We start from the raw sequence: 138,634 nt of genomic DNA on the forward strand, positions 1-138,634 counted from the left end.
CGCGTGGAGTCTGGAAAGGCCCCTGTCGGAGAAGCCGGGAGTGCAGGGAGAGGAGGGAGCGCTGAGCCGGGCGGCACTGCTGAGGTCGGCTGGAGGACGTCCCCACCCACACCGTGGGGACACAGCGAGCGGCAATGTGCTGCGGATCCCGGAGCACGAGAGGATCCGAGTGCTGGCCGCGCAGGTGACGGGCGTGACCCAGTTCCCACGGCGTCAGTGTGCACCGAGGTCCCCCGCACAGCGCCCCGGCCGCCGGCCACGTTCACGCTTCTCTGTATCCACTAAGAGCAAAGCGTGGACTTCGTTCCTTGTTTCCCGAGCTGGTGATTCCACACGAAGTGGGAGGGCAGGTAGCGACAGCCGCGGGGCCTGCCTGACGCGGGCTCTGGAGCCTCCCAGGGTCCTCGGGGTCCTTCCAGCGAGGCTCCTGGGACTTGTGGCTGAGCGCCTCCCTCCGCGCAGCCCCACTGGGCGCTTGCCAAATCTGCGGTAAAATAAGACCAAAACAGTCAAGCACCTGTTGGGCTTCCTGGACCGACGCCCGGGCACCCCGAAGCCACTCTGAGCAGCGTGCGGCTCACAGCCACCGTGCGGCGGTGACGGCAGAGGTTGCTGGACGCCGCCTGCAGCCAGCGCCTTCCCTGGGGTGTTCCTAAGGAAGAAGCAGGATCACCAATACCCGTATACCGAGATTTTATCATGGTCTTAGAATTTTGAAACCTGGAGTTTGTGGCATCGTGGAGGGTCTATGTGACGATGGTCACACCGTCACTGAGAGGGTGGAAAGTGCCTAGGACACTTTACTCAGTAGAGGGTGGCATCCCTCCCCAGGGCCCAGGAGAGCGAGGGGCTGAGCCGCTGGAGGCTGCACCTCAGGAAGTCACCGGGCAGGGAGAAGCCACCTGAGAGGCAGAGCCCAGGGGCAGGTGGACAGCAAGGAGCCAGAGCGCAGGACACCGTGGAGCCAAGGGGGCCGGCTGCCGGCAGGCTCCCCTGTGTACACATTCTGTGCAGAAAGCAGACCTGCGGCCTGCATGCTGGGGTCACCCCAGGGCCACCCCGGGCTGAGCGAATGGAAGCTGGGGTGGCTCAGAACCCCTGTGGAGGTCCTGTCCCCCTCTCCAGGACCGGGTGGCTCCTCCAGGGGCGAGCTCCTCTAGAATTCACGCCATCCAACGGCACCTGGTTTTGAAGAACTTCCCAGTTACCTGCATCCCCAGGGTTGGGCTCACCTGGGTCCCAGTTCCTGGGCCGCTCACCTGAACTCAGCCTCTGGTCCTGTCCCTGAGCCTTCCGTGGCTTCCATGGCCACGCTCCTGGATGGACAGCTCCCAGGACCGCAGCCCGGTGCGCCCCCTCCCTCAGTTGGCAAAGCTTCTGGACCTCAAACCTGCTCACGCCAGCCTTCGGCCTCGAATGCCAGGTGTAGGTGGCCAAGCCCAAGCTCCCTGCCCGCGGGCCCCGCGAGCTGGCTCTGGGTGTGGCGTTTAAGGGCTGCCTCTGTACCTGGTCACGGCGGAGCGGCACGGAGCAGTGGCCCAGGCACACGTCTGAGTCACCAGGACGTTCCAGGCCCCGCGAGTCTGCAGATCCCCTACAGACGCGAGCAGTAGGCTTCAGAGTGCACCTGAGGCCCCTGGCTGTGGGCTCTGGGAACACGGCACAGAGCGGGACACACCCTGGCAACGTGAATGACGGTGCTTCTGAAGACGAGGGACGAGGCTGGTTGGCGGCGCCTGTCCTGGGACCATCCCAGTGCTGGCCGTGTCTGTCCCTCTGGGGACCTCCTCTGATCTCCCCAGAAGCACACACGTCAGAGTTGGCGGGTGGCCGTGGAGCCCCAAAGCCCATGAGAGCTGAATCCAGAGCAAGGTGCAGTAAGCCCCGGAGCCTGTGTCTCCAGACCCCTTTCCCCGAGCCCCTCAGGCCCCTGCAGAGCCAGCGTCCCCACGTGGTCCCCAGTGAGCTCTCACTGCGATCTCTGTCCCGCTGACGGCTGTGGCCTGCAGTCTCTCCCCGGGGACCCACGGCCCTTCACCAAGGACCAGCCTGCTCCTCCCCTGAGCCACCTGCTCCCTTTCCTGGCTCAGGCACCCCTCAGGATGATAAGCAGTCACCCCTCCACACAGACCCGTGACGGTGGCTCTGGCCTCCTCTGGTCCTGCTGGTTGAGCCACGCTGTCTGGACCGAAATCTCTCTGCTACCCCCCAGCACAGGAGCTTCCTGGGCAGACACAGAATCCCGACCTGGAGCATATTCGGTGGCCTGTCCAGGCCCTTTGACGCCCAGCGCGTGGTGCCAGGTTCCGGGATCACCTGGATGCCCTGCGATGAGCCGCGAGGTGCCTCCCTGCCCCGCTGAACGCCCCGCCCCAGAGCAGCGGGAAGCTGCAAAGGAAGGGTCCTCCGCCTCTCGACCTGGGATGGCTTCTCCCGGGGCGAGGCTCGGAGGCACGCCGAGCACCGCCTGCCTGGGGTCCCTCCCCACGCCAGCACCCGCCCACTGTACGCGCTTCACAAACAGAGGAATGAAGGCGATGGAGAGGGAGGGAGGCGGGAAGCCACCCCGGGGCAGCAGCCCATGGGTGGAGGGCGGTGACAAACGCCATCTTCAAAGTGCGAACTCGTCGCTGGACACTGAGCGCTTCACCTTCTGTGCACCTCGGACGGCAAGGAAGAAACGCGGCGGGAAGGTAGCGGCCACGTGGGAACGGATGGGCGACTGACAGCGACCACGTGGAGGGCTTCTAAGCAGAACCTCAGGATGGGAAGGAGCCCGCCCGGGGGAGGGATGCCGTGGCGTGTCAGAGGTGACAGAAGACCAGGTGCGCCCGGCGGGTGCATCCTGAGAGTCTAGCCAGGGAGAAGGTGCGGCGGACCCTCGGGAGACCACCAAACCAAACGACGGGTGACGCTTGATGGGGGTGTGACAACCAAACTGTCCCAGAGCGCCAGCAGCCTCCTCCCTCACGTGTGGCTCCTGGGGCCAGGATTGGGGACAGGAAGCCGGGGCCAGGGCGCCAACCCCGCGGGAGGGGGCAGCACTGCCTGGTCCCGCACACCAGCTGACCTGCGGAAGGACGGGAAGGCCCAGGGCCGCAGGGCAGGAGTCTCGGGGATCTCAGAGCCAGCCCCAGACCCCCTGGAGAGAGCGTCCCAAAGTCAGTGCTCAGCAGAGCCACGGCTGAGCACCGAGGGTGGCAGGCCTGGGTGCGTCCTGCTGCTGGGGCCTCTCCTCATCCGCCAGGTGGGGCCCCGGAGCTCTGCCGTGCCAGACCTCCGTGCCCAGCCTTCAGTACCCAGCACAGTGCCCAACACCTGCTCAATGCCATCGACTCCCCAGGAACAAGGAGGCCAAACGCCTGCCTGTGACCGTTTAGAAATGGAGAATCGCGGCTGGGCGTCCACATGGCCATCGTTCCCCCCCCCCCCCCCCCGTGCCTCCCTGCTGGGCAGGCACTTCCTGCCTTGGTTCCAGGGGCCACGGGATGTCACCACCGCCTCGGTGAGAGACTGCCGTGCGTGGCTGGAGCCTGTGCGTGCTCCCCTCCTGCCCGGGTGGGGTGTGGTTCTGAGCCCTGTGTTCCACCTCCAGGCCAGAGAGCCAGGGCATCCGTGGGCAGCTGGGCTGGGGACCCAGGAGCAGAGCTGTGCCCTCCCGAGGCCACCTCTTCTGACAGGGCCCTCAGGAGGGCCCAGGCAGGGGCGAGCCAGGGAAGGGGGATGGGCTATCATGTAGACACCCAGGCCCTGGAGGGAGCCCAGGCCAAACCCGCTCTCCCCTCACCTGCAGCGCTGTGGAAGACTGGACGCCCGGCTCGGGGGCCTGGAGCAGGAGGAAGGAGGCGAGAGCAGCCAGCGCCCCAGCAGCGGGACCAGGCCTGCGCCCGTCATGACTCACCAACCCACAAGCCGGCCAGTGTCACCCTAACAGCCAGAGTCACCGTGCTGCTGCGGTGCAGGGCTGGTGCACGTCCTCTACTCAGAACTAACCACCTGCACTCAGGCTTCAGGCCGTGCTGTGTTAGGACCACCACGGTCATAGCACGAGGCCTGGCACCTCGTGCCACCACCTTCTGTTTTATGAATAAGAAGGATTTATTACTCGGGCCACAGAAGCAGGCAGAGCAAGCGGGCACCTGAAGGGCGAAGGAGAGAAGAGCTGGGTTCCAGGCCTGCTGCTGGTTGGCCAGGAGCACTTCTCCTGCCCCCAGGGCACGATGGGAAGTCACAGCAAGGGCGGAGCGGGTAGGGCACCTGCCAGGCAGCTGGGTCTGAGGCCTTTGCCTGTGACCCTCCTGGGGGCAGGCTGTGCTGCCTGGGGTGCCCTACTACCCACTGGCTTTGGACAGTGCCAAGGACCCATGAGAATCCCCACAATCCTGGGACTTAAGGCATCTATAGCCCCCAGGTTTTGACCCCAAATGCAGGTCACTAAGGGATTTGGGGGCACTGTGGTTGACTAGGTGGAATCTGAAATAGGGCAAGTTTGCAATTTGAAATTCAGGCCCCATTCCTTGGCCTTTGCAGTAGCTGCGGCAGCACGGGCTCCATGCCCTGTGCCATAGAGGACTCTGTGCGACCCCACCAGGCAGACTCTGAATGCCCCAGGCATCCACTGGAGCCACTTCTGGGTGGGACCCCCGGGGAGAGCGACTGAGGGCAGAGCCCAGGACCTTGGATAAGTATGCTGGGCAGGGGACAGGCCAACAGCTGCCCGCCTGCCTCCGGCCTGTGGCTTCTTAAAAAAAGCTGCAGTGCAGGACAGGGTGGCCCCACCTCCACCGCACCCCCTGCCATCCACCAGCAGGGTGCTCCTGGTTGGGGGTGAGGACAGGACGGTTAGTGGCAGCAACATGGCTGGGCCTGTTTGGTGGACACTGACCAAGCCCTTTCTGTAAAGTTAAAGGGTCCAGCTGTAACAGTTAAGGGACAGCAACAAAGAGGCAGGCACACAGCATGGCGTGCAGCAGGAGGCGGCCCGTGGGAGAGCCGGTCCAGTCTGTCCTCGACTGCAGGTCGCATCAGGTCACACTGGGTTCCACGGTGCAGCGAGCTTGCGCGTGTGCAGATCACACAACCCTGTGTGACTCAGAGTCCACGGGACCAGATGTTTTTATAATACGGGAACGTCTCCAGGCCTGGAGGACAGAGTTGCTGCCGAGCCTTTCTAAGCCACTCCGAGGCCGCGTGTCCTGAGGAGGGTCACTCAGGCACTTAGGCTGCTCTGTGCTTCGACAGGGCCTGGAGCTCTTTTCTGAGCAGTGTATCCTTTCTGGATCTCTCCTTTCATCTGGGGAAGGATCTGAGCAGGCTCTGGTGAGTGCAGGCCCATGGTCCCTTCTCTCAGGGACACTGTGCAGGAGGATCTGGCCCAGGTACAGTTCCCCATCTCCAGGGAAGGAACGGACCCCAGTGAGCCAAGGCTGCCCTGGCTCAGTGGCGTGTTAGGAGCCCTGAGGCCTCTGGGTTGCAGACAAGGCTGTGCCCTCGCTCGGCTCCGTGTGATCTGCAGGAACACCCTGCTTGCTGTGGCACCTGTGGGTGCTGACCGTCCAGATCCCTGACTTTGGTACCCATGGGGGACGGGGACACTGATGAAAAGCAGAGACTTCAAGAGATGGTGGTTCCTGCCTCTCATGCTATGGGGGGCGGTGTTTGGTGACGGGGCCCTTCCCACCCACAGCTTTGAGAATCATCCAGCCTGTGCCTGGCAGGCCTGTGTGGGGGCAGAAGGGGCGTGTGGAGGGGCTGGTGGCCTAGGTGTGGGGTTCTCCCCATCCTGACCCTGCCAGGCTGCAGTCTGCCTTTCAGGCCTCTGCCTCCAGTCAGCCCCATCCTCGTCCCCCTGGGTGCCGGAGCCAGGGCTGAGGGTGTCCCCGGGGCTGCCTGTGGGTCCCCCAAATGAGCAAGAGTGTCAGCCCTACAGTGTAGTGGCGAGATGAAGGGGACCTGTTGTCCCAGAGCCAATCAGGCAGCTGTGAAGTCCACCTGGCCCTGGCCAGGTCAAAGGAAGGGGCTTCCCCAGAACCGGGACTGGGGCACACAGATAAAATACACATCTTCCCCTCCTCGCCATACCCACTCAGCTCCAAAGCCGAGTCCCAAACGGGAGAGGGCCAGGGTACTTGGTGTGGCTGCAGGGCACCTGAGCACAGGTGTGTGTGATGGGCTGGAACACCCAGCCCAGGGCTCCAGAAGGCCCTTCCCAGATCAGCCTTCTCATGTGATTCTTGGGAAACTGAGTTTGGACACTCTGAGACCAGAACCCAGGCATCCTGCCTCCAAGGCCAGGGCCCACCCGAGCGTGCGGTGATTCTGACCTCCCAGCATGGAGCCCACACTCCCCAGCGACCCCTGGGCTCCCTCCCGGGCCAAGGCACCTCACCCGGTTTCGGATGTTGTTCTCTGCGGGGAGTAAGGGGAAGAACGGGTAGCTGATCATGGCCGCCCGCGCTATGGGGCTGCTGGGGCAGTCTGCTGGGGCTGGGAGCCCCTCTGCAGCCACCTTGGGTGTGGAGGTCCGAAGGCAGACCAGAAATGCCAGAGTGTGGTGGGCATCCACCTGACACCAGGGTCTGGGGCCTCCTGCAGGGCCTGGCACGGCTGCGGTGCTTGCTGGGCTGTGGGGCTGGCAGGAGGAGGGGTCTCTGCAGGGTACCGGGGCCTGGGAAACCAGGAGGCTCCCGGGTAGCAAGACTTAACAAGTGTAAGAGCGTCTCAACTTCAACGCAGTACAAGCCAAACAGACAGTTCCATGCAAGCCTTCACCTGTTGCGCCCTGTCCTCCTGTCCCAGCTGAGTCCTGGTAGAGGAGATACTGGGACAACAGCCACCACTGTCCCACCCAGAGGCCTGTGCTTCATCTGCGCATGCAGGCATTCAGCAAGCACTTAGCAGGGTGTGGGGAGCTGCACAGGTGGGTGACCCTGCCCGCCTCCTGTCCTGCCGAGGCCCCCGCCTGTGGGAGGGATGAGGCCACACGAGGCTCAGCGGCAGAGACCCTGACACGCCTCCTCCCCCAGGGCCTTGAGCAGCCTGGTCACCAACCTCCTGAGCCTCCTGGCTGTCACTTGGCTGGGATGCTCCCTGTAGCCAGGCCGTGTGAGCTGCCCAGAGTGATGCCCTCAGCCAGCCACCACTAAGGGACGAGATCAGCAATGGCTTCGTGACCCACTCTAGAGTGTCTTAGAATGTTCCAGACGGTGATGTCCTTGAGGGACTCAGCTTCGTCTGCTGCTTCTTCTGGTGTGGACCGCTAGCCCAGAGCAGGGAGGAAGAGCAGGCATTCAGTGGGTCAGTGTCAAAAGTGCTGCTTCCAGAACAGTCAGTGGGACGTGGCTGCAGCTGAACAGAAATAATCCCCCTCAGAAGCTGGGTTTGAGTTCCAGATGGATTCAGGGCTGGGTTTCTCCAAACGAGACCCCAGCATCGGAGCAACCAATTGCTCAAGAAAGGCCAGAGCCCAGGGGGACATGAGGAGCCTGGGGAGGTGGCCAGGCGGCACCTCCAGGTCTGGCTGGGCTCCCCTGCCCTGGGTCTTCTCAGGCCCCTTCCCTTGCGATCTCGTGTTCATTTCCTGTGTCTTCAGTAACAAGGGACCAAAAACTGGGTGGCATAAGACAACAGAAATGGATTCTTCATGGTTCTGGAGGCTGGAAGTCCCAAGGTCCAAGTGTCACCAGGGTGTGCTCTGCTGCGGCAAGGGAGGCTCCGCCCTGCTCTCCCAGCTCCTGGGGACGCAGCGCTCCAGCCTGTCTCCACGTCCTGCCACTGCCCCCTGGGCGCCTGTGTCCTCTTCTCTTCTAAGGATTCGAGCTTTTGCGTTTACGGCTCTCCTTAAATCCACGATGAACTCACCCTGAGATCCTGGGTTAATGGCATCTGCAAAGACCCTGTTTCCAGATACAGTCACCTTCTGAGGCGTGACTTGCAGGGTGGAGGGGAAGCTGTTCAACACACTGTCACGGTCAGCTTGGACACCGTTCTCACGCCTGCGGCCTCCTGCTCCACCTGGAGGACACCGATCCAAGGAAGGTGACCCAGGGCAGTGGAACTGTTCAGTTCACCTCAGGAGATGGAGATGCCACCTGTTTAGCCACCTGGCCACGGTCTGGGTGGTGGGTTAGGGACACAGCCCTGGGGTCAGCAGGGGCGTTAGCATCTCACTTCGATTGGTCACCGTGTCCCTTGCTGCCTTCTACAAAGCCAGGCAGGCCCCCAGGGGTGAGCAAGGTGGGTTCCAGGGCTGGCGCCCAGAGGGCAAGGGTGCTGCCCTCACACAACACCACCAGGTGAGTGTCAGTGTGCGTGTTCTGGAGAGGAGACTGCGGCCTAGACAGCAGAGAGACCCTGGGAGGCGTGTGTGGGAGGCTACCCCCAGAGCGGCCCAGCGCGCCCGACTGGATAAGGAGCAGGTGGGGCAGGTACGCGAGGGGCGGGGAGGCGGCACCTGGCTGCGGTCCACCCCAGCCAAGAGCGAGCCACTACCTTGGGCCTGCAGCCCTCTGGCCGTTCCAGGTAGATGGGGCTGGCGTGTCCAGCAGGGACCACGAGCGTCCTGCGTTTCGGGGACCCTGACGCCGTGCTGCTCCTCACGGTGCTGGAGCTGGGTGTCTGGCGCTGTTTCTTCTGTGCTGCCAGCTGGAAACAGGCCGCTGGACGTCCCAGGGTGAGTCTGTGGCTGCCCAGGCCTGGGCCCTGTGGCTCTGAGACAGGACTTGCGGGGTGGAAGGGGTGCTGTTTAGCCACCTGGCCACGGTCTGGGTGGTGGGTTAGGCCCCTGCACACGGCACTGAGACCCACAGGCCAGCAGGGCCACACAGGTGCGAGAGACGGCCAGGCCCTGGGGTGGGAGCCTCACAGTGGGACAGACGGACCTGGAGAGCAGCAGCTGCGGCCCGGAGGTCCTGGGCAGGCCCACACGTGCCCAGGCCGGCTCTGCCCCCCGCCCATCTCCACGGACAAAGCGGGGTGGCCGCCTTCTGGGCTCCTGCTCCCATGCGCTCTGAAACCTTGAATCACTGTGTCTCCCTCGCAGATTACAGTGAGATCTGCTCGAGCCGGATTCTACGTCTCAGAAACACGTCAGATGGGCTGGTTGGCGTCTTATGAGCCTCAAGACGAGCCGTCACCTGGGCCCGCCGGGGCTTGGTGACCAGGCAGTGACGGTCGGCCGGCTGAGGGTTCTGCGTGTCACAGAAGGAGGGACCAGTGTGGAGAAAGAGAAGTGGAGGACTGAGCTCAGTGTCCATTGTCCTCCCCAGGGTGTGCGCTTCCTGACTCAGGAACACAGTCTTCCTCGGCCTGTCCCCAGCAGCATCACTGGGCAGGACCCTGGATGTGCTTCCCTGGGGAACTCCCAGGGGAAGGGGAGGAGGGAGGAAGAGGAGCCAGGGGTCACGGTGGTCAGTTAGGCCCACTGAAGACTTTCCCTGGAGGTGATCTGAGGACATGGAAGCACTTTCTCCTTCCTCAAAGGAACCTGTGGGTTCAGCATGGCCTCCTGGTGTGACTCACTGGCCCTCAGCAAGCAGATGTGACCCACCTCTCAGGCCTCCTGGTGTGACTCACTGGCCCTCAGCAAGCAGATGTGACCCACCTCTCAGGCCTCCTGGTGTGACTCACTGGCCCTCAGCAAGCAGATGTGACCGACCTCTCAGGCCTCCGCTTGGGCCACAGATGGTTCCGGCAGATCCCAGAGAGCCAAGCTGGGCAGTTGCCCTGATGACCATGAACTTGTCCCTGGTCCCCTCCTTCATGGTCAGGGGGTCTGCAGGGCTCGGCAGGATGACCATGCAGACCCCGGCTGTGGGGTCTCCTGTCTCAGCACCGTGACCCCAGCCAGGGCCTCGGCAGAGGGTCTCAGCAGACTTCAGGAACTTTAAGAAAAACTTTCTTCAAAATCAAAACCTCTCTGACCACACCTCTGCCTTCAATCTCATTTGCCATTTTCCTCTAAGAGAAGTTAGAACATTTCAAAAGGAAAAACCCCAAACTGAATAGGGTCACGGCAGAAAGCCGGGCAGAGTCGGCCACACACGGAGAGGCAGGAGAGCTGCCGAGTGATCTGCCCGGGTCGCTGAGCGCTGACCAGTCGCCCGCTCCCATTGCTCCTTTGCAGGCCACTGCCATATCCCCCTAGGCAGGAACTCAGGACTCCCAGTTGGGCGACGTGACCATACAGCCTCCCCCCTGCCAACCACACGCAGCGACCATGGGCCTTTGCCAGGAGCCACAGGGCAGGCCTGCCCAGGTGTCCACAGCTGAGGCTGCTCCGGTGCCCCTGGTGGGACTGGTAGTCCTCCAGTCCCTGCGCTGTCCCCACTAGGGCTGTGACCCCACTGGGTCCTAAAGTCAGTGCCCCATCAAGAGCTGCACTGAGGACAAGGGAGCAATCAGAGGCTGTCATGCCCCTCCCGGCCTGACTCCCGGCCCGACCCCGCCCCTCCCGGTCCGCCCCCGCCCCTCCCAGGCCCGCCCCCGCCCCTCCCGGTCCGCCCCCGACCCTCCCAGGTCCGCCCCTGCCCTTCCCAGGCCCGACCCCGCCCCTCCCGGTATGCCCTCCCTCCCCCTCTCCAGTCTCCATCACACTCTGGAACTGCAAGGGAGGGAAGAGCTGGAGCAGGATCTGGTACAGAGCCCCTCGCCCCTGCCCCCAGCGAGGCTGCGCTCTGAGGACACCTCCCAGGTGGGGGCCGACCTGGAGGGAGGACGCGCAGAAGGCTGGAGGAAGCCACAGCTGAAAGCCAGGCGTGTGCTGGGGTGGGCAGAGAAGTCTGGGGTTGAGACCCAGGTCAAAGAGCAGCCGCCGTCCACCCTGGCAGGTCTCCAGTGCCAAAACTGTGCCCTGGTTGGGACAGGAGACCCAGCGTGGAGGAGTTGATGTACCCTAAAATTCCAATTCTCAGCTCCCCCTCTACCCCCAGCATGCAGAGGAAGAGACGGGGTCCCAGTGTCCCCTTCAGGGCACCCCCCACCTACAGACCTCCCACTGGGCCCCACCAACTAAAGCCTCCACCTCCCAATAGGGCCCGGGGCTGGAGCCAGCCGTGGACACACGGATCTGGGGACACTCATCGGTCACAGCACCAGCCACCTGGGTCCCAGGGGCCTGGGAGATGGTGCCAACAGGCTCCTGGAAGGGTGAGGAAGTGAGGCTCACCAGGAAGGACGGTGGAGGGACGAGGAGGCTGGGGACCACCTACGGGAGTGGGGACACCTGGGAAGCCAGGCCTGGTCCCAGCACAACAGCGCTCAGAGCTGGGCCTGGGGAAGCCCATGGGTTCAGTGTTGATGCTAACGGGGGTGGGGTGAAACTGGAGGAAGGGGGTCCTCGCGAAGGCCCTGGGGGCAGCCTTCGGGACTGCGTCCCCACCCCTTCTTCCCTCTCCCCTTAGCTCCACTCTCAGCTCAAGGCAGCCACGAGGGCTCCCCTCCATGTGACCCCTGGCTCCTCAGGGGACGCCTGCAGCTGAGCTAGATCTACTGACCCACCGCCTTCCACAACTCCTCTCGCCCTCGCCAGCGCGCGTCCCCAGTGCTGGAAGACCCGGTACCCATGCCTTCAGCGCACCTGGCCGGGTGTCCCACCATGCAGCTGGAGAGCCTGCTCTGACGCAGGACCAGGCCCTGCTGGGACCTCCTGACCTGCTGGTGTCAGCTCACACTGCCTCCAGCCAGAGGGGACGAGACCAAGAGGGCCTCACCTGGGGGCCACCTGGGCCTGCAGGCCACCTCCAGGTGTGGGTGGAGGCCGGTGCAGCCCTTCCTGGTTTAGAGGAAGGCAGGGCGAGTCACCCCCAAGGACAGAGCAAAAAAAGCCACCAGGTGGAAAACCATGGGGATCATCGAGCAGGGAGCAGGCTCCAGGGCCCTGCCCAGGGCCTCCGCCATTCGCTTCCTGGTCAGCTCTCTGGCTCTGGCCCTGGCTCCAGCAAGGGCGCTGAGTGAGGCCCGGGCCACGGGGCTGGCTGGGCTGGGTGGACAGCGCAGACCCCAAACCAACTCCAGCCTCGTCTGTGGACCCGTCCCAGCTGCACCTTGCCCGGCTGGGAGGCCAGGCGCCCAGAGGCTCAGCCCTGGACAGGGTTCCAGAACTACAGGGGCTGCGGAGAGGCGGGGAGAGGCTGCTCCCAGTCCCACTCCACACATGGACTCAGGCAGCCGAGAGGGAGGGCAGCCCACAGGACGGGGGCCAGGCCTGTGGACCAGGCAGCTGCCGCTCGGCTAGGGGTCAGCAATGGTCAGGAGCAGGGTGGAGGTGGCAGCTGGGAGGCTCCTGCCCACAGAGATAGGGTGTGACAGGCCTCGGCCCTGGTCCTGCAGGACAGGGGTAAGGAGGGTTGGCTCCCAGACGCCCAGCAAGGAGGAAGCTCTGCAGGGAGCTTCCAGAACCTTCTGGAACCCAGGCCAGGAGGGCAGGTCTTCTACTTTCTGCTCAGGACACCCCACTCTGCACTGCCCTTATGCCAGCTGCAGGGAAGCAGTAGGACCACTGAGGTCCCTCCTAACAGCCAGGCGTCCAACCTCAGGCCAAAGCACGCTCACTTTATTTGCTTTATTTCAGCTTCTTTTAAAGGAATCAGATTGAAAAGTTCCTTCTGCTTTGAAAACAAGAACAAAACTGATAAGCTGAATGGCTCCAGGCAGGGGGTGGCGTGTCCCTGTCCTTGGCCACAGTGACGGCAAGGCCATCGGTCAGTGGCGGGGAGGGAGCCTCCAGGCGGTGCTGGCCATCAGTCCAGGCTGTCAAGATCCCGCTGCGCTTTCTTCTCCAGCTGCTGCACCTGCAGAGGACCCGTCAATAGTCTCGGGTGGATCTCAGCAGCCCAGCGGCCAACACACCGACCCGCACTGAGGCGGCACCGAGAGCGCAGGTCGCTGAGGAACCCGCGGGATCCCGCCACCGGGAGCGCAGGTGTCGGGCAGGCGGCTGGATCCCAGGCTGTGTTCCTTCACCGCCGTGGCCCTGCACTGCCACGTGTGCCACTCCCGGCCCTGGGCGGCCCAACGATGGGCCTACCACCCGGGGCTGCGTTGTCCTGTGACCCAGTGACCCTGGGAGGCGGGGTGGTCGAGCAGGCGGGCATCGGCTCTGGCTGCGCCCAGTGACAGCACCCAGGTACGGGCAGCAGCAGCCTGGCCCGAGCCCCTGCTCTGCAGCCCGCCCCCTGTGTCTCCCGCTGACTTCCACTGGACCCTCTGGGCCACGCTGCCAGGAAGCTGGTGTCCACTGCATCAGCTGGACATGGCACCTCCACCTGGCAGCTCGTCCAGCCCCAGCGTCGGGGCCGCTCAACCTCGGCACCACGGATGCCAGGGACCAGCCCGTTCTCGCTGGGCGGGGAGGCGTCCCCGCACCGTAGGCCGTCAGCAGGGTTCCTGCAGGACACCCGCCAGATGCCAAGGAGGGCCCCACCTGAGTGCTGACCACCTCCCGACATGGGGGGCAAAGCCCCTGGCGGGCAGTGGTCCCCAGGTCCCTGCCGTCCGCACGCCGGCTGCGCAGACGTTGGCACTGCTGCCAGGCTCGGCAGGAAGGCTCTCGGGCCTGTCGGTCTCCAGCTCGGCAGAGCACTGGACCTGACCGTTGGTAGAGTGTCCCTGAGTGGACTAACCGGCTGTCTCCCTCCTCTGGTCAGAGGGGACACGGCTCACTGCTCTCTGTGGGGGCTCCCGCCTGGGCCCGGGATACGGGAGGAGAACCCCCGCTTGCTGTGAGTGACCTCCTCCGTCCTCCCTCTGTCCTGCTACCAACTGGAAAAAGGCAGGGAGGACAGGGTGGATTCGGAAGGGGAGCCAGCGGGATGTCCAGTGGCGGAAGCCACACGGCTGGTGGTCCACGTGGCAGTCCAGCAGCACAGGCCACGCTGACGGGCTCTGACGTCTATGTGCCCCAGCACGGCCGGCATGCAAAGCGTGCCAGCCTCCAGAGCCGCAAGCTTCCACGTGACCCACCGTCCACGGGTACATGGCCAGAGGAACAAAGGCAGGACATCCGCACCCGTATCCACTGTAGTTGTCCACTACACATGCTGTGGCCCAGCTAAGTGTCCGCCCATGGGTGGGTGGGCAAGGCAGTGTGCACTTGGGCCCAGCAGAACAGTACCTAGGCTCAAGGAGGACGTCCTGGTCTGTGGGACGTGGGCGAGCCTGCAGGACGTCATGTCCAGTGAAAAGCAGCCAGCCCAGCCACGCAGGGACCACAGGATGTCCCTCACGAATGGAGTTGGGAAAGTCGACCTCAGTAAAGGGGAGTCGAGCGGGCGCCTGGATGGGGGCAGGAGGAGCCGGGAGGCCCTGGATGTGGTGCTGGAGGAGGGACGGCAGAGACCTGACACGTCACCCCGCAGTGCTGGACAGCAGGTGTGAAACGTGCTCACGGCCACAGATGGGCGGCACGCGCGGCGGCCACACCAAGCAGCCTGCTCTGGCCGTTCTGCAGCCAGAGGTGTTTGGACCTCGCGTTGCACTCGCCAAAGAAGCGTGGTTGTGCCAAAAAAATCACAATCCTGGCTCCCCCGTGCCACCCCGCTCTCTGCAGACGCAGGACAATGACCCCGCTCTACCCACCTGGTCCTCTATGCACCGGAACTGCCAGGGCCAGCGCGTGTTGTACAGGAAGGGCCGCAGGTCGAACCTGTTGTCGTCGGGGCTGTAGTTCTCCGCGTGGTAAGCGGGCGTGAGCGTGGTCATCTTGTGCCTGTTCGTGGAGTACCTCGAGAAAAACCGCTTCACCTTGTCGGCCACCTGTGGGCATACAATAGGTGGGCATCGGGTCAGCGAGGGCGAGAAGCACCGGGTCGCAGTGCTACGCGGGCGCAGCAGCACACGTGGCTGGGGGGTCACAGCCCCACACGGGGCCTTCCCCGAGGGCAGCAATGGACATCAGGCAGGGCTGGCGCTGACTGAGTTGAAGATGGCAAAACAGCCACGCTCTTCCCCAGGGGGCCTGGGTGCCCACAGACACAGCCCACCGGGTCCCTGGCAGGCCCGTGGGACCAGCACGTCCCTGGGCTTTGGCCCCAACTGCCCAAACCGACCTGGGAGCCCTGGTGCTGCGCCCCCAGGAGGCTGGGCCTGCCTCCCGCTGGTCACTGGGGGGCCGAGCTGTAGAAGTGTTATTCGGGGTCACGGGGCGCTGGCCTGCCCAGCTAGTCAGAGGTGCCTCCGTGCAGCGGCTCCCTGGCTGGCTTCACGGTGATGCTGCAGTGGCCTTACCTGCCGGGGGGTGCAGGTGTCTCGCCACATGGTGAGCAGCTTGCAGAACATGCTGTAGGGGCCCGTCTTGGCGACCTTCCTGAGCCGCCCGTAGACCGAGAGCTCTGCGTACGTCATCCCCATGTCCTCCTGCGGAGAAAAAAGGTCACTCAGGGTGACAGCCAGAGGAGGCTGAGAGGGGGCCCGAGGTTGAGGGCAGAGGCCCAGGGAGGTGAGGCTGCCCCAAGAGCCAGAGTTGGATGCTGGCTTCGTTTCCAGCTGCCACTGGCCAACCTGGAGGTGCGATTCGGCTTTGAGGACCACGGGGTGGTCCTGGGGCCACCAAAGGATGTGCTTCTGTCCCGAGCACTGGTTCCCGTGAAGAAGACCTTATTTGGGAAAAAGGTCTTTGCAGGTGTAATTAAGTCAAGGACCTGAGATGTGATGACCCTGGGTGTCTGATGGTCTTCAATCCAAGGGCAGCGTCCTTATAAAGGATCAGAGGAAACACATGGCCACAAGCCAAGGCCCCCGCCCCACCGAAGCACCAGAGGCTGAGGGCCTCCCTAGGGCCTTCGGGGTCTCAGCCCCGCCCACACCTTGATGTCGGATGTGGCCTCCAGAGAGGATCCGCTCCTTGGTCTGAGCTGCCAGTCTGTGGTCACTGGCTATGGACCACTCAGAGGCTAAGCCGAGTTTGGCACACCCAGCAGTGGATCCTGTCTCTCACCCTGCTGGGTCTGCTGCCCTTGGGCTTAGTGGGCTCAGAGCAAAGGGAGCAGCTCATGGAAGTCTGGGCACGTTAGAGGCCACGGGATGCCGCTGGCCTCAGAGCCAGAACAGGAAAGTCTCAAGCCAGGCCCAACAGAGCCAAGTCCACCCCAACGTTACTAAAAGCCAGAGGCTTCCTGAGTGTGTCGGTGTCAATGTCTGCTCCAGCCCCTCAATGACACCCTGCTCCAGAGCCACCACCAGACACACGGTGACGCTGGCACTCTGACACAGCAGTGGGGCCCTCACCTCTGACCGGGCCTTCGGAGCCCTCTGTGATGTAGCCATGGTCCCTTGCTCCCCGGGGTCCATTCAGGTTTAGCTATCCTGGCCTTCCATCGGGCCCCAGGCCCAGTGTCCCCTCATGTCTCCTCCTGGGGCCCTGTCCTGACCCCCGCCTGCGGATACCACCCCCACCACCCCCAGCTCTCTTCAGCACGCCTCCCTGGTTGGCTGGCTGCAGCGTCACAACCCCTGGGGCTGTCTTGGCCTTGCCTTCAGGGCACTCAGCGTTGAAGAGCAGTGGCCACATCTGCCGTTTTCCTGGTTCTCCACCTTGCAGCTGTCCTGTCAGGAGGCTTCCCGGGCTCCCAGATCACGTGGGCCAAATCCCATACATCCCCCTCGTCTATCTATCTCCACGTGTTCTGTTGGTTCTGCCTCCCTGGAGAACCTGACTAACATGGATACAAAGTGGCTCAGGAGGAAATGCGAGAGAAAACTCTCTTCTAACAAGAGATTTTTACCATCAATGAAGATACTTCTCACAAAGAAAGGCCCAGTCGGATGGCTTCCCGGAAACTCCACCAAAATTTGATATGAGAATTACTCACACAGTTCTCACACACTCTTCCAAAGGACAGAAGCGGGTGGAATACCTCCTGACTCTTTCTAGGAGGCCAACATTTCCTGATAACAAACTAGGCAAAGATATCACATGAAAAGAAACAACAGACACAAAACTCCTCAACACTATACAGACCCAATTCAGCAGCATAGAAAAAGGGTTATCAGCAAGAGGGACTTGGTCCCGGAATGCAAGGCTGGTTTAACATCCAAAATTGTAGAAAGAGTACTTGGTAAGATCCAACACTCTCTTAAGATTTAAAAAAAGAGAAGAAATAAGAAAACAAGTAGAAATAGAAGGGAACTTCCTCGATACATAAAGGGCACATGTCAAAAAGCCACAGCCAACATCCTCCTCTCTGGGGAAAGACTGAAAGCCTTCCCCAGGATCAGGACCAGGAAAAGGATGTCCACTCCCACCACACTAGACATTCTAGCCAGGGGTACTGGGCAAGAACATGACAAAAGGCAACAGGTTGGGAAGGAAGAAGACAACTGCTGTTTGCAGATGGTGTGATCGTATAAGTGGAGACCCAAGGAACATACCAGTGAGTGAGTCCAACAAGGTGCGGGAGACAACCTCAACACAAGAGTCACAGGTCTCTCTACAACAGCAACCAACAATCCAAAACAATTCCGCTTATAATAGTAACAAAGAGAATAAAATACTCTGAAATAAATTTAACAAAAGATGTGTAAACTTGTACTGTGAGAACCAGAAAACAGTTAAGTGAAAATGAAGACATCCCATGTTCATGTATCAGAAAACTTAAAACTAAGGTTGTGGCATCACCCAAACTGATCTACAGGTTCTACACAACCCCTGTCAAAATCCAAGCTGTTGTTTTTGGTTTGTTTGCAGTAATTGTCAAACCTATCTCAAAATTCATATGAAAATTTCGAGAACCTAGAATAGCCAAAATTATCTTGAAAAAGAACAAAGTTGGAGGACTCACACTTCCTTATTTCAAAACTTACCACAAAGCTACAGTAACCAAGATGGCGAGGAACTGGCACAGGACAGATGAAGAGACTGACGAGAACTAAGAGTCCAGAAACAAACGCACACACTCACGCTCATTCAATTTCAACCAGGACGCCAAGACAATTCCGAGGGGCCGGTCTAATCAACAAAGAGTGCTGGGACGCTGGGTAGCCACAGGCGCGAGGTGAAGGCAGACCTCCCCTTACTCCACACACAGAAGCCAGCTCAACAGGATCACAGCCCGCACTAGGGGCCTAATGTCCCAGACGAAGATACAGGGCAAGTGTCTGTGACCAAGGGGCTGCTGAGTCCAGTGACGTCCTCCAGCATCCACAGATGCTGCAAGCCCTGCGAGGGCCCAGTGGCCACAGGCCGGAGAGGTTTCTCTAAACCAGAGGCCCCACCTGCTGCGAGGGACCTGCTTTCCCCCTGCCATGGTAGCCTCTGTCCATACGCACCTTCCCACCCGTCTCCCAGGCCCACGCACAGTGGGAAAGCTATCAGAGTGTCAAAGGCCAGTGAGGCACCTGACACTGCGTCCCTGTGCTCAGGCAGGAAACTTGGCAAGGGTGCACGGTTCCTCATGGCAGAGAGAGGCTATGAAGGAGTCCAGCCCTGCCACACAGGGAGCAGGGGAGTGGAGAAGCCCCGGCCATGACAGTCACCGCCATTACCTCGTCCGTCTGCGACACCTGACCGTTGGCCAAGGGCTCCAGCTCTGCAGTGGCCGGTGCAGACAGGATGCTGTGGACAAGAACACAGGTCAGTCACCACAGCTGCTGACGTGCTCCTGGGCCTTGGGAGGAAGCCCCCACACTCCTGATTTGGCAGGTGGCCAGCAGGCAGAGCCAGGCAGGGTTCCCTGGGCAGAGGTGAGCTGACGTCACCAGGACTTTGTGACCTGAAGGGTGACAGGCTGATGGTAGGAGTGCACATGTGCCTCCTCCGCAGTCTGTCCCTGGGGCCAGAGGGCTCCAAGGGGGTCCTGATGCCCCTGGGGGACAAGACTGCCCCATGAGGACAGGCAGGCAGAAGGCAGCCCCGAGCTGGGGAGGAGGTAGTGAGCCGACAGCTGGGTGTCAGTCAGCTGGGCAGACACCCTCGGGGCAGGCGCCTGCCAGGTGCCCGCCGTCTCTCCTGCCTTGAGAGCGTGGGAGCAGAGGGGAGAGGGCAGGAGGCAGGGCCCAGGCCGTGGGGGCAGCAGTGCCGGTCCTGGGATCCTGAGTGCCCGGCTGAAGGGCAGGGCTCTTTGTACCAGTGACGGGGAGCTGCGGAGGTGTCTGGGCGGGCGTGAGGGCGGCCTGGGCTGGCCTGGGAAGGCAGGTGGCTCAGGAGCCGCAGCTGTGGCACGCGGGCGCACGCTCACCCCTGCAGGGCGGGAAGCTGGAAGTGCTCCAAGCAGAACTGGACGAAGGCTCTCAGGTCTGCCTTGCTGACCCCGCCTATGGGGTTGATGTCCGCGCTGGAGCAGTCGTACTTGGTGAGGTAGCCGACGAGGCTTCATAGGAGAGGGAGAGAGAGGGAGGGAGGCTGGTTGAGAGAGCTGCAGGGCTCCCGAGGGCACGAGCAGAGGCTGCAGGTTCTACCACCTCCGAACACCAGAGGACCTGCTCCTTCTAGGAGCCCAGATTCGGGAGTCTGGCAGATTCCAGGCTCCTGGAGAAGGCTGGCATGGCTGGACAGACTGCCAGGAGCCCGGGAGAGGAACTGGGCATGCAGGAAGTCCTCGGGGCTGGGAAGCAGATGCAGGAGTCGCTGCACCCGCCTTGGGCAGGCTGAGGCCTGTGGGGCCCTGGCCCTGGATTCCTTGGCCTTCCCTGCCAGCGTGGGCCCCTCTCGCAGCTTCCGACATGCCACTCGCCAGGACCTGGAGCCTGCAGGCACCTGCCCACCATGCCTGTGCCGCCCCGTCCCCCCTCTCCTCTCTGCCACCCCTCTTAGCAGAGCCACCACCCAGCCTGGAGCCCACCCTGCCTGCTGGGCCCCTGGCCCCCGTCTGCCATCACCTGTCTGCAGACAGCCTCTTGTCCCCTCCCCACAACATCGCCCCTTGCTCTGCCCACCCTCATTGGTGCCTCTTCTTCCTCCTTCACAGAGAAAAAGTCTTTCAGGGTGGAACAGCCACGCCCCTCGGTGGCCCCCCTGTGGCTGGACGCTGGTGGCTCCCAGCAGAGCCTGGCTCGCCTGGCCCCTGCTGTCCGGCACCGCGGCCCTGCTCCTCTCCACTGGCCTTTCACATTGGTCTCGCCTGGCCCAATTCACGTTGGTATTGGAAAGCAAGGAGACCCTCTTCTGTGCCCGAGCTGCCCAGCTCCCTCCTGGCCCTGCCCCTCCTTCAGGTGTGACCTCTGCAGAGCCTGTCTCAGCGCTGGTGCACCCGCCACCTCCCGGTCCCCTGAAGGTCTTCCAGTCCCCCACACTGAGATACCGGCCTCCAGTCTGCCAGGGTCCCACCCGGGGCTCTGCACGGGCCCTCCCCAGCTGCGCGTCCGCCCCACGCCCTCCCACTGGCCCTGCGGACTCTGCACACACAGCACGTGCTGTTCTCTGTTCGCGTCGACCAGGGTTAAACGGGAGCTGCTTTTGTGTTTTGCTCACAGCACCAATAAGAGCTGACGCCCGGCAGGCGTTCACCAGCGCTGTGTGAGTGAACAGGGCTGCTGGGAACGAGGACCAGAACGGAGCAAGGAGAACGTCGGGTCAGAACACTGAGCCACCGCTCAGAAGCCACGCGTGCAGAGACCGCCTGGAGGGTGAAGGAGGGAAGGACGGCGCAGGAGTGAGAAGGGAGCAGGGGAGCAGAGCCAGTGGAGACAGCCGGCAGACCGGCCGCAGGGCAGAGGCGCACAAGAAAGCACGGCAGGAGGAGCCTCCTCAGCTGGGGCGCCTGCGCCTGGGAGGACGGCGCAGCGATGGAGCAGACGGCAGCAGCAAGCCACCCGAGGCAGCCACCTGTCCTCCAGGTGTCCACCCAGAACGTGCCCCACCCCGGGAGAAGGCTCAGTTTTTGGTAAAATGTTAAGTGACAAAAGAAAAAATGGGGGTAACAGTGTGAGGGAAAATGTTCCAGGAACATGCTTTATAAAAGGTCGGTTTTTGTTTGTTGTGAAGCACAATCGTGTTCTCGATCATGCTGGAGCTCAGAGCCCAGCATCCAGCCCCCTCCAGAAACAGGGCCCTGAACACAGCACGGGAGACAGCAGAGCAACGGAAACGGGCAGAACAGGCACACGGGGCAGTTTTCACCAGGTGTAGGGTGCTCACTCCAAACTGACTGGGGAGATAGAACAGGATTCAAAAGCTTCCCAAGTGAGATTTAAAAGAAAAGACATTTGTGGATGTGCAAGAGTATGGAAAGATTTGACAGAATAGAGGTGGATGACAGGTGAATGGAAGGGTGGGTGGTGGAAGGACGTGTGGAGTGTGGCGTGGGTAGGGAGCTGAGCGGATGGATGGGAGGATGACGAGTGAGTGGGTAGGTGCCCGGATGGATGGAATGGTGCTTGAATGGACGGATGGATGGACGGGTGGTCAGAAGAGAGAATGGAACAAGAGGTGGGTCCACTGGTGGGTGGATAGATTGATAAACGACAAGGTTTTTGAAAGTCCTCAGCTAATAAAGAGCAACCAGGAGCAGCAGGAGAACAGTGAGCGGCAGAGGTTCACCAAGGGAAGCAGAGACCACCTCGGGGAGAAGAGCCTCAGCGGCCCTCGCTAAGCCCGGTGTCAGCCGACTTTATCTGGACTTTCTTAAACAAGAGGACAACGTGGGAAAGGGAGCAGTTTTTAGTCCGCATAAAAAAAATGAGCTACCGGCCGCGCAGTGCCATCAGCCACGTGGAACACGGAGGGGCAGCAGGCGGGAGTCGGGCGGGGGCCCAGCCCAGGGGAAAGCGACCTTTATCCAATCTGCACCGCCAGGGCCTGAGGTTCTGGGACATCACGCTGCCTCCAGTGGCAATCACCCTTGGAGATTGGGGTGCCCAGGAGCCCACTGCTGCGTGCCCACCGCGCGGCAGTACCTCTCGTCCACGTTGGCAGATCCCAGCACTAGAAGCCCCCCGCGGGCGCCCCGGGACCAGAGGCTCAGCTGAGCAAACAGGTAGGCGAGGACCATCCTGATGCGGGCCTGGACAACGGGAGGGAAGGAAGAAGGGCTCGCACAAGGGCACGGGTGGCAGCGCCCCGTCAGGAGCGTCCCACGCGCCCAGGGAACGTCCACTGGGCAGCGTCCCCCTCAGGAGGCGCCCGCTCTCCCTCAGGCCAGCCCAGCAGGACCCGCCCAGCACAGGGGCCTGGGCCACCGCCCGTCCTCGCCACTGGAATTTCTGGAGGGGACCGGCCACCCACACACAGGAGAGGGGACAGGGACATGACAGCCTGGAACAGTGGCACCTGGGGGCTTTATTCTCCCTCCACTGACAAGTGGCACCCAGTTCAACTGCAGGAGGAGCCGGGGGGTCGCCGCTCACACTTGAGCACGCTCCGCGCCGCCCGAGGGCCCACACGCTCCGCGCCGCCCTGACACGCTCCTAGGCACCTGAGCACTCTCACGCTCCTGCACACGTGCCCATGCTGACACACTCCTGCACAGACTTTTGGCTCCTGTACACAATCATGCAATGCTGGCTTACACACTCACATACACGCCCTGCTCACTCCCCTCCACTGTGGGTCTCTTGTGCTTACACACTCCTGCACACTCAGAGTCGCGGCACACTCTCAATCACACACGTGCTCCCTTGCACACACGCTCGTGCACACATTTCTGCACGTGGGCACACTCACAAATGCCAGCACGCCCCTGCAGATTCACAGGTTCTTCTGTGTGCTCACACCCACCACACTCTTGTCCCTGCTCACACATGCACTGCACTTACATGCACATGCAGGCTCGTGCACACTAGCATGCTCACACTCCTTCCTGCACACACAGCCCATACACACATCCATGTGCTCACATATGCAGGCACACGGGTCCGACTCAGGCACACTACACTAACACACAGGCACACACTTCCAGTGCTTGTGCACGGACACTCCACACACACACTACAAAGACACACGTGTGCACACTCACGCACCCACGCACACGCAACCTGTCCAGGCCTGTTCGCGTGCCTGTGCCCTCAACACTTGCACCCCCAGCGGCAGCCTGGCCACGAGTCTGTGTGGCCCGTGTCTCCCGGGAGGCACAGGCTGCCGCCCCACGCACCAGTGGTCCCCAGGGTTCCCGTGCCCCTCACCCCTCTGGGGACCATGGCCAGGTGTGGTGTCACCTGCACGTTCTGCAGCGCCAGGTTTTCCCTGCTGCTTCCTCCACGAGCGGCAAACAGAGGGCTTTTCCCCATCACCAGGCTGAAGATGCCGACGACGGCCTTCACGGCTGGGTCGATGTTGAGGCCAATGTGGTGGCTGGAAGGGGAGAGGGCGAGCGTGGAGGGGCAGCGTGCACATGTGCACAAGTGTGAAGCACACGCACAACACAGCACTCGCCTCCATGCGTGGTTCAGGGGCATCTGGTGCACCCGCGACCTCGTACGACCTTAGTGCCAAGCAGTGCCAGAGCTGCGGCACCCGGAAGCCCACCCCTCAGCCTCACGCCCCTCCCTTTTGAGTCTGTGGATTTGCCTGATCTGGACGTTCCACACAAGTGGAGCCACCCTGGGTGTGGACTTTTGCCTCTTTTGCATCTGGTTTACTTACTCAGCACCGTGACTTCAAAGATGAACCACATTGTGGCATAAGTCAACAGTTGGTTACTTTTTATGGCTGAGTAGTATTCCCTTCACTGCAGGGACCATTCCTGTCTATTCATTTGTCCACAGCTGGGTACTGGGCTGTTTCTGCCTCTCAGCTACCACGAGTGGTGCTGCTGTGGATGCTCCTGTTCAAGCAGCTGTTCAGGTCCCTATTTCCAGTTCCTTTAGGTACACACCTAGGGGCAGGACTGCTGGTGGGGGCAGCTTTTAGCTGAGCTCAGCACATGGGATGAGGGCCCTCCTTTTTCCCTGAGTCAGAATAAATGGACCATTCTGAATGGCCCAAGCCTGGCCTCTCTGAGAAGAAGTCCCTTCTCCCCCTTCCTCAAATGCAGACCTGCCCATGCGGAGGCAGCAGAGCCGCGTGGGAGCAGGTGACAGGAGGAAGGGCAAGAGTCAGGGTGCAAGTCCACTCCTGTGTTCTGCCACTCCCAGGACAGTAAGCAGGCTGTGCCTGGGGCGTGGAGGAGGGCAATTGCTGAGGACACAGGGAGCAGAGGACTGGCACCTGGTTTGTCTAAAATCTGACTCAAACCAAGGGCAGGCTGGGGAGATAGCTCAGTCAGTAGAGTGCTTGCCTTGCAAGCATGAGGCTCTGGGTTCGATCCCCAGCACCACCAAAAAAAAAAAGAAAAAAAAAAAATAGAAAACCAAGGGCAGCAAGATCCGTCAGCTCGAGGAGGCACCTTTGAATACCAATGAGCCACAGGGCATCCACAGCTGCTCGCTCTTGGTCACTGTGACCTGCCTGGCTCAGCATCCAGACTGAGTCTACCTTCCGATCTGCTGGGCCAACTCTCTGGCCCTGCTGCAGGTCTCCTGGGAGGAGTTCTCACTGGCCATGTAGCAGGTGGTCAGCACGCGTCCACAGAGCTCCCGCGGGTCCTGGGGGGTGTAGCTGCTCTGGTCCAGGATGGCCCGGACATCAGCCAGCACTTCCTGATCTAAAACCCGCCAGGAGAGAAGGCGTAGAAGTCACTGTGTATGCCCAGCAAACCCTGGGTGTCCCTGGCACCTGTCGGCCAGTCCAGGCTGTCCTCCTGGGGACGCCAATGGGTACGGGAGGAGGGAACCAGGCTGGTTTGTCCCTAAGCGTGCTCTTTCCACTGGGCTTCACGGTGAACGGGTGGCAGCAGGCTTAGTGAAGGTTGGACTCTGTCGTCAGAGCCACATCAGGCCGAGCCCCAGGAAGGGACTTTAGAGGCCCTGCCCTGGCTCTGGAATGTGGACCTATCCTGACTTCCGCACATGCCACAGGCCTCCTCGCCCACCATGCCCACGACTGGGCCTTCCTCTGCCCCATCCCCAGCTCCACCGCCCCTGAGCTGCCATGGGGCCATGGACATCACCTACTTCCTCTCCTCACCGCCTCGCAGACCTGGCAGCACATGGAGTAGACGAGGCAGGCAGTGGCCGCACTGTCCACGCCACCGCTCAGGGGCAGGAAGAACCCCGCCTGAAATGGGTCAATCGAGCGCGGCGTAAGCAGAGGTTCAGAGAAGCCGTGTGCCCAAGAGCAGCCTGCTCCACCCAGCAGCTGTGCCAGGCCCGCGGAAAGGACTGCAGCAAAGCCCCACCCCGACAGTGCAAAGGGCCCGCACGTGCGGAAGGGCCTCCTGGAGAGGGAAGTCCTTCCCCGGCCCAAGGCGGACTCTCCACCCCGACTACGGACGAGCATGACCGTGAACTAACGCCACCGTGAGCCCCGGAGCTCTGAGCGCTCTGGACAGTTCTGCCAGGCTCCCATGGCGAAGCCAACGCCATCTGCACCCGTTTGGCGTCTGGCCGGTGCAGAGGCTCCCCAGGCAGCAGAATGCAGAGTTCTAGCTGCCAGCACCGAGAGGACTCAGTCCCAGATGGAGACGCAGGCCAGCCAGCAGAACACGCCAGGGGAGCGTGGAAGCTGGCGCCTACCTGGCGGCTTCGCCTCAAGAAATCCCAGAGCCAGCAGGCAGGTCCGAGGCTGCAGAGCAATCAGAACACAGAGTCTGGGCAGCTGTGCAGCCCACCTGCACGGGTCCCCAGGAGGGATGCTGCCCCGCAGCGCTGGCTCACGCCACGCCCTGGTCTCTGCTGCAAACGCTTGACATGAATTAGGGCTTTTTCGTTCCGACACAAGCCTGGGAGGAGCGTATTGCCCGTCCCCTTTTGAAATGGGAACACTGAGACCCAGGACAGCACCATTGTGCCCAAAGACGCAGTGCCAGGAGACCGCGGGCCAGGTGAGCCAGGCAGCCTGGGTGCAGCATCCCGGCCCTCAGCCCCAGGGAGGCACAGGCTCCTTAAGCCCAGCATCCACCTCAGGCTCTGAAAGGCCGCCGTGCACCCCCTGCCACCCCACCCCAGCGCACACGGCGGCAGCTGCTGGGCTAAGCCGCCACAGAAGGGAGGGGAGGCCTGCGGGGTGGCCCACCTTATCTCCTCCTCGGGCCTGTGGTACTCCCACGCCACGGGCTCAGAGACGGGCTGCAGCAGGTCCTCGTGGCACGAGAGGGCAAAGTCCACCTTCACTCTAGGGAAAGGGCTCACCCTGCTGGCCTGGTGAAGGACAAGCGGGACAAAGTGATGCCCCATCCCGGAAGACGGGGACAAAACCAGACCTCAGGGAGACGGGGAGGGCTGGAATCAGAGCAGGCGGTGGCCAGTGCCGGCCAGGGCCAGCGGCAAACGCAGGGTCTGCGTCCTGGGCACCAGGACTGGTGGGGGACGGGGCCCTGTTTAGGCTCAGAGTCTCAGACGCGCTGGTTCACGACCCTGGCCTCACCTGACCTCAGCGTGGCTGCACGTCACCTGCCTGTCCCACCTGCCCTCGCTGCTGCCCCAGTGAGGGGCCACTGGCCTCCCAGGCTGATCCATGTCCCTGTCCCCAAGTTGCAGCCCCGCCTCCTGCTGCTGCCCCCACCTCACTCCGTGCTGCCGGCACCCTGGGGCTCAGGCCAGCTCAAGTGGGTAGCGGGGACGGGGCTCCTCCTGCTCACGCCCTCACAGCCCCGAGCGCCCCCTGCATTTCCCCGGCCGGCAGCTGGCTCACCACGCCCGCAGCGAGCCCGGCCACCTCCCAGGGCCGCCTCCCGAGCTGGGCGAGACCCGCCTGGGGTGCTGAGGTGCTCACCGCCAGGCTTCGAGAGCAGATCTCCGCCCGGTAGCTCCTGACGTCCTCCAGGTCCAGGGTGGCGGTCAGGACCTCCTGGAGAGGGGATGTGGGAGATAAACCACGTTTCCTTCCTTTTCTTTCCCCCACACTCGGCCTCGGTCACTGGGGCTGTGTGTGCACGAGTCACATCCAGCGCGGCTGCGGCCTCCCGGGGCCCAGGACAGGGGGAAGAGCATTGTTGCCACCAGAGCCTCCGCTGCTTTCAGAGGCGGCTGGAATCCATCACTCACAGCACGAGACGCAACTGTCGTAAGTGTGCTGCTGGCCCCTCGCTCCCTCCGCCTGAAACACGGCGAGGCAAGCTGGAGGCGCCCACCCAGACGAGGAGAGCGAGGTCTCCCTCAGGCCCGAGGCTCTCCTGCTACCCCACAAATGGACGGGCAGGGCAGGGGCACACGGAGAAGACTCCCAAAGCCCAGGGAAGCACAGAGCCCGAAGAACCCAAGACGAGATGGTGCATCGTTCCCGAAGGCGGACCCGTCCCACTCGTCCCCAAGCCTGGCTGGCCCCAATGCAAAGCCTGGGAGCATCTGAGGAGCTGGAAACCAGAGACCAGAACCGAGAGGCGAGGGCCCCGGGAAGGACGAGCCGGCTTGCTGCTCAGAGCGGAGGGCAGCAGGCAGCACTCCCAGGTTCAGCTGCGGGGCTGGGGGCGGATCACAGGGTCTGGAGGAGGGGCTTCTGCGCTCAGTCTGAGGACAGCTGCCACCTCCCCATGCAGCAGGCTGGTCACTCCTACCTGCCCCTAAAGATGTGGACAAGGTCAGCCTGAGGGAGGTCAGAGGCGGGAACGCAGCAGCCTTGGAATTCAGTGCACTGGGGACCACGGGGCGCGTGCTCAGCGCAGATCCAGGGATTCCGACTGGCAAATGGCGGGCCGGGAACTGCAGGGCCTCCCAACACACCAGCCAGCGGGTGGACGCAAAGCCTGCGGCTCGGACGTGAGGACAAGGGTCTGGCCAGGCTACCCGACCGGCAGGCAAGGCTCAGCCTTCTGGAACAGGAGGGCTGCTTGGTCATGCCTGAACTCCATCTTTCACTACGCGAGGTCCAAGCCAACTGGGGAGCCTCTGGGGATGCCGTCGCTTGGAAAGCAGATCCAAGGAGGTGACCAGAGACACAGGGCAGAGGAAGGTCCCGGGCCCAGAGCCAGACTGCCAGAGCTGGACACCCCCAAAGCACTGTAGGTTTTCCCAAGTGATTTCACAGCCCCTGGGAGACGCATCCCTGCCAGGAGCCTGAAGATGCTATGGAGAGCGCGGAGCCGGCTCACCACCAGGAGCGCAGGGAAGCGCAGCAGCCGAGGCGCCCAGCCCACGCCGCCTGCCCAGCCCAGCATCGCTGGAGACTCAGGCTTCCTGACCTGCCTCTGCGCACCAGCCTCTGTGCCACTCCCCACAGCACAGGGGCCGAAGGCAGGACACACCAGGACCCTCCACTGCACCAGGACCTGACCAGGAGTAGGGTGCCCCTCAGCCCTCGCCAGGGACGAGAGGCCCTGAGCCCTCACAGGGGAAGGGAGGCCCTGAGCCCTCAAAGGAGACGGGAGGCCCTCAGCCATTGCCAGGGGCCGGAGGCCCTCAGCCCTGGCTGGGGACGGGAAGCCCTTAGCCCTGGCAGGGGACGGGGAGGCCCTCAGTCCACTGGGCAGAACTGAAAGTGACTTTTTGTCATTTTTGCACAATTGGGGTTCACAGCTCTCAGAGCATTCCTGGCCCCAAGTTCTAAGATCCAAAATGCCAAACTTTGAGTGTCAAGTGTGCAAGTGTCCTAAGCAGGAAATTCCACACTGTGGACACTTGATTCCCCACTAAATTGTTCAAGCCATCACACAGACCCCCTCGGGCTACGTGTGTAAGTTGTGCAGAAACATGAAGGAATTTTGGCTCAGACTCAGGTCCTGCCCCGAAATGCCTTATTAGGTGGGAGCAAATATTCCAAAATCCAAAAAGTCTGAGATCAAAAGCACTCTTGTCTGAGCACTGGATGTGGCCCTTCAGCTGGTCTCCACGTTAACGGCAGCAGCACTTTTAGATGTTTTTCTCCTTCAAGAAAAACAAAGGGAGCCGGGCTCAGTGGTCACACCTGTAATCCCAGCGGCTCGGGAGGCTGAGTCAGGAGGATCGTGAGTGCAAAGCCAGCCTTGGCAACGTAGCCAGGCCCTAAGCAGCTCAGGGAGACCCTGTCTCTAAATAAAATATAAAAAGGGCCGGGGATGTGGCTCAATGGTCGAGTGCCCTGAGTTCAATCCCCAGTGCCCCACGTAAAAAAAACAAAGGCAAGAACAAATCTCCCAAGACGTCTCCACCTGTCCTTTCTTCTCCGGGAAAGGAGTGACATCCAACGTGACAAAACAAATCACAGGAGAAGCTGTGCCTGTGGTCGTGCGCCTCCTGGGGCAGCGGGGACACAGCTCCACGGCTCCTCGAAGGGACTGTGGCCCTGCGAGGCCATGGACCCGCTCTGGGGGGTGACCGGCTGCAGCGAAGACCCTGCGTGAAGCTCCAGCCGCTGTCTCCACTGTCTTGTCCTCTGACCTTTCACCCCCATGCCCTCTGGATGGTAAGGGCGCGCGTGAGCACCCTGGGCACGCAGGCTCCGGCCCTCACTGCTGCCATCTGCCTGTTCAGAGAGCCCTTCCCCACCAGAGGCACAGGGCTCCGCTGTGCTTCCCGGAGTGCAGGGCACTGTGGGTAAGGCCTTGCCTTAGCACGCGCTGCCTTGTGAAACCAAGGACCTCGGAGGGCCCACTCTGCTCCAGGGGACAACGTCCCAGCCAGACACAGGAGCCCCTAGTCCCTGCCGTGGCACTGGGTTCGACACCTGCTCGTCCCCGAGAAGAACTTCCATCCCGCCAGCTGAGTCCCTCCACGAAGCCCTTCGCATCCCGCACGGCCAGCGTCGCCCAGCCCGCATTTCCGGAGCCCATCCAGGGCACCCCACGCCTGCCTGTCTCACCCCCAGGTGCCCGGCCACCCCATGGCCCGGGCAGCAGTCCTCCCTCACACCTGCAGGAGGGCCCCTGGGGGTCGTGGAGAGGCACAAGTGCCCCTAAGCAGGGCACCACCCACCGCGCCTGGCTCATTACCACGTCGTCCAGAGAGAACTGGGAGCCCTGGGCAAAGATGTCCCCATTCATGGCAACCATGGTGCAGCCGTCGTAGTAGAGCCGGTCGCCATCGCAGCCCTTCTGGTTGGCCAGCAGGTAGATCCCGCCATTCTGGAAGAGGCGAAGGGAAAGGGTCGGGGCACTCGTCACCTTTGCCCTCCAGGGCCCCACGAGGGACGCCTGGCCATGCTGGTGTCCCCGTCCCATCCCACACCATCACGTGCCCCACGCCACAGAGCACCACGGCAAGGCAGACCCAGCCACCGCGGTCCTCGTGGCCCTCCCAGGCTGCGGGCAGCAAGCCCAGCGGGCCCTTCACTCCCCACGGTGAGGCACAGAGATGCCAGTGCTCTGCCTGATGGGGTTGAGGCTCAGGCCACGGCACCAAACCCGCCCCCGGAGGACAAGCCCCTCTGTCCCTCGCTGTGCCCAGTGCGCACAACAGTGGCCAATGTAATACAAGGCTGCTCCCCCGCCTTTCCGCTGCAGCCATTTCCCCGCCTCCCAACCACTTGTCAGTCTGTGAACATCCTAGCCAGCTATTGGCTCATCAGTCAGCTTGCAAGTGTCCTTCTCCCTCATTGGTCCCGTTAGCCCGCGAAATTCAACTGCTTCACGGTGGCTTCCCCGCCATCTTTTCTCAGGCTTTCTCTGCCCTGGACTCACTTTCTCCTCCTGGCTTTCCACTCTCTCTAGTGTGCGCCCTTTCTCTTTTCCTCCCGTTTCCTCTCTTACCCTGCAGGGAGACACTCCGTTTGCTTAATAAACTCCCTTATGTGATTTCCCGTGTTCAGCGTGGTTTTCGTGGGTTTCTTACAGCCAATGCAAGGACTCTCCCCAACACCAAGGACAGGTGACGTGTCCTGGTTCCCGCCAACCAGAGGTGTTGACAGCACCTGATCCCCAGTGGCCACGAGGGCTAGAGAGGCCACTCAAGGGAGGCGCAGGAGGGTGGCAGCCTGTGCTGAGTACAGGCCGCACTTGTAGCCCTGAATACCCGCCATGTCTGCCCGGGCTCTGCCCTGGGCACCCAGACTCTGGAGGCTCTGGACCAAGGGCCTAACCTCTGACGCCTGCTCCAGTGGCCCACCCAGGCCTACCTTGGCGGTGGCCGTGGTCACCAGGTCTACCCTGGCACGGGCTTTGCGCAGCACGTGGTGGCTGCCCGAGGCGTTGGTGATGATCTCCACGCCGTCCAGGCCCATGTCCACGTGAGGGCTGTGACAGAGGCACAGAGACCTGCTGGCTCCTTTAACCGCCGTGGCAGCCCCTCCAGTTCCGCCGCAGACTCCGCAGCCTGCAGCCGTGAGCCAGGACACCCGCGGACCCCAGGTCCTCCTGTGGCCCACGCGAGGCCAGGGACCGAGGAGCAGAGTGCCCAGCTGAAGCTGACCTGCGTGGCGTCCAGAGCTCCTCGCAGACCTCGCTCCCGATGCAGGTGTCCTGGGTGGCCAGCACTGCATCTCCAAAAGGCACCGTCTCCTGTGGGAGGAGAAAGTGCAGATGCAGCGGCCATCCTGCCTGGGCTGTGAACGGACACTGGACCCCACGTGTGCCCCGCGGCCTCCGTGAGGGCCGCCACGCTGCTCCAAGCCCACCTCGGGTGGCTCCTCCTCTGCTAATCCCTAAGGGTCTCCGGTCACACGTGCACCACCACAAGCCAAGCTGAGCCGCCACAGCTCAGTCACGGGGGTCAGGCTGACACAGCACTGAGCCCCGTCTCTGCTCTCTGGACAGTTACCAGGCAGTCTTCTCGTGCCCTCTGCAGAAACGACCTAACTGAAGGTGACAGTCAGCTGGCTCTCGAGTGGCAGGCCTAGAGAATGCAGGCACATCGGTCTCTAAGGGGCACGTTCATAAGCCAAAGTCCCAGGGCTTCCGGGCAGGGACAGAGGAAGGGCCACCTGGGCGCACAGGGGACTAGGAAGGCTGGTCGGAGGTGCACCCTGGCATCTGCGGCTTGGGCCTGCCTGGTTTCTCAATGCTGAGGCTGCTGTTGGCCGTACTGTGCTCAGCCAAGAAGGCGCCGGAGCTGATCACACCGAGACCTGAGCTACGTGTGGACGCGTGGGTGTGACTTTATCCTGACAGCGGGAATTACGCACAAAAGCAGGTCCTTCCCTCTCCTCCATATCCTGCCACCAACAAAGCCACTACTCACCATGGCTGCAAGGACAGCCCTGACCCCAGGACCACAGTGCTGGTCAGCTGATGGACACAGCATCCCCAGCTCCAGGGCACCTCGAGAGCCTGACCACTCGGGAAGGGCCGGAACCCTGACACCTTCTGCCACGGGGGGACCTGAACAAAGCTTGGTGACCTGGCCACACTGTAGCAGTGTCCCTGGGTGTGCTTCACATCCGTCCAGGGCTGATCCCTGCAGCCTGACCTGTGACCAACTGCAGTTGCTCAGCTGCAGACTGCACTGCACGCCAGCCCAGGGGCTCCCTGTGTGGTGGCTAGGAGAGGGTGGGTCGGGAAAGATGGAGCGAGAGCCGCCGGCGTCTCAGGGAAGGAGGGCCACTGCAGTGTCTGTCACCTATCGCTCCAGCCGGCGCTCGCTGCTGTGACCAACACGCCCCTCAAGAAGGATCTTAGAGGAGGAAAAGTTTATTTTGGCTCTCGGTTCCAGAGGTTCAGCCCATGCTGGCCCACGCATGGCTCTGCGCCTGCGGTGAGCAGGACACCAGGGCAGAGGACACGGCACCAGGAAGCAGAGCGCTCCACTCGCCAGGGACACGCCCGGTGACCGCCTCCTCCACCACACCCAGCTGCCTCCGGTCCCCACCCACGCGGAGCACGCCCCCGTCGCCCCACCTCTGAACCTTCCTGAATCGGGCGCTCTGGGGGACACGTCACGTCTAGCCCATAACACGCATGCACGCGCACGCACAGACACGCACACCCTGTGTTCTGGTTGCCACATTAAGTGTGCACCTGCTGCGGTTCCCAGTCAGAACAGTCCCACAGAAGTGACCCCACCTGGCCAAGAGGTCCTCTTCCCGAATGTGGCCCTGGCCATCTCTGGAGCCAAAACAAAGGCTGGGATTCAAAACCGAGGCCAGCAACTTGAGCTGGATTCGGAAGCGACCGGTGTCCAGGAGCCAGCACGCAGCAGCACAAAGAGGAAGCAGGCTGGCGCCCGAGTCCTGAGCCCGAGTGAGACCTCGAGGCTCCAGGCAGGGACGACCCTGCCCCACTCCACCCGAGCCTCGGCGTGTCCTTGTGAGGAGTCGCAACACCCGGCACCCTGAGGAGAAAGTGCCCACCTGCGCGGGTCTGCTTCCTCCGGGTTTGTGAACAGAAGCACCGCACACACAGACGCTGGCCACGGGCTTGAAATCAGGGCCCGCAGAGAAAGGAGGAGAGCCGGGCAGCCCTGGCCTAGGGGAGCACCGGCCGAGGGACTCAGCCCCACAGGCAGCCCCACAGGCAGGGTCGGGGAGAGCTGGGTCAGGGAGGTGCTGGGGCAGGGGGCAGGTCCCAGCTGCTCCGCCCAGGGCAGGCTGGGGACAAGAGTGAGAAGGAGCCTTTATACAGGGCTGGACTCTGCAGCCGACCCAGGCCCTTTGCTTCCAGCTGTGTGGCCTGGGGCAAGTCACTTGACCCCCTGCAGCCTGGGGGTGACATGAGAGAAGGGGAGATGCCCCGGAACACCCACAGCTGCCCTGGGCCGGTGCAGACACTGGCCTGCCACGCAGGACCAGAGGGACCCCGGGTGCTAAGAGTCCCCCAATTCGAGTGTCAAAGACCCAGCAGCAGGAGTCAGTAGCCTCACATGGAGATAGGGCCATTAGAGGTCAAGGCCAAATGGGGTCACCAGGGTGGGTCTGCCTCCAATGGGACTGTCCTCACAGGAAGAGGCCATCAGGACAGACACACAGAGGACAACGTGAGCCGAGGGGAAGACGCCGTCTTCCGGCCAAGGACAACGTGAGCCAAGGGGAGTCGGCGTCTGCCGGCCAAGGACAGGCCTCGGGAGCTAGCCTGCAGCACCTGGACCCAGGGTTCCAGCCCCAGGTAACATCTGTCTGCTGTGGAGCCCAGCTGGGGTGCACTGAGCTGGCCACAGAGCAGACTCACGCCTGGACACTGGGGGAAGGCCAGCCTGGAGCAGTGCCACCAGGGAACAGACTCCGGCTGAGGGTGCAGGCTGGGACAGCAGAGCCTGGGTCCAAATGACATGCCAAAGCACACACGACACTGGGTTTTCAGACCAGACAAGGTGTGATGGGCAATGTGATGGGCCGACAGATCTGACTCCATAAGAATGTTCTAGGCCAGACTCTAAGGGAAATGACTAAACAGATTCCACTTTGCTCTGAGACTCCATGTTATGTAAGAAATAAGCTTCTCCCATGGGAACACCCCGCCTCTGTGCCCATCATCAGTTACGTGGTGTGACATGTTTAATAATATACAATGGCAACTCCTACATAGTCAAGAATTGCTCTCTTAGAAATGCAAATCAAAACTACACTAAGATTCCATCTCACCCCAATTAGAATAGCGATCATCAAGAATACAAGCAACAATAGGTGTTGGAGAGGATGTGGGGAGAAAGGTACACTCATACATTGCTGGTGGGCTGCAAATTAGTGCAGACACTCTGGAAAGCAGTGTGGAGATTCCTCAGAAAGCTTGGAATGGAACCACCATTTGACCCAGCAATCCCACTCCTTGGCCTATACCCAAAGGACTTACAATCAGCATACTACAGAGATACAGCCACATCAATGTTCATTGCTGCTCAATTCACCATAGCCAGATTGTGGAACCAACCTAGATGCCCTTCAATTGATGAATGGATAAAGAAACTGTGATATATATACACAATGGAATATTACTCAGCCATAAAGAATAATAAAATTATGGCATTTGCAGGCAAATGGATGAAACTGGAGAATATCATGCTAAGTGAGATAAGCCAATCTCGAAAAACCAAAGGAAGAATGATCTTGCTAATAAGTGGATGATGACACATAATGGGGGTGGGAGGGGGGCAAGAATGGAGGAAGGGGGGACTGTATAGAGGGAAAAGAGGGGTGGGAGGGGTGGGGGGAAGAAAAAAATAACAGAATGAATCAAACATCATTACCCTATGTGTATGTATGATTATGCAAATGGTATACTGTTACTCCATGTACAAACAGAAACATGTATCCCATTTGTTTACAATAAAAATAAATTAAAATTTAAAAAAATAACTAAATTAAATAAAATAAGACATTTTCCCCTTCATCTTAAAAACAACAACAAAAAAAGAATTGCTCTCTTTTGATTCCTATTGCTCCTAAACAATGTACCATGTGAACAGTGATTGTGTGGATGTTAGTAACCATTCTGTAGTTTGTACCTAGGTAAGGGTCAGTTTGACCCACTTCCCCCTCTGTTGATGATCTCATGATGTTAATGTGTAATTTTGAATCATAGCAACAGACACTTATGATTAATGTGGTTTTTGGTAGAAGAACTCCTACAACCCTGTGGTCGGGGCTGTTCTCCCAATAGCCATTTTTTGGGGGGCACTGTGTGAGACAGTCAGCTGGCCGGCTTAATAAAGACTCTCAACCAGGCCCAGCAACCAGGCCGCACCTCTGGAATCAGGGGCCAGAACGGCCCTCTCCCCTTGAAGGGGCTTATCTCAGGCAGGTGCTGCAGCGACGGAAAGCTGGCCGAGGACACCTGCACCCTGGGACCACATGGCAGCAAGAGCGTGGCTCACCCGTCCCCACCCAGCCACGAGAGGCAGCCAGGGAGGCGACACCAGAGCCTGAGGCAGTCCTCCCAGGGCTGCGGGTGCAGAAGGCCAGCCTCTGCAACGAGGAAGGAAGGAGAGCAGAAGCCAGGGCAGTGGGGGAGGGGCACGGGGAGAGGTGCTGCCTCTGAGCTGGCTGCAGAGCGTCCTGCGACCCTGCCCACGGGCTCCGGCCCGCAGCCTGCAGTTGGCAGCAGAGGCTGAGTGGCTAGGAAGCCAGGGTCCAGCCCGGGACTCACCTGCTGGGTCAGGTCCCGTAGCATCCGGGGCAGGAAGTGCTCCTCCACATGCCTGGAAGGGAACCCGGGTCTGAGGCCACGTGGGAGGCGCACGGCTCCACCCGGGCAGCCCTGGCGTCCAGGGAGCCCAGCAGCCCTCCCCACGCTTCGACTGTGTCTCAGGTGAAGGGCACAGCAGGGCACAGGGGATGGTGTGCCTGGCCTCCTTGGGCTGCCTGAGGGGGCAGCTCCGTCCTGGACGGGTCACCAGGTGCGTCAGGAGGCTCCGAGGCATCCGCCCGCACGCACGCCACCCGGGCCGCAGCGAGAGCGTGGATGACACAGCCCATCCACGGGACGGGCGGGGCCGGGACAGCGGGATGAGGAGGCCCAGAGAAGGGCACGGGGAGGGGCGGGGAGCACGCTCACGCCCAGCTGCCAACGCTTGAGACGCACAGATGTTCTAGCCCACGGCGGGCACTCCAGGCAACTGCCGGTCACATGCGGCCACGTGGCTGCTCCAAAATCCGCCCGCCTTCTGCTCGGTCCATGCAGCACCCACTGAGAGACTGGCCGGAAAGTGGACCTGTCCAGCTCCCCTCCTGCCCCTCCGCCCAGGGCCAGCTCTGTGGCCCGCCTCACAGATGGCTTGCGGGGACCCACGCCCTGCCTTGTGGGCAACAAAATCAAAAGGCGCTGCCTCCTGCTGGCCTGGCGGCCTCCTGGGGGCACCTTCCCTGCTGGGCGCGCTGCGGCGTCCTCCGCTTGTCCTCCAGAGGACCTCCCTGCAGGTCCTAGCTGGGCGTCTAAGCCAAGAAGCCGCTTCAGCCGCTCTAGGCACGTCTCTGGCCCCGGGAGCTACCAGAGCCTCCACGTGCCCCTCTGTGCTGGGCAGTCACGGGATGCTCAGGCTTGGGGTCCACTCCGGAGCTTGGAGAAGGCCGGCTGCTGCGGGGTCCTTGGCAGGCAGAGCGGGTCTTGGCGGCTTCCCTGCGAAGCCCTGCGGTGGCACCGTGAGCCTGATCCGCTCGGTACTGAAGCAGGGCGTGGTGACCCGGCCATGCCACTGTCACCATCTGGCGCAATTCCCAGAGGGTACACCTCCTGCCTTCTCTCACTGCACCAAAAGGCAAGCTTCGGGCTACTCCAGCTCGGCATCTGCCACGCCGGCCGTCACGTGACAGAGAGAAAAGGAGAGGGAAGCAGACGAGCCTGCTACCAGGACCCATGGGTCCCAACAGCAGTTGCCCGAAAGCAGGCAGTCAGCCTGCAGACCAAGCCGCACCACAGTGGACGAGGAGAGAGCGTTGGAATAAACCCAGCGGGCAACGCACACAGATGAAGAGACCGCGGGTCTGAGAGCAGCGGAAGGACGGGAGGCAGGCGGGGCGTGACATGCCCGGGACGAGGTCCCCGAGGAAGGGGACCAGACCCTGAGAGCGGAAGCCAAGCAGACCTCCTGAGGTGACGGCAGGGAGCCAGAGCTTCAGTCTCCACACACAGGACACAGTGACGCCCCCCGCAAACAGCCGGCACCCATGACAGAGTGGACACTGGGCTGGCCAGGGCCTTCCTCCTGCCAAAAGGCCAGCACCCAGGGGACCGAAGGTGGGCCCTTGGAGCAAGCCAGCGCGCTTGCCCCGGGGAGCAGCAGACGCCGCTGTGTGGCAGCCCACGTGGTGTGCCCAGTGCCCTGGCCCACATGAACTGCCCGGGCTCCTGGCTTGTTCCTCACTTGGCGCCAGCAGAGTCCCACTGCGTGCTCTGTGAGGAGGTCTTCCTGAGCTGGCTGGTGTGAGTCCTGTCCCAGCCGCAGGATCCTGGCGTCCGCCCTGGGGCACTGAGTGGAAGGTGGATGGCTGGTGGCCCTGCGAACTCCTCTCGAAGTCGGAAAGCCAGTGACCACGCTGGCAGGACCCCCCTCTCCAGCACCAGCAGGCCAAGGGCGGCCCCTGGGGTCCGGAGGTCAAATCTCCCTTTGCGAGAGAGAGTCTAACTAGACCTCTTCCTGTCTTGCCACTCACCGAGTCCGAGAGTCAGACACCTACAGGCGGGGTCTCCCGACAGGCCCCGCCCACCAGCTGATGGGAAGCTACTGAGCTCTGCACCAGGGGAGAGGGGGACTCCCAGAGCTGGGAGCAGGAGGGCGGGGCGGAGGCACGGGGACGGGCAGAAGAGGGCACACCCTGCTGTCCTGAGCTTCCCCAAAGGGAATCGTGGCAACGCTAAGCTCTGACCTAACCACAAACCACTGGAAGAGGCGGCGGGAGGTCAGGGTGAGGGGCCAGGCCCCAGCCCTGTTCTACTGCAGGAAGTGAAGAGACGGCAACCACCTGCTCTGTGGAGGTGGAGGCGCCTGACTGCCCGTCGCAGATGGACAAGCGCAGCTTGAGGTCCACAAGCAGCCTGGAGCACGGTCAGCCTCCAACAGAGAGGGTTCAACCTTGCAACTGGGATCCATCCTGAGGACGCCTCGCTGAGCAACCGAAGGCGAAAGCAAGACACAGAGCCACAGGGACGGGCAGTGGACCCACAGAGAGCCCAGCAAAGCCAGGTCAGGTCCCAGAGATGGACAGTGGCGAGGGGAGCAGGGCCCGAGGGCGGGAGCGGTGCTGGCGGATGGAGTCCCCAGGGCAGAAGAGGGAGCCTGCGGGTGGAGGTGCGCGAGCCCGGAGCCCTGGACTGTGCACGAACGCGGTCAGGACGGGAATCTCGTGTGCATTTTGCCACAAGAAAAGGAGAAGAGGTCTCATGAGCACATTAGCTGGGAACAAGGAGGACAAGTGGCGTGCCTCTGGGGACAGGTGGTGGGCGGCGGAGGGCGGCGCTTCTGCTTCCTGCCGGGTGCCCTCAGGAGCACCTGCAGAGCAACAGGATAAGGCACCTGCGTCCAGCCCGTGTGCGACCTGGGCAGGACAGGAGCCCGGGCAGCTCTCTGGGGAGCACAGGGCCCCGGCGGAGGGGAGTTCTGCAGTCCATCCAGCGTGTGGCACCCAGCACGCAGCGGCCACCACCTGCGGGTTCACCGTATGCCGCTCATTCCTCAATACGAGGCTTAAAAAAGGAGCCCTGTCCCAGACTCACTCCTAAGTGGTAAGGAGAATTTTACCACATTCTTCTCCTGTGTTATGTTCAGAGAGTGGACAAAGAGAAACTCCGTAAGTTTAAAGATAATAATAGAGTAATTCTAGAAAAGAGGAAAACGCTGAATGAATATCAACAAGATTTAACCTTCTGACCCATTTAAAGTTTAATCTGGACAAAGATTTACTCGATATTCGCCTCACTGAATGCTGAGAAGACCTTTGATCTAGTCTCACTTTAAAAAGCTCACAATAAAAGTAACGGGGTCTGGGGCTGGGGCTCAGAGGTAGCCGGCCAGCCTAGCATGTGTGAAGCCATGGGTTCGACCCTCGGCACCACAAAAAGTAATAAATGCATAAAACACAGGCACTGTGTCCATCCACAACTCAAAAAAACTGGGGATAAACATGAGGTGAAAAGTGAACACCACGGAAACCGAGTGTCTCAGGTGAAGCTGGCAGAAAGACAGGACGCCTGTCGCCCGGACCTGTCCCAGCAGCGACCAGAACACTGTGCAGAAGGCGACCCAGTGAACGTAAGTTGTGGACAGCAGAAAGGAAGGGTGAGTGAGCCACACCTGCAGGAAGCTGAGAGAAGGCACAGAACAACCACGAGGCACCAGAGACCTGAGTAAGACGTCAAATACTAACACCACACACAGAACCCACCAGTCCTCGTGCGTAGAAACATAAGCCACCTGAAAACACAGCGTCAACAACCCTGCTCACCACGATAAATGAGGGGACACCCACAATACAGATGGACCAGGGTTCCTCTCCTCAAGAGTAGCTCGCCCCTGGATGTCCGGCAGGCCTGGGGCAGCTTGGGCTGCCTGCACAGTGAGCCTGCACTCCGAGGCCAGGGAGGCTGCTGGCCACCCTCCGGAGCACAGGACAGTACTTCGGAACATCCACGGGCAGAGCCAAGGACCTGACAGAGGCCCGTTCAAGGCATGTGTCACTTGGCGCGATTGCTAATCACTGACCATGACAGATTCGGTGACCCGTGATGAGCCTGCCGTCCTGCAATCAGCAGCGCTGAAAGGGCCACGCTGAGTGACCGGCAGCCAAGCTCCTGCCCCATGACCGGGACCAAGGCCACGGAGGCAAAGACGTTCGCCCGGCATCACGGCGGTGGCGGGCCCCAGCTCACCGGCTCCTGGACCATGGGGTGAACCAGCGCAGCTCCCGGTAGTTGGCCTCATTTGCCAAGGCCATCTTGGGTCTGATGAGCAGGATCCTCCTGTGGACAGGAACAGGGCTGCTCACACAGGGCTCCCGAGTCACTGCCCCCAGAGGGCTAGGCAGCGCCATGCGGGGCCAGCCCGGGAACGCAGCCCCAAACAAATCCCCGTCCCTGCAGGACAGGCCCCAAAGCCCCATCCACCCGACGGGGCTCAGCCTGGCGCCCCTGCTGGCAGTGGACCAGGGCTGCGGGGAGACCTCCCGCCTAGGCCAGAGTCCAGGCAGCGCAGGGCCCCAGGCCCCACCCTCTGGGGTGTATTGGCCCCAGTGGGGCACCTCCAGCACGGGTCCCCACCGGCTCCAGCCCAAAGCAGGGAGTCACCCAGGCCACCCCAGGGCACCCACCTGTTGAGAAAGATGACCCTGCAGTTGTAGCGGACATTCCGATGCATCACGGGCCTGCGGGGGAAAGCGTGCGCCTGCACATCTGTCCTCTCATGAAAGCCATGCGTGGAGGGCAGGCCACGCCGACGAGCCCTCCGTCTTAGAAAGCGGCAGTTTGCCACAAGCCGCTCTATTTTGAGGACACGTGCCAAGTCAGCGTGACGCTACACCTTGTCATACGGTGGACACCACCACCCAGCATGAACCATAACTTATCTGTGTCAGAGGAAAGTGACCACCCGTAACCTACGAGCTAATCGGAGTCCACGGAAGCACGGGCGCATCCGTTCCCATCAGGAAAGCCAGGACCATGAGCTCACTGGACACACCGGGCGGCAGAATGCGGCACGGCCTTACCCAGGAACCTTAGCAGGAGTTGCATCGAGACTGGACTGGGTGGCACTCGGACCCGCCACCTGCCGCAGGCCTTGCCCAGAACGCTGTCCAGAGCTACACGCCTCCAGTTCTCTGTCCCTGGGAGTTAACTCAGTGCAGTGTCTCCTGCCCGTGACCAGGATGCAAGGCCACTTCAAGCTGGTCACCAAAACTGCGTCCCTGGACAACTCTGCCCAATTGGTGCATGAAAACCCTCCGCTAGCCACCAAGAGACCCTGCCTTTGCTCGTGGTTCTGCATCCTGTAACCCTGTGGCCCTTCTCCGTCTTTCTGTGACCTGAGTACATCGTCCTGTGGAATGTGACCAGGGACTTGAGTGTCATGCGTGCCACTCATTAAGACTGAAGTGGAATAAAGGGACTTGTGATTGGCAGCTTCTGACCACCAGGTTCTCAGGACAGCTTCGACGTGGTGCGGCCTGAGTGCACCGTTGCTCAGTGAGCTCCGATGCCGTGGAAAGGCTCGGCCTACTCCCCGCACCACGCAGGCCCCCTGGGTTCCGGCCACAGGACCCACGCCCTGTCTTAGACTGAGGCTTCCTCAGCTCCCTTCGGGGCACTGCGAGGCGGTCTCGCAGCCTTCTCAAGTCAAAGTTAAGAATGAGCAGACCCACACCCCAGGGGACAAAGGCTCACCTCTGCAAGGGACCTCACAGACGAAGTGCACAGGCCTCCGCCCCTGGGCTCCTCCCTGCCCTCCTGGAATGTTCCCAGGCTTTGCAGGGGCTGCCCTGGCTCACCCTTGCTGCCTGGCCACCTCGTCGTGGGTGCTAGGCCCTGGGTCTGTGAGGCCCCTGCCCAGCAGCTTGCTCATATCACCTCTCAGGCACCTAGTACCTTCCCCAGCAGCACGTGAAGGGACCGAAGTGGAGAGGCTGGTGGCTTGGCAGGGACACGGAGCTGGTTACGGCAGAGCAGGGTAAAAGGTAGCAGAGCAGACACGCCCCGGAGCCTGGCCCAAGAGACAGCAGGAGGCTCAGAGCAGAGCTCTGCCCACACAGGGAACAGGTCCTTACAGGTGCCCGGGGAGGCGCGCGCTGGCTGCCTGAGCAGGGCAAGCTCCTGCCCACAGGGACAGAGTCCACAGGCCCCAGTGCTGTGGACAGACAGGCACACTGTCACCAGCGAGGGCTTTGGAGTCAGGCACCAGCTCAGATTCCACCTTGCTCCTGGCCAAGAGCACCAGCCCTGATGCTTCCTCCCAAAAATGGAGTCAAGGGCAGGATGCAGGCAGGGACATCCCTGGCCTCCAGTCCTGGTCACAGCACCTTGACGGCCACTGGGAGCGAGCCGCAGCTCCCAGCCCTCACTCAAGCCAAATGAGGACACACTGCAGCACGGCGTTCTGGCGTCTGTGTGAAGGTGTGCGGAAAGCTGGGTGGGCAGGACCCTAAATAAACAGGGCCTCACTGGCAGCTGTGCTCCGACTGGAGCACCCTGAACAATAGCAAATCGCGGAGGAACAGGCGCAGGAATTCTAAAGCTCAACACGGAGACAAGAGCAGACAGCAGGCGACACGGAGTCAGGATGCTGCACCCTTCCGACAAAGAACTCTCAAGGCCAGCGAGGACAGCGGTGTGGGCAACAACACACGACAAGCCAGGAAGCCCCAACAGGACTGCCACTGCACAGCACGCGGGGAACGGCCACCCCGGTCAGACCAGGCAGCCAGGGGAACCAACAGGCTGCTCTAGCCCACTGTCCTCTGTGTGGGGGCGCCAGTTCTGCATGGCTCCCAGGCCCCAGCCACAGGGGCTGCGGGACCGCGCCCTCCCTGCAGGGCGGTCTAAAGAAGGCGCTCCCAGGGGCAGGGGATCGGCGACATCCGGATGCAGTCTTGCTCCGTCCAGTGGAGCCTGTGCATCCAGATAAATGCCCATCTCAAACAAGAGGTATCTTCAAATATGTGGCCATTCGAATGGTAAAATCAGGAAATTCAAACTAGGACTATGAAGTCCAAGCCAGCAGAGAAAGCCTGAGCAAAATTAACAGAATACTAAGGTGACCACAATATGTCACTGTGGCCCGCTGAACAGTGACCCTCTCAGAGACAGCTGCATCCTGATTCCCAGCACCTGTGAATATGTCACGTCACACATGGGACAAAGTTAAAGATGCCAAATTGGGGAGACGGCCCTGGAGTGCCAGGTAGCCCAGGAAGCAGAGGGTCCCTTGGGGGCGGGACCAGGGAGGAAGGCTACTAGGAGGCAGGGCCAGCGGCCGCTGAGGGTGGGAGCAGGGGCCCCCAGGCTGGAGGAGGCAGGTCCCAGAGACTCGCTGCTGTCCTGCGGCACCTCTTACCTGTAGGACCACCAGGCTTCTGGGACCCTTGGTCACAGCAGCAGTGAAAGCTAACACAGGCCACAGTGCTGGAGGTCGCCGTGGGGGTGAGTGGACTGGATGAACTCACCCACATGCCTTAGGAAACCCCACTGAGCAGCCCGGTGAGGAGCACAAAGCACTGGGAGGGACACACTTCAGGCGTGGACGCCACACCCTGCCGCAGGCGGAGCAGGGACTCGCCCACACAGGCACTTACATCCCCACATCACAGATGATGTCCTGCGTGATCGGAGATGCCAGGAGGGCGGCCAGCACTTGAAGTGAATGCAGGAGGGTGTCCGACTCGTAGTAGTGATCCCAGCACCCGTAGCCACTGCAAGGAGGGGGCAGTGAGCGGCAGGACAGTGGGGGCCAGCACCTCCCCCACAGCCAGCGCACACACCCCGCCACACCCGCCACAGCCAGCAAGCACTTCACAGCAAAGTTTTGGTCTCCTACGAGGAAGGCCCGTCCCTCAAAGTAGCCCTCATTACCTCATCTTCAAGGAAAGAACCCAGAAGAAACAAAGCTGGACCCACCACAACATTGTCAAGAAGACCATGAACAGTCACTCAGGCGCCTGCCGTGGTGACCCCCAAGCATCTGTTCACGCTCTGACCTCGTCCACAGTAAGAGTCTCTGCAGGTGCAACTAGGTCACGGCTCTTGAGATGTGGTCACCCTGGACTTCCCTGGGTTTCCTTCAATAACCAGGGTCCTCATAAGAGGAGGATGAGAGGAGGACGGGAGAAGTGGAAGGCCAAGCAGAGAGAGGCAGAGCCTGGGTGATGCGGCCACAGAACAAGGGACGCCAGGAGCCCCAGGGCGTGAGGACCCTCCAGGAGCCTTGGAGGGAGCGCGGCTCTGCTGGCACCCTGAGTTTGGCCTCCTGACCTCCTAAACTGCCAGAGAATACTTCTCTGTCATTTTAAACCACTCTGTTTGTGGCACTTAGTCACAGCAGCCTAGGACACTAATGCCACGCTCCAAGACGTCATAAACCCTGAAGAGTGGCTCCAGGGACCCTCTAACAATGAAACGCAGAATATCCATAAGACGCTGTAAATCGGCAACACCTCTGCCTATCTGCCCTGCAGCAGCCCGGAAGCAAATCTGGCGCCTGCCATGTTTTTCACTGGGAAGCATCTCCTGCACTTGCCTGGTGCTCAGATGCAGCCGGCACCCAGAGATGCCCGCGAGGGACCTTCTTCAGGATGCCCTTTCTCCTCACAAAGCTTCCTGTTTCTGGGACTTCCTTCCCTTCAGCTCCCAGGCCTGTGTGTGACAACACGGACTGTCTAATGTCGGATGGCCAGCTACCAGCAACTGCACCCCTTCGGCTGACTGACAGCTGAAGGACCCTGTGCGACAGCAGCTGGTCAGCAAGTGCCTGGGACCCAGGTGGCCACTGACCTTCCATCTGTAAGGCCTACAAAACAGTGTCCTTCCAGGTGAGGGTTCCAGGTCCACAAATCAGCGGTCCTCTCCCTTTACCCAGGTGCCCCACTCAAGGCCTGGACCCCTGTCCAGTAAGATCGAGAGCAGTGCTCAGTGAAGTGACCGGCTCCTCTCCTGCCTCAGCCACTCTCCTTTGTCAACATGGCAAACGTTGAATGAAATCCTGCTCAGGTGGGATTTGTAAACCGTATGAAGCCAGCTCAGCGGGGCCTTCACCCCTTGACATAAACACACCACATGGGGACTTGGTGAGAATCCTCCCTTGCAACAGTCGGGCAGGAGGACAGGGATGCACTGCGTCTGGCAGGAAAAGGAGCAGCGGGCAGAGGGGCCGAGTCAGGAGTTGAAGAGCAGAAACCATGTGGTTTGGGTGACTGCCAGTCCCAGGTCCCGGCAGTTAGGTGAGATGACTCTTGAGAATTAAGTGAGGGGTGTAAATGCCTGGGGTGGCCTGGGAGAAGGAGAGCTCTGAAGTCACCAAGACCTGAACCTAAAAAGAAGAGAACCTACAGGGACAGAAAGCCACCTCCCAACTAATACAAAAGCACCCGAGAGGACAGTTCCTGCCTCCTCCATGTCCGGAAACTGAAGCAAATGAAGGAAAGGGACAAAGGCCATGGAGGGCCTTCCAGATCCCACAGGGGCCTCGAGGACACAGGAAGCAGCACAGAGGCACGGGGTCCAGATCAGAAAGAACCGCAGCTGGCGAGGAGCTAACGATCATTTATCTTTAAACAAGTGACCAGAAAAGAATCAAGGATCCATTTTCCAGATTCTGGCAAAAAGGTGGACAGGGCATAGCCTCTGAGCTTGCTCACGGGAAGCCCCTGAGATCACTAACTGAATCCCTGTGGCCGACATGCAAACCAAGACCCGTCTCAGTCATCAGGGCTGCTGCAATAAAGCATCCCGGACTGGGTGACGTACACACAACAGGAACCACTACACATAGTGCAAGCTCCAGGCCCGCCCGGGTGGTCCTGGCCAGGGCTGCTCTGCGCTTTCAGGATGGCGCCGACTGGGTGGCGCACACAGCGCCGAGGCAAACGGGCTCCCTCCGGCCTCTTACTCACCAAGGCCAGCGCACCTCCCCAGGCCCCATCAGGTGCTGACGCACCTGGCCACAGATGTCAGGTTTCAACATATGAATTCTGTTGCGGGGCACACGCTCTGAGACCCAGCACAAGGAGACAGGTGATGGGGGGCAGCCCAGTTTTAAAATCAGCCCCACCTGGGAAAGATGGGTCCCCTAATGACTCAACCCAGGCGTCTGGAACCACCAGCCTGCCTAGGCCTGCTCGTCCTCAGGTGTCCAGGGGCATCCACCCCACCCACAAGCAGGTTCCTGACAGCCTCCTAAGTGGACTTGGCATTTCCACAGCCTCATTACGGTCCCCCTGCTTCCTGCCCTCTCAGCAGGGGAAGACCACTGCCCGCCCGCCCAGCTGTTGGTGTGTTTTTCTCACCATATTTCCAGCTCAGGTCCAAGCCTGTATCTTGCTCCTCTGTTTTTAGCAATTTCAATACCTGTATATACAGAGAAGGGGCAAATCTCACACCCATGACAGGTCCAAGGGCAGAGAAAGCAGGCTGCTGCAGTGGGTGTGATTGAAAACGCTGCTCCCGGACGTCCCTGTGCCCTCACGGCCGGTCCTCCTGTAAGCAGCACACACCTGTACACACCCACAGGAAATGGGAAACAGGGAGGGCCTGCAGGCTGACCCTTGGCCCGCGGAGAAGAAGGTCACACCCTGCAAGTTCATGGACAAGTGGGTGCGAAGACCAGCTGCAGGAAAAGGCACCACATGGAGGCTGATGGCCATGGTGGTGCCAGCACTGGGCTTAAGGAGCAGCTGCCGACGGGTAATCAGGGAAGGAGAGGACAGGCAAGGAGCGGGGACCACTCTGTACACCCAAGATGGCCTTGCTCACCCACCCCAGTGAGATCTGCTCTGAGGAGGCAAAAGCAGATTGACACATGTAGTTAAAACAAAACAAAACAAACAGCCAACAATATGTTCTCACTTGAAGCACAGGGTGACCACACCTGTAGGTTTGCCTTCATCAGCCCCAGTTCGGACTCAGGTATCAACAGTTTGGACTATCACCATGGAAGGCAGGCTGCACCAATGCAGTTATGTAGTGGCCACTCAAAACATTCTTCTCTAAGCTGACAGCTCACTCCTGGTTCTGCTGTCCTCTTCAGAAGGCTTCTCCCAATACCCACTTTTCAGGAAGGTCCTCTGGGACCAGAGACCCTCCCATCTGGTGTCTTCACAGCATCCTGGCCACTGGCCACACACCCCTCCAACCTGGAGGATAGGCAGCTCTGCCCAGCCTGGCCATTCAGGATCCTAGAGATATCTGGAGACAGGTGCTTCCTCGGTGGTCCCCACCTCCACCTCTGGGGCAGATTTCTCTCCACTTGTGCCTCAACATGTCCCCCCTCCCCACATGCCGGGAAGACCTGGACACTTAACACTGACGGGTTCATTAACCACGGTCCTATCTTTCTCCACATCCATGGCTGCGAGTTTTTCCAGGGCAAAGCTGTGTGCACGACATGACGAGCCCCGGCCCGACCAGACTGTTCCTTACTGTCTCCCGCCACCCCAAGACTCACTCTTTAAAATTCTTTGCAAATTGCCCTCGAAGTCCAGGGCCCACTGGTTGAGGGCGCAGGTGGCCACGGTCACCTTCCGGCCCATCGTGGCCGCCGTCACCCAGGAGGGAGGCCGGCCGGACGGCGGGAGATCCTACAGTGCTCCAAGCTGGACCGCCAGGTCCCGCGCCTGCCCTTCCGGGTGTCCCCTCTGACCACGCCGCGCCCTCCCGCGGACCGCCCCTCAAAGCAATCACCGCCCGAAATGCAGAGCGGCCGCTCCAGACCACGCCCCTGCCTGCGTCGCCCGGCCCCGGGCGAATCACGGGCCAGAGAACTGCGAGCGGCCGCGCCAGGCCCCGCCCACAGGACGCCCCGCCCCTCCCGGCGGAGCTCCGGGCTGCGCCTGCGCAGGAGGCCCTCCCGGCGCTCCGGTGCAGCGGGCGGAGTGAGGGTGTGCCACGCCTCCCTGCTTTGTTACACACTCCCTCCCACAATCAGCTCGGTCATGTTTTATTTTAGTGTAGTATAAAAAGTTCCAAATGTACTACCCCGCAAATTATACACGCCCCCGTGCCAGAAATAACACGTTATCGACACTGGCGGAAGCCTGCGCTGGCTCACACCGCGCATCGCCGCTTCCCTGCTCCCACAGCTCCCCGAATTTCGTGTGTGTCCCTCTTGAGCCCCTTCTCCTTCCTCACCAAGCATTAGGTCGCCCTAAGCAAGGAAGGTCGCTGCCCTGCTTTTCTGAAACTGTACACAAACTACACTTTACTGTGATGCTGTAACTTGATTTCTCCCCTGTAATGTTCCATTCCTCAGATCATTTTTCTGCAGTCTGGAATTCCATCCTAGGAATAAAGCCCAGTGCGTTCACTCAGGACTGGATGGGCATGACCGTAACTGCTGTTTCCACCAAGGCAGTCTCCTCTGCAGACACGTGCCAGTTTCTCCAGCGCCCTGCTGAGAGTAAGGTATGAACATGTTCACCATTCTATATTTAATATTTATGAAGGTGAACGCCTCTTCTCCAAGTACTTGTACTGATTCCTACTGGCAGTTTTTCAGTTTTTCTTTTCACTTTGCATCTTTAGTCCCCCAGGGCGGGAATGCTTTTTTTTCCCCCCATGTGAAAAAGTAATTAATCACCTCACGATCACTACTGGGACCCTCAGTCCCTTCCTCCTGGGTTCCAAGGCCACTTCTGTCCTATGTCTACTTATTTCACAATTTAAAATCTATTTTTGGCACTTTTAAAGTAATGCTTTTTCTTGATAATTTGGAGACTCCAGTAAAGCACAAGAAGGTTGTATGTGTCCATTCAGTCCCAACTTCCTTTCTTTGGGGTAGTTTCTTCCTCCAAATCCAAAGGGACGGCTTCCTTTGTTTCTTCAGATTTCTGCTCAGTATCCAACAATGGCTACCACAGGGCTGGAGCTGAGAAGGAGTTCTGTTTGCCTCAGAACAAGGAGGAAGTTTTAAAACAAGCTGTTGATGATGGAAGGGCCACAACCATCTGCCAGGCACTTACCCTAAGAACAGCTCACAATGGCAAATACGTGTCTTTCGCAGTTCAGAGCACCTAGCACGGACCTGAGAGTGGTTCTCAAGAACATAACCATCAAAAGAATAAGATCTCAGTGTCTAGGACTCCATGGGAGTCTAACTTTATCATTTCTGGTCAGCAAAAAGCTGGCCTTGTCTCTTACACCAGTGAACACTCTGTCCTTTCTGCTCCTCTGACTCTGACGCCCCATGCTGCCCCTCAGTTACTTGCTTCCAGTTGACTTTAAAATCACTAATGCTGAAGGTCACCCAGCTGAGCAATGATTAGTCTGCCACTATCTACAGTTTTGCTGCAGATAACACCTCTGACATGTGGTTATGATGATAATGGTTGCGGGGGTTACTTTTCAGGAACTTGAAGGCTGTTTTTGTTGAAATCACTGACTCTAGCTGACTTTTGACAACAAGAGGTCAAAAACTGCATCCTCAGATCATACCTATACTGCCATTTTTTGAGTATGCCTCCCATAGAGTCATGAAAATTGATTGTGCATGTGCAAAACACTGATTACACCGTCATCACTTTCCCTATGCACCAAAGAGCTCAGTCCTTGTCCCTGATGCCAGTCAATAACGAGGACACGGTTTTGAGAGAAAGGAGAAAGACAGGGACTCCTGTTCCTGAGGCTGATTCTGCCCATCAGGAGGACAGGGGTCTTTTAAAGGAGGTCTTCAAAGGCTACATTCCAGGTGTGCCCTGACGGGGTCCTTAACCCTAACCCTGATGGTGAGTTAACATTCACTCGTTAATTTGGGAGATATTCACTTCCTAGGTCCTCTGGCAGGTATCTCCTTCCTGTGGAGCACAGAGAACTCAGGGTAATCTTATTCCCTGCTCCCAGGTTAGGGATCCAGAGGGAGAAGAGGAAAAGGAAAACTTGTCCCTTTTAAAAATAAGCCTCGGAGCTATATTCAAAAGGTGAAGTGGACCACCTTAACACCCACCCTTTAAATCACCGATTTCTTCCCCCATGAGTATCCCAGACCCGGTCCTCAGGGGAGGGGGACTGAATTGTGGATCTCCTGTCTCCATACTCAGCCACCTTGCAAACAAACTCTTGCAAAAACTGATTGTTTTGGTGCTTGTCAGCTGGGTGCTGGCAGCCCAGGCCTGGTTCAGTCTCAAAGAAGGAGAAGGAAGGACATGTCACTTGAAAAAAGGAGCCAGTTTGAAGGGGTTCCCACTGGCCAAATATTGAATGATACAGCACAGGATCATAACTCAATGAGAAAAAAAAATCCACGAATTCATACTGATTAAATTAAAACTTTCCACTGAAAAATAATATATCAATAAATGTTGAAGGCATGTTGAAATTATAGGCTGAACACTTTGCACCAAGAAGTAAACGATGTAGCCAAAGTCCTCGCTAAGTGCTAGTCACTGGGTGAAAGATTGATTGGGAGCAGCATATTTGCAGTCTCAAAGTATCACTTCACCTATTTACTTATTAATCATGGAAGGAAAAAATGAAGGTTTCTGGCAGAAACCACCCAAAAATCACAGTCAAATTTATCCTCCACTATGAATGAAAGCAACCTCTTCACCTGATGGCCGAGAGACCCCGCATCATCTAAGTAGCATAATATTCTGCCAAAAAAATGCATAACCTGAATATATGGTTTGGCTCTCTGGATTTGGGGATTTCAAAAAGAGCTATAAAGGAATATTGGGACAATGGGAGAAACTGCAGAGGGACCATTATTGCATTAATAATGATAATTGCATTGAAATGATTTTCAGTTTCCAGGGTGTGGTCATTTCAGTTTGGTAACAGAAAAATGTCTTTGCCTTTAGGAAGTGGATACTGAAGTTATATAGGAGGAACTACTGTAAGATTTATGTTTTCTTTTGTGTCCAAGTTAAACCTGTAACACAACAGAGGCATGTTTACTGTAACTTGATTTCATGGGTATATGGAAGCCATCTTAAGTTAGGGAACAGTGTGGTCAGAATGGAGCCATTTTTAAATTCCGTAACAGGTATCCAACCTCAAATGCAGGCCTTTTCTGTGCCTGCCCCAATTTTAAATTAGCTAATCATGTAGATTGTACCCCAAAACTCTTCCTATCAGAGTCAGGGGTGATGCTTCCTTAGGGATACAAACTGGCAGACTGCTGGCCCATGTGTGCTTGCTCACAGGATTCCCTTTGGGGGCCCACCCTTCCTCAGAAGTACAATTGCAAAAGCAAGAATCAATAAGTGGGATAGATTCAAATTAAAAAGCTTTTTCTCAGCAAAGGAAACAGTCAATAATGTGAAAAGAGAGCCTACAGAGCAGGAGAAAATCTTGTCCACACACACCTCAGACAGAGCACTCATCTCCAAAGTTTATAAAGAACTTTAAAAAAACTCTATAACAAAAATACAAAGACCCCAATCAATAAATGGGCCAAGGAACTGGGCAGACACTTCACAGAAGAAGATATACAGGCGATCAACAAATACATGAAAAAGTGCTCATCATCCCTAGTGTAGGAACCCCCAGAAACCACTTGGGACACAGGAATTCACATAAGGGAGTTTATTAAGCAAACAGAGTGTCTCCCTGCAGGGTAAGAGAGAAAATGAGAGGAAAAGAGAAAGGGCGCGTGCGCAGGAGAGAGAGAAATGGAGGAGATAGCATGAAAGCAAGGAGGAGAGAGAGAAGCATGAAAGTGAGGAGAAGAAGAGAGAAAATGGCGGGGAGCTATTCTTAGCAGTCGAATTCTGCAGGTTAATGGGACCAATGACGGAGAAGGATACTTGCAAGCTGACTGATGAACCAATAGCTAGCTAGGATGTTCACAGACTGACAAGTGGTTGGGAGGCCCGGAAATGTCTGCAGCGGAAAGGGCAGGGGAGCAGCTTTATTTTCTATTACACCTAGTAATTAGAGAAATGCAAATTAAAACCACCCTAAGATTTCATCTAATTTCAATTAGAATGACTGTTATCAAGAAAACAAGCAATAATAAGTGTTGGCGTGGATGTGGGGAAAAAGGCACACCCTTACATTGCTAGTAGAGTTGCAAATTGGTGCAGCCACTCTGGAAAGCAGTATGGAGATTCCTCAGAAAACTTGGAATGGGCCCACCATTTGACCCAGCTATTCCACTCCTTGGTTTATACCCAAAGGGCTTAAAATCAGCACACTACATAGATGCAGCCACATCAATGTTCATAGCTGCTCAATTCACAATAGGTAGATTGTGGAACCAACCCAGATGTCCTTCAATAGATGAATGGATAAAGAAACTGTGGTATATATATACAATGGAATATTACTCGGCCATAAAGAATAATTATGGCATTTGCTGGTAAGTGGATGAAGTCGGGAAATATTATGCTAAGTGAAATAGGCCAAGGCCAAAAAACGAAGGGCCGAATGTTTTCTCTGATAAGTGGATGATGATATATAATGAGGGGGGTTGGAGAGGAGGAGAATGAAGGAACTTTGGATGGTATAGAGGAAAATGGGGTGGGAGGGGGTGGGGGACAGAAAGACAGTAGAATGAAACAGACAGTAGTACCCTGTATATATGTATGATTACACGAATGGTGTGAATCCACATTGTGTACAACCACAGAAATGAAAAGTTGTGCCCCATTTGTGTACAGTGAATCAAAATGCAGTCTGTAAAAAGAAAAAAGATTTTAAATAAAAAAAACCCTGGGTGTCGCGTCTTATCATCTGGATTTAGAGAGCCTTCCTTCTTTCATATGTTCCTTCACTCATTCCTTCGTGCAGACGATGTCCACGGGCCACCACCTGAGGCAGAACGCGTCCAGTAGAGGTTTTGCCTCCGTACCTCCAGCTTCCCTTCGGCACATAGGACTAAGAAGAAGATGCTTGTATTTCTGACTTTTCCAGGCAGAACTTCTGGACGCTTCCTTCTCTGTTCTGCTTGCCCTCTGACCTGTTCTTCCCCGAAACCCTCGGACAGTTTACACACCACTGATGTCCGTACAGCCCCTCTTCTGCTGAAGTCACGTGGTGCTGAGAGCTGGAATGGCACCCAGGACTGTGCACAGGAGAGACAAGTGCTTTACCACTGAGATAACGGTGCCCTCTGCTTGCACAGGACTGGGCCTGGCCGTGTCCCAGTAAAAGTTTATTTACAAGAACAGGAGGCAGGCCAGGCCCCCCAACCCCTGTGCTCGACTGACTGCAAGAAAGTAGTCCCACCTCAGACCTCTGTCCAGATTCAGGTCACTTTAACTCGCAAGCGTTCGCTGGGCAGCTTAAACATCAGACATTTATTTCTCAGCGTTCTGGAGGCTGGAAGTTCGAGTCAAGGCGCAGGCAGATCTGGCGTCTGGTGAGGGCTCTCTCCCTGGCCCACGGTCAGCCTACTTTCCACTGTGTTCTCTCATGGCCAAGAGCGGGGGCACGCAGCTTTTGGTGTCTCTCGCAAGAGCTCTGATTCTTTTCACGAAGGCTTCACCCTCATGACCTCATGACCTGGTGCAGGCCCTGCCTCCTAAAACCCTCGCCCTGGGGGCTGTGACTTCGGCACATGAATTTTGAGGGGACTCTCTGTACCTATACCCTTTGCAAGGTGACAAGGCCCCACTCCTGAATCTGGACTGGCCTCTGGACTTGGTGACTCACAAGACAAAGTGGTTCCTGTGTGTTGGTTCCAAGCCTGGCTCCTCAGGACTGGCATACCTTCTGCTCTCTGGGATCCTGTCACAAGGTGCCAGTGAACCTGGCTAGCCAGCTGGTGGAGGGGAGTCACATGGAACAGGGGAGAGTCAGACCAAAGGCCATCTTGAACTTGCCTCCAGCCGGCCAGCCAGCCACTGAGACTGTGGGAAGACCAGCTACAGGGGGCTGGACAGGGAGCTCCTTCCGATGCCCCAGTCAGCCCAGCCAAGACAGACCAGCTGGCCCGTCACCTTGGAAGCAACGATGAGTGGATGACTATTTCCTGAGGTGGTCTGTTATGCAGCAGTAGCTCATCGAAGCTCTTCCACTTCATCTCCTGCACCGTGGCTGGACCATCATCCTAGTCCAAAGGTCCAAACGACCCCCCAAGTCAGGAAGCCTCAAGGCACCCTCTCTTTCATCTCTAGCATAAAGTTCAAACTCTGCACCTTGGCATTCAAGGCCTGCTGTGGTTTGGAATCTGTGCGCTCCTTTATGACCGACATTTCCACGTCAGTGTGTCTTACCATGCCTGATTAAACCAAATCCCAGTTCTCTAAAAACAGCTGGGAAAACCACCTCCTCAGAGCACAGTCTCTCCTAGGCCACGAGACTGTGGTCCTGGGTAGTGTTCTGATCACAACTGTGGTGCTTGGCCATGTGTCTCTGGACAAGTTGCTTCGCCTCTTGGAGCTTCCATTTTCTCATCAGGAAAGTGGACATGAAAACAGCATGAGCCTCTCGACCCAGGAAGACACTGAAACACAGAAAGCCCGAGAGCTCAGGGACCACAGCAGGATCTGGTTTCTCACTCAGGTGTGGTGAAGAATGGAGGGTGCTCATCAGTGGCCAAGGAAGTGTCGGCGGCCATTTTTTACTCAGTCCTCCAGAGTCAACGCCCGTGAGCCGCCCTGTCTCCAACCAGCAGCTCCCCAGTTCCCCTGGAGTTGGCCTCCTGGGTCTCACGGGAGGGCCTGGAAGTGGCAGGGGCCAATCTCAAGAAGCTTCATACCACCACCAGCTGGTCTTACCTCTCGTGGTCGCAGTGCCTCCATGCAGAACCCCTCCTCTGACCTGCCTTCCTGCGGCTCCTGTCCACAGCAGCCACCTTCCTCTCTGCAAAAGCCTCCCACACTCTGCCTCCCCGAGGAGGCCTTGCATGGTCCGGCCCCTGCCCACTCTCTGAACTCGTCTCCTGCCTCGCCACTTTGCTCCCTGTGCTCCTGTGGATGCCAAGATCCTCTGCCCCCAGAGCCCCACGCTGGTTGCTCCTCTGCCTGTCCCCAGACACCCTCCTGCCTCACTTCCTCCTTCCATCAGTTCTTTGCTCATATGACATCTCTTCAAATAGGCTTTCCCAACCCTTCCCGGCTGTGTCGGTCAGCTGACTCCAAGGCGGAACCTCGTGGCAGAGGAAAGCTGCTCATTCAGGAAACAGAGAGCAGGAGAGACAGGAAGGGGCCAGGAGCTATAGTGCCCAAGGCCATGGCCCCACGACCTGCTTCCTCCAGCCATGCCCCACCTGCCTACAGTTATCACCCAGCAGTGCCTTCAAATTATTAACCCACCATAGGGATCAGTCAGCGATGAGGTCAGAGTGCTTACGACCCAGTCGTTGCCTTGGATTCCTACCTCTGAATCTTGCTGCACTGGGGCTTAGGTTTCCAACACCTGAGTTTTTGGGGGGACATTCCAGTTCCAAACATCTGCTTGCTTTTTGAATTGTTAATTTCTTATGTACAGGAACAACTGATTTTTGTATGTTGATGGTGTGCCTTGCAACTTTGTTGAATTTATTTATATTTTTTAAATTATTTTTTAATTTTTTACAGACTGCATTTTGATTCATTGTACACAAATAGGGTACATCATTTCGTTTCTATGGTTTTACATAATGTAGAGTCACACCATTTGTGTAATCATACATGTACATAGGGTAATAATGTCTGTCTCATTCCACCATTTTTCACACCCCCTCCCTCTAATTTCCTTCTACATAATCTAAAGTTCCTCCATTCTTCTCTCATTCCCCACCTCCCCACCCCCATTATTATCATCATCCACTAATCAGGGAAAACATTCTGCTTTTGGTTTTTTGGCATTGGCTTATTTCACTTAGCACAATATTCTCCAATTCCACCCATTTATTTTGCACATGTCATAATATCATTCTTCTTTATGACTGAATAATATTCCATTGTGTATATATACCACAGTTTCTTTATCCATTCATCTGTTGAAGGGCATCTAGGTTGGTTGTACAATCTAGTTATTGTGAATTGAGCTACTATAAACATTGATATGCCTGCATTACTGTAGTTTGCTGATTTTAAGTCCTTGGGGTATAAACCAAGGAGTGGGATAACTAGGTCAAAAGGTAGGTCCATTCAAAATTTTCTGAGGATTCTCTACACTGCCCAGAGACCTTTCACCAAATAGAAGACAAAGTAGGCCTGAATCTTCATCATGTTGGCTTAGGGTCAGACTTCCTTAACAAGACTCCCAAAGCACAAGAAATCAAAGCAAGAATCAATAAATGGGATGGACTCAAACTAAAAAGCTTTTTCTCAGCAAAGGATACAATCAATAATGTGAAAAGAGAGCCTACAGAGTGGGAGAAAATCTTTTCCACATGCCCTTCAGATAGAGCACTAATCTCCAAATTTATAAAGAACTTTAAAAACTTTACACCAAAAATAGAAAGAACCCAATCAATAAATGGGCCAAGGAACTGGACAGACACTTTAAAGAAGATATACAGGTGATTAATAAATGTATGAAAAAGTGTTCAACAGCTCTAGTAATTAGAGAAATGCAAATTAAAACACTCTAAGATTTCATCTTACTCCAATTAGAATGACATTATCAAGAACACAAATAATAATAGATGTTGGTGTGGATGTGAGGGAAAAGGCACACTTTTACATTGCTGATGGAATTGCAAACTTTGTTGAATTTGTGTTACTTGAGGTAGTTTTCTTCTGGATTCTCACTAGATTATAGTGTTTTCTATATTCAAGACCATAAGAATAGAGATAGTTTTATTTCTTTATTCATTTTGAATTACTTTTGCTTCTTTTTCTCCTCTAATTTCTCTGTCTAGAACTACTGGTTGAATGGTGGTTGCAAAAGCAGGTGTCCTTATCTTGTTTTTGCTCTAAAGGGAACTGCTTCTGCCTTTCACCACCGAATGTATTAGTTATGGGGTTTTGATAAGTTCCCTCTCAGGCTTAGGAAGTTCCCTTCTGTTTCTGTTTTGTTTTTTATCATGAAAGTGTGTTGGGTTTTTACCAAAGGCCCTTTCTGTGTCAGTTAGGTGCATTTCTCCCTAAATTTAGTTGTTTTAAGATTTTTATTAAATTCTATTTACAAGTAAAAGTTATATATATTTATGATATGTAGTATGTATACATCTATGTGTATTTATATGCATTTATGTGTATGTATATGCATTACATACAATATATACACATGTATATTGCGGAATGGCTAAGCCCAAATATTCATCATATGATTACCTTACATACTTTTTTCATGTGTGTGTGATAAGAACATTTAAAATCTACACTGTTACCTCTAGTCACTATGATGTAAAGAGATTAATTGAACTTATTCCTCCTATCTAAACTTCATTCTATTAATGACATGTATTTCATTGATTCATAGTTTCATGTTGGATTCACTTGCCTTCTTGGAATAAATCCCATTTGTTCATTGTGTGTAATCCTTAAAAAAAAAAAAAAACAAAAAAACCCTGTTGCCCATGATGGGCAGAATCACAGGCTTTGGGACAAGAATCCCCTGTGTTTTTCCCTTGCTAGCAAAGCATAAACCTTTTTTCCTTTTTTCTCAAAAAAAAAAAAAAAAAAAGAAAGAAAGAAAGAAAGAAAGAAAGAAAAAGAAAAAAAACAACACGTATTTTTTATGTGTTTTAAAAAAAGTACAATTGTGCCTTGCTGATCCACTTCCAAGCAAGTGCTTGATTTTTTACGGTACCTCCACATTTCTAACAGTATCATGATGTCTTCAGCTAACTAATCCTTCAAGGGGGAATTAGGGGAAAACACACACAAGGAATAAAATGAGATAAACGAAGTTCAGCAAACTTCATAGCTCCTGCATGTGGGTACAAGGATGTCGGACGTAGGTTCAACTTGTTTTCATGCTGGACTTTTTCAAAAATAAAACGCTGCAGAGGGGAACAAGCCTCTGTGATCCCACCTCCAGCAGGTCCTGTTACCTAGCTGCGGACCCCTCCGGGGTTACCTTGCTCTGGCAAGGCTGGCCTGCGTCCAAGGACCAGTGGCAGCAGGAGCACATGGCATGGCCATCTGTAAGGAGCAAATTAAATGTGTGACATTTGTGTGCTGTGTATTCTACAAAACATAACTTGCAAAAGTAACTTGAGTGCTGTGTGCCAAAATGATGTCATCATGTAATGTTGCCCCAAGATAGACATAGGTGACTGACTCCTCCTAACCAAGACGGGCTGGCAGAGTCGGATCAAAAGGACTGCCTCGCCCTCACCTCCCACGACAGCGGAGCTGCTGGTGTGCATCCGGAGTAACACGTCCCAGCCTGCCTGCCATGACCTCGCCAACCTCCTTCGCCTTCCAACCGCCCTCGCCCGAAGGAACTCCGGCCAGAGGGAGCTCCCCAGGAGATCTCCTGAGCTGTATTCTGACTGATCTCCGGGAGTCGCACAGGAGTGGACCTTAGGAACGGGTCTCAGTAAGGAGTGAGTTGCTTGCTCGGGGCTTATTCTAATTGAGTGGTTAAGTAGTGTGCGATATTGGTGAGCAGAGTTAGCATAACTATGATACTTGTGCGATTGGCATCAAATAAAAGCCAATTGATTTGGACCAAATTCATTCTCATCGACTCCTCCTTGCCGCTCGTGACCCATCCCAGACCAACGAGGCAGCTCTAGGGGCTTCTTCGCTGCCTTTTCCCTGGGGTGGACCACGAGGTTCGGCCTACGCTGTGGCTCGGCTTTTGCCCTTGCTTGGTCCCGCTGCCTCCCACAGGTGCGCCTGCACGGTCCCTAAGCTCCGCTAGGTCACAGCCTGCCGGTCTCCCCGAGACCCCTAAAGAGAGCTGCGGGCCTGGCCTTCTGTGTCACCTCTGGACACCTGTGGCTCGGCCTCCCTGCTCTCCCCACAGAAGGGAGCGCTAAGAGCAGGAATCCCGTCTGCTCCGCAGGCTGCTGGCCGCGCCGACGCTCGGAAGTGTGAAGCGCCCTCGCGGAGAAGGCGCCGAGGCCCCGGAGGCGCGCGCCACCCCGCCGACGGGCAGAGGGCGGTCCTAAGGCGGCCACCAGGCCTCCCGGGTTCCGTCCCGCGCGTCCCCAGCTCCTTCCCAGGGCTCGGCCACTGCCGGCCTGGCGACCCCCAGCGCACCGACCCAGTGGTGCACCTGCCAGCCGGCGAGGCGGGAGCCTGGGCGGGGCGATGGGCGGGGCGAAGGTGGGCGGGCCCGAGCCGTCAATCTCGCGACCAGGAGTCTCCGAGTGGCCTGATCGGTGGGCCCCGAGTCAGCTCAGGCGGCCCGGCCAATCGCGGAGCGCGGAGTCGCCGGCCGCAGCAGCACCGCCTCTGATTGGTCGCCTTCCGCATAAGTCACCCAGAGGCGGGCCACGGGGGGCGGTCCCGAGCGCCAGCGCGATTGGCTTTGGCCTGCAGCGCGGGGGTCTGGGCGAGACGGGCGCGCAGGTGAGCGGGACGCTGGCCCTGGTGGGGTGCGCCGCCAGGAGGGGACGCTTTCGCCGGTGTGGGGGGACTGTCGCTCGGAATAGGTGGGCCGGTGAAGAGGGAGCCGTGCAGGTGTAGCGGAGGCCCGGCTCGCAGAGGAGCTGCCGGTGCTCAGGTGGGCAGGGGCAGGGGTAGGGGTGCTCCTCGGCCCGCCCAGTTGCCCTCGGCAATGATTCTCTCCTGACCACAACTTGGTCAACCCCCTTTTAGCAGAATTGTGAATTTATTCTCTCAAAAATGTGTGCATTGGATAGCTGCAGTGAGGAATTTGGGAAACGTGGGGACAGAAAGGCCAGGGGGTGACTTGGACAGACCCAAGTCGCGGAAGACCACCAGGTGAGTGGCAGTGGCAGTCCTTAGGATGGTCAGTAGTTCCACCTGCAGGAGATCTCTTCTCCTAACAGTCAGGGTGGTTTGTAGAGTGAAAAGTCAGGAACAACCAGTGCTCTGATTTCTTGGATTACTTCTGACTGAATCCTCCCCTGGAACTGCTGCTCAAAAAAGATAAGGTAGATGGGGATGGTAGATCTAACAGTCTACCTACCGGGAAGCCTTGTGCCCACGTGCCCCGGTGGAACCCAGTTGCAAAAAGGCTTGATACAACCGAATTTGGGAAAAGAAAAAAGGAGGGAAGAGTAGATGTGTGTTAGGTGATAAATAATTCCTGGAAAAATGCACACAACGTTTAATGATGCCTGAGGATGGATTGGAGGAAGGAGAAAGAGGTTTTGTTTTCTTCTGTGTTTGACTTACTTTTACACAGTGAGTGTTTATTTTGTGACTTGTGAAAAGCAGAACCCTGTAACTTCTATCAAAACAGGAGTTTACCCTTGAGAATCAGGGAGCAGGGTCTCTGGGCATTTCCTCCACATAGAGTTCCTATCTGCAGACCTCAGAAGCTATTGGTCCTCTGCAGGGACCCCAACCGCTCCAGGTGAGTGAAGCCAGAGCCTGAAGGGGCCACACACGGGAGCCCCCTGGGCATCAAGCGGGAATGGCTTGTGAATCTCATGTGAGAGTCACAGGTGATCACCAGCCTCTGGGTTGGGTGGGTGGAGAAGCTACAGGTCAACCCCAGGATCACCACAAAGGCTGGCCTCACTGTGCCTTGGCTGTGGAGACAGGGTGTGCTTGATCTCCCTGACCATTAGACACAAGTGTTCCCAGAATTGTTCTAGAAAGTTTTCACTGTTGTTCTGTTAATTATCAGACAAGTACATGTCTACTAGAAAAAATCAGAAAAAGTAGGGAAAAAGTAGAGAACAACCAGATACTTAGATTGCCAACACGTGAAAGGTGGTGGTGTGCGACTTTCCAGTCGCCATTCCTGGGGTGCCGTACCTTGCCCTTGGCCCTGACATAGTGGGGCGTGTCCCCTTGACCCCTGTACAGGGAGCTCCTTCTCAGATGCTGAGTGTCCTGTGCCAGACCGACCTCTTTTCTTATCTGAGTTTCCTGTGGGTGGTTACTCAGTCGTTCGCACTCTTCTGCACGTGTGCAGCAGGGCACTGGAAGTCCCTGCATCTGCGTGTTCCTGCAGCCCTCTGAATGTTTCCCAGGGGGGATTCCTACCTGCCCTTGCTGGCCTCCCACTGGGCCCCTCGTCCACCCCAGGTCGTATCTTTCTCTTTCATCTTGAAACCCAATTTGGGCTGTGCCTGTGTTTTTCAATCTACGACTCCTGAGACTGCTGCATTGCTAAATTGGACGCCTTGCCCTTCCTGTAACACATTCAACCAAATAACCGTGTTCCCATGTGGGCGGTCCTTAGTGTAGTAGTGCTCAGTGCAACTCTTAGAAAATTCTCTCTCGACATCATCATCACTCCAGATTTTAATCCACGGCTCCAGGCGTGTCACAGAAGGCAGAGTTCCCCAGACCCAGCTGGGGAGTGGTCCCACAAGTCTGTGTTAGCAGGGACAGTTCCCCACCTTCCTGGGCCTCAGCCTCCTCCTCTGTAAAATTGGCATGACAGTGCCCAATCTCCAGGTGGGCGTGAGTTTGCATCCAGTGCCCTTGGGGCTAAATGAGCCATCTTGCCATCCTCCATCAAGCGTGGGCGTCTGATTCTCCTCCCCCTGAGTGACGCTGAGCCTGTGGCCAGTTGGGTTTGGTGGGAGCTACTCAGAGAAGGCAGCCTAGATCCTGCCTTCTGTGTAAACACCTGAGGCCCCCTTGCTGTGTGGAACCTGAGTCAGCTTGCACTGGAGACCACGGGAAGAGAAGCACCCACACACCCCTGGCTACAGGAGCCTCCTCCATAACCTGCCGCCCAGACTCCTGACCTGCAGAAACCATGAGCATGGTAAAGAAGATCTGCTGTCGTTTTTGGTGGCACTGGGGGCCTGAACCCAGGGGCGCCCTACCACTGGGCTGCATCCCTAGCTCTTTTTATTTTTTACTTGAGACAGGGTCTCACTAAGTTGTTGAGGCTGGTCTTGAACTTGAGAGCCTCCTGCCTCAGCCTCCAGCATTGCTGGGATGACAGGCGGGCGCCCCTGTGCTTTGCAAAGATTTGTTGTTTTGAGCCACCGAGTTCAGGGCGATGAGATTGATACCAGAATGCTCTATGCTGGCATTGCAGGCCTTTGGAGCCTGTTGAACTTGCAGCCACTTGTGCCAGTCTCACCTGAATGAGCTCCCTGCAGCCCTGGCTGCTGCTGGTAGTGTGGGTCAGGGCTGACTCTGGGGTGAACGCTTGGAATTCTAGCGTGGCCCTGAGCATCTGGCAACCACAATCCTGTTCACTCCTCACCTGACAGAGTGGGTGATATGGTTACTTTGCAGATGAGGGAGCTGAGGCTCAGCAGGCCTCAGTATGGGCGGGCTCAAGTTGCACACCTGGAGTCGTTCCGGTGGGAACGCATCAGCGACGGGAGCTGAGCATACTGGGAGCCGTCGGCCTCTCATGGGGTCATCAGGCCAGCCACCAGCTGCCCTGCTGAGGTGCAGGCGACTCCCAAGTTACTAGACCCTCACAATGCTGAGAGGCTGCCATGGCTGAGTCATCCCCCGGCCCTTAGGAGCAGAGTCCCTCTAGCTTATGTCTGTGGGACTCAGAAACCAGCCCACCGGCTGAGTGGGCTGCCAAGAGTCGGGTCCCTCTCCCTGGCTCCTGTCATTCCCAAGTGTGTGATAGGAGAATTCTGAGATGTCCTAAAGAAAGTTGTAGGCAAGAGATGGAGGGAAGAAAGAGGTAAGAAAAGTTCCTTTTGACTCCCAGCTTCAAGCTAGATTCTCACAGAAAAAGAAAAACCCACCATGCTCCCCACAGTAGGCTGAGGACCACCCATCAGGGATTACCCTTGTGCTCTGCTTTGGAACCCACCAACAACTAGAGGCAGAAACTTCTGGACCATCCTTCTATCTCAGGCTAGGCCCACTTATCATTGTCCTGCCCCTTGAATACAGCCAATTGCAGTTCAGTGTAAATAATGTTTTCTGTCCCAGAAATGTATGAGATACCCTGGACCCTCAGGTCTGGTGGACATTTTCCTGGCTGCTCTCTGGCCACACTACAGATGTCTGTAGGAATTTGTCCCAGGAATGGCCTTTTACCTTCAGCCAGCACCTGTAAAGGTGAATAACTCCAGAGAACCCCAGGCTCTGCAGTTTGGTTGAACATGTGGGACACTAAACCTTCTTTAACCGTCTTTAAGGGCAACCACCACAAATCCTCAGGGGCATGGCCTTTGCCACAGGACTCCAGGAAGGTCACTGATACCAGCAGCCCAGGTGCCCCCTGTGGCTTCTAGAATGGGCACATTCCAGGGTGGCTGATGCCCCACTGAGCCCCTGGAGGGATTTCGGACGCACAGGCAGCTGCTTGTCGGCTCTGCCTCCAAGTGTCCTGTGTCCTGAGGCTCATTTCCAAGCAACATGGGCATGAAGACCTCCAGTCCCTCCCCACATTTTAGTCCTTACTGTCCCTACCAGAGCCAGGCAAAGGAATGTGAGCCAAGATTTCCCAATGTCCCCTGTCCCTAGGTGGGCCCTTCCGAGTCTGAACCCCAAGCCTGAGCTACTCCCTGCCTTGATTCTGGTGGTTCCCATGGGTCCTCTGCCTCTCAGCTCCCTGAGGGTTTTGACGTCTTGTCTTCCCTGCAGGGCTTCCCTCAGCTGTTGAAGGATCAAGCAGGTCTTGGAACCAAGAGCCTGAACTGGGAAAGGCCAGTCCAAGAAGGAAAACTTGAGTCTACTCTGAAGCCACCTGGCCAGAGGCTGAAGGTAGCATGTGCTCACGGTGCCGTTGACAGTGGGGACAGGCAGCAGTGTTGCATCTCTGGAAGTAGGAGCCAACTGGTAGACCCGCTGTCAGGTGTCAGCTGCTACCTGGGACTCTCAGGAGCCCCTAAGAGCCCCTCACCTTCCTCTCTTCCCAGCCACCTGTTGTCAGGCTGGTACCTACATGTCTAACAGCATTCAGTGCCTGTGACAGAAGGCGACTTGGATACTGAGCTCTGCACGAGCTGAACATATTTACTTAGTTTTGTTTTAATCCAAGTGCTTTTCCTTCTTGGTAACATCTTCGGCTTCCACACTTAGTTCTGAAGCTGTTTGTCTCCTCCCCCTTAGCAGTTTCCTAGCATGTTAGACAGTCAAAAGGTGGTGCCGGTGCCAGGCTTTGTCTCTAAGAAGATGCCAGTCCCTTCTGTTGAACCTTCCACAAGGCCTGTGTGCATGTGGGCGCTTGGGCTTCACGTGGATTGGTGTGGGAACCAGACGTCAGAAGAGATGGGCCCTGACTTGGCGGACTTTGGCTGGGAACAGGGAACAGGGCTGTCTGTCGAGGCTGTTCTGTAGGATGAAGCTGTCTTCCAACATGGAAATTTTTTAAATGTATTTATTGGTACTGGGGATCGAACCCATGGGTGCGTTACCTGTCAGCCACGCCCCTAGTCCTTTTTATTAATTTATTTAGACACAGCCTGTTAAGTTGCTGAGGCTGCTCTCAAACTTGGGAGGCTCAGCCTCCCAAGTCACTAGGATTATAGATGTGCACCACTATGCTTGGCACCATGGAAATTTTGTACATGAATATAAATTTTATTAAGTAATTTATCTTCACTCTTGACAAAGAAATCAGGGTTAAAATCTGTAACAGAGATAAGAGACAGCTCTGCCTGGCATCCCGCATGCCAGCTGTCACTTGTCCCAGCAAGCACTTGGCATTCTCTTACCTGTTTTTGTGTTGTGTGTACCGCTTGCCTGGGGGTAATTTGCTTCTACCATTCACAGCTTCACAGATTTCCTCCTACCCATTCAGTAGTTAATTAGGCTTACATTGCTGTGGCAGAACTACTGTTATTTATTGTTGAGCCAAGTAATGTTCTACCTTAGAATGTTTTCTGTTGCTATAACTAAATACCACAGGCAGATTAATTTATGAAGAATAAAGGATTATTGAGTTTACATTTCTATAAACTGAGAAGTTCAAGATTGGGTAACTGTCAGGTGAGGGCCTTCTTGCTAGTGGGGATTCTGCAGAGTCCAGACGTAGCAGAGCTCCTATCTCAGGTCTCTACTCCTTTTAAAGCCTTAGTTCCATTAGATTAGGCCTCTAATCTTATTACCCTATGTAACTTTACTCATCTATGAAAGGTCTCACCTCTGAACACCATGGTACTTTCCACCCTCCTAATAGCTCACAATGGAAATCAAATTTCAGCATGAGTTTTGGTGTGGGCTCTCAAATTGCAGCATGCACTGTAATTATGGTTTGGTCTCTTTTTTTTCTGTTTTTCCTGGGGTTAATGGTTGCCTCCTTTTTGACACTTGCTACGTTTTTTATGCATCTATCATTAATTTTTTTTCCTGAATGTTCTGATGGAACTGTCATTACCATGTGTCATTACACATCATTTGAGTAATTTTTCTATACACTCAGACACAACCGAATTGATCAGTTTCCTTTCCCTTCTTTCCCAGCCGTTGGTCTCACGTGAGGGCTGGTTTCTGTGTCTTGCCGTGTGGTTGTCATCCTGGGCTTTGCCTCCCTGCGAGCATTCCCTTAGTCGTTCTCTAGCTCCCCGGCCTGGATCCGGGGTCATGTCTCTAGAGAACCTGCGGATAGAATTCTAGGTGAAGAGAGGATTTCCCGTGGAAATCCAGTGTCCTATGGTCATCTTCTGGGATCGCTTGCTGTTGAGAAGCCCAAGCCCGCCGTGGCTCTTGACCTGGTGTGCTCTGAATGCTTTTAAGATACGCTTTTTAAAAGCCCCGATATTTAAAGCGTCACAGGCTGGGCTTGTTTTGGAAGCGAGGCCCACTGCTTCTCCTAGGCTGTTCTTTATCAGCAGCTTTTCCTGCCCGACTGGCTGGGGCCGTGAGCAGGCCCCTGGAGCCTGCCCCTGGGGAGCTTGTGGTGGCAGGGAGGCAGGCAGGCCGGGCCAGGATGCAGTGCTTCTGCCGATTGAAGAGGTAGGAGCCTGGGTGGCCCTGGGAAGAGCTGCGTCCTCTGCTGGGGAGGGAAGGTCTGCTGAGGTCGGGGCCTCCCCAGCGAGCCCGGAATGACGTGTCCAGGCAGAGGGAGAAGCAGGTCCTGCCTGTGAGGTGAAGCGAATCAAGGGTTGGCGAGGGTCGCCGAGCAGAGGGCACAGGCGGGCAGGAGCTGGTCTGTGTCGTAAGAGGCGTGTGCTGAGCCCTCGGAGAGAGAATGGAGGCAGCAGGAGTGGAGAGGGGCCTGGCGGGAGGGGGTCGCAGGCTCAGCGGGAGCCAGTCCGCACGCTCTCTCCCTCCTGGAACCTGCTGTCGGGAGCGAGTGTGCGCCCTGGGCCTGGCCGCGCTCCCGGCAGAGTCTGCTCTTCAGGGCCCGCCTGAGCAAGGTGTCCTTCTTCCCTTCAGGACCGATGGCTGCAAAATCCCAGCCCAGCGCTCCCCAAACCGGGAGTCCCGGCAGCGCCACCAACCGGAAGGCAGCGTCTCAAGGACAGTGGGGCCGCGCCTGGTGAGGGTCTCACCCCTTCTCCCAGCTGGAAAGCAAAGCGGGGGCAGAGGTCTCTGCCTGGGGCTGCTGGGCGCCTGGTGGACTCCCGCAGGCCCCACGTGAGAAGTGAGGATTAGAGGGAGGGAGGAGGCCCGCTCCGGCGGCCTCCCTCGTCCACAGTGCCTGGGGCCTGTTTCGGATGTTGGGATATTTGCGCGTGGGTCACAAGCTGTGGGGTCGAGGGCTTGGTCTGTGTGTCGGGCGCCTCACACCCTGCAGGTGACTCGGCTCGGTATTTCTCACGCACCTGCCTTCTGCACCTGCCTGGCCAGGTGGGTCGGGCGTGGAGCTTTCCACGCTTCAGCCTCTGGGACTGGGGACGCGCAGCCTGCGTCTCCGGCAGGCAGAGCCTACAGTCCAGCGCTGCTGCAGCCCTCACAGGCCCGCAGTGCTGCCTGGCCAGCTTGGGGTGCGGCCGGAGCGCCCTCCCGGCCTGGCGTGGGCAGGTCTCTGGGGCCGTGATGGGCCCTGGGCTCCGCGGTGCCCACGGCCCAGCTCCCAGGGGCAGCCTCCTGAGCACCGGCCTCCTCGCAGGGAGGTGGACTGGTTCTCCCTGGCCAGCGTCATCTTCCTGCTGCTCTTCGCGCCCTTCATCGTGTACTACTTCATCATGGCCTGCGACCAGTACAGCTGCTCCCTGACCGCCCCGCTGCTGGACATCGCCACCGGCCGGGCCAGCCTCGCAGACATCTGGGCCAAGACGCCGCCCGTGACCACCAGAGCCGCCCAGCTCTACACCCTGTGGGTCGCTTTCCAGGTCAGACCCTGCCTGGGGCTGGGCATGGTGGGAGGGCCGCCCTCCTAGGCCTGTCCTTGCCTCTAGTTGGCGCGGCCGACTCCCAGGATCACATTCCTGGGACGCAGTGGGCGTGATGGGGACACAGGGCAGGGGAGCCTCTGGGTCACCATCTGTCTGGAGGACCTTAGGTGGCAGGTCAGGAGTGTGCCCAGCCCTGCGGTGACATGCAGAGCGCGTGGCAAGGAGGCAGGCCTACGAGCTAGCCCCCAGGAGGGACGGTCCCAGCCCTCAGTGGGGACAGCCCCGTTCTCTACGGACAGAGGACTGGAGAACAACGTGTGGAGCATCGTCAGGCATGTAATGAAGGGCGCGGACACAGCCCACCTGTGACCAGCCCAAAGCTGGCTGGCAGAGGCCAGATGCCAAGGGCCACCTAGTGCACAGGTTCACTATGTCAAATGCCCTGCACAGGCAGATCTGCAGGTGGGCCGATCGGGGGCTGACAGGCTGGCAGGGAGGAAGTGCTGTGGGGCAGCTGCCGTGGGAGCCCTCAGGTTCCCTTCTGCAGTGAGGAGAACGTTCTGGAGTTATTGCTGGTGTTGCCCAGCCTTGCAAATGTACCAAATGCCACTGATGGTGCACTTTAAAATGTGGGTTTTATGGTGCATGAATTATATTTCAGAGTTTTTTGAGGGACTGGGATTGAATTTAGGGGTGCTTAACCACTGAGCAACATCCCCAACCCTTTTTATTTTGAGACAGGGACTCACTAAGTTGCTTAGGGCCTCCCTAAGTGGCTGAGACTAGCCTCAAACTTGCCATCCTTCTGCTTCAGCCTCCTGAGCCTCTGTATATCTCAGTTTTTTAAACAGCCCCTAGAAAGGGACTGGGAGGGACCAGAGTGTTCTGGGCAGGGGGACGGGTAACTGGGCCGCAGTCGGGAGACAGGCTCGGCACACTATCTGGTGAGTGGTTTCCCGTTTAGGAGCCTCTGGTTGACCTGTAGCTGCAGCTCCCGGAGCCGGGGCTCCTCTGGAGTAGACGCGCCTGTGCGGGCACCTCCCCGGGCCCCGGGGTCCTGCTCCGCACGCTGTGGGCTGCTGGTCACTTGGCCTGGGCCTTCTGTCTTGTAGGTGCTTCTGTACATGGCGCTTCCCGACTTCTGCCACAGGTTCCTGCCAGGCTACGTGGGAGGGGTGCAAGACGGGGCCGTGACCCCAGCAGGTACCTTTGCCCCAGCTGCCCACACCCTGGGTCCCTGCTCAGGCCGGTGGCATCCAGGTGCTGGCTGCCCATGCCTTGTGCCCTGGGCCCGCCCTCCCACGCTGAGTTTGTCCCAAAGACCACTCGTGAAAGACTGAATTTAGCTTGGGAACTTTCCACAGCACCAGGACTCCAGGCAGAGGAGGGCAGCCAGTGGTCCCAGACGTGGGGTCAATCAGGAGGACTCCTGGCCTCCTGCTGTCTGCCCAGTCCCATGGCAGGTAGATGGAGCTTCCTCACAACCCAAATTCTGAACCCCAAACCCTAACCCCAACCCAGGAGGAGCCAGCTTCGGGCTACACCTGGGCATATGGATTGGACTCACACCCCATGTATGCCCACAGAGCTGCCTATCGGGGTGGCTGGCGTGCTCCTGGCAATCACAGGGGGGGCCTGGGACCCCATGGGGATAGCTCTGCTCTGCTTCTGCTGCCCCTCAGCCCTTACTAACAAACCTCAGGCCCATGACTCAGGTTGAGCCCAGTTAAGGAGAATCAGCCAGAGGAATAGGGCTGGCCTCCTTCCCTCTCTGCAATCTGACATGCTGCTGGCCGTTTGGCTGGCAAACCTGGAAACAGCTTCCTCTGGGGTGGCACCCATGTGCCATCCAGGGAGCTTGTAGGGCCTCAGCTGGGCAGGGACAGCCAGGCCAAGCGACCTGATGCAGGTCAGGAAAAGGCTTTGGCCTGTTATCTCTCAATCTCCCTTTAGGTGTCGTGAACAAGTATGAGATTAATGGCCTGCAGGCCTGGCTGATAACACACCTCCTCTGGTTCACCAATGCTCACTTCCTGTCCTGGTTCTCCCCCACCATCATCTTCGACAACTGGATACCGCTGCTGTGGTGTGCCAACGCCCTCGGCTACGCTGTCTCCACGTTTGCCATGATCAAGGGCTACTTCTTCCCCACCAATGCCGAGGACTGGTAGGTTCCGTCGTAGCGGGTGAGACCTGAAGTGGGTGCTGAATGCCTCCCCCCGCCTGTCTCTGCTGCCCTGTGATAGGAGGTCGCGACTCCCCGAGGCTGAGGCATTATGGGGCGCAACCTAAGAACAGACCGATCACCACTGAGAAGTCCAAATGTGAGAGTCTTTATTAAGCCGGCCGCTGACTGTCTCAGACAATGTCCCCAAAAATGGCTATTGGGAGAACAGCCCCGACCACAGGGTTGTAGGGATTCTCATACCCAAAATCACATTAATCATAAATATCTGTTGCTATGATTCAAAATTACACATTAACATCATGAGATCATCGACAGAGGGGGAAGTGGGTCAAACTGACCCTTACCTAGGTACAAACTAAAGAATGGCTACTAACATCCACACAATCACCGTTCACATGGTACATTGTTTAGGAGTAATAGGAATCAAAAGAGAGCAATTCTTTACTACATAGGAGTTGCCATCGTATATTATTCAACATGTCACACCACGTAACTGATGATGGGCACAGAGGCAGGGTGTTCCCATGGGAGAAGCTTATTTCCTACATAACATGGAGTCTCAGAGCAAAGTGGAATCTGTTTAGTCATTTCCCTTAGAGTCTGGCCTAGAACATTCTCATGGAGCCAGATCTGTCAGCCTATCACAGAGGCTCCTGGAGGGAGGCAGTGCGTGGGATTCCTCGGATTCTGGGGAATGTCCATTCTAAATATCTGGTCCTCCCTCCTGCCTTAGGAAGAAGGTGGCTGAATGGGACTCATAGGGCTGTCACGGAGCAGGGACGCTAGAGACATTCTGGGAGCAAAGGCAAACTGTCGCCTCTTTCTTTGGACTGTCTAGTGGGACCTGAAACAGTCTTAGGGGAGAGACTCATTATCTCAGCGACTTAATATAACTGCTTCCGTGCTGGTTGCATCCATTCCTAAGAAAGCTTTAGATTGGCCAGTGGTCACCCAGCCATCCCAGCCTCTCTCCACTCATCCATATGTGTCCATTCATCCATCCATCCACCCACCCATCCATCTACCCCTTCATCATCCATCCATCCATCCATCCATCCGCCAACCTGTGTGTCCACCCACCTACCCATCTGTCCACCTTCTCATCAATAGATATTTGGTAGGCTCTTCTTGCAGACGGTCTAAATAATGGGGCTCACAATTTAGTCTGGGGATCTAATGAAACAAAGTATATTCCCATTAGTTTTTACATTTCGGCTCTTGGAAATACCTTTGATGATGGTATTTATTTATTTTTTTTGATGCTACTTTATGAAGGGTGTCATCATGGGCCTCCTTGTGGCTCCCGAGGTCCTTTCCTCTGCTTCGTGATCATCACCTGTTGTGACATTATGTGTTTTCTTCTTTCCCCGTAGCTTAACTGAGGGATCTGGACGTGAAACCTTTTGTTCTGGTTAATACAGAAATCCCTGTTGGGTACAGCGGGGGTCTCCCTGTAGGTTGTGCTGCTGATTCTCTTCCCGCTGCCCAGGCTGGGCTGTGGATCTTGTGCAGCGAGGGGGACATCCCCTGGGACTTAGGCTCTGGCCTGCACACCTGCCCTCTCCTTGTCCACTGGGCACTCCTAGGGCCCCGGGTCTGCTCCGTGCCGTGTGCAAAATGAAATCTTGGTTGGGCCTGTGTGCAGCTCACCTGCACCTGCACCAGGGGTGCCGTGAGGAGGGCAAGGAGAGCCCAGGGGCTCCTGCTGGGGCCGTCTCTGCTGAGCCGCTGCTCACGGTGTGATGGCAAAGGAGTGTGCCAGGGCTTGGGCGGGGCCGCCGTGTCCCAAGGCTCTGTGGCTCCGTGCGGCCCACCCAGGCCAGCTCATTACCACGCCCCTGCCGAGGCCGTGTGAGCACTCACCCCGCGTCGGCGAGGCGGGACGTGTGTCGTGAGCCGTGCTGGTGACTAGTGGTCTGTTTCCATGTCTTAAGCAAGTTCACAGGCAATTTCTTCTACAACTACATGATGGGCATCGAGTTCAACCCCCGCATCGGGAAGTGGTTCGACTTCAAGCTGTTCTTCAACGGACGCCCCGGGATTGTCGCCTGGACCCTCATCAACCTGTCTTTTGCAGCTAAGCAGCAGGAGCTCTATGGTCAAGTGACCAACTCCATGGTCCTGGTCAATGTCCTGCAGGTAATGCCCAGTGACCAGGGCGGGAGCTCTGACCCCGTGAGCTTGGCAACCCAGACGCCTCGGTCCCCTCCCAGGGTGCTGCCAGGAGCCCGTCCTGACCACGTGTAGGCCCTCCTTGGCCCCTGCTGGGCTCAGACCCTGTGGCGGTCCCTCTCCCCCTCCCCCCATGTCCCAGGCACAGCAGGAAGTGCAGGAAGAGCCAGCAGTGCCACTGCGGGGTTCTGTGCAGCCCCAGGCTGCCCACGCGGGCTGCAGGGTGGCGGGCCCCAGGCACTCCTGCCTTGCAGGCCGTCTACGTGCTGGACTTCTTCTGGAATGAGGCCTGGTACCTGAAGACCATCGACATCTGCCACGACCACTTCGGCTGGTACCTGGGCTGGGGAGACTGCGTCTGGCTGCCGTACCTGTACACACTGCAGGTGAGGAGGCGGCAGGGTGCAGCCAGCCTCTCTGGGGCTCGGGGACTCGCCTCACAGGGCACCTGGGACCGGCCCTGAGCAGACACTGCCGGGTGCCAGGCTTTTCCCCTGTAGAATTATCTGTCCCTCGGGGCCATCGAAGCTGCCTCCGTTCCTAGGAAGACGTGAAGGCTCTGCTGCGTGACTCCCCGACTTACAGTGGGGTTCCATCCTGGCGAGCCCACCTGCACTGAGAATGCCCAGAATCAGAAGCGTGGCCGGCGCCCCCGACCTCCAGGCCCGTGGCCAGCTCTCCACCACGCTGCTTAGTGGTGCTGCTGCGGTTCCTGAGGTTCTGTGGCCACGTGGGCACCACCCTGAGTCCAGCTGTCCTCAGTCGGGGGCGTCTGTCAGCTCAGTGTTGGCACCTGCGTTTGAACCAGGGTGGGGTCCCAGATCCTCGCTGCCAGGTCGGGGTCCCAGATCCTCGCTGCCCTCAGGGGGGCTGTCTCCACTCTGTCCTCTGGGAGGCGCCTGGGGTCTCTGAAGCAGTGGGCTTTGCCTGGCCAGGTCATGGAGCCCACACTGCTTACGTGGGAGCAGCCCTGCGGCAATCCCGGGGCCTGCTGCAGAGGCTGTGCAGGAGCGAAGACCACGGTGTAAAGGCCTCTGGGGAGGCTGGGGAGGTGGCGTCAAAGCCGGTCACTGGCAGTGATGGCGGGCTGGTGGGTTTCCTGCCCGCGCCAGGGCCCTGGGGAAAGGTCTGCTCCTGACAAGGTGGGGTGAGGGTAAGGGCCTGGGCATCGTGCTGACTGCAGGTCTGCCGGGCCTGGCAGCCCACCAGGACCGCTCCTCACCTGGCTGGCCACGGGCTTGCTGGGTCCCAGACTGAGCTCCCTTCCGGGTGCTGACCCCGCGGGCGTGCAGCGCTCCCAGGCTCCAGGCTCCAGGAGTCTCAGTGCCCAGTGGGCCTCTGTATGCGCAGCTCCCACGGGCTCAGCCAACGCGGATTGAAATGTTTCTGAGCAAACTCCTGACTGTGGGCAGGCCCTTGCCTTGGCCTGTTCCCTGAGCAGTGTAGTGGCAGCTGCCTGCTTGGCATCTACGTTGATCAGGTTAGTCACCGAGAGGGTGGCAGGGGTGTGGGAGACTGGGCGGCCTCTGAGCACCTGCGTGGCCTGGTATCCTGGAGGACACTGTGCTTACCGAGGGACGTCTGCATTCACTAAAGACCTGTAACTCAGGAGAGGAGGTGTGTGACTCAGCAGGGGAGAGGCAGGTGTGTGACTCAGGAGGTGTGAATGCCTGTGAGTGGGAGGGACCTAGGTGCTCATGGCAACTGGCAGCTCCCTAGTCTTCTGGGCAGGCTGGAGGCCCAGCAAGAGCTGGTGCCTCCTTCCGAGGCAGAAGCACCTGCTAGCAGGGTTTCCTCATGTTGGGGGAGGTTAACGGGACTTTTTTTTTCCTCTTATGCCATCAACTGATTGGATGCGTCCCACCCATGTTGTGGAGGGTCACCTGGTTTCCTCGGTTTGTTGATGTAAATGTTGGACCCTTAGACATGGGACATACCCGTCATCCTGGTGATTTGGGAGGCTGAGGCAGGAGGATTGCGAGCTCAAGGCCACCTGGGCAACTCAGTGAGGCCCTGTCTTAACTTGGAAGGGGGCTGGGACTTCGCTCCACGGTGGAGTGCCGCTGGTTCCCCCTCAGTACCAGAAAGAGAAAGAGAAAAGTCCCCTGATCCGATGCCACAGTGCCGCACAGCAGTGCGTCTGCCCGTATCTGGGCTGGACGTCCCAGCCGAGTTGCCAGGTGAGGCTGCGCGCAGCGTCACACACAGCTTGCAGATGTGCCTTGATAAGGAACGTGAGCGGCAGTCCCTGACCCTGGCCTGTCGTGACAGTTCCTAGCTTTGTGATGGGGTGAAGTGAGGCGGGCGCCCCGTACAGACTCTTCTTTGCTCTTTGGACGTCCATCTTCTCCCAGGCTGGCGCTGTGAGGTCCAGCAGGCGCCTGTGTCTGCTGCTGGACGGGGCAGTGAGTGTCCACCTGCCAGCCACTGAGCCGGGATGCCGTGTGGCATAGGAGTCCTGTAGCCCGGGCGTGGGGTGCATTTCTGTCCACTTCCACCTGCAGCGGGGTTGGTCCCCTGTGGTCCAGCTATGCTGGTGCCATTCCAGGCCAGGCCAGGGCCCGGCCCCGCCTCCTGAGGCCACGCCTCTGCCCGTCCGCAAGGGCTGCTCACCCCTCCCTCTCCAGGCCAGGCCAGGGCCCGGCCCCGCCTCCTGAGGCCACGCCCCTGCCCGTCCGCAAGGGCTGCTCACCCCTCCCTCTCGCCGCCAGGGCCTCTACCTGGTCTACCATCCTGTGCAGCTGTCCACCCCACACGCCGTGGCCATCCTGCTGCTGGGCCTGCTGGGCTACTACATCTTCCGGATGGCCAACCATCAGAAGGACCTGTTCCGCCGGACGGATGGACGCTGCCTCATCTGGGGTCGGAAGCCCAGGGTCATCGAGTGCACGTACACGTCAGCCGACGGGCAGAAGCACCGCAGCAAGCTGCTGGCGTCCGGCTTCTGGGGCCTCGCGCGTCACCTCAACTACACGGGCGACCTGCTGGGCAGCCTGGCCTACTGCCTGGCCTGCGGCGGGAGCCACCTGCTGCCCTACTTCTACGTCGTCTACATGGCCATCCTGCTCACCCACCGCTGCCTCCGCGACGAGCACCGCTGTGCCCACAAGTATGGCAAGGACTGGCAGCGCTACACGGCCACCGTGCCCTACCGCCTGCTGCCCGGCCTCTTCTAGGCCACGCTCCTGGGCCGCACCTGTGGCTCAGCAGGAGCCCGGCACCTGTGCGGGGGCTTCTGGGGCCGCGGCGCCTTCCTGCAGCGGGACCAGCTGCCGCTCTGCTCTGCGTCCCAGGCCGGGTGGCCCTTTGTCACAGTTCACGTGGGGACCCAGCCGCCGCTGTGCCCAGAGGAACCGCCTCCAATGCCAGTCAGGCCGTCCTGTCCCCATGGCCAGGCAGCACTGATGGTTCTAGAAGAGTGACCTGCACGGAGTGCAGGTTGCCCACACCCACCGCTCTCTGCTCTGTGGCAGTGGGCTGGCCCCGGGGACGTCCTCCTCGGTGGCAGGCACCGTGTAACTGGTGGACCGAGGTGCTGAGGGACACTGCAGAGGAAGTGGCTCCTGTTCCTGGTCCAGGCTTCTGGTTGGCTTCCTTTTTGCTCCTACTGCCCAACTGCCAGGTGTGACAAGCGGACCCCAGGGGCACTGGCTGGGTGCAGGACCTAGCTAGCCCCTATCTAGCCCCAGCTGCGCCTTCCTGAAGTAAGACAGGAGGCTCCCAGGGCCCAGCTCCGTGAGTGTCGCCCACCGGCCTCGGCCACCTGCCCTGTGGCAGGCATGGCCCTGTGTGGACTCTGGCTCGGGCAGCACCGTCCCCAGGGCCTCGGTGGAGCCTTGGAGGAGGCCCCGCCTCCGGGAGGGGCTCCCTTCCAGCGGGTTTCTCACCAGCACTGCCCCCCACACTCAGGGTTTTCTGGAAAGCTCTCAGACCCGAGTCCACAGCGTAGTTGCTCAGTCTTTATATTAAACGCTCCCTGGTCACCTGATCGCGGTGTGCTCTCTGTCTCCTGCACGGCCTCGCCACCCACAGGGCCGTTGCTGGGGTGCCGAAGGGAAGCTCAGGAAGCCCTTGGTCCTGCGCCTGGGTGCCGCACCCAAGCCTAGGTACCAGCAGGAACTTGGCGAGCCGTGGGCCTCCACGTGGGTGCTTTGCTGGAGGAGGGGAGTCTGCTGCCTTCACCAATAAGAAACCCCAGCGGGGCCACCCGCCCCCAGCAAGGGGACAGAGGAGCCAGACAGGAGGCCAGGTCCTCTACTCCTGGAGGAGCTGGAAAGCAAGGCGAGCGGCGAACCTGTGCCTGCCCCGCAGGACAGTCCTCGCCTGCTCCTGGGTTCAGCTGGCCGGACAGAGAGCTGCTTCCAGGGTGGAGCGGTGGGGCCTACCCAGGCTGGCTCCAGCAGCCTCTCCTGGTGCTCTGCCCTGCCCGGCAGTCCCAGGCCTCTGTGTAGCTAGCACACAGCCCTGCCTATCCTTCCCAGACTCTGAACGAGGCCTTTTTGAGGAGGCTGAGGTATGGTTGTGGACTCAGGTCCTGAGCCCCACTGCCTTTAAAGGCTGTGTGACCTTGAGCAGGTGATCAAGCCTCTCTGTGCCTTGGCTTCCTCACTGGAAATGCGTGGTGAGTTCTCTTGCTGCCTTGCTACGAGGACTTCCCAGGTTCATCTGGGGGAGCTCTGGGCTCAGATCCTGGGGGGACCTCTTGTCGACTGGCCAAGGCTCCCCGCTCTTTCCCTTTCCTGGCACTCGGTGTACTCAGGGAATGATGACCGAGCTGGCTACTCCCAGCAGCCACCAGACCTGTTTGCCCTGCTCCTTGGCAGGTGAGACCAAGTCCTCGAACTGTGGCCAGTCGTGGTTACCAGTCTCCAGCATCCCCTGCGGGGACGCACAGGCAGGCTCAAGTCTCCAAGTGGATCTGTGGTTTGGAAACAGGAAGGAGCTTGCCTGCTGAGCTGCCACGCAGCTTCCTGTACTCCCTTAGAAGTAGATCTTCCTTGCTCCACGCCAGTCAGCCCGTACTCCAAGAGCTCCGTGGTGTTGTGGGGCGCAACCTAAGAACACACCGATCACCACTGAGAAGTCCCAAATGTGAGAGTCTATTAAGCCGGCCGCTGACTGTCTCACACAATGCCCAACAAAATGGCTATTGGGAGAACAGCCCCGACCACAGGGTTGTAGGGGTTCTTATACCAAAAATCACATCAATCATAAGTGTCTGTTGCTATGATTCAAAATTACACATTAACATCATGAGATCATCAACAGAGGGGGAAGTGGGTCAGAATGACCCTTACCTAGGTACAAACTAAAGAATGGTTACTAACATCCACATAATCACTGTTCACATGGTGCATTGTTTAGGAGCAACAGGAATCAAAAGAGAGCAATTCTTTACTACATAGGAGTTGCCATCGTATATTATTCAACATGTCACACCACGTAACTGATGATGGGCACAGAGGCGGGGTGTTCCCATGGGAGAAGCTTATTTCCTACATAACATGGAGTATCAGAGCAAAATGGAGTCTGTTTAGTCATTTCCCTTAGAGTCTGGCCTAGAACATTCTCATGGAGCCAGATCTGTCAGCCCATCACACGTGGTATTCTGGTATGCAGATGCATTTAATCAACAAGTTCCCTTCTGGTTTTCAAAACTCAGATCCTGAGGTTGGGTTTTGTTTGTTTGTTTGTTTGTTTATTTGTTTGTTTTTGGTGCTGGGGATTGAACCCAGGGCCTTGTGCATGTGAGGCAAGCACTCAACAACTGAGCTATATCCCCAGCGCTAAAATACACATATTATTAACAATTTAAGAAACTGAAAGTAACTGTTAAAAACTATCAACAATAAATCAAATTTCCATCAACCAAGGAGGTCAGCAAAATATAGTCCATGTTTTTTTTTTTAAATTTATATTTATTGTAAACAAATGGGATACATGTTGTTTCTGTTTGTACATGGAGTAACAGCATACCATTTGTGTAATCATACATATACACCGGGTAATGGTGTTTGATTCATTTTGTTATTTTTTCCTCCCCCCCATCCCACCCCTCTTTTCCCTCTATACAGTCCTTTCTTCCTCCATTCTTGCCCCCCTCCCACCCCCCATCATGTGTCATCATCTGCTATCAGCGAGATCATTCATCCTTTGGTTTTTTGAGATTGGCTTATCTCACTTAGCATGATATTCTCCAATTTCATCCATTTGCCTGCAAATGCCATAATTTTATCATTCTTTATAGCTGAGTAATATTCCATTGTATATATATACCACAGTTTCTTTATCCATTCATCAACTGGAGGACATCTAGGTTGGTTCCACAGTCTGGCTATTGTGAATTGAGCAGCTGTGAACATTGATGTGACTGTATCTCTGTAGTATGCTGATTTTAAGTCCTTCGGGTATAGACCAAGGAGTGGGATAGCTGGGTCAAATGGTGGTTCCATTCCAAGCTTTCTGAGGAATCTCCACACTGCTTTCCAGAGTGTCTGCACTAATTTGCATCCCCACCAGCAATGTATGAGTGTACCTTTCTCACGACATCCTCTCCAACACCTATTGTTGCTTGTATTCTTGATGATCGCCATTCTAATTGGGGTGAGATGGAATCTTAGGGTGGTTTTGATTTGCATTTCTCTTATTACTAGAGATGGTGAACATTTTTTCATGTCTGTTGATTGTTTGTTGATCTTCTGTGAAGTGTCTATTTCCTTAGCCATTTGTTGATTGGATTATTTGTATTCTTGGTGTAGAGTTTTTGAGTTCTTTGTATATCCTGGAAATTAGTGCTTTATTTGAAGTGTGAGTGGCAAAGATTTTCTTGCACTCTGTAGGTTCTCTCTTCACATTGCTGATAGTTTCCTTTGCTGAGAGAAGCCTTTTTAGTTTGAATCTATCCTAGTTATTGATTCTTGCTTTTATTTCTTGTGCTATGGGAGTCTTGTTAAAGGAAGTCTGATCCTATGTCGACATGTTGAAGATTTGGACCTACTTTTTCTTCTATAAGATGAAGGGTCTCTGGTCTGATTCTGAGGTCCTTGATCCATTTTGAGTTGAGTTTTGTGCAGGGTGAGAGATAGGGGTTTAGTTTCATTCTGCTGCATATGGATTTCCAGTTTTCCCAGTACCATTTGTTGAAGAGGCTATCATTTCTCCATTGCATATTTTTGGTACCTTTGTCTAGTATGAGAAAATTGTATTTATTTGGGTTTGTGTCCATATCCTCTATTCTGTACCATTGATCCACCTGTCTATTTTGGTACCAATACCATGCCGTTTTTGTTACTATTGCTTTGTAGTATAATTGAAGGTCTGGTATTGTGATACCCCCTGTTTCACTCTTCCTGCTAAGGATTGCTTTAGCTATTCTGGGTTTCTTATTCTTCCAGATGAATTTCATGATTGCTTGCTCTATTTCTGTAAGGTACATCATTGGAATTTTAATTGGAATTGCACTGAATCTGTATAGCACTTTTGGTAGTATGGCCATTTTGACAATATTAATTCTTCCTATCCAAGAACATGGGAGATCTTTCCATCTTCTAAGGTCTTCCTCAATTTTGTTCTTCAATGTTTTGTAGTTTTCATTGTAGAGATCTTTTCCCTCTTTGGTTAGATTGATTCCCAAGTATTTTATTTTATTTTATTTTTTTGAGGCTATTGCAAATGGAGTTCTTTTCCTCATTTCCCTTTCAGCTGTTTCATCACTTGCATATAAAAATGCTTTAGATTTATGCGTGTTGATTTTATAGCCTGCTATTTTGCTGAATTCATTGATGAGGTCTAGAAGTTTCCTGGAGGAGTTTTTTGGATCCTCTAAATATAGAATCATGTCATCAGCAAATAGTGACAGCTTAAGCTCCTCTTTTCCTATTTGTATCCCTTTAATTTCTTTGGTCTGTCTAATTGCTCTGGCTAGAGTTTTGAGGACAATATTGAATAGAAGTGGTGAAAGAGGACATCCCTGTCTTCTTCCCATTTTTAAAGGGAATGGCTTCAGTTTTTCTCCATTAAGAATGATGTTGGCCATGGGCTTAGCATAAATAGCCTTTACAATGTTCAGGTATGTTCCTACTATCCCTATTTTTTCTAGTGTTTTAAGCATGAAGGTGTGTTGTATTTTGTTGAGCGCTTTTTCTGCGTCAATTGAAATAACCATATGATTCTTATCCTTAAGTCTATTGACATGGTGGATTACGTTTATTGATTTACAGATGTTAAACCATCCTTGCATTCCAGGGATGAACCCCACTTGATTGTGGTGCACAATTTTCTTAATATTTTTTGGATACGGTTTGCCAATATTTTGTTAAGGATCTTTGCATCTATATTCATCGAGGATAATGGTCTAAAATTTTCTTTCCTTGATGTGTCTTTGCCTGGTTTGGGTATGAGGGTGATATTAGCTTCATAGAATGAGTTTGGTAGGGTACCCTCCCTTTCTATCTCCTGGAATACTTTGAGAAGTATTGGAATAAGTTCTTCTTTGAAGGTCTTGTAGAACTCGGCTGAGAATTCATCTGGTCCTGGGCTTTTCTTGGATGGTAGGTGTTTAATGGCTTCTTCTGTTTCATTGCTTGATATTGATCTGTTTAAATTGTGTATGTCCTCCTGGTTCAGCTTGGGAGGAGCATATGTCTCTAGAAATTTGTCAATGTCTTCGGTAGTTTCTATTTTGTTGGAATACAGATTTTGAAAGTAGCTTCTCATTATGTTCTGTATCCCAGTGGTATCTGTCATGATATTTCCTTTTTCATCACGAATTTTAGTAATTTGAGTTTTCTCTCCCCTTCTCTTTGTTAGTGTGGCTAAGGGTTTGTCTATTTTGTTTACTTTTTCAAAGAACCAACTTATTGTTTTGTCAATTTTTTGAATTGTTTCTTCTGTTTCAATTTCATTGATTTCAGCTCTGATTTTAATTATTTCCTGTCTTCTACTACTTTTGCTGTTATTCTGTTCTTATTTTTCTAGGGCTTTGAGCTGTAATGTTAGGTCATTTAGTTGTTGACTTTTCATTCTTTTCTGGAATTCGCTCCATGCAATGAATTTTCCTCTTCATAGTATCCCAGAGATTTTGATATGTTGTATTGTCGTTCTCATTGACCTCTAAGAATTTTTTTATCTCCTCCCTGATATTTTCTGTTATCCATGTTTCATTTAATATCATATTATTTAGTCTCCAGGTGTTGGAGTAATTTCTGTTTTTTATTTTGTCATTGATTTCTACTCTCAGTCCATTGTGATCTATAGAACATAAGGCAGTATCTCTATTTTTTTTGCATTTCCTAAGGGCTGTTTTGTGGCATAACATATGGTCTGTTTTCGAGAAGGTTCCATGTGCTGCTGAGAAGAAAGCGAATTCACTCGATGGATGGAATATTCTATATATGTCTATTAAGTCTAGGTTATTGACTGTGTTATTGAGTTCCATGGTTTCTTTGTTTGGTTTTTGTTTGGAAGATCTATCTAGTGGTGACAGTGGTGTGTTAAAGTCACCCAGAATTATTGTGTTGTGATCCTTGATTCCTGAAATTGAGAAGGATTTGTTTGATGTACAGGGATGCACCATTGTTTGGGGCATAAATATTTACTATCGTTATGTCTTCCTGATTTATGGTTCTCTTAAGCAGTATGAAATGTCCTTCTTTATCCTTTCTGACTAACTTTGGCTTGAAGTCCACTTTATCTGATATAAGGATGGAAACCCCCTCTTTTTTACTGAGTCCATGTGCGTGGTAGGTTTTTTCCCATCCTTTCACCTTTAGTCTGTGGATGTCTTTTTCTATGAGATGAGTCTCTTGCAGGCAGCATATTGTTGGGTCTTTCTTTTTAATCCATTCTGCCAGTCTATGTCTTTTGATTGATGAGTTTAGGTCATTAACGTTCAGGGTTATTATTGAGATATGATTTGTATTCCCAGTCATTTGGCTTATTTTTGGTTTTTAAGTTGGCTTAGTTTCTCCTTTGAGTGGTTTTTCTCTAAGGTAGTTCCTCCCTTTGCTGACCTCCATTGTTGTTTTTCATTTCCTTCTCATGGAATATTTTGCTGAGAACATTCTGTAGTGCAGGCTTACTATTTGTAAATTCTTTTAACTTTTGTTTATCATGGAAGGATTTTATTTCATCTTCAAATCTGAAGGTTAGTTTTGCTGGGTATGGGATTCTTGGTTGGCAACCATGTTCTTTCAGAGCTTGAAATACGTTGTTTCAGGCCCTTCTAGCTTTTAGAGTCTGGGTTGAGAAGATGGCTGCTATCCATATTGGTTTCCCCCTATATGTGATCTGATGCTTTTCATGGACTTCAAAATTCTATCTTTATTTCAAATGTTAGGCATTTTCATTATAATGTGCCTTGGTGTGGATCTGTTGTGTTTTGTGCATTTGGTGTTCTGTAAGCCTCTTGTATTTGATTTTCCATTTCATTCTTCAGGTCTGGGAAATTTTCTGATATTATTTCATTGAAAAGGTTGTTCATTCCTTTGGTTTGTATCTCTGTGCCTTCCTCAATCCCAGTAATTCTTAAATTTGGTCTTTTCATGATATCCCATAGTTCTTGGAGATTCTGTTCGTGATTTTTTACCATCTTCTCTGTTTGAGCAACTTTATTTTCAAGATTAAATATTTTGTCTTCATTGTCTGAGGTTCTGTCTTCCAAGTGGTCTAGTCTTTTGGTGATGCTTTCCATTGAGTTTTTTATTTGGTTTATTATTTCCTTCATTTCAAGGATTTCCGTTTGGTTTTTTTGAGAATCTCTATCTCTTTGTTGAAATGATCTTTTGCTTCCTGCAGTTGCTCTTTCAACTGCTTATTTGTATTACCATTCATTGCCTGCATTTGCTCTTATCTCATCCTTTGCTTCGTGAATCATCTTAATCATGTATAATCTGAAGTCCTTTTCTGACATTTCTTCTAACATACTGTCATTGGATTCTATTAATATAGAATCTAGATCTGTTTGGATCATTTTCTTCCCTTGTTTTTTCATGTTGTTCATGTATCTTCCCCTCTAGCAGTGCAGATCTGGGGTATTGCAGATTTCCCCCTATAGGCTTATAGTGGCCCTATAGGTTTCCAAAACCTTTTCTTTAAGGGGAGATCAATATTAGCAGTGCCCGATTCAGACACTATACAATCCTAGACCAAATAACCCCTATGAGGACATTAACAAAATTGTCATATTAAACAGAATGAGTTCAAATATTATCTTCAGTATAACACACAGATTTGCAATAAGGTCTGCAGTTTCTAATGGAGGACAAAGAGGATGCAGAGGGATGTAGGATGTAGCTGTTAATGGGATAAGAAAAGAATATACAGAAGTTCTAGATAATAGAAAGGGTGAGAGTATAATCAAAAGAAATTGGATGTTGGCACGCAAAAAAGGGAGAAAGAGACTCTCAGGGAACAGGTAAACAAAAGGAAAAGAGAGCAAGAAAAGTAAAGAAATAAAAACTTAAAATTGTTCAATACAGAGAAAAAAGAAAATCTAACAGTCATATAGTAATGAAACCTCCCAGTCTTCATAGCCTGATGCATGAGAGGTACCTGACAATTAGCTTCAGGTTACCAGCAGGCGTCTCAGGATGAGACTTGCCCCACCTAAAGTTGGGAGATACGGCTTCCAGGACTATCCAAGATGGTCGCTCTGGCTTTCGAATGTGTTGGTAAATGGGGAGCTGCAGCTCGGGGTGTGGATGTGGTTGGCTGGAGGTCCTGGAGGCGGGGTGCGGTTGGTGAGGCAGAGGTTGGGTGTGTTTGGTGTGGTTGTGGGATCCTGGAGGCTGGGTGCAATCAGTTGGTCTGGGGTCTGGGTGATAGGGTACAGTCAAGTCCATCTGGGGGTCCTGGCGGCAGGGAGCAGTCAGTCGATGTGAGGGCCCCAGAGGCAGGGAGTGATCAGTCAAGCTGAGGGATCCTGGAGACGGGGCTCAGTCAGTCCAGCCAGGGGTCCTACAGCTCCTGGCTGTTTTCTCAAAATGGCGGCAGCCATGTGTAACCAAACCTGTAGGTACTGTGACAGTGAACTTCCAGGCAACAGCAGGCAGCTGGTGCTCCACTGGCGGTCTGCGGTCAGTCTGGTGGCAGCTGTCGAATGATCAGGAGCTGAACCTCGGGTTGTGGGTGATGGATAGGTGAAAGGCAGGCAATGGACAGGCAAGAGGCAGGCAAATGGCGGATGATAGGTGCCTGACAGTGAGCAATCTGCACTCAATAAAGGCGTCGATATGCTGGTAGACTGCAGGTGATCACAGCAGACAAATGGGGTAAAAAGCAGGAGATTTATAAGCAGCAAAAACTGCCTCACCAAGAAACAGATATCCTCTGCTTGAAACCGGAATTACGGCACGCCAAGGAACACAGCCTCCCTCTAGTCCAACATCTTGGATCTCCTGGCTTAACTCCTGAGTTTTTTTCAGTCTTTTGCACACAACACCAACATGCAAGCCCTGAACACACTGGTCTTAGGGTCTGGCACCCCTGGGGCTCAATGCACTCTGAGCAAACAAGCAATTGGAAAGCAAAGATTTTTATACCATTTACTAAAACACCGAAATCCCCAGTGAAACTTCACCACTGTAGAAGACTTGCTTATGCCGAAGACCAGTACTAGGTCTTGTTTAAGCAGGGGCGACCTTGTTTTCGTACCTGGAGACCGAGGTATCCCTATACCACAGCAATCAAGGGAAAAGGATCTTTTCATTAAAGCAAGGAAAAGATTTTAAATATAAAAATGTTTGGGTCAAATATAGACACAAAGGGAGAAAAATGAGTTCTGATTACAATTTACATCATACATAAAATGGAGATGGGTCGCTGACATACATGGAAAAGGTAAACAACATCTTTTTTAAAAAAGCAGAGGAGTGATTGGGGTTAGGTAAGGGTTCACAATGAGTGGTAACGGAGGGTTCTCGGCAGAGAGGGAAGGACCCTCCAGGAGGAAGCAGAGCCGGCACTGACACTCCCCTCCATCAGGGACCCAGCCCAGAATGCAGGAGGGCCTCATGCCCAGACATGGGTGACCACCAGGAAACGCTTGTGGGATGAGGCAGCCCGGAATGGGATGACCCCTGAGCACACGACAGCAGGCTGGACGCAGCTGGCCCCCGGGAACTTGGAGCCACCAGGAGTCGCAGCTGCCCCAGAGTGCCGGCTGGGGCCTCGGGCCTCCCTGGGCGTGGAGAGGGGTGCTGTCCCCTGGCTGCTGAGGGCACAAGTTGGTGCAACCCTGAGACTGTTGGGGTCAACGCGGCGTCCCCAGTTCAATCCTACGGACACCATACAGAGCCAGAGCTTGAAAGAAGGAAGTGTCTGCTTGCGGTTCCTTCTGATGGTCGCTGTCACCAAAGCCATCAGGACCACCCCTTGCACAATTGTACTTCAGGAGTGTGTCCAGTCGCTGACCAGCTCAGGCTGCTGCCACCCACTACTAATCCTGGGGGCCGAGGATCGTGGCTACGGAACGCCTCACGCAGTCCTTCCAACTTGTGCCTTTAAAATCTCCAGGTCACCTCGGCTCTGAACAGGCTCCTGGGTTGCTGGGGACACAGTCCCACTGCCGAGCTCTGCATCCCTGGTGTCATTGTTCTCTGGAGATTTTCCCTAACTGTCCTCTAGGTTGGCAGCCTCTTGGGGAACCCGCATGGCCACGCCTCAGAGCCGAGCACTCCTGTCCCTGGTCAGCAGGTGACGTCAGGTTGTGTTCCGGGGAGAGACAGCCATGCGAGAGCGTGCACGGGCAGTGCCAGAAACAGAAGAAGTGGACACAAGCTGAACAGTCGACAGAGCAATGAACGCACAGCCACGCTGCCCAGCAAGAGGAAGCCAGTGGACACGGACGCGTCCCCGCCCCCCCGGGGGAGCACGGGAAGCTGGACCCGAGGGGCCAGTGTGCAGGATCCCACGCTGTCACCCCGTCACCACAGAGCGGGGGTGGTTCTCCAGGGCCCGTGACATGGAAGGGGACAGAGGGCCAGCCTCTGGGGACCAGGAACAGCATGCCGTGTCCGGACCTGGACACTCGGGATCCAGCCAGCCTGAGAAGCCGCCCTGGGGTACACAGGACTCACGCCTGCGTCCGGGTCAGCCATCTCTCCTGAGGAAGGGAGAGGGCCAGGCAGCACGGCAGGCCAGCGCAGAGGCCAGGCCTGCACGGGGCAGCAACCGCGGCAAGGCCACTGGGCGGCTTTCGAGACACCCTTGGGTGCAGAGGAGCTGACCATGGGGGAGTCCCCGGGCAGATGGACAGAGGGGAGCTGCGTGGCTCAGGCTGCAGGGGTGATCCCACTGATGGCCACAGCCCTGGCCCCGCTGCCCAAGGGTGGCTCGCTGGCTCCTCACGCCAGCCCTGTGACACCGTCGGCTCCCCACCGTCCCCTCTTCCCTCAGGAGGAAACAGTGACCCGACTCCCACCTCTCACCCTGCCTGCCACAGGCCTGTGCTCTCAGCTCCGGGGGCCTTTGACTTGGCTAGGGTAGAATCCTAAGGGTCCTGAGCTGCCACCCCGCGCCCCTGGGTGCTTACAGCAGCCGGACAGCGGGTTTCTCCTGGGGTCCCCGGTGATGGCTGTCAGCAGCCGAGGGCCTGGTCCTTGCAGGGCGCTCACGGAGATGGTGTTAGGAAGCACGGGTGCTCGCTGGCCGTTCCGTCGTGAACCCCTGGCCAGCGCCCTGGCGTGTGGAGCAGGGCTGGGGCCTGCCGCTGTGCTCACCCTGTCCCAAATGGGGTGTGCACCGTCCCGTGCTGACCGGCCCCCCACCCCAACTGGCCCGTTGTTTCAGCCCAGGAGCCGCGACGCCCGCTCTCTCCGTGAAGTTGGGGCCTCCTCTGCCCCGGTGCCCCACCCCACCTGCCTGCCTGCCAGGAGCCTCCTCTCTGGCCGCGGGGCCTCGTTCCACCTTCCGGCCTGGGTGAGGGCCTCGCTGCCCAGGGGTAGAGCTCTTCATGTCCCAGGTGTCCCGCCATCCCAGGTCCCGCGGCAGGGCAGCGCTGGGGAGCCACGCTCCTAGACAGGGAAGGCAGACCTGGAGCAAGCAGGCAGGCAGCGCCCCCCAAGGGCAGCCTCAGGCCCCCTCCAGCAGGGCCCTGAGGTCAGGGCTGTGTCACAGCACAGAGCGATTGTTGTGCGTAAGCGTGCCCAGGCCACCAGCAGGGCATCCTGGTGCCAGCAGCCTTGCTGAGCAGGGCAGGAAGGGGATGGCCTGCTCGGGGATGGCCCGGGTCTTGAGGTGTGAGGTTCCTGGAGGTTTCATTATGGGGTGACTCAGATACACGGAGCCGCCGGCTTCTGGGTGAGGAGACGCGGGGCTGGGCAGGCCCGCAAGTGGCGTGTGGGTCTTCGCCCGGTCACTCTGTTTGGCCTGAATGTTTTCACTGCTTACAGTCTTGGGAATTTTTTTCCTAATAGGAAGGGAACATGTCCCTGCACAAGACCAACCAGTGCTGAATAACCACAGAATCAAGCAGACAGGTGATCCAGTTCCACCCAAGGAATGCAGAGGTCAGAGAAAAGACCATCGCGGAGGTGAGAGGAGAGACCTTGGTGGAGGTGAGAGGAGAGACCATGTGGAGGTGAGAGGAGAGATGGTGACAGAGGTGACAGGAGAGACCTTGGTGGAGGTGACAGGAGAGATCATGTGGAGGTGAGAGGAGAGATGGTGACAGAGGTGACAGGAGAGACCTTGGTGGAGGTGACAGGAGAGACCATGTGGAGGTGAGAGGAGAGACCTTGGTGGAGGTGAGAGGAGAGACCTTTTGGTGGAGGTGAGAGGAGAGACCTTGGCAGAGGTGAGAGGAGATATGGTGGTGGAGGAGAGAGGAGAGACCATGTGGAAGTGAGAGAAGAAATGGAAGCAGAGGTGACAGGAGGGGCCATGGTGGAGGTGAGAGGAGAAACCTTGGTGGAGGTGAGAGGAGAGACCTTTTGGTGGAGGTGAGAGGAGAGACCATGCGGAGGTGATAGAACTTGGCGGAGGTGAGAGCAGATGGTCTTCCAGGGTGTTTTGAGACCCGAGCCGGGTGTGCTGGGGCGTCCTCTTGTGACACTCGCGAGTGTTCTCACAGAAGGTGACGGTTCTGTGTTTTTCATCGACGCCCTCTCACCTCTCCTTCCAGCCATTAAAAACAACTTCTCTCTGGGTGGAAACAGAACCAAATTGGTTCCCACCTGATTTCTAACACTGTCCTGGCGGTGACTCCTGGCGGCATGCGCTCCCGTGCGGGCTCTAGTGTCCGGGGGCTCCCGGCAGAGTCCACCTCTGGACCGGGGAGGCCCAGCGCAGCTCTGCCCAGGCTGCTGATGAACGGACATTCCCTGGAACGTCCCTCTAAACACAGATTTGAACTCCGCCAACTTTGCTTTCTTGCTGGTGACACAGGCCAGGCCACTGCTGAGCATGAGGATGTCCCGCACGGAGGCCTCGGCCTGGGGGGAGCAGGGCACCGCTCTTCCCTCCTCTCCTCCTGGAGGTGACCAGGCGGAGACCCATGGAGTCCTCCACAGAGTCCAGCTTGGCCCCAGCAGCGTCAGGCGACACAGGTGGAGGTGGAGAGGGGCCCGTGGTCCACCTTGTGCAGCCAGAACGCCAACTCTGACGCCGAGAGGAGGAGCGCAGGGAGTCCTGGGTCGGCCCTGCCACAGGGCCGGCAGAGCAGCCCTGTCGGGAGCGTGATCCACTAGTGTCCCCGCGGGTCCTTGAGCCGAGGCTCCAGGCCCAGGCCGGGGTTTCTTCATTCCGTGGGCAGCGACACTCTTCCGGGCAGCAAAGGACAAGGTAGTTCAGCCTGAAATAGGAAAAATCCGATTCCCCCGTTAGGGAGGGGAAAGGAGGGAGCGAAAGAGGGAAGAAATGTCAGTTTTGAATGAAGCCACTTGGTTTTGAGCAGCAAGGTTTGTACCCGGAGCACAGAGTGGACCCCTGGACAGTGGGCTCGGGCAGAAGCTGAAAAAGTGAGCAGCTGTTTTGGATAGAACATGCTGGTGATCACTGTGGTTTCTTGTTCTAGTTGGAAACACTAAGGCTCTCCAAGTATGAACATGTCAGGCATCTTTTATGACCAGAAAGAACGTCTAGCACATAGTAGGGATGCAATTTTTTTTTTTTTTTTTTGGTACCAGGGACTGAACTCAGGGACACTCGACCACTAAGCCACATCCCCAGCCCTATTTTGTATTTTATTTAGAGACAGCGTCTCACTGAGTTGCTTAGCCCCTCGCTTTTGCTGAGGCTGAATTTGAACTCAAGATCCTCCAGCCTTAGCCTCCCCGTCTTCTGGCATTACAGGCCTGTGCCACCGCGCCCGGCTGCAACAATTTTTTGAAACAAAGCAAAACAAAATCTGTCCAAGTATGGCACTTCTCCCAGGCTAACAGTAACTCGCTATGACAGGGGCCTCAGGTGGCCCACTCGGCCAGGAACAGGCAGACCTCCCAGGCCATGGGGTGGACCACAGGCAGACTGGCCTGCCAGCCCTGCGCTCCTCGGGCTCCCCCTACAGGACAGAGACTGCCCCTCTGTCCTCCCAGGACCATAACTCCTCTTTTTAATTGAATGCTTTTGGTAAAACTCCAATCCCTTTGTTGTTATGCCCTAAGAACTCGTTTGGGTGTCGTAAAGTTATTATATGCAGGACTGAGTATAAAGGGTGATGTTCTTCCTGGGAGCTTGGAGCTTACGTGAAGCAATGAACTTCCAGGAACATGGACATGAGACCCGGTCAGTGAGAACTGTGCTCCCAGGAGCAGCCACCAGGGGGCAGCCTGTGCACATGCACCGTTGAACCAGCCTCAAAGAGGCGTGCCATGTCTGGGTGTGTGGTGGGCTCTCTTGGGGTACGGATGGGACCCTGGGTGGAAAAGACTGAGGCGGACACTCTATTACGACCTTCTGAGGGTCTCGTGTTGTCCACACACGCATGCATCACTTACACAAACACACACTCACATCTAAGCCCTGTGTGCTGTGGAGGCCCCGGAGGTCCGTGCTCACCCGTGCCTGAGCCTGGGTTCCTCCCAGCCCTGAGAAGTAAACGAGTCGGAAAGGGTGTGCTGTCATCAGGCCAGGCTGCCTGGCACCCGCGAGCAAGCCGGTGTCCCTGCTGCCCAGATGGCTTAACTGCAGACTGGCGTCTGTTTAGGGGAGCGGAGTGCTGCAGGGAGGAGAGGCCGGAGCCACCCAGGGCCCAGGACCTGCTCCGGCCCCACTGGCGCCTGTCGGTCCTCCACCTGAAGATGGGCATCGTCCTCAGGACTGTTTCCCAGCTCCACGTGGCTCCACGGACCACACCTTGGCTGGAGTGAACACACAGGCCTGGTCACGGTGGACACGGGCCTGGTCATGAGTGCACTTCATGCTGCAGCCACGGGCTCTGCATTTCCACGGGCCGAAGGCTCAGGAGACCCTTGCACGGGCACCATTGTGCACAGTGTGGGCTCCTCCTGTCTGCCGTGTCCCATCTTGGTAGTTCTGGCAGGACCCCGATCCTTTCATTACTAGACACCTGTGGGGGTGACGTTAGACCAGTGATCTCCGTGCTCCATCGTCACTTGGGGGCCCCGCAGACGGTGTCCATGTAAGATGGCGACCTGGGCTGGTAAATGCAGTGGGCGTTCTGAGTGCCCGCGGCTCCTGCACTGCTCCCTCTCCCCCGGCTCCCGGCTCCCGGCTCCCTGAGACACAGTATGGAATTAGGACAGTTAAGTAATGGCCTCTCAATGCTCGAGTGAAAGGAAGTCTCCCGTCTCTCACGGTAGAGCGAACGCCAGGAGTGAGGAGCTGCGGGGGAGGCGGCCACCCCTGAGCCAGGCAGGGGCCTCAGCCCCCAGTGCCCACTGGCCACGCGGTAGGTGTCGGGAAGGCCCTGGAAGCAAGTCAAGAGGACGGCTCAGGGGACAGCAGCCTTGCGGCCGGGCAGCACTGTGGTCTGGGTGAAGCCCAAGCCCACGTGGAGCGGGGTCCTGGCTCCCTTCAGGTCTACCAAGGTCGGGAGGTGAGGAAGCTGCAGAGGAGGAGCTGCGAGCTGGTGGAGGCCTGTCCACGAGCTCCAGAAGAGCAGCAGCGCCGGAGGCGCACGGAGCCGCCCCTGCTCCCGGAGGCTGCGCACCGGGCAGTCAGCAGTGGACCCGAGCAGCGGTGTCCAGTGCAGGCAGCGTGGGCTGCTGTGGGATGGGGATGCCTCAGGGCTCCACAGCTGGGAGAGGTCAGGACAGGCTGCTCCCTGCCCGCCGGACGTCCAGGGCCCTGAGAATTCTGCTGCATTGCTCTGCCTGTGCTGTGGACGGAGGGCAGAGCCTGAGGGCAGCACCGTATCGGCCACCCGCGTGCTGGGATCCCAAGCCACCGGAGGGAGGTGCACGATCTGACATTTCCATCACGGACGTGTTCCAGCCCACCCTGGGGCGAGGGGCAGGTTGACTTTTAAGTCGTGCTCTTAAGAAGTATCTTTCTCGTGGCTGTAGCTGCCGCAGAGAGAGGTTCCCCCGGCGGATCTGGGGAACGTGGATCACAGACCTGTGGGCGGGATCCACTGAGACCTCCTGCTTCTCGGGAGGAGGTCAGCATCACGCCAGAGCAGGAGCCAGGAGGACGTGAGTCCCGCCCATCCTCATGGGTGACTCGGACGCTTCTGGACTTGAGCGGAGGGATGGCTGCAGACATGGTGGGATTAGCAAGAGGCGTCAGCGGGAGTGGGGCCTGAAAGTGAAGGACCTGTGGCCAGGTGGCTTCCTGAGGTGGGCACACGCCTGCTGTGGCGCTTGAGCACTGTTGCAAGATGGCCAGGGAGTTGGTGTCGAGTTAGCCCAGCTGGAAAAGCAGAGACGGGGTGTGAGCACCCACCCAGGGCTGAAGAAGTCACCGTAGGCGACGTGCTGCCAACGAGCTTCTCCTCCCTGCTCCGCAGTGCAGCTCTACTGGTGACACCCTGAGCCCGGGACAGCCCTCACCCTGCGGGCGCCCGGCCCTGCTCAGGAAAGCCGGGCCTTTGCAGTCCCAGACGTAGGGTCTGTCCGGTTGCCGAGGCCCGAGGGGTTTTCCCAGAGGTAGTTCCTTCAGCGTTGAAACTGGGCGAAACCAGGCGAACCTGAGCCAAACCGGCCCTCCCCAGGTGTCTGGTGCCAGTGTGAGGGTTTGTTGGCCGTGGTTGGCTTGTGCTGTCGTGCGCCAGACAGGACCTTGCTGCCCTTGCCGCAGGCCTCAGTCTTCCTGGAAAGGAAGGGGCAGATGCCATGTTTTGTCTTCTGGCTGCAGGACAGTCCTGAGTCACGGCTCCTGGGGACCATGGGGTTCCCTTGAGCAGCCCTGGCTGGGCGCTGATCTTGCTGAGGGCAGATCCAGTTGGCAAGATAAGACCGGAAGGCCCCAAAGGCTGGGAGCCAGACCAAAGAAAATCAGCAACCAGCAGTCACTCCGTTATGACTGTGTGGCCTCTCTCTGGGCCACTGTCACATGGATCTTGGCATAATTTGCATAGGAAAAGTAGCCACATCTGTTTCCCAGGAAGACAGACTTATCCTGCGGGCGTCGGGTGCGCAGGTTGTGGGGTGCAGAGGCAGCTCTCCGACGCCGGAGAGATCGGAGAACTGCGAGGTAAGGGTGTCAGAGCTCAGAAGCTCAGTCACTCAAAGGCCTTTGGTGCCTGTTTGCACAACGCCAGGGTCAGGCAACACTGCCTTCCGTAAGACAGGCGCTCTGCTTGGCTGAGAAGGGTGGTTTATGGGCAGGGGCTGAGAGCACAAAGCCAGCTTCAGGCTGTAGTTACTGACCCTGCGGGGACGGGAAGACAGGACAAGGGCAAAGCAAGCAGGGACTGACGAACATCAGGCTGTTTCAGGCTGCTTTCTGTGAAGATTGAAAGGCGTAAACATGTAAGGATTCAGGCAGAGGGAACTTCATTGTGTTAGCCGAAAATGGCCAGTTCAGGACCCTTGGCTCTGACCTCTCCTGATTTCCGACAACATCTTGGTTTTGGCTTGGAGAGAGGTGCCTCCTTAGAAGTGACTCCACTTGGCCTTCAGCCTGGCCTGTGGAGCCCAGTGCAGGACCAAGACCCAAGCCGTGGGGCTTCCAAGTGCTACACTCTGGTTGTGTCATTGCTCACATAGATGTTAAAATGGAGACATGTCGGTGTTGAGTGACCCCCTAGGAACTTCACCCCACTGTGCCCCACGAAGACCTGTGTCCTTCACTGCTGCCTGCACCCCATCCCAGTCTTAGCATGTTTTTCCAATTAAATACCTTCTGTAGCTCTCAGCGGATACCTGGTCACCTCTGGACTCCGCCACATCACACGGCAGAAATACATGTTGGTCTTGAGTCATCTCTAACGACTGCAAACTTCAGCTGCAGACCCCGAGCCTCAGAGCAGCTGCAGAGGATGCAGCCACTGGACCCAGGCTGCTGGCTCTGGCCACACGTGCTCCTGCCTCCACGGTGCCCGCCTCACCTGGGGAACGTCTCCTAACCACAAAGCCTAAACTGCACCCGCTGGTTGATGGAGGATGTTCGGACTTACAGTTGAGCTGTTTGTCATCTGGAAGAGAAGGAAAGGGAACCACACCCCTGAAAGTCAGGACTGCTCTAAAACCTCCAGGTCAAGTTCAGAGGAAGCGTTAATTGCATGAGAAAGGACCGTGCGTTTTCTTTTGACCATTCAAATAACATGTAATGAGTGATCCGTAGAGGAACAAAGCAGAACATGGAGATTAACAGTGGCATTATGGGGCTGGGATTATGGCTCTGTGGTTGAGCGCTTGCCTAGCATGTGTGAGGCACTAAGTTCGATTCTCAGCACTATGTACAAATAAATAAAATAAAAGTCCATTGAGAACTACAAAAATATTTAAAAAAAAAAAAAACAGTGGCATTAAATAGGTAATCAATCCAGATGAACAGGATTAGGGCCTATGCTGATCCACTGCGGCCTCATTTTAACTCGGTGACTTCTGCAGAGACTCTGTTTCTTAATAAGCTCACTGTATTAGTCAGCCTTTCATTGTTGTGACCAAGATGCCTCAAGAAAACCAACTTAGATGGGGAGGATTCATTTCAGGCTCAGAGTTTTAGAGGTTCATCGTGGACAGCGAGTCCATACCTCCGGGCCTAGGGTGAGGCAAGGCGTCCTGGCGGAAGGTCATGGTGGGAGCAGCTCAGGACACGGCAGCTGGGAAGCAGAGCAAGTCAGGTGCCCAGGACGAAAGCCTCCTCCCAGTGACCTACTTCCTCTAGCCACGTCCCACCTGCCTACAGGTACCCTCCAGTACAGCCTTTTCAAATTATTAATCCGGAGAGCGATATTGGCCAAAGTATCATATTGTTCCATTGTGGGCATTATGAGTCCATACCAACAAATCCCATCATCATGTACAACTAGGAAGCACCAACAACAAAGCCAAAAGTCACCCATCCTGAACGGATCCACCTGCTGATCAGGTCATTTCTCCTCTGTCATTGCTGCATGGTCTCCTGGGGACTCAGCTTTGCAGGGGCCGGGGTGAGGTTTTCCGCAGTCTTTGGGGGGATACACTCGCCCAGAGCACCCCTCCTGGTGGGTCCTCTCCTCAGCTCCCACTTGGCACAGTCCCCAGCAGGGTTTCCCATCCTAGGCAGCTGCTCCCCACTCCGTGGACGCTCTGGGCTCTCAGCGCTGCCTGGCCAGCTGAGTGGGGTGCTGTGTGCCAGCAGCAGCGGATGCCCCACTCCGTGTGAACCCAGACGGTCCTACGGAAAGAAGGGAAAAGGTGGCCTGCCAGGCTGAGGTGCATCCTGAGGAGCGGGGGACACCTCAGCGGGCGGGACGGGGGCAGGAAGGACGATGGTGATGCCGATCTCGGCAGGCCGGCTGGTGAGAGGGGGAGAGATGAGGTGGGGCTGCGAGCAGGTCCCAGCGCAGTGCGGCCCGCACACCCCGCTCCTCCTCCACCCTGCCTGAGGCGACTCCGGGTGGCATGGCCAACGTGGCACGGCTGGTGGCTGCAGGTCCTTGAGCACCGTGGCAGAAGATGGCAAAACAGGCTCATGGGCTGCAAGAGGGTGGTGACCAGGAGGACTCGCGTGGTCAGCGGATGTGACTGCTTTCTGCCAGAGGGGAAAGTCACTTCTGAGAATCACACTCACGCTAAAACTTACATGGGCACCAGAGGATGGGCCATCCCAGAGGGTCTGGTGTCCAGAACACCCAAGAACTCCGAAGACACGAATGGAAAGACGAGGGCCCAACTAAAATAGCAAAGTGTCGAGGAGACTCGTATCCAACAGAAGCAGCTCGAACGCAGACCCACAGCCAGCACGTGGACACTGCCGTGTTGCCATCCTGGAAATGCACATTGAAACCACAGCCGCCACGTGTTCAAAGCCAGACGGGGGGAGGTGCTGGTGGCGGGCGGAAGAGGACCCCTGCCACGTTGCTGCCTGGGACGTCGAAGGGAGCCTGGCTTGGAGGGCAGTTTGACGGCTCCTCAAAGCCTACGCGGTTACCCCGAGCCGTGCAGGTCTACCCTGGGCGATCCCCCGAGAGCGGCAAAGTCACGTCCGCAGAGAAGCTCCTGCGTGGATTTCCACACCATGCTGCCCACAGAGGCAGAAAAGCGGGCAGCTGAAGTGTCCCTCTGTGGAGTGAGGGAAGCCAGTGGTGGCACATCCGCCCGAGAGAGTATCACCCAGCTGTGACACACACCACAAGATGAACCTGGAGAATCTCACACCGAGCGAAAGAAGCCAGAAAGCAAGGCCAGTTAGCAAGCGGTCCTGTTCCCAAGGAACGCAGAGCAGGCGAGCCAGGGAGGTGCTGTGTCGCGGGTGCGCCAGGCGGGGCGGGCACGGTGAATGTGAACGTGGGACTCCCACGGAGGGAGAGGTGCCCGAGGGTCAGGCCCCGCCCCGCGCGGCGGCATCACACCCCACTGTGGTCCCCTGGCTGGCGGCCCTCCAGGAGCCCCTTAGCGGGGGACTTACCAGCCTGCTTCAAAGCCCAGAGCGCCAGTAGCTGACCCCAAAAGTGCTGGGGTTGGAGATGCCCAGCTGCTGGTGATGGTGCGTGAGCGGGTCCACCCAACTGCACACCTCGAAGGCCGAGGCGGTTCAAATCAAAGGAGCCCAAGCCAGCTGCTCGTCTCCCAGGACACGACGTGAACCGGTTCCTGAGGACACGTGCGTGGCCCCTCGCCCCTGTCCTACTAACACGCTTCTTGGTGGCACTGGTCATACTGGAAACCTTCCACTACTTTTCAATTTAAAAAATGCTGTTTTAACTCCTGGCTTCCCAGAAGCAGGCCTGTGACACCTGTCTGGCTGTTCCTCACCAGGTCCCCAACCCAAGCAGGGCTGGATCCCTGGGAGGCTCTCGAACATTTGCAGAGTAAATGCTGATTATGGCCAGTTGAGAGGCCAACGCCTCTGACCACCTTTACTGCTGTCACAGGGCCATTTTCAGAGGATGATCGTCCTCCTTAATTCCTAATGATTTTCTGGGCACTAGATCCAATTTCTGATGGCCGAGTCGGAGGCAGCCAAATGGCTGCACACCCATCTTGGTCGCCAGCATCAGGAGCCCAGCCCCAGGGAAGAGGCGATGGCCTTGGCTGCCTGGGCCGGAGGGCGCAGGGCAGGCCGGCCGTGACCGGGATGCCATCCTAGAGACCCCCTCCCGGCTCCGACCTCCTATTCTACCTGAGATACCCGGTGAGCATGCTGGGCCTGGGGAGGGCAGCACAGTTAGGGTCCGCTTTCCCTCATTCTGCTCACAAGGTGGAAGGAAGGGAAGCCAGCCTGAGATGGTTTCAAACAAAAAAGGGAAGACCCACACTCTCATGGGAGCTAGCGCCCTGAGCGCCGGCGCTGTGGTACCAAAGGCAGAGTGACAGCAACCCGCCTGGCCCCAGAGCTGATTTCCAGACCCCACCTGCACCAGGCTTGGCAGAAGTGTGTGCCCCTGGGGTCCGGCCCCGAGTCTGCTGTCCGAAGGTTCCCTCAAACAGATCCCCTGCACGCTGAGATGATCCTTCCTAGAAATCCAGCCGGCCTCCGCTTCTGTGAGTTTTGCATCTGTGGATTCAATAAAACTTGGATAGCAAATATATTTTTGAATTGTATTTGTATTGAACACGTTCAGATTTTCTCTGGTCATTATTCCCTAAATAATAGAGCAGAATGACTGTTCACACAGTACTGCACGCACTGCTTTGGGCTTTATAAGGAATCCCCAGATGGCGTAATGCTTGAGGGAGGTTGTGGGCACCTCGTATGCCAATTCACACCAGGGGCCCGAGCTCCGTGGGCTTTGCGTCTGTGGCATCCTGGAACCAGGCCGCCTGCAGCCCAGGGAGCCCGAGATGGTAATAGCCCTTGCCCCGCAGGCTCCCCTGGCTGAGGAAGGGCAGGGAGGTCACACCTGCCCCCCAGAGCTCAGGCTTCACTGCAGCATGTCCAGGGCCCTCCCTGCCCTGGGACATACCACAGGCGCCTGCCACGCTAATGACCACTCAGGTGGGACATGCCTGGACATGGCTGTGGCAAGTGACCCAGGCTTCTGAGAGCAACTTGGCAAATGTTCAGGGACCCTTTAAAAACCCTTGGCCTTCAACTAGTCGTTCTAAGGAGGTGTGTGCCAAGGAGACGGTCCCTCGTGCAGGACGGAGAGTGACGGGCAAGGAGGTTCACAAGGTAACTTAAGATGACCAGAATGTTTGGTCCAGGGGCTGAGTCTTGGGCACAGTGGTTAGCGCTGGCCTGTCCAGCACGAGGCCCTAGGCTCCATGCCAGCCTCACACTACAAAATGGAACTGGGCCCAGACATCCCACAGTAGGTCATGGCCAGACCCGGTGGACGGATGGGGCAGGGCACTGGGCAGCAGACCGGCTGCACAACGGCATTGGGATCGCCACAGACACGGTGGAGGTGGCCCTAGGAGTGCTGCCTGGGCACGATCAGAACTAGAGTGCCTAAGGCCCCCAGTGACCATTGCTTCACGACATGCGACGTGTTCCCAGGGCATGTCTTCGCTGTCAGGTGACACGTGACTGTGACTTAAAGTGTTTCCATAGTGCATGCGGATGTTTGTGAGGTTCAGTGACAGTGTGAAGGGAAAGCCCGTGTGGCTGTCCCTCTGTCCACAGTGGCTTGGTTCCGGGACCCTCAGACACCCAGGTCCAGGGCGCTCAAGCCCCGTCAGAACACGACGTGCCTCGGGAGAGCTGCCCCGCGCCCTGTACGCACCAAACCATCTCTAGATGACTTGGAGCCCCGAGTGCAACCAAGGGCCTGTGACATGGTCGCCCGGCATGGCCGGGGCCAGGACGAGAGAGGCCTTCACAAGCTCCGTGCGGACGCGGACTCTCCCGAGCATTTTCGACACGGTGTTGGTAGAACCTGCAGGCGGGGCTGGGTGGACCCACAGACCCGGAGGCCAACTGGACACCCTGGTGTCCCCAGGATCGTACTGCGTGCAGCTGACCACAGAGGTGCCTGGTGACCAGCCCGCTGTCGCCTGTGGGAACTGGAAGGTGAAGACCCAAATGTAGACCAGGCGGTGGACGACCGGTCGGAGCCGGCAGGCTGGGCTTCCCCTCACCGTTCCGTCCTCCACCGTAAACGCACAGCCCTTCTCCACCCAACAAGAACCAAAGTCCCTCTAAATGCAGAGAACGTGTCATGGCCAAGGTTCAACGAAAGGGCAACATCCCAGGAGAACTGGATTCTTACACTTCCGAGGGCATTTGATTTGTTAAAAATTTCATCCGTAAAATAATTGAACACAGACGTAGCAGAATGGCCCCGGGCAGGGGGGCGGGTCTGTGCGGTGACTTCCTCCTCCCTCTCGCCTCGTGGATCCACACTTGTAAAGCAGCAGGGAAAGTTCTCTGGAAGCAAAGCAGAGGAGCGAGGCTTCCGCAGGCCGGAGGAGCCGGGAAAGTCTCCCGGAGGAGGTGGCATGGAGTCACACCAAGCGGGCCGCCTGTGACCACAGGTGCAGGTCACGGGGCCACTGCCTCCTGCCGGGGTGCCCTTGAGCTCTGGTTGCTCGGCACTGCGTCCCCTTGTGGATGACTTAACTAACGCGAGGTCTCCCCACAGGCACAGCTGGGCCCCACACCGCAGGACGGACAGCAGCGTGCCGGTCATCTGCGACTATGGCTCGGGCTGCAGCAAGGCGGGCTTCGCTGGATCCGAGGCCCCCCATGCCGTCTTCCCCACCGTCCTGGGGAAGCTCCGGCATGATGTGAGTGACGGGCATCCTCCCGGGTGTTGCTTAGCCCCCAGGCTCTGCTGGCCACGTGGCCTGTCCCCTCTCGCACTGGCTGGCCTCGGGTCAGGGTGCTGTGCATCAGAATCCTGGAAGGCTTAGCTGGTAAGGAGGATGCCGGGCCACCCCAGGGCTCCTGCTGCGCCACGGCCTGGCTCCGAGAATCCCGGCAGTCCTGCAGCGCCTTGGTCTGGGCATGCAGCTGGAGCAGCCTCCCGGGGGCTGGCAATGTATTAAAAACAAGGCGAAACAACCCAGGTCTCTTCCAGCTCTGGAGACTGGGAGGCCACAGCGGAGCGCCCTCTTGTGGTGAGGGCCTTCCTGCCGCACTGTCCCATGGTGGAAGGTGGAAGACCCAGGAGCAAGAGCGAGCGGGGGGAGCGCTTGGCTTTTTATTAGGAGCCTGTTCCCTCCGTATACTGACGGCATGATCCCACTCACGAGGGCGGAGCCCTGGGGTCGCCTCAGGGCCAACACAGCTGCATCAGGTCGAGTGTCCCACACAGGAGCCTTGGGGGCACGTGCAGGCACAGCAGTGAGCACAGAGGGTCACACGGAGAGACCCTGCTGCCCGCCCGCCGGCCAGCCCTCTGCCTTTCCCACCTTGGAGGCTGGTGTGGTGCCGAGCAGCAGCTCTCTGGATAGACAGGAGCCGGGCGCAGCCAGTGGGCACTGACACTGAGAGGTCAGAGAGGCTGGCGGGCCAGAGAGTGGCCCCCTGTTGCCCAGGCTCCTGTTTTCCAAGAGAATTTCAGGTCCTGCTTTTCAGATTTTATTATCCTGTCAACACATGCAGAACATTCCCCTCTCGGCCGTTGTTGGACTCACAGCTCCGGGTGCTGGGCACATGGCCCTGCCTTGTAGCCGTCACCACCCCTGCCTCCAAGGTTCCTCACCTCCCAGACTGCAGCTGCCTCCACCAGGGCTCGACCCCCTCCCCGCGCCCACAGTCCTCTCTCCACTCCCCCAGAGTCCGGCTGTCCTTGTGTGGTGGAGTCACCGTGTCCCCTCTCCACTCCCCCAGAGTCCGGCTGTCCTTGTGTGGTGGAGTCACCGTGTCCCCTCTCCACTCCCCCAGAGTCCCGCTGTCCTTGTGTGGTGGAGTCACCGTGTCCCCTCTCCACTCCCCCAGAGTCCGGCTGTCCTTGGGTGGTGGAGTCACCGTGTCCCCTCTCCACTCCCCCAGAGTCCCGCTGTCCTCCTGTGGTGGAGTCACTGCGCCTGCCCTTCTGCCACAGGCTTAGCTCTGAGCAGATGTTTCAGGGTCCGTGCACGTGGCAGCTGGTGGCAGAACCTGACTCCTGGGGTCCCCCTCTCCCCAGGGCACTACCATTGCTTCTGCAAGCATGCACATGCCTCTTAGGACCAGCTTTGACCCTTTGGGGTCCATATCCAGAAGGAGAAATGCTGGACCACATTTTTCTGTTAAGAAATTCAGATTTCAGTGTCGTTCCTAAGTACTAAAAAACTCACGTTTCCACAAACCCTGTGCAGCTCTGTGACTGGAGGCCCAGCTCCTGCGGGGCCTCACCTTGGGCACAGTGGGGGCTTGGGCAACTCCACCAGCCAGATCCTTTATTCTGTGCAGGATGCGCCTCGCCCATGCTGCCCCAGGAAAGACCTCCCAAGTCCACGCAGTGGATGAGGTTGAGGGGGATCCTTTGGATTCCGTCCTGAATCGTGGCAGCTCTTCCTGAGGGACACAGTCATTGGTCCTGCAAGGTGGAGACTTCAGGTCCCCACCCCATGAGACCCCCGGCCCCAGGTTGACTACACAGTTGTCCCCGACATGCAGGACAGACCCCCAGAGGCCCCCCACCCCCTGTTATCAGGGTCAGCACAGCTCCGGAGGGACAGCGGGAGGTGGGACAGGAGAAGCGCAGCAAGGCCTGCAGCTGCAGTCCTGGGGTGTGGTCCCCCAGAGCCCAGACCAGTGCCCATGTTCTCAGGCTGCAGGTGATCAGAAAGTGCCCCACAGAAGAGGAGCGGGCGGGTGGCACCTCCACGGGCAGCCGAGTGGCGCTGGCGTGGAGCCCAGCATCGCAGCCCTGGGAAACCAGACCTTGGCCCAGCCGAGCCTGGCGGGCTGCGCTCACCTCTGTCGGGGTCTGTGTTCCAGGGGCCCCGTCCCCTGCCAGCCTCTAGCTTTGCCTGCCTGGGCTCTGGCCTCCGGGAGACATCGCATCCCCTCCAGGCCCCGCTCCAGGCTCGGCACGGCCTGTCCTGGGTTCTCAGGTGCCAGGTGGAGGCTGGAGTGACCCCGGCTCCACTCAGGGCTCCTCCTGGCAGCAGCCGAGATGGCAGCCTGGTGGGAAGACTGGTGGGGACGGAGTGGCAAGATGGGGTCTTACCAAAGTCACTCGGTCTGTTCCAGCCAGACAGTCCTGACCCACAGGCCGCCCAGCCACAAGACACAGGCCAAGCCCTGTCCATCTGGTTACAGCAACTTCAGAGCAGGACCACAGGCCGTCCTCACCCTCAAAGCCACACATGCAGACCCCTGAAGTGCCCGAGGAGGTGGCAGACCATGACTTCTGTGTCCGTGTGTCCTTTCAGTCTGGAAATGTGCCCTGGTGGCTGGCCTCATTAGCCTGGCGGCCCCCGCTGCGCTTGGCGAGGTTCGAGGAGCAGAGGTCATTCATTGTCCCCCTTGGCCCAACCAAAACCTGGGAGATGAGCAACTTGTCCAAGGTCTCGGCTAGTGTTCCCTACCGGGGTCCAGCTTCTGCCGTTGGAAAGACCAAGGCCCAGGACACAACGGCCGTGCGGTGGGCTGAGGTGGCCTTGAGCGCAGCCTTGCGTGGAAGCCCTGCTCCGCCGTGGCACAGCACCCTCCTGACAGCCTGCGCCCCTGGCCGGTGTCAGCCCCACTCTCTGGCCTGCTGCCCACTGCTGCCTTGCTCTGTCCCCAGGCCGCGCTTCCTGCAGGCCACTCCCAGCCCAGACCCGGGACTCCTCTGTTGAGCCGCAGAGGCTCGAGCGCCCCTGGGCTGGCCCACAGGTCCAGGACCCACTCACCCTGCCGCCCTCTCCTGCCAGGACTCACCCAGGGGCGTCGGCTGTGTGGCTCCATGTCCCGCCCGGTCCCCTGCCCGTTGCCACCCACACAGGCACATGCCCTACTACGAGCCTCTGAACCCAACGTGGAGACTGCTCCAGAGTAGCACCCAGCCCAGGAGCTCTGGTGCCTCCCGGGCCTCCCCTCCGTGACAGGATGGGAGTCGAAGCTGCCTAGGAGGGGACAGCTCGTCTTCCTGGCGACGGGGAGCCACATCCTCCCTCTCCTCTTCCCGGCCTCTCCCCTGCCCCTTCCCCAGCAGCCCCCCTGCCGCGTCTGGGCCTCCTCTTCCCACGGTGGGTGAGGCCGCGTCCTGGCCCCATCCCGGGTGCTCTACCTCAGCCAACTGGCCCGAACCCCTCGGGGGCAGCGTTGGAGAGGGTCAGATGCCCTTGCTGCGACTCGGGCCGCTTTTAACAGCCCCTGTGGCTGCTCATCGCCGAGGGCGGGGACCGGCTGCCCCGAGGCCTGACCCGCTGCTGTGTTTTCCAGAGCGTGTTGGTGGGAATGGAGGAGGAGGACTGGTTCATCGGAGAGGAGGCCCAGAACAATCGAGGGATGCTCAACTTGCAGTACCCCATCTCCCGGGGAACCGTCACCAGCTGGGACAACCTGGAGAAGGTGGGCTGCAGCTCCGGGGCGCCTGTCACGGGCGTCCCTGCCCTGTTGGACACGGAGGAAGGGCTCTGTCACGTCTCAGCTCTCAGTCCCTCTGGACATTGTGTCATGGTCCCAACCACGAGGCTCCAGAGTCAGGAGACTGAGTTTGAGTCCTGTCTGCTCTGCTCATTGCAATGTCACTCAGGGCAATGGCATGGCCTCTGTGGCCCTCAGTCTCCTTTTCTGTAAAGATGGGTATCGTTGCTCCTACTGCACCACTGCTGAGAGGCTTAAAGGGGTGACGGTTGGGGGTCCTTGGTCCGAGAAGGTCAGAAGTCATAAACTCTGTGAAGTTGAGTCTCTTCACAACCGCGATTCTGACCTGGGCCTGCATGGGGGTTTCGGCGGGTTGCAACTGCCTTGGAAGATGTATTTTGGGGGTCTGAGTGTCCCAGGGCTGCTTAACAGTCATTATGTGGCTTAAACCACAGGCCTGGAGGCCGGAAGCCCAAGGCCAGGCCGGCAGAGCTGTTGGGGCCCCTCCCGGCTGCAGTGTGTGCCGTCCAGCTCGGGGTCCCACGGCCTGTGGCGTCCCTGAGCTCTGCCTTCACCTGCACGTTGGCTGGGGAGCGGGCTCCCCAGCAGGACGTCGTCCCCTCTGACGATGCCGGCAGCAGCCCTGCTCCCCCGCGGTCGGCTCTGAGGCGGGGCCGGGCTGCAGCACGTGGGGCCGGGCACGCGCCAACCCGGTGGCCCTCTGGCACCGAGCTCAGCCAAGCCTGAGGCTTCCAGCGCAGTGGCAGCCCCTGCCTCTCCCATTCCGCGGGCCAGACTCGGGCACGGCCCGGGGCCTCGGGAGGTGGGAGCAGATGCCGACTGGGAGCCCCTCACCCTGCAGCCTGGCGGGGCTGGGGGGCCCATGGCAAGGGGCACTCTTGTGTGGCTGCCAGGGCTTCTCCTCGGGGAGTCTGCGTGGAGCTGCCCACAAGGGCTCAGAGCAGGTGCTTGGCTTCCTCCAGAGGCCGGTGGAGCCACAAGGCCCCTGTGGCCCAGCCGTGGAAGTCACACGTCACTTCCGCCTATTCTGCTGTCCCACAAGCCATCTTGAGTCCGGGAGAGTCCACCCAGGGCCGGGCTCCGGAGGTGGTCATGGGAGCTTGGCTCCGAGGCTTTGCTCACCTGCTCAACCCTGGCCCACCAGAGTGGTGCCAGGTGACTCCTGCCCGTGGCCCGTGGTGCTTCCCGGGCCTGGTTCCTGCACCCACCCCCACCCACAGAGCTTGTTCCTCACTCCTCTGCCCAGAGCCCCCTCAGCCAGGGGCAGACAAGAACTTCACCCATGGGGAGCAATAGGGTTTATGGAGCACCTGTTGCACGCCGGACACTACACTGGGTGTCATGGCCAGCCTGTGCACCCCAAAATTTGTATTTTGGAGCCCCTACCCCCAGTCCTGCAGAATGTGACTGGGTTTAGATGGCCTTTAAGATGGAAATAAACGAGGTTGTTAGGGTAGGTCCCACCCACCTGACAGTCCTATAAGAAAGGGACAGAAGACAGACACACAGAGGACACGGGGAAGCCAGCATCTGAGGCCTCGGGAGGAGCCAGTCTGTGACACCCGGACCCCAGGTGCCAGTCCCCAGGACGTGGGACAAAGGCTGTCTGCTGAAGGCCTGGCTGTGGCGCTCTGCTCGGCTGCGGTGGGGAAAGGGCACACCGGATCCCTTGACCACGCGGGCCTGCCATCCTACGGTGCCCTCTCAGGGAGGGAACCACTTCCGTCCTAAAGACGAGACCCTTGCCGCCTTGCCAGTGGGTGCCCTGGCCCGTGGTGGGGCCTCCCTTCATGCCGGGCCACAGCGGTGCTCTCACTGCCCACACCAGCCCTGCGGTGTCTTGGGTGCCCCCAACTTTGGTGCCAGCGCTGCCTCCCCAGCCCCGAGCTGCTGAGAAAGCCCGGCGCCGCCCCGGCTCTGGCCGCATGCCGGCTCCAGGCTGGTTGCTGAGTGGCCCCTCCACAGGTCAGGGCCCCACGGAGTCAGAGGCCTCGGTGCTCCCGGGCCGCAGCAGCCGGTCGGTGTCAGTGGGTGGATCCAGGTCCGCCTCTGAGACCCGAGGCAGGACTGCGGCAGTGCTTCCACCACACGGACCACCTGGTGGCGCCCGACGCTGGAGATGGCGCCCAGGCCCGGGAACCCTCCCCTGCTCTGATGTTTGGGAATAATTACAAGAAAAAGTCCACGTGTTCAGTGCAGATGTGATTGTTTTGGAATGTTTTCCATCCTTGGTTGATTGGATCTTTGGATGAGGAACCCCCAGATTCAGAGGCTGACTGCACTGCTTTGTCAGTTAGAGACAGGTGATAGGTGATTGAGAGATGGCAGGGGACTGACACACAGGCGACAGGTGATTGATAGATGACAAGTGATTGATAGGTGGTAGGTGATTGATAGGTGGGAGGTGACTGGTAGGTGGGAGGTGACTGGTAGGTGGGAGGTGACTGGTAGGTGGTAGGCGATTGAGAGATGGCAGGGGCTCGACACACAGGCGACAGGTGACGGATGGATGGCTGCCTGGTGGAGCAGCCGGGCCTGCGTGTGGCAGCAGCTCACCCGCCGTGCTCTCTCCCCAGATCTGGCATCACTCCTTCTACCATGTGCTGCATGTCGCCCCTGAGCAGCATCCTCTGATGGTGACAGAGCCACCTTTAAGCAAGATATCCACCAAAGAGAAAGTGTCCCAGGTAACAGGCCGGGCGGGGCGGGGCGGGGCCGGGTCAGGTCAGCTCTGGCCTCCGCCTGGCTGGGAACAGCCTCAGGGCCTCACCTTCTCTGTGGTTGGGAAGGAGCAGGCGGGGCGAGAGCTGTCCCCTTGGCTGGGCAGGTGACAGCAGGGATCCCGTCCACCCCCACCCTGCGGGCAGGTCGTTAGTAGCCCCTGTGCTTTCCATGGAGACGCCAGAGCAGCAGGGACTGCAGTGCAGTGTCTGCCTCAGGTCACAGGCCAGTGGCTGGCGACTCCTGGATCCAGAGAGGGTGGCCCCAAGCTCCGCCATCAACCCTGCTCCGTGGCCCGACCCCTGGGAGGTCTGGTTCTGCTTGGAAGGCTGCGGGGCCTCTCCTGGGGCCCCACCCTGGTCCTGCCTGGGCGGGAGGTCAGTGGTGTGTGCTGATGCGGTCGCCTGGACTGAGCTGCATGGCGGAGCCCACAGGCCCTGGTGCAAATCTCAGTCCTCGGGACTGTGGGGTGGGCGGTGGGGCTGCAGCGTCCCCGCTGGCGGCCTGAGTTCTCAGCACGCCACCGGGCTTCTAATGAGGACATTGATGCACTGATTAAGCAAGCAGCAGGGCTTTCCATCTGGCCCAGCAATCCCGAAGCCCCGCGGTGTCTCCTGCAGTGAGCAGTGACCGGCAGGGCAGGCCCAGGGCCGAGGCACCACCTGCAGCCCAGAAAAAGCAGCTCCATCCATCACGGCACAGGTGCACGCTGCCCGGAGTGGACCACGGACCCTCCTCCCCGTGGACATTTAGATCATGGAAGTGGGTCAGTGCTGGGCTCCCAGCGACCAGCACAGGAGGCGCCCATCTGGAGAATGACCAGTGTCCATGAGGCCCTTGGCAAACTGGAGGAGGACAGAGAGGGGCAGACCCCTCGCCCCAGGAAGCAGGCTGCTCCCCAGCTGCAGAGAAGGTGTGGTGGCATGTGTGTGCACCCGAGAAGAACCGCGAGGAGGAGGTGGCTCCCCTGGCCACTGAGGCCAAGATCCCAAGATGGGCATCACAAGGTGGAGGCCCAGAGGTCGATGGTATGCTTCCAGCCTGAGGCCCAGGCTGAAGATCCCAAAGGAGCCCTGAAGGCAGGAGAGAGCTGTGTCCCAGCTCCCGGGGCCGGGTGGGCGGCCCCTGCTGCCCAAGCCTCTGTGCTCAGGCCCGTGCTCACTGGGGCCCACCCTCCCTGGGGAGCCCACTGCTGTCCTCAGCCCACTGCCCCCAGCGTCAGTCCCTTCTGGGAGCACCCAGGGCAGGCCTGAAGGACGTTCTGACCACCATCTGGTCACCCAGGCCGTCTGGGTGACCCACGGGTGAGCCTCCACTCCAGCAGAGCGGTTGGCTCCCAGCAGCTCCCCTCGGCCCCTGCCTGCCTCTTCACCCTGGATCTCTCCAAATTCACCCCTAACCTTGTCAGGGGTCAGCAGGAAACCAAGGTTGCTCACCTGGTCATCCTGCTGAGAGTTTGGAAAGGAGCAGCGTAAGCTGGTGACAGGGCCATGGCCACCGTGGGCCCTGAAGAGCCCTGTGGTTACAGCAAGAGCGGCCCTGCCCAGGAACCGGCGGTCAGAGGGGAGGCCGCAGGACGGGGCAGGACCTTCCGCACACACCTGCTGTCCCACCTTCCTGAGCTTTCTGGTGTCCCCAAGAGCCACCCAAGAAAAGGCCCCAGACCTCAGCCGGGGCAGAGGGTGTGGGAAAGGAGAGGCCTCCCCAGGCCAAAGGGCGACAGCCACCCTAGCCACCCTCCCAGCCAGTGTCCCTCGTCCAGCTGCCCACTCGCGTGGCCCCTGCAGGCTGCTGTTCCCTCGGCAGCCTGCCTCCTGTGGGGTCTGAAATGCCTCCTTCCTGGGAGAAGCCAGCGCAGGTGGGACAGGGAGGCCCCGCCAGGCCGAGTCCCCAAGGTCCTGGCCTCGCTCTGCCAGCACTGTGACCTCAGGCTGTGCCTCAGGCTCCCCACCAGGAGGGTGATAACGGAAGCCCCAGGTCGCTGGCGAGGACAGAGTAGCTGACGGCAGAGCCAGGCAGGTTCTCAGGCTTCCGTAGAGCCGCCCTCGCCCTGTGGTTCCCAGACCTGTGTTCCATCGCTGTGGTGGGACTCCAGTCAAAACTCCAGAACCCCGAAGACCCTCAGCTCTTGACCTTTAGGCTCCGCGGCAGGCGAGCAGGACCGAGGCGGGTGTTTGTGCAGTTTTTGGAGCCTGAGGCTCTAGTTTGAGCCCTCGCCCCTAGAATCCGTGCCCTCCCCTCCAGACACGTGCCACATCTGTGGGTCCACCCAGCTGTGACTCCATTGGTGGGGTCTGCAGTTGGGGCTCCCGTAAGGATAGCCGTGACGAGCCAGCGTGAGCCAGGCTACCTGGGGACAGGGCTTCCCTTGGGTAAACTCCCAGCCTCGCATGGTTGGAACTGGACTGCCCCCAGCTCACGTATGATGGCTGTCCCCAGGTATGACGGCTGTCCCCAGGTATGATGGCTGTCCCCAGGTATGACGGCTGTCCCCAGGTATGACGGCTGTCCCCAGGTATGACGGCTGTCCCCAGGTATGATGGCTGTCCCCAGGTATGATGGCTGTCCCCAGGTATGACGGCTGTCCCCAGGCAGCCTGTTCAGAGGCTGGGCCTCGGGAGGTGATGGTCTGAGGGCCCTGCCTCATGGGAGGGCTTGTGCATTGATGGAGAGGAAGCCATGGGCACGCGGGGCGTGGCTGGGGGAGCAGGTCACTGGAACCGTGCCCCTGGGGAATGTGTCTGGTCCCCGTCCGCCGCTCTCTCTGCTTCCCGCTGACGTGAGCTGACAGCTTCTCTCCAGCACACCCTTCCGCCATGATGTTCCAGAGCAGAGGGTTCAGCTGGCCGGCCTGAACCTCTGAACCATGAGGTGGAAACAAAGGAACAAGCCTTTCCTCCTTCCAGTTGTGCCACAGTGATGAAACTGACCAGAAGTTGCCCCTGGCAACGCTGCTAGCGTCTTCCACGGGCCCCTCGGCCGCGCGGTCCAGCAACACGGACCTCCTTTCCTAAACGCGCTGCCTCGACCCAGTTTTGAGGCCCCAGCTGAGGCCAGTCAGTTCCCCTCCTTGGGTGGGCGTTTAAGTCCACACCCCAACCACTGCCCTCGTCCAGCTGACACGCCCAGGGCCAGGCTGTACCTGCGGGGCAGCTAAGGACAGCCTCCACGTGCAGAAGACCTGGGAAGGCCCTGATGACCCAGGGCACAGGAGGCTGGGAAGCCCACCTGCAGCTCCAGCTCGCGGCTGCCTTTGCCGGGCACAAGCCCCCGGGCGGCCCTGACCCTCAGCCTTCTCTCCCTCAGAGTACAGGTGACGGAGGTGCCGTTCATCCATCTCTGTGACACTGCGATGGGTCTCGACAGCACGAGGGCCTTTCAAGCCCCAGAGCACAGTTCTGCTGCCCTGCGGGCGAAGCTCATGGCCACCCCCACAGGGGCAGGGCCCAGCAAGCGGCCGCCTGTGCCTAGTCTCCCCGTCACCTGCTCACCGTCTTCTGTCTCCTGTGGCCGGGGCCGTCACGTGCTTGTGCGGAAGGAGCCGGGTTGGCCTCACCCAGTCACTCCTGCCCTGGCTTCAGTGGGTACCTGGGCTGTGTTCTGAAATACACCAGGGGCCGGGCATCCAGTGCCGCACAAGAGCTGGGAGGTGACCAGGGAAAGCGGCCCTGGCCCCCACCTGCCCGCTGCCGAAGGAAGGGAAGTCCAGTGAAGAGAGCACACTCCACGGGCCTCTGGGGCAGCAGGGGTGCCCGTGGGTGCAGGGTAGTGGTGTGCAAGACCTCCCTGCCCTCATCGGAGGGGACTGCAGCCACAGAAGTGCCCCGAGGGTGTTCCACAGACCGGGAGCCAGTGCCCAGCGCTGCCGGGGCTCGCAGGGCTGGGGACAGGCACGCTCAGAGCCTGCCTGGAGCTCTGCTGCTCTGGCTGGGCCGGGCGGTAGGTGCCATCTGGGGCCTGGCTGCCAGCGGGGTTGCTTTCCCCCTAGATCCTGTTCGAGACCTTCGGCGTCCCCGCCCTGTACATCGCCAACTCGGGTGTCCTGTCTCTGTACTCCTCCGGCCAGACCTCGGGTGAGTGGCCCTGTGGGAGCCCCTCCCTGCCCTCTTGTCCCATCCCAGCACACACTCCCTCCCTGGCACATGAGAGGGGACTCCACACAGCTCACACCCCACCTTTCCACCCTCCTGGTTAAGCAAACGTGCCCAGATTTTTAAAATCGCTGGACTCGCCTTTATCTTTCACAGCTTTATTGAGGTGTCGCTGACATACAAGCCCCATCTGTTTCAGGGACATGCTTTGACAGGTTTGACGTATGGGTCACCATGACCAGCATGACGCACCCCCCCACCGGCTCCCCTCATGCCACCCCTTCCCGCCTGTCCCCAGGTGATGGCCAGTCTGTCCCTGCAGATGAGTTTGCATTGCTAGAATTTGGTATAAACGGCATCAGAAGGCAAGGACTCTTCTGTGTGTCGCTCTCCCTGTGAATAATTTGGAAATCCTTTTGCCTTGGTGGTGCGTTTCTTGGTATCGCTGCGTTGCTGTCCCGTGTGGTGAATGCACCCTCACTTTTTTGTCCACGAATGGGTTTGGGGCTGTTTCTAGCTCGGAGCTGTTGGAAGAAAGTTGCCGTGCGCGTTGCTGCGGACGTCTCTGCATGGATGTGCGCTCTCACTGGGTCTTGGTGAATGTCCAGAGGTGGACTGGCTGGGCCTCATGATGGGCCGATATCTAACTTTTAAAAACACCTGCAAGCTAGTCACCAAGGCAGCCAGGCCGCTCTGCCCGTCCACGGCCGTGGGCGCTCTGGGCAAGGGATGGGAGTGCAGGGTGTGTCCCAGGCTTCGGTCAGCACCCTGGCCACGCTGGCACTGGACCTTCTTCCTGGCTCCGCTCTGCAGGCTCGCCCTGCTCCTCCCAGGTCTCAGGCTTGTGTTTCAGCGCTGCTTCTCCATCCTGGACACAGCCCTTCGACAGACGCACGTTCCGCACGCGCCCGTCCAAGCCTTCCCCTTCACTCTCGTCCTGCCTTTGAAGAGCAGGTTTCGATTTCCATTCTGTCCAGTTATCAGTTTATTGTGTGGACTGTGACTTTGGTATCATATCTAAGAAATAGATGCTGAGCCATGGCGTGTGGCTCTCATCCCAGTGACTTGAGAGGATGAGAGGAGGATCCCAAGTTTGAGGCCAGCCGCAGCAACGTAGCGAGGCCCTGCCTCACAATAAAAATAAAAAGGAAAAGACAGAGAAGCCAAACTCAAAGATGTGCTGCTAGAACTCTCATGCATTTTAGTTTTACACTTAGTCCTAGGGTTCGTTTTGAATAGGCGTAAGGTATGAATGAAGTGCATGTATGCACGCATGTGTGTGCATGCATGTACATGTGTGCATGCATGTACATGTGTGTGCATGCACACGCATGTGTGGGCGTGCAGAGCTCCAGTTTTTCCCGAGGTGTCTGTTGGAGACACCCCTTTCTAGACTGGCTTGCTGGTGCACGGTTGTCTGTGGGCTCAGGTTGCTCCGGTGCCCTGGACCCTGTCTCCTTAGCTCTGTGTCCAGTCGTGGGCTGCTGCCACGTTGTCCTGAGGAGCAGCTTGTGAGGAGTCTCCGAATGAGGTGACATCAGTGCTACTGTTTTGGTCTCGTTTTTGAAAGTTTTTGGCTATTTTAGTCCTCAGCATTTCCGTATGAATTTTAGAATCAGTTTGTAATTTTCTAAAACAAATAAACAACAACAAAAAAAATCCAAATTCACTTCTTTGGGTGCTGTGGTTTTGTTTTGATTTTGCAGTGCTGGGGCTCCAGCCAGGGCCTCTTGCTTGCTGGGCGAGCGCTGACCCCTGAGCTCAGCCCCAGCCTAGGGCGTGAGGTTTTGATCGGAGCCAGCTTGCATATTTAGCTCCAACCAGCAACCGTGGCATGCATGCTGGGAACGCCCGTTTCTCCCAGGAGCTTCCTGTGTTCACAACGGACAGGCCCCAGGTGTCTTGTCAGATTTGTCTTTGTTTCTTACACTCTGGTGCTGTAGTAAATTATATTTCTATTTCAATTTTTATTGTTCATTGCTAGTTAGGTAGGAATACAATCAATTTTTTGTTTTTGTGATGCAAGATCAAACCCACCGCCTTGCACATGCCAGGCAAGCACTCTACCTTGAGCTACATCCATCCCAGGCCCCTACAATTGATTTTTGTACATTGACATTATATACTGATATTCTAATTAAACTCATTTATTTAGATTTCATAGGGTTTATTACTTGGACCATCATTTTGTAAACAAAGTTTTATTCCATTCCATTACTTCAGAATTGGATGCTTTTATGTTTTGTTTTGTTTTGTTTCGTTTTCTGGTTGCACAGAGTGAATTCCCCAGTACACTCCTGGTCAGAAGTGGTGGGGCAGAAGTCCCTAATCTTGCTCCTAATCTTAGAGGGAACCATTAGGTCTTGCAGTGACAGCTTTGGTTTCTTATCAGCGTCCTTTATGCCTTTGAAGGTTTCTTATGTTCTCGGTTTGCTGAGAAGTATTTTATCGGTAGTGGAGGTTGGATTTTCTCAAACACACTCTCTGCATCTACTGAGTGGCATCTGGGTTTTTTCTCCTCTTTAATATGGTGGCTCTCCCTGTTCGATTTGGACTAACAGAACTTCCTGGCCTTCCGGGCCAGACCCGTCTGGTCACGACTGAGCCGTTGTACGTGTCACTGATTCTCCTTGAACTTTGAGTCCATATTCACAGGTGACAGTGGCCTAGCGTTCCAGCTCCCAGGGACACCGCCTTCTAGCCTGGCACCCAGTGTCTTGAAGGCAGCCTCTGTGCTCTTGGTTGCGAGGGTGGGGGAACCCCCGGTCCCCAGCATGGCTGGAAGGGGCGGGCCTGTCTGCGTGACTGGCTTCGTTGGAATGTGCAGTCCTAGGCTGAAGACTCGACAGGCGTGAGGAGGCCCCAGAAGCCAGTCTCTCACAGGATGAGTCACGTGTTCCCACTGCCGCTCACGTCCCTCGGGCCACCCCTCTTAGCGTGCCTGCTGGCTGGCATGCAGCTCCTCCTCGCGTTCAGACTGCCCCACGCTCGGTGCTGCCCAGGGGTGCTGTGCCCAGAGGGCCGTCAGCCTGGCGGCCCTCTCCTTCCTCTCGACCCCTTGACCACTGCTGCCGACCTTCCTCCCCTAAGGAGAAGAAAAGAAGAGCAATCCAGGCTCCTCCCAACAGCCCTCCCCAGGAGGAAGCCAGCTCCTCGGACCGCTTCCCCTCTGCCTTCTCTTCCTGAGGCCTGGCAGTGGTAAGGCACGCGTGTACCCCACGTGACGATGCCAACGTGTTTTCTTACCCAGGAACAACCATCGAATCTGGAGAAGGAATGACGTACTTTGTGCCCATTATTGATGGCTGTCCTTTGCTTCAGTCAACCGTCCAGATGGACATAGCCGGCCAAGACCTGACCTCGTACCTCCTGCAACTGTTGGCAGACAGTAGGAACTTACTGGTGAGCACAGGTAGGAAGCGGCTATTCTCAGCCAGCACTGGGGTATGATATCCTTCTCGCCTTGCTCAACCTGCAGCCCTCAATTTGTAAAGCTAAGGCTACAGGACCAGCATCCGAGTTCTAAAATCAACCCTATCTATATTTAGGGACATTTAGTTCCTTGACAATGCTGAGAGTGACAATGGTGATGGTGATGGTGAAGATGGTGATGTGAAGATGGTGAAGATGGTGATGGCGATGGTGATGATGATGGTGAAGATGGTGATGTGATGATGGTGATGATGGTGAAGATGGTGATGTGATGATGGTGATGCTACTGCTGCTGGTGACAGTGGTGAGGATGGTAATGGTTAAAATGATGAAGGTGATGGTGATGATGGCAATGAAGTCAGTGGTGACAGTGGTGCTACTGGTGGTGGTGGTGGTGGTAACAGTGGGTGGTGGTAGTGATGGTAGTGGTGGTGGTGGTGATGGTGGTGGTGGTGGTGGTGATGGTGATGGTGTTGGTGGTGGTGGTAGTGGTGATGGTGATGGTGGTGGTGGTGGTGGTGGTGATGGTGATGGTGGTGGTGGTGGTGGTAGTGGTGATGGTGGTGGTGGTGGTGGTGGTGATGGTGATGGTGGTGGTGGTGGTGGTAGTGGTGATGCTGGTGGTGGTGGTGGTGGTGGTGGTGATGGTGATGGTGGTGGTGGTGGTGGTGGTGGTGGTGATGGTGGTGGTGGTGGTGGTGGTGGTGGTGGTGATGGTGGTGGTGGTGGTGATAGTGGTGGTGTTGGTGATGGTGATGGTGGTGATGGTGGTGGTGGTGGTGGTGCTGGTGGTGGTGGTGGTGGTGGTGCTGTTGGTGGTGGTGATAGTGGTGGTGGTGATGGTGATAGTGGTGGTGGTGATAGTGGTGGTGTTGGTGATGGTGTTGGTGGTGATGGTGATGGTGGTGATGGTGGTGATGGTGGTGGTGGTGGTGGTGATAGTGGTGGTGGTGGTGGTGATAGTGGTGGTGTTGGTGATGGTGGTGGTGGTGATGGTGATGGTGGTGATGGTGGTGATGGTGGTGGTGGTGGTGGTGGTGCTGGTGGTGGTGGTGGTGCTGTTGGTGGTAGTGATAGTGGTGGTGGTGATGGTGATAGTGGTGGTGGTGATAGTGGTGGTGGTGATGGTGGTGGTGGTGGTGGTGGTTTTTATGGTAACTATGAGTTAAGCTTTACAGAGAACTGAGACTGTGCAAGGCACATTCTCTCTTTGCTTCTTGCCACAACCCTATGAGGGGAACAGTTATTTCTATTGCAAGACAAAGAGGCCTAGGAAGGTTAGGGGATGTGACCAACACCCTGTAAGTGGGGGTTTTAGCTCTTGGGATGTGAGCCCAGGACTTTAGATAAGGCAGTGCCTGTCCTATTTTTCAGCTGTCTCTGGACATTCCCAGCTTGAACACATTGCATGACAGCCATTTCCAATAAGCCTGCAATCCCGCCTTGGCCTTTCTGGTCGTCCCAGGCCAGAAGTCTATGTCCAGTGCCTAGCAAAGTAGGGAGACCTGAAGAACACCACCAATTAGGAGGAAAGTGAGAATCGGTCCTGGCCGAGCAATGGCATGTTAATGACAAATCACATTTAGCAAGATGTTTTTGTGCATTATTTCAGTTTGTCCTTAAAATAACCCTGAAAGTGATCATTAATTTTATTCATGCAGCTGAAGAAAAGGCAGGCTTAGGGAATAATGTACTTGCTTAAATGTAGGCATTTGGTCAATGGCAGAGGTAGGATTTGAACCCAGATTCGTCTCACCAAAGCTTGAACTAGGTGAAGAAGGGAAAAGTATCAGGAGGTCAGAGCATCTTAGCAGCCAGGAAGAGAGAAGGGATTGCTCCATTGCTCGGCTTGCTGGCAGGGCATTGGGACTAGGAGAACAGAGCAGACTTGGGCAGGAGCCGTTTGAGTGGAGCAAGTGGCGATGGGATCCGGGCGTCAGTGGGCTGCAGAGCAGGTGGGATTTCCAGGGCAGCCCTGCGAGAAATTCCCTGCTGATTGCAGCTCAGAGGTTCAGCTGTCGCCAGCTGCCCAGAAAGGGGGGCATTGCCTTCCAGGAGAAAGTGGGGGGCGTCGCCTTCTAGGAACAAGGGGGGGCATGGCCTTCCAGGGACGAGGCTTGCAGACTCTCCTGCTGCAGTAAATAATGAGATTTGATTTTCGAGAACTCAAAACACACCACACATGGCAGGGTCTCAACCTCCAAAATGCTGACGTCCTGCCACCCCTCATCTCAGGGCTGGTCCAGGCCCTTGTGGCAGGGACAGGAGGACCTGCAGGCAGGCTACGGGTGGAGGGCTGCTGGTGGGGTCTCTCCGCCCGGCAGGGGCTTCTGTGAGTGGCTCTCCTGTCTCCTCTAGCTGGGGCTTTTCCTTTGTCCCGTAGCGGACCGAGAGTTCGTCAGGGACATGAAAGAGAAGTGCTGCTATGTGGCCCTGGACTTTGACTTGGAGAAGTCGAAAGACAGCCTCCTTCCCTGCCAAGACAGATTCCTGCTGCCCGACGGCCAGGAGATCACGCTGAGGCAGGAGCATTTCCTGTGCCCTGAGGTGCTCTTCCAGCCCAACCTCATAGGTGAGTCTGGGGGAAGGCAGCCAGGGCGGCCATCGGGCCCGGGCAAAGCGGGTGCTGGGCCCGGGAGGGCCTGTTGGAGTGGCCGAGGGGCGCTCTGCGGCAGAAGCTCCTCTGGTGCCTGCTGTGTGCCCCTGGCTTTGCTGGCCCTTGCCCTTGAGTGGCACCTTTCTCCTCCCCCTTCTCCTGTTCGCCTCACAGAGGAGGAAACTCGCCCTGGCCTCTTAGGTCATCTGCCAGGAGGATGCTACCTCCGCTGGGCTGCAGCCTTCCCAAGGGCATTGTTTTTAAAACTCCACCTGCTTACAAAATGGTTTACAAACAAGCGAAGACAAGTGAGGCAGGAAAGTAAAACCCACAGATGCGGAAGGAACTTGAAAGCTGACCGAGAGGTTGGAAATGAGCCTCCAGCTGAGTGAACCTGGCAGGCAGCACTGGGGAGGGACAGCGGCAGGGTATAGAGTCACCAGGACAGGGAGATGAGGTTTGCTGGGGAGTCATGGAAAACCAAATGTTCCCTGGAATCCAAGTCTTGGAATGGTTTGTTACAGTCACACGGTGTTTCAGTCAGCTTTTTTGCTGCTATGACTTAAAAAATTCTGACCAGAACAATTTTAAAGGAGGAAAAGTTTACTTGAGGGCTCATGTTTCAGAGGTCTTAGTCCCTAGAAGGCTGGCTCCCATCCTCAGGGCTCCAGTGAGGCAGAACATCGTGACTGAAGGAAGCATGTGGCAGAGGGAAGCAGCTCCCATCATGGGGAGCGGGGAGATGCCACTCTCCAGGCAGAAACCTAGGCCCCAAAGCCACACCCATCAACCCCCCCTCCAGCCACGCCCACCACGCCAGCTCCACTCAGTAATCCCATGGGGTTAAACCTCCCATTGGGTTAAGACTCAAACTCTTGTCTCCTCCAAACCTTCTTGCACTGTCTCACACGTGAGCTTTTGGGGGGCCCCTCACATCCAAGCCATAACGCACGGGACGGAGAGGAGTGAAACCTGGGCTGCGTTTCCCAGGACCAGCTAAGAAGTGCCTGGCACAGTCCCGGGAGAGCTGGGGGTTGGCGGTTCCCCTGCTCGACCAGAGCACCCAGTCTTAAAATCACGGCACGCGCCCCCACCCCCCCCAAATATTGAGTCACTGGAGTCCTTCCCCCATCGCGTCCAGGTCCTCTCCAGGGTCTGGTGGACCCCAGGGGAAATGGACACCACCTGGTTCAGTAGCCGCTCAGGCCCCGGCCAAGGCATCAGATGTAAGGGAACAGCAGCCCCTCCAGAGGCCCAGGGCATCTGAGACCGTCACGCGCCAGGGCTCTGCCATTCTGTGGGTTCAGGAGGGTTGCTCAGGATCAGGACACTGGCCGGCCAGGAGCCTTTCACAACACAGTCAGTATGGAGGCTTGAGAAACTGTCCGCACCTCCGACGGTGGACCCCCTGGGCGAGCGGGCAGAACCAGCGCTGTCAGCTGGCCGTGGGTCCTGCGGAGCTGGGGCAGGCCCCCTTCACTACCGTGGAGAAGCCACCGGCCTCCTGTGGGGGCGTCGAGGTCCTCTGCTGCCCGGGGGATGTGGGCGCCCACTGCCGACAGCTGGGGGAGGGCCGGGTGTGGGCACCGCTGCAGCCCCGGGCTCTCTCGCTCCCGCCTGGCAGGGAGGAACAGCCTGGGCATGCCCATGACCGTCTTCCGCTGCATCTCCTCCTGTAACCCCCGCCACTGGAAGGCCCTCTTCAGCCACATAATCCTGTCTGGAGGGACGGGCTCCTGCACTGGCCTGCGGTCCCGACTGCAGAGAGAAATAGACAAACTGGTTTGCCCCGCCTTCAACACCCAGGTAAGTTCCCAGCCACCTGGGGTCCCGCCACGGACATTGCCAGAACGCCCGGCTGGGGCCAGGAGGTCCTGGCGCTCGGGGAAGCGTCCGTAGACAAAGGAGGCCAGGACCTCGAGCTTCCATTGCAGGGGGGCAGAGGCGGCCACAGACAGACCCCTGACGGGAAGGGCTTGTGGGAAGGGGACGGGGCAGGAGTGGAGCCAGGCAGGGGCGCAGCTGGCCGGGACCCAGAGAGGCGGGGAGCCAGTGACCATCCGGGAGCTGAGGGGAGCCCTGCCAGAGGGGACCTGCAACCACCAAGGCTTGGGCAGAGGGACACCGTCCACGGTGCTGTTGTCAGGTGTGGGGTGGACTGTCCTCAGGTGTGGATGGACTGTCCTCAGGTGTGGGTGGACTGTCCTCAGGTGTAGGGTGGGCTGACCTCAGGTGTGGATGGACTGTCCTCAGGTGTAGTAGACTGTCCTCACGTGTAGGGTGGGCTGTCCTCAGGTGTAGGGTGGACAGTCCACAGGTGTAGGGTTGACTGTCCTCAGGTGTAGGGTGGGCTGTCCTCAGGTGTAGGGTGGGCTGTCCTCAGGTGTAGGGTGGACAGTCAACAGGTATAGGGTTCGCTGTCCTCAGGTGTGGGGTGAACTGTACTCAGGTGTAGGGTGGACTGTCCTCAGGTGTAGGGTGGGCTGTCCTCAGGTGTGGGTGGACTGTCCTCAGGTGTAGGGTGGACTGTCCTCAGGTGTGGGTGGACTGTCCTCAGGTGTAGGGTGGGCTGTCCTCAGGTGTGGGTGGACTGTCCTCAGGTGTAGGGTGGGCTGTCCTCAGGTGTGGGTGGACTGTCCTCAGGTGTAGGGTGGGCTGTCCTCAGGTGTGGGTGGACTGTCCTCAGGTGTAGGGTGGACTGTCCTCAGGTGTGAATGGACTGTCCTCAGGTGTGGCGAGAGCTGTCGTCAGGTGTAGGATGGGCTTTCCTCAGGTGTGGGGTGGACTGTCCTCAGTTGTGGTCTGTGCTCTGGTTTAGGGTGGACTGTCCTCAGGTGTGGGTGGGCTCTCCTCAGGTGTGGGCCGTTTCAGGTGTGCGGTAAGCTGTCCTCAGTTTTGGGGTGGAGTGTCCTCAGGTGTGCGCTGTCCCCAGGTGTGGGCTGTCCTCAGGAGTGTGGCGGGCCCTGCCAGGATATCAGGATGCAGGCTCTAGAACGAGCCCAGCTGAGTGGGCTCTGCGAGCGCCACCTCCCGTCCGTCTGCACAGTCCCTTTGGTGGAATGCAGTCCTCTTCAGCCCTGGGCACCCTCTGTGCTGAGCTGTCCCCCTCTGGCTTGCTCTTGGTTTGCTTCTGGCCTCACAGTCCCTGTTGCGGCTGGGGTTCTGGGACAGTCGCGTGATGCCCTCCTCCTTGGCCTTGGGTCCTCCGACTTGCCTGCTGCCCTGGAGCGGCTCCGAGCTCCCCGGGCCAACTGCAGCTGCTCCGGGCTGGCCTGTGCTGTTCGCTCTTGGGAGACGCCTGCAAAAGTGCCTCCTCTCTGTCTGCCGCCCTTGAAGGTTGCCCGTGTCCTCCTGGGGCAGCGAGCTCAGAAGCTGCCTCCCTTGTACCCGTCTGGAGGCCACCTCCTCCCAGGGCCCGCTGGCTGAGGTCTGGACTTCACCCTGTGCCCTGGCTCCCCAGTCTTCGCTGGAGAACTGCTTCGGTCACTACCCGCCTCCCGCGCGGCTCCTGGGGCCTGGGGGTCTGACCGCCGGCAGGGCCCTCCCAGCCAGAACGTCTCGTGTGTGCCCTCAGCGTGTCTTGCTCTGCCTGCTGAAGTCCTCGCTCTTTGATGTGACCACTAGTTATAGACCAGGTTGCTGTGACAGTCGACCTGGCAAAGTCCCTTGTTCTACCAGCCATAGTCACCCTGGCTTACCACCCGCAGCCCTCAGCTCACAGAATGCTGAGGGCTGACCCTGTCCTTCCTTCCTCAGACCCAGCGCCTGGTGACACACCACACAGGGCTCCACACAGCACACAGCCCTGCCGCCCCCAGGCTGCCCTGCCCACTCTGTCCCGAGCCCGCAGCCCCGTGTGTCCATGTTTACATCCTAGGACACGACGGCCCCTCCCGCTTCGCACTCTGCCCTCCGCTGCCACTGCCTCCTGACCTCCCTGCCCTCTGAGCCCCTGCCTCTTGGTGAGATGAACTCTTACCACATCAAGGAGGAGGCTACCCCTCAGCCAGGACGGGAAGCCAGTGAGCGTGGAGCATGGTCAGTGTCTTGGCAGTAATGGCACAGGGGAGCTGTGGGCCCGGCACCAGCCCTTCCCTCCTCTGCAGAGCCCCTCAGGTGCGCCCATCGCCCACCCCGCGGGAGAGGGGAGCTGCTTTCCTGAGACTGATTCTGAAGCAACCTAACCCCTCTCCTGACCCGCCCTGGAGGCGGAGCTCCGAGGGGCTCCCCTAAAGGAGAGCACCGTCCCCTTCCGGAGCCACTCGCCAGCAGCAGGAGAGCCGGCTGCCAGGGGCCAGGAGCCCGACACCGGTGATCGCACGCGGGCCTTCCGCTCCATGGTGGAGTGAAAGCCACGGTTCAGGTGGCGGTGTCTGCAGCTGGGAACTTTGAGCTTTTCCCAGCTAGCCGTAGGCGGCTGGGTCCTCACTCTTGCTGCCAGGTGGCCACAGCTCCTGGTCAGCTCTGTGATGCAGCAGCGGGCTCAGCGCCCGGGCACGAGTGGCGGAGCTGGGGTGTTCTGCAGGGCGGGGTTCCACATGGCTTCCACTCCAAGCCTTCCGTTGGGATGGGAGCCCCGGCTGAGGCGTGGCTGTGTTCCTTCCGGATGTCACCAGTGTTCCTAGCTGAACTCTTTGCCATTATTATTATTTTAGGATACTCTTTCTTTCTCTTAGAATTCGTTTCTAAATGTGGGTTTCTGATATCAGAAATACAGGCGAAACCTAAGACTTTCGGAAAGTGTGGACACATGCCCATGGAAACTGCCCATGGAAACTGCCCATGGAAACTGCCCCCAGCTTTGTCTGCAAACCCCTTTTGCCAGCTGGATGGGGGGGAGCAAGTACTGTACTGCTCTTTCTTCCTCCTGTTTGAAAGCGCCTTTCGGTGGTCGCCTGTTCCAACCTCGCCACGTTTTCCATGGGTACTCTTGCTTTCTTCCTAATGCACACAGCACCCAGGGTCTGGCTCTCGTGTGTTTGGGTAAGATGCAGGCGGAGTGGACTCGTCCCGGGTCAGAAGAAAGCAGCCGAGGCCCTGGGCGCCTGGCATGGCCTGTTCCCTACCCAAAGGGCCCACCTGAAACATGCAGCCCCTCTCCCGGACCCTCTTTCTCCCTCCTTAAAATCAACGTGATATACCTCTTAACTGAGGCCAACCACGGGACCACGCCGGGCAGTTCTGTGGGTGACAGAGCCAGCAGGTGTCAGGGACGAGCTGAGAGCTCAACCTGACTTTCCCCTGCTGCACCTGAATCCCCACCCTGAGCTTCCTGTGCAGACGCTGGAGCCTGCCCCGCCCCCATGTCTCAGGACAGCAGCCGAGCTGTTGTCAGAAGCCCATGCGCCTTGCAGGACGTCAGTGAGACCTGACACTGACCCTGACCTTCCTGAGCCTCAGCAGCCCCACCTGACGAGGGGGTGAGGAGGGTCCCGGCTCTCCTAGAGCAGGAGACACGGAGGCGCACTTCGTAGAGCTCAGGGGCGAGGGGGAGGAGGCCGGAGCCCTGGGGAAGGGATTGCCCTGGACTTGGTCGCGGGTGGGATCGGGTGGGCTGGGAGTGAAGGTCAGCAACCGCTAGCTTCCCCTCAGAACAGGTCTGCCAGAGAGGAGCGCAGGGTGCCCAGGATAGACGGTGCCCTCCTTGTCTCCCCATTGCTGAGGGTGAGGGTGCTGGAAGGAGGTGCCAGCTGCTCAAGAGTACCAGCCCATGGAAAAGCCCGCCTGCCAGGAGGAGCCCGGCCTGTGGACGCGGCTGTCCCTGTAGAGCTGTGGGCTGACAGGCCTTCTCCCCTTCCTTCCCCTCCCCTCCCCTCCACTGCCTCTACCTTCCAGGTGTACACCTCTCCATACGCCAAGTACGGTGCCTGGGTGGGTGGCTCCATCCTGTGTTCACTCTCCACGTTCAAGGACATGTGGGTGACCAACAAAGAGTACAAGGACATGGGATCCTCCGCCGTCAGCAGAAGAAGCCTTTGACATGTGACTGCCGGGGCCCTGCCTGTGCCACCCACCCAGATCCAGGTCAGAGTGGGTCAGCGTGCGGAGCCTGCTCACATGCAAGGTCCTTCCTCCCGGCCGCCAGTAAGTAGGCCAACAAGGGATGCTGTGTCTCCTCGGGAACTCCCTCCAGCCTCCAGCTGGGACAGTGGCACACACCCCTGACTCAGCTCCACAAACAGGTGGCTCCTCATGCCTGCGGCTGTGCCCTGGGGGTGGCCAGGGCTCCTCCTGCAGCCCCACATTGGGACGTGCTGGCAGAGCAGAGGCCTCATGGTGGGGGGTCTCGCTCCATTTACTGTGGCTGTAACAAAATGCCCAAGGCCTGGTCCTTTAGAAATGATGGAGGTTTATTTGGCTCCTGTTTCTGGATAGGAGATCCAAGAGTGGTACTAGTGTCTGGCCAGGGCTGCCTCATGACATGGCAGAGGGTATCGCGTGGAGAGACGGGTCCTCCTCATCCTCTTATAAAGCCTTAATGCCATCACGGGCACCCCAAGACCTCATCTGGGTAGTGGGGCTGCATTGTGGGGCACTTAGGGGACACTCAGACACCACGGCAGCGTCCCACCCCAGCGGTGCAGTGCTGCAGCCAGAAAGGGCACGGGGCACGCTCGAGAGGCCGGCAGGCACCCCTGCCAGGCCCGACACACCCACATGGGGACAGCGTGGAAGCTCTGGAGGCATGAGAGCAGTCGGGTGGGGCCCAGAGCGCACGTGGGAGGGGCGCGGCACCCGGAGGGTCAGGTCCCGTGGCGCTGCGGAGAGCCCGCCCCAGAGCTGATTCCAGGATGCGGGAACTGTGGCGGAGCGGGTATCTGCTGGATCGAGGTTACCCAGGTGGCCACAGGGAGCTTAAATGTGTAAGTGAATCTGGTATGAGTGCCAGGGCAGGACCAGGGAGACACAGGAGAGAAAGGAACCCACCCGAGGCCCAAAGCTGCCTCCCGCAGCAGCCATGTGGGGCGCCACTCAGTCAGAATGCTCAGGGTGACCTGGACGCCCGCTGCCGGCCCATGTCACAGAGGCGTCCACCTTTGAAGCTGAGGGGAACCCTGCACAGACCTCTGGGTCCTCCTCTTTGGGCTACGTGCTTCTAGTTGGCTTCACAAGTCACTGGTTCTGAGGGTCTCGCAGCTGAGCTTTGTGGCATTGACACCTCTGACCTGCAGTGACCATGGCCTAGGGTGCTGAGGTTACTTTCCAGAGACTTGAAGGTCATTTCTGTTGAAATCGCCCACTCTTCACTTGGGTCTGCACAGGTATCCCATGGTGACCTGGCGTGCGGAGGCCTAGAGCTCCACCTCCGGTCACCTGCCTCCACCACCCTCTGAACACGTGTTCCCAGAAGAGCCACGAAGGTGGATTACTCCTGTGCAGAACGCTGGCCACCTCCAGCCGCCTGCCCACTCCTTACTGTTAGGTCGGGATCTGAGCAGCTGTATGAGAGAGCAAAACGACCGAGGCAGCGGGCGGCGTGCCAAACAGCGACAAAACAGGGGCAGGAAAACTCCACTGACCCTTACCTCCACCTGTCACTCTGCAGGACCCCCGCCTATTCCAGCATAGAAAGACCCTGGGCAGCCAGGGCCACGTGCAATTTTCTCTGGCTCCCTCCCTGACCTGTACCCCGGGGGGCTGAGAATTTCCAATAAAGCTCGCTTCAGCCCTTTCTGCCAGCTTTTGTGTGGCCACCAGCCCTGCCCTCGAGCTTACGCTTATATCACCTGCCACTTCACCTGACCTTGGGGAGGTGGTCAGACGAGCTCTCCAGCTCCACACTGCGCTCCTGGGGAGGATGCTTTCTGTTTTGCAAAACCCATCATGATTGGCAACCGTGTGCTGGAAGCACAGCCTGCTTTGGAAGATCCTTCCAACTTTCTCCAGGACTCAGCCCCACCACCCAGCACTGCCGTCCCCCACGAGGGCCTCTGCCTGGTTTTGCGGCAACCTGGGAACAGGTCCCAGCTTTTGCCATGTAGCTGGAAAGCTCTCGAGGACACAGTGGGATGATGTCTCTCCTGGGCTGCGGGTCCTGAGGACACAGGAGGGCCCATCTCACCCTCCAGGGCAGCCGCTCCCTGCCTCATGGGGATGTGGGGATATCCCCCCAGGGGCCGCGAGGGGCTGCTGGGAACGGTACTGTGGCTCCTTGCAAAGTTAAGACTAGAATACTGTGTGATCTAGCCGGTCCCCATGGAGGTGTGTACCTGGAACGAGAGAAGTCAAGGCTTCCAAGAGATGCCCGCACACTGTGCTCATAGCAGCGATGTTTGCAGTGGCCAGAGGTGGAGGCCACCGGGTCTACTGACGGATGAATGAACAAGATGTGGTCTGTCCAGACAGCGGCATATCACTCAGCCTGAAGAAGAGAGCAGGCAGGTGCCGTGGCGCACACTTGCCATCCCAGCTACTCGGGAGGCTGAGGCAGGGGAATGGCCCATTCAAGGCCAGCCTCAGCAGCTGAGCCAGACCGTCTCAAAAGAAAAACTGAGAAGAACAGGAGGTGCAGCTCAGTGGTAGAGCAGCCCTGGGCTCAAATAATAACCACCATCACAAGGAAGAGGGGGAGGAAAGGGAACTCGGACTCTCCTGCAGCCTGGAAGACCTTGAGGACGGAAGCCACACACAGGACGGGACCACAGGAGTCCACGTGGAGGACGGAAGCCACACGCAGGACGGGACCACAGGAGTCCACGCAGAGGCCCCGGGAGTCTTCAGACTCATGGAGACAGAGAGGAGGGTGGGATCGTGTTTACGGAACAGGGCTTCAGTTTGGGGGGACGAGGAAGTTCTGAAGTGGACGGCGATGAGAGGCATAGCCTTATTTAATGTCACTCAACAGTGTGCCCAGTGGTTAAGACGGGAGCTTCATGACATTTTACCAAGAGCCCTGCAGTGGCCTCTCACCCAGGACAAAGAGGTAGAGCCTTTCCCTGGAGTCTCTGCTGGACCCGTGGCTGCCAGCTCTGTGAGGTCACCCCAGCTCCCTGTCACTGTCACTGTGTGCAACTCCAGGAGCATGCAGCCTCCCTGGGCTTGGCCTTGCCGGTGCAGAGCCCCTCTGGCACACGGGCCCACTCCTCCACCACCTGCTCCCTGAGACCCTCAGTGCTCTGGGAAAATCTCTTTCTTGGGGGGGCTGGTCCCTGGCTGTGATCCTGCCCTGAACGGCCCCATCTTTGTGTCCTGTGTGCTTGGCCTTCACAACTTTTTGCCCCAACATAGCATATGTTTGCCTCTGGGAATTGTCTGTCCCCTGCTGGATGGCAGGTCCCAAGGGCAGGGACTTGGTGTCACCATCATGGCCAGCACTGACTCACCAGGAGGCTTAGAAAGTTGAGCAAATGACTGGGTGAGGAAGGGAAGAAGCCCGGCAGGCAGCGTGGACAGCCTTCCAGACACCGGGCGGACGGCACTGTTACAGTCTGGGAGAGAGCTGTCCCCAAGAGCTCACACTGGGACAATGCAGGAAGGTTCAGAGCAAAACTGATCGGGTTGTAAGAGTCTCAGCCAGGTTGGTGACTGATCCCTGATGGATTAATGAAGTGGTGGGTGTGGCTGGAGGAGGTGGGAATGGGGGCGTGGCTTCGGGTATGTATCCGATTCTGGCAAGTGGGGTGTCTCGCTCTGCTTCCTGATCGCGGTGATGTGAGCTGCTTCCCTCTGCCACCCTCTACCGCCTTGTTGTTCAGCCTCACCTGGAACCCCGTGGAATGGGGCCGACCTTCTGTGGACTAAGACTGAGACCTCTGAGACCATGAGCCCGCAAATAAACCTTTTCTCCTCCACAGCTGTGTGGGTCAGATCATTTAGTCACAGGCTAAGAGCTGACTGAAACAGGCACGAACCGCAACCCCCGAGAGAAAGATCCCGGGAGACAGTAGAATTCTAATTGATGCTAAAGCCCACTAGTAGGTCCTCCAGGTGTGGCAGACCTGGATTCTGCAAGCTGGGAAGGACAAACAGAGGGAGAGGACCAGGGCCAGTTAGGGTCTGACCACTGCTGGGGAGCGCACGCCCACGCTCGCAGAGAAGCCGCAGGACCGGACCCGCTCTGGCAGGGCCTGCTGGAGAGCTCTAGAGGGCTCGGCCGGCCCGCTCTCTGCCCCCGCATCCACTCCAGCCGCCCGCCCTGCGGCCTCTCACCTGGGCACGGAGCTCTTGAGCACCCTTGGTGGGAGGCTTGGTAAGCACTGCTTAGCAGATACCAACCCTCGAACTCCACATAGCCGTTAAAGCACTGGAGTCTACACACACGGGAGAGCTGACGGGTCTTAAATCTGTGTTGGGTTTTAAGTTAAAAGCAGATGGAATAGATGGCATGGCACCGTTTAGGCAAAGTAAAAGCACAGCACGTGTTCTACCAGGAACGTAAGACTCGCAGGGTGTGTGTTAAACAGTAAGCGAGCGCTTTCCCGGAGAGAGGAGGGAGCGGGGCGTGGGGACGATGGGGACAGCCAGCGGATCCTGTGCCTGTCTCTGCCCCGCGATGTCCGCCAAGCAAATAATAAACAAATAGAAGAGAGAGGGCAGCCTTGAGGTTAAAGGGAAGGCAAAAGTTTTCCAAGATGATCAGAATTGAACGGCCTTCTGGAACGGCGCTCCCCTCGCCCCGCCCCAGCAGAGCCCAAACGGCAGAGCTGCGCAGCCTGACTTGGGATTCCAGAAACATTTCAGACAGACAATCGAATCCCAGGGATCACAAATCGAGGAAAACTGGAAAAAACAAACACAAAAATTATCCTGCAAGTTCTTAGCAGAATTCACAATAAAATGCGGTCAAAATAAACAATGGGGTTAAAACCCGGAGCAGAAAACACATGCACTGTTGAGACCAGCCCCCCTCCTTTCTCTGGGTGTCTCTCTCCGGGTGGAGAGCAGGAGTCGTCCTTCAGCGGCTCAGGGTTCAGCACCCACACAGGGAAGCTCTGAGGCTGCTGAGGGAGAGATGGAGGGAGACCCTGCTCCAGCCGAGTCCTCAGGCCGCTAGGCTGTCCGTGAAGCGGTGTCCAGGAGACAGCACCTGCCCATGGCCTTGGCGCAGAGTAGGGACACATTCTGTCCCGGGAATTGTAAGTGGACCTCATATGAGGGGCTAATGGCCGCCAAGCAGCAGACTGCTGGACACCATTTTCCTGGCCACTAACATTATCACAGGACAAACTGGCAGAGTGGAGTGGAAAGGCTCTCAGCGGAACCTTCCCACCTGCTGCCCGCTTCCGCAGTCACCCAAGTCACCCCGCCTCGGGCCAACGTGGGATAAGACTGCGGCCTCCAGCTTCCGGACTTTGCATCCTCAGAACTCTGGATAATGGAAAACCTAAGGGAGAGTCCAGGGTGATGAGAGACGGAAGAACAAGAGGCACAGGAAGGGACGTGTCAGAACACGAGCATCCAGATGAAATGCGGACACAGACGGAAGACGGGCTCTTCCACGTGGGTCAGTCAGGCAGAGCCCAAGGCACCCCTGAGCTTTCACAGTGCAGCTAAAGCAAGAGAGGAAGATGGGAGGCAGCAGAAGACGGCAGGAGGTTTGCAGAGCACAGCGCAGGTGGGACAGACAGGCTTTGCCAGCAGGAGCAACAGCAGCCCTGGGTGAGGGACCGAGGTCCTTAAAACGGGAGAGGACCACCAGCCCCAAATCCTGTGCCCGTGCGCTGAAGAGTGCAGCCAGACATGTGGGAGACCCTCATGAGATGCTCCAGGGAGGACCTAGGAGCTGGCCACCTGCAGGCTCTCGTTTAGAACTCAACCTTCAGGAGCAGAAGCCATTGAACCCTCCTCTCGGACAACGAAACTGAACGGAACCCAAACTCGACCCCAGGACGAAGGCTCAGTGGGGAAGGGCACCCAGAGGTGCCAGGGGTGCTGCCCTGGGGGAGGCGGGAGTCAATCACGGCAAGCCAGTGAGGAGGGCTGGCAGCCACCAGGATGGCCTGCGACGCGCCCTCCAGCCAGCAGAGACGCAGGCCAGGCAGGAAGAAGAGTCGGGGAGGAGGGGCACGTGCTGCAGCAGGAGCGGTTCTGACAGCAGCCTCCAGCCCCGAGTCCAGCTGGGTTTCTCTCTAGCCAGTTTTTAAAAATAACTTGACTCTTTAGGCTATGTACCTATGTAACTTTAATAAAAATATGAACCAAATAATGAAATTTTGAAACACTAACCAGGTGCACCCTAAGAAATCGAAAGTCACCACTGTGGGGTTGGTTAGGTTTGGTTTGCGGTGCTGGGAAGGAGCCAGGCCCCAGCCCAGGAGTGGGCATTGGTAATACGCATCTTTCGGTAGTTGCTAAGACAAGCAGGAAGCTTCTAGCAAGGACGCAGAGAATTTGAACAGTCCAGGAGAGGCAGATGGTGGCTCTGCTCATCAGACCTGTTCTGCCTTTTGCTGGGTCCAGTGAGACGGTGTGTCCCTGTTCCCGGCAGTTAGGGGGGCCCAGGCTTTGGGATCTAATCAGGGAATATCACATGAGAGGAATGGGGTCCAGAATTTGCAGGGTGGGTCCCCACTGCCCACCTGCAGCCCTCCTCTGCTGGCTGGAGTGCAGGTGACCTTCAGCCGACTGGAGGCCATGGGTTGAGGATGGAGGGTGAAAAGAGGAGGCTGGATCCTGAAGTCCCTGCCTGGGCACAGCCACCAACCTTGATGTTCAGTCAGCTGACTAGCGTGGAGGACCGTGGCCGTCCTTCACGCAGCCAGGGCCTTTGCAAACGCAGCACAGGCAGATGCCGACCGTACACACTTTCTCGAGCACTGCAACCTTCACAAAAGTGCATGGCGCATGGGGCTGGGGTGCAGCTGGATGGCGGATGCTGCCTGGACCCGGGAGGCCCTGGGCCCCGTCCCCAGCACCAAGCAAACAACAACAGCCACACCCTCCGGCAAGTTTGACGACGCTTCCCCATGGAGGGCACAAGCAGGTGGAAGGAGGACTGAGGCCGCCCGCCCAGTTTAACAAGGTTGCCATCTACACACAGTCCCTTTGTATCACACGTACGTTTGATTGAGTTTTTAAATCCCCTGGGAGCTAGAATCACCCTACGGGATACGACCTATGCTAACATCATCGATATTTCTAGAAACAATGTTAGAAAGTAGCATTGGGAGAAAAGAATAGCAAGTGATGGAAAATACCTAGCGGGGAATCAAACAAGAAACCGTGAGGCTTGCGTTAAGAAAACCATGAACTTCTGGAGAAGACGCAAACGGAGAGAAATCGCTTGCTCAGAGATGAGACAAACAGGAAGACGCCGATTCCCAGGTGAGCCGGAAGTCAGTGCCCATCCAACAACAAATACCCTGCCTGCGGTTCAGGATGGGACCGGAGTGTGCGGTGCTGGTCTTCCAGGGGCTGGTGGGGGCGAGAGGCCTCGCCCCCACCAGCCTTTCCGCGTGCACCAGCTGCCTGGCCCTCTGGGCACACTGGTCCACACAGAGGCGGGCTCAGCCCCATGGCCGGGCGACCAGCCGGTGAGCGCACCGGGTGGAGCCTAGCCTTCCTACAGCAGCGTCCGGCTCTGGGCGGTGTCCAGGAGTGTTGTCTCCCGACCCGTAACGGGGGCAGTGGCAGCAGACCCTGGAGCTGGGGGTGGTACACCAGCTTCCCAGTCGAGCAGGTGGTTTCCGGTTGGCGAAGAGGGAGCTGTGCCCGTGTTCAACGTCACTCCTTAGCACTTGCTCAGCATCGCCTGGTTCCCCCAGATGACCCTGCTCCGGGTCATGCAACCCTGCCTTCTGCCTCAACCAGCTTGGGGGATGCCTTGCTCTCTGCTGCTGGGCCCCAGCTGATACAGATGGGTGGGCATGTTCTGGGGAGAAACTTACTTTCCCAGTAGCTTCTCCAAAGGCCTGCACCCCAAGCCAGGTCAGAGCCTGGCCCACCTGTGATCTGTAAGTTCTGCTGGGCAGCATGTTGGGGGATCCAGTCACACTGACACGGGTTTGCGAGAAGGCTTCCTAAAGGCTGAGTCCCCTCTGCATCTGGAGTTCCAGATCCTGGGTCTAATTAACACCTTGCTCACCTGCAGCCGCTTTCACTTCCAATCCATCTCAGCAAACTCAGTGACTTTAATAAACACCAGTAAGCATTCATTAGACCCTATGCCAGGGGCCAGGGAGGCAAAACAGCTGCTGTGTTCCTGCCTGGGGCGCTCAGCCACCGCAGAAGGAGGAAAAGCCCCGGAAATCAAACCACTGCACCACGGGACTATCATGGCCAGGACGGGAGTTGTTCCTGGGGAGGAGGGCGAGGCAGCCAACACCCCGGAAGCACAGAGCACCTCCTGCCGCAGATGCACCAACGGGCCCATGTTCTTGATGGTGGGGATCCCCATGCCTTGCACATGGGCTGGTCACATGGCTAGTCTTGACCAATGGCACGTGAGCAAGCACAAAGCAAGCAGAGGCTTTGAGAAGTGCTCACCCATTGGACTGGCTCTCCCTGACCTCGGAAATGCAGCCAGACCATGCCAGCTGGTGGATGCACTTGGATAGTGAGAGACGAGGCTCAGGAACCTCCAGGAACCCCTAGTAACTCCACCTGACCATCAGCCCATCAGCAAGCAACCGTCAAACCTGGCTCTGAAATCACTGACCACCAGCTGGCCACAGAGGAAGGCACAAACACAGGGAGGCCAGCAGAGGAGCCACCCAGCTGGGCCCAGCCCAGACCAAGGAACTAGTGATGGTTTTAAGCCACCAAGTTGCGGGGCTGAGACGCCTGCTCTGTGCCCAGATTTCTGCCAGGTCTCCAGGCAGTTCCTGAAGAAAGGGAAGGACTATTCTGTGCACTCTAGGATAAGGCCTCAAACCTGGGGTTAGCCACTGGGGCAGGGGACCACCTGCAGACAGGGGTCAGGCTTCTCAACCTGAAGGCAGTGGTGGACAAAGCCCTGAGTGCCTTCGGCACATGCGCCCAGTCTCCAAGGGCATGAGCAGCAGCTTTGTGTGGGACTGGGCCCCCCAGTCAAGGACTAGTTAGTCTTGGTATGAGGATATGGAGGGAGGCAGGGATGCTGGTGGCAACAGTCCCATTGGCCCTCTTGCCAGTGCTCCCTAGAGGCTGGTGGCTTTGCTGCCTCTTGTTCAGGGGGACCGAGTGTGAATCCAGCTCTGCCTTTCAGTATGGACAGGACCGTGGCGAGCCCTTCACCTGGTTCAGAGACTGCCTCCTTGCTGGCTCCTGGGGCTGGTAACCCAGCTCTGGGGTGCCGGGAGGAGAGGTGAGTAGCACCAGTGCAGGCAGGTGGGGACACCAAAACCTCAAGTGAACCTGAAGACTCAGCGGGGACAGCGTGAGCCGGAGAGCTGGGTGGGGAGGAGAGGTGGGGACTCCAGGCAGGGAGCCCTGAGCAAGAGCCCCAGGCCAGTCGGTCGGGAGCACCCGGCCACAGCCCGGGCCATCTGCAGCCCGGGCCGTCTGCAGGCCCACTCCTCACCCGCCCCGCTCAGGTTTCATCCAGCCACCGTGGGACCCGAGCCCCCCGCAGGGACCAGTGAGCTGGCTGAGGGAGACCCTGGTCTCCAGCTGAGACGGGGCCTGGTCAGTGAGGGCTCTGCGCGGTGGCCCTGACAGGGTGCTCCCGGGCTCCCACGGCCGACCCCTGCAGCTCTCAGAGTGCCGTGCTGCCTCGCCTGTTTTCGCGGCACAGGGGAAGGGCAGAGTGGTGGCGAGGTCCCTGGCTCCTGGTCCCCTGGCTGGAGCTCACTGCCGCGCAGCGAGTTGTCCCCAGCTGGGTCTCTCCTCCTCAGGCCATGGTTCCCGGCAGGGCAGTGCTGGCTCCAGGAGTCCCACGAGCAGGGCGGAGCCCCAAAGGCCGGTGGTAGCAGCAGCTAGAAGGAGCCCGAGGTCCTGCTGCAGGGCCGGCTGTGCATCGGGCTGGACACACACGAGAAGCAGCTTGGAACCGAGAGGGGGCTAGTGACCAGCAGCCAGCCTGACTGACGCTGGACCTGCTCAACCCCCGGGGGCGGGGACAGGAGTCGTCCTTCTCTGTACCCGTGACGGGCACTGCTGTGGTCGCTGCCTGGCTGTGGCCTCCCCGTGGCCCTTCTTGGATGGCAGCTCTGATGTCAACGGCGAACGTGACATCCGAGTCACTGCTGCAGGCCTGGGCGGAATCCTCGCTCTGCTTACGGGGTCCTCTGAGTCTGTTTTGCCAACTGTGAAGTGGGTGTGAGGTCCCTTTGGTGAGTGTCCACGTGGTGGCAGAGACGGGGTAGTCCGCTACGACACCACCCAGGTGTGCTGTGTGGCACCTGCCCCTTGGGGTGGTCTGATCCCACGGCAGTCGGCCTCCCCTGGGGTCTGCCGTCACGCTGGCCCTTCCTGCTCCAGCAAAAGTGCGTGAGGACTCCGGCATCCACTTGCCCACCTTGCAGAGGGCCCGGCACCTCTGATTGCTCTCTGGCCTTCTGTGGGACACTGTCCAATCAGTCCATCTGTGCCGTCTGGACTGATTGGGGGAACTGCTGCTTGGCCCGGGCCTTCTGCAAGGTGGAGTCTCTGGTAGACCTGACGGTGAGCCTGGATCGTAGACTGCGGCCCTCGGCTGCCCGCCACCCTCCCTCGTCAGACCCAGCGTGCCATCTTGTGCCACGAGGGACCCCAGGGCCGTCCTCGGGCGCTCACATCCCATGGTGGTCCCTGGCCTCTTCCCCCTCTGGAGGTCTTGGGTGAGGTCTGCAGAGCATGGTGCTGGTTCTGGGTTCTGAATCTAGGGCTTCTGCCTCTCCCTTGTGGGGCCCAGATGCTGGACACCCTCCACGTGTCCATCTGAGCAGGACTGTGGTCCTGCCCCAGTGGTCCCGTGAAGGTCGCCCTCGGCAGATACACCTGCTGCCCCCTGCACGCTGGTGGCCGGTCCTTAGTGAGCGCTGCTTGGAGCCCTGCTGTGCCCAGAGCCTAGACCTGTGCCTGGCACCTCGTGGTCCCTGGAAGGTACGAGCTGCCCTGAATCTTTGTGAAGATCAGCGCCACACCAAGCGGGAGCCCAGGGCTGCACCTCGGCACCCGGGGCTGGTTATGAAAGCAGATCCTAGGCCACACGTCCCGGACCCATCTCTAAGGCTTCTGGGGCTGGCCCGGGACCTGGGGGGTGTCGGCCCCCGGGCCTGCCCACCTGAGGAGCCCCATCAGTGCATAAAGGACACCGCTAGGCCAAAGTCCCTGCGCTTCTGAGCCACCAGCAGGTGTCACCCTAATACAGGTTGGCAGGTCCTACCTGTGGCCACTTTGCAAAGCTGGTGGAGGTCTGCAGGGCCATGCCTGGCAAGGGACAGCAGGTGAGCAGAGCTGACCCATTCTGGGTGGTCAGCCCCTCTGAAGGAGGAGGAGGAGGCGACAGGTGGTGTGTTTGAACCTTTGGGGGCTGGGCTAAACAGCTACTGAGTGTCACCAGGAAGCCGTTTGGTGGCTCGTGCAATGACGTGAGGACGGCGGTGGCGCAGGCTCAGGGAGCTCGGGCGGCTGCTACCTGTCCAGGGACAGGAGGAGGCTCTCAGGCTTGGCAGGCTGGGCCCTCCCCGACAGTTGCCACCCCAGCCCTGGTCTCTCCCCAGTTCTGCCCAGCCTTCTGACGTGGCCGGGGTTCATCCTGGGAACCGGTTCAGGGTGGGCCGTTCCAAAGCTGCGTTTTGGAACAACTTTCCCAGCATGGCAGCTTGGAGGAGGGCCTGTGGCAGGACAGGACCAGAAGGTGAGCGACAACGCAGAGCCTGCTGAGAGGCGCGAGTGGCCGCTGGAGCCGGGCGGGCCAGGCACAGGCATGTGCCCTGCTCCGAGGGCTGCTGAACATCACAGAACTCAGGGGACAGACCAGAGGCTCAGCCACCCTGCTGCCCAGTGTCCTGCAGCTTGAATTCTCTCTGAAACCAGCAGGGGAGGGCTGCTCGTCCCCACCAGTGCTTCACTCTGCAGCAGGAGACCCCGAGACAACAGTGGACACGGGGAGGACCCCACCCAGGGACTGCCCAGCCCTGGCCCTGTTGTGGGACCCCTGCATCCCCAGGGCAGGCGCCTGGGCCTTGGCAGGAAAGGAGCCAGGGCCCAGGAAGGAAGGCTGAGCTCCAGCAGCACCTGCTCTTCTGGCAGCCCAGCGTCGGGGTTTGAGCCCCCGTGGCCTGGAGCAGACACCTGCAGCCATGTGACACCTGAAGAGAGGGCCCTTCGCCATGCACGGGGAGCAGGGCGCTGAGGCCAGCCATCCTGCTTCTGAGTGGCTTTGCTGCGCAGCGCCGGGGCACCGCCCTGTGCTCCTGCGGAGCCGCTTTCCCGTCGGCCAGGCGGGGAGGCCCAAGGGAGCCTGCGGAGCGCCCAGCGCAGATCTGCTCCCTGCGGAGAGCTCCCTGCTTGGGTCCCTTTCCTTCTTACTTCCCTGTGAGGGAGAAGCTCAGAGTGCTCGGACGCTCACATGGCTGGGCTCTGCAGGACCCTGGACACTGGTGACTCTGTGGTGACAGGAAGCCACCTCACGTCATGACTCAGGCTGTCTGTTGTTTGGTGCCACACGGACCAGGGCCAGTAAGGAGCTGGCTCTTCCCTCCTGTGTTCATAATGCCGAATGCATCCAGTGGAGCAGGTGACCACAGAGGATGGGGAATGGGTGGGAGGAGCGGGCTGACGAGGCTACTGGGGACCTCAGCCCCAACCTGACTGCGGCAGCTGGGGCAGCTTCTGAGCCTCCCTGGGACGCAGTTCCCCTGCATAAGGGAGGACAGAGACTTGATCTGCAAGACCTCGCTCAGTGTCCCCTGGGATTCAGGAGCAAGGCCCCCAATCCAGGAGGCAGCAGGCTGCACTGGACAGGGAGGTCTAGGGGTGGCGGGCAGGGCTGGAGGGGAAGGCCAAGGTCGGGGGTGAGCACCACCCTCGGGGACAGGCACTGTCTCTTCAGTGCAACCCTGCCCTGGGGACAGCGGGCTGGAGCGGCAGCCGGGCACAGAGCATCTGAGAGGACAGTGGGGAGACCCCTGGGGCAGCAACTGGGGCTCCGCTGGGCATCCCGCACGGTCCCTCCTCTGGCCAGGACTCCACCACTGAGAACCTAAGTCCCAAGGGACCTGGGTGACCATGGGCACAGGCTTCAGAGCAGGCTGGACCTTGTGGGAGCCCACACCACGGCCAGCTGCAGCTTGGAGGGCCAGAGGGATGGATGGCCCATGTACCAAACCGCCCTCGGAGGAAGACAGAACCTGGAGCTAGGCCGAGGCCAGGCAAGGATCAGGGACGAGGTGTCACCCTGCAAACTGGAAAACAAGGCCCCTTGAACACAACGTGCTGCCGCTTACCTGGAACAGTCCTCAGCCACCCAGAGCCACGGGCACAGCACACAAACTGCAGGGTGCCGGCCAGGCTGCCTCCTCGCTCTCCTCCCATCACCTCTGCAGCCAGAGAGAACAGCAGGCCAGAGGGGGGGCCCAAGAGGAAGGGCCTCCTGATGGCAGGCAGCTGCTCTCTGATGGCAGGCAGCTGCTCTCTGGCCTGCAGCTGGGACAGGACACCAGAGGCCAGACTTCCCTGCACTTCCCTGGGGCTGTTGACTGTCCCACTCTGGGGTGGTTGGCCAGGCCCGGGCTTGAGAAGGCACTTCTACCTCCCGCAGCGGGGTCAGGGAGAGCTGCAGGCCTCCAGCACGGGAGGGGCCAAGGAACACGGGAAAACCATGTGACTAAGGTGTGTCCTCACTGGTGACCAGCACTGCAGTGCTGCTGAGAGGGGACACCGGTGAGATGGGCACCATGGTGACCCACCGTCAGCCACGGCTCTCACTGCTCAGAGGGCCCAGGCCACAGGCACGAGATTCCAAGGCAATGTAGGCCTCCAACCGTCGGCCACCTCGGTTTCAAGCCCACAGGTCACCCTGCCTACTGACCCCTTCCCTCTGCCAGAATGACTTGCCCCCTCCTACCTGGCCAGACCTTATAGTGACTTGCCGAGGGCCCTGCCCGGACCGGAGCCAAAGCTTCTCTGATGCTCAGACCACTTCCACCCCAGGAGGGGCTCAGTGTCCCCAAGACCTAGACACTGTGAGCAGACGGACCTTGGGCCCTTGTCCAAGCCCCTCCCACAGCCGGTGGTCATCTGCTGCTGAGAGCCACAGGGCACCATGTGCTTCTGCCCAGCTAAGTGCCACCAGGGACCTGGCAAGGCTTCATCCAGGGCACATCTGTCCCTCTCTGTCCACAGGGAGGCCTTGGAGCAGCAGTGAAGCACGACTGTCCAGCTGCCTCCTCTCAGGAGGCAGCCTTAACATGGGCCTGGTAGAGCCGGCACCTGGGGACACTTCCAAATGCTCTGACAGCTGTGACCAGCCTCTGCGGGATGGCAGCCCTCAGGCTGATTCGTTTTTAAAAATGAATGTTTTAATTTGGGGATAGGGCTGCACACTCTCCACCCCCACCTGCCCCCCACACCATGCCGCCCCCGAGCTGCCTCAGGCCAAGCCTCGCCCACGAGCGTCTCAGGGTGGGCGCGCTGCAGTCCTGGGGCCCCGTGGGAAGCCGCCGGGTTTGCTCGGCCCTGCACAGCTGGGAGGGCTCGGGAGGTTAGCTCGGGCACCCCCTCTCCTGTGGGGCGGGAGGCCTGGGGAGACCCTTCGTCTCTCTCACCGGCTGATCCATGGGGAGGCAGCCCTCGAGGATCAGGGTCCACACCCACCCACGGGGCAGGCCTTTTCTTACATGCAGATCAACTGCAAGGCCCACCCGTCTCGGGCCCCTCGCCCAGTGCCGGGACCCAGGCCCGGGCACTCTTCCTCCTGCGCTCCAGTGCTCGCCCGCCCCGGGGCTGCCATCAGGACCTCGCACCTGTCCCAGGTCCTCGACTTCTGCTCGTGACCCTCTTCTTTCCCAAACTGTGAAAACACCTGGTCCTCGGGCGCAGAGCTCCAGGTGTGCACGGTGTCTCGGGAAGGTGGTCAGCCACCTGTGCCTCGGCCACCCTGGCGCACCCTCTGGCCGCTCCACACTCACCGACACCCCGAGGACCCCGCTGCGGGGCCTCAGCACCAGCCGCACAGCTCAGACCCCGCGGGAGAGGCAGGCAGAGCGAAGGCGCTCCACCCGTGCAGTAAGCACCACTCCTGTGTCGACTCGGGCTCATTTATTGAGCCCCTGCTGTATGCGCACCCTGCACAGTCCAGGGACCAGGGTTCACTTAGATTCCAGGAGACAACCTCCCTGGGGCTCACTACCTCCAGGAAGAGACACTGGCCTCAACAGGTGGACAAGAAGCAGGGGCGGGCACAGGCGGCACTCTAGGGGTGGTCTTGAGGAGCTGAGTTAAGATGGCACAGAGCCGAGGGGCAGGCCCCCCCCCGAAGTCCCGCAGGAGCTTGGGATCCAGATGCAAGGCGCACAAGACCCTCTCGAGTGGTGCCCTGGGAGGCCCTGGGGCGCCTCCCCCTCTGCTCCCTCTAGGCAGCCCGTGCGTGGTACTGGCTCCCCCTGGTGGCAGCTTGCTGCACTTGGAGCAGCCTCGTGTTCCTTGGTCACTGTGGCAGGGTCTCTGGGCCACCTGCCAGCCCCGTTGGCGGCCCTTGGGTTTCCAACACCCTTCTCCCTGGCTGTGGGATCCCAGGGCACAGGGGGATGTGGTGAATCCCCTTGTTCCCTTGGGGGCGTGCAGCCCTGGAGCCAGAGAGGGCTGAGAGCAGTTTGCCCCCTGCCCAGCCCTTTTTTAGTTTTTATTTTCATTTTTTATTTTGGCCTTGAACCTGTGATCCTCTTTCCTCAGCCTCCAGAGTGGCTGGGATTACAGTGTGGGCGCTGCACCCAGCTGAATTGAGTTTTCTATTTAGGAAGTCAAAGCTTATGCTATCTCAAACAACAGACTGCAGTCGATAGCGGCCTGTTTTGTGCCAGGCTGTTATGTGAATGGGACATGTATCGTCTCTTAATCTATGTCAATATTATCTTAATGTATAGCATACGTGGACATATTTATCCCATTTTACAGATGAGGAAGCCCAGACAGGGCAGGCTACTTGCCCAGGATCGCAGAGCTGCAGACCCAGGCGGAGTGTGGGACAGACCTCCTCTCCCCAATCCTGTCTCATGATGAGCAACAGCTCTGAACTTGCCGAGAGCAGCTCCACCTCAGCCACTCTAGAACTCTCTCAGGAAAGTACCACTCTGTCACCTCCCGAGGTCCCGGGAGTGGGGACTGTGTCCAGGGTCAGAAAGTGGGAGGGGCCTCCTTGATCACAACTGGGGGCATCGTGAGGATTCAGTTCCAGGACTCAGGGCTACAGCCTGCCTTGCACTCCTGAGCATGGCAGGCATGGGCAAAGGGGGTCCATGCTCAGGGAGAAGGTGGGAGCAGCCTAACCAGCTCCTGAAACTGCTGCTGCAGGAGGCCAGTGGCTGAGCATAGATCCTTCAAACCTCTCTGAGGAGGGCAGAGCTGAGGATGGCCTGGGCCTGCAGAGAACAGTTCCATGGAGTTAGAGAGTTGATGATCAATGAATTGATAGACTGAGGAATGGATGGATGGATGGATGGATGGATGGGTGGATGGATGGATGGATGGATGGATGAGTGGATGGTTGAGTGGATGGATGAGTGGATGGATGGATGGATGAGTGGATGGATGAGTGAATGGCTGGATGGATGAGTGGATGGATGGCTGGATGAATGTGAGGATGAGAGGATGAATGAATGAATGGATGGGAGGATGGATGAATATGAGTATAGATGGATAGGTGGGAAGATGGATGGATGGATGGATGGATAAGTGGATGGGTGGATGGATGGATGGATGAATGGATGGATGAGTGGATGGATGAGTGGATGGATGGATGGATGAGTGGATGGATGAATGGATGGATGAGTGGATGGATGGATGAGTGGTTGAATGAGTGGATGGATGGCTGGATGAATGTGAGGATGGGCGGATGAATGAATGAATGGATGGGAGGATGGATGAATATGAGTATTGATGGATAGGTGGGAAGATGGATGGATGGATGGATGGATCAGTGGATGGGTGGATGGATGGATGAGTGGATGGATGAGTGGATGGATGGATGGATGAGTGGATGGATGAATGGATGGATGAGTGGATGGATGGATGAGTGGTTGAATGAGTGGATGGATGGCTGGATGAATGTGAGGATGGGCGGATGAATGAATGAATGGATGGGAGGATGGATGAATATGAGTATTGATGGATAGGTGGGAAGATGGATGGATGGATGGATGGATCAGTGGATGGGTGGATGGATGGATGGATGGATGGATGAGTGGATGGATGAGTGGATGGATGGATGGATGAGTGGATGATAGGGTAGATGGATGGATGGAAGGATGCTTCTGTGTGGATGGATGAATGAGTGGATGGGTAGATGGGTAGATGGATGAATAGGTGGATGGATGGATGAGTGGATGGATGAATGGGTGAATGGATGGATGAGTGGATGGATGGATGGATGAGTGGATGGATGGATGGATGGATGAGTGGATGGATGGACGGATGGATGGATGGATGGAT

At 57.9% G+C, this 138,634-nt stretch overlaps 3 protein-coding genes across 11 annotated transcripts; 2 read left to right on the forward strand and 1 right to left on the reverse strand.

Annotated features, from left to right (window-relative positions):
• Positions 1-12,544: 12,544 nt before the first annotated feature.
• Nadsyn1 (NAD synthetase 1) lies at positions 12,545-47,540 on the reverse strand. Of its 5 annotated transcripts, XM_047518694.1 has the most exons (21): positions 47,314-47,540; positions 46,157-46,217; positions 43,451-43,567; positions 40,478-40,531; positions 40,041-40,130; positions 35,826-35,877; positions 31,222-31,310; positions 30,929-31,046; positions 29,808-29,939; positions 26,678-26,752; positions 25,979-26,103; positions 25,480-25,528; positions 24,919-25,021; positions 24,341-24,509; positions 23,083-23,218; positions 21,826-21,932; positions 19,170-19,301; positions 18,478-18,547; positions 15,223-15,351; positions 14,575-14,751; positions 12,545-12,788 (listed from the first exon to the last, which is right to left on the reverse strand). In XM_047518694.1, exons 1-21 carry the CDS (start codon positions 47,396-47,398, stop codon positions 12,738-12,740), a joined length of 2,121 nt encoding a protein of 706 aa, XP_047374650.1. In that variant the 5' UTR covers positions 47,399-47,540; the 3' UTR covers positions 12,545-12,737. The 5 variants fall into 5 exon arrangements, with proteins under 5 accessions (XP_047374650.1, XP_047374651.1, XP_047374652.1 ...); XM_047518695.1 differs by lacking the exon at positions 46,157-46,217; XM_047518696.1 differs by lacking the exons at positions 40,041-40,130; positions 40,478-40,531; positions 43,451-43,567.
• An 11,588-nt stretch (positions 47,541-59,128) lies between these two features.
• On the forward strand, positions 59,129-75,335 carry Dhcr7 (7-dehydrocholesterol reductase). Of its 5 annotated transcripts, none has more exons than XM_047519448.1 (10): positions 59,186-59,203; positions 60,063-60,176; positions 63,350-63,469; positions 66,086-66,188; positions 66,762-66,984; positions 68,100-68,190; positions 68,941-69,154; positions 71,110-71,314; positions 71,602-71,733; positions 74,059-75,335. In XM_047519448.1, the coding sequence occupies exons 4-10, from the start codon at positions 66,091-66,093 to the stop codon at positions 74,521-74,523; spliced, it is 1,428 nt and encodes a 475-aa protein (XP_047375404.1). In that variant the 5' UTR covers positions 59,186-59,203; positions 60,063-60,176; positions 63,350-63,469; positions 66,086-66,090; the 3' UTR covers positions 74,524-75,335. The 5 variants fall into 5 exon arrangements, with proteins under 5 accessions (XP_047375403.1, XP_047375404.1, XP_047375407.1 ...); XM_047519449.1 differs by lacking the exon at positions 59,186-59,203 and adding an exon at positions 59,274-59,357; XM_047519447.1 differs by lacking the exon at positions 60,063-60,176 and having other exon boundaries at positions 59,129-59,203.
• A 22,292-nt stretch (positions 75,336-97,627) lies between these two features.
• On the forward strand, positions 97,628-121,123 carry LOC124958419 (actin). Its single transcript, XM_047516430.1, has 9 exons — positions 97,628-97,863; positions 98,421-98,565; positions 102,140-102,268; positions 104,881-104,991; positions 109,014-109,098; positions 112,367-112,528; positions 114,932-115,120; positions 116,769-116,950; positions 120,980-121,123. Exons 1-9 carry the CDS (start codon positions 97,628-97,630, stop codon positions 121,121-121,123), a joined length of 1,383 nt encoding a protein of 460 aa, XP_047372386.1.
• Positions 121,124-138,634: the final 17,511 nt, after the last annotated feature.

Source organism: Sciurus carolinensis, chromosome 11 (assembly GCF_902686445.1).
Source record: "Sciurus carolinensis chromosome 11, mSciCar1.2, whole genome shotgun sequence".
NCBI classification, from domain to species: Eukaryota; Metazoa; Chordata; class Mammalia; order Rodentia; family Sciuridae; genus Sciurus; species Sciurus carolinensis.

What these genes read in the sequence shown, in the direction of transcription:
- LOC124958419 (XM_047516430.1), top strand. Translation starts at nt 97,628, where the DNA reads ATGGCCGGGGCCAGGACGAGAGAGGCCTTCACAAGCTCCGTGCGGACG. An exon ending in TGGAAGGTGAAGACCCAAAT is followed by an intron (nt 97,864 to 98,420) that starts GTAGACCAGGCG and finishes GTCTCCCCACAG; the next exon opens with GCACAGCTGGGCCCCACACC. An exon ending in GCCCCGCCTTCAACACCCAG is followed by an intron (nt 116,951 to 120,979) that starts GTAAGTTCCCAG and finishes TCTACCTTCCAG; the next exon opens with GTGTACACCTCTCCATACGC.
- Nadsyn1 (XM_047518694.1), bottom strand. Translation starts at nt 47,398, where the DNA reads ATGGGCCGGAAGGTGACCGTGGCCACCTGCGCCCTCAACCAGTGGGCC. An exon ending in TCTGCTCTCGAAGCCTGGCG is followed by an intron (nt 26,104 to 26,677) that starts GTGAGCACCTCA and finishes GTCCTTCACCAG; the next exon opens with GCCAGCAGGGTGAGCCCTTT. An exon ending in TCTGCCAACGTGGACGAGAG is followed by an intron (nt 19,302 to 21,825) that starts GTACTGCCGCGC and finishes TCTCCTATGAAG; the next exon opens with CCTCGTCGGCTACCTCACCA.
- Dhcr7 (XM_047519447.1), top strand. Translation starts at nt 66,091, where the DNA reads ATGGCTGCAAAATCCCAGCCCAGCGCTCCCCAAACCGGGAGTCCCGGC. An exon ending in CGGGGCCGTGACCCCAGCAG is followed by an intron (nt 68,191 to 68,940) that starts GTACCTTTGCCC and finishes ATCTCCCTTTAG; the next exon opens with GTGTCGTGAACAAGTATGAG. An exon ending in CGTACCTGTACACACTGCAG is followed by an intron (nt 71,734 to 74,058) that starts GTGAGGAGGCGG and finishes TCTCGCCGCCAG; the next exon opens with GGCCTCTACCTGGTCTACCA.